General features: G+C 36.4%; 1 protein-coding gene across 11 annotated transcripts; it reads right to left on the bottom strand.

The window, feature by feature from the left end:
- Nucleotides 1-47093: 47093 nt before the first annotated feature.
- On the bottom strand, nucleotides 47094-137419 carry TANK (TRAF family member associated NFKB activator). Of its 11 annotated transcripts, XM_058549086.1 has the most exons (11): nucleotides 119268-119361; nucleotides 118161-118794; nucleotides 105681-105823; nucleotides 99575-99693; nucleotides 98751-98898; nucleotides 77959-78070; nucleotides 76745-76878; nucleotides 58389-58465; nucleotides 57633-57748; nucleotides 51869-52449; nucleotides 47094-48385 (listed from the first exon to the last, which is right to left on the bottom strand). In XM_058549086.1, the coding sequence occupies exons 5-11, from the start codon at nucleotides 98847-98849 to the stop codon at nucleotides 48209-48211; spliced, it is 1296 nt and encodes a 431-aa protein (XP_058405069.1). In that variant the 5' UTR covers nucleotides 98850-98898; nucleotides 99575-99693; nucleotides 105681-105823; nucleotides 118161-118794; nucleotides 119268-119361; the 3' UTR covers nucleotides 47094-48208. The 11 variants fall into 11 exon arrangements, with proteins under 11 accessions (XP_058405069.1, XP_058405068.1, XP_058405071.1 ...); XM_058549085.1 differs by lacking the exon at nucleotides 99575-99693; XM_058549088.1 differs by lacking the exon at nucleotides 99575-99693 and having other exon boundaries at nucleotides 118473-118794.
- Nucleotides 137420-144179: the final 6760 nt, after the last annotated feature.

The following is a 144179-nucleotide window of genomic DNA, read 5'->3' as shown; positions in this document are numbered from 1 at the left end:
GTAGTTTAAACAAGATCATCTTTGTTGGATGATATTAATTGGGTCTATAAAGAGTCCTATTATTAGAGTAAAACTATTTTTATAATGAACTTATTTGATTTGTAGATTAGTTCACTATAAACTTTTAATCTTTATATTAGTTTTCTTAGCATTTTGTGACTTCTTTCTATAATTATTGTATATTTAATAAATTAAGCAACAACGTTAATGCTTTAAAATATTAGTGTAATAGATGAATTTCCTAACAATTTGAATAAAAATGAGCTCATTCATGGAGATTTAATATTCATTCACAAAATGACAAGAGTTCTTTACAGATAGATGGTAACATTTTAAACATGTCTCAAGGGCTGGCCCCGTGGCTTAGTGGTTAAGTGCGCGTGCTCCACTACTGGCGGGCCAGGTTTGGATCCCGGGCGCGCACTGACGCATCACTTTTCCGGCCATGCTGAGGTGGCGTCCCACATACAGCAACTAGAAGGATGGGCAGCTATGACATACAACTATCTACTGGGGCTTTGGGGGAAAAGAAAATAAATTAAATTAAAAAAAAAAATAAGTAAACATGTTTCAGCATTAAGTGAAAGGTTCCAAAGTGGTAATTCTGAGATTACAAATAACTTGATTAAGAATTAAATAAAGGGCAAATTATTTTTCCTTACTGAGAAATAATTTTTTATTTCATATTTCAAAACATAATTGGGCCATTAATGCTTAAAAAGAGCAATTGAACTATTCACATATAACACAACATCAAATCACATATATCATGTATACATATTTTTTATGAAGTAACTTTTTGAAACTAGCATGTAAAAAGGCTTGCTGGAGTTGTAATACTAACCACAGTATCTGTGCTATGGAATTGCCTTGCAGGTGACACCTCCTTATAATAACACCAAATTTCATTAGGTTGCAAAATGTTTCTAATTGTTTGGAGGAATTTTTAAATAACTCTAAAAGGAACAGACACATTGTATAGCTCTTTAAAAAGTCTATTCAATTTTTTCTGCCCATTTTTAGACTCTATAGTGCTATAATGAGTAATTAAATAATCAATAATGGGACACATGGAAAAGATTTAAAACCAATCAAAACTACTAAGGACTGAATAGACTGAAAAAGTCAATAGGCTATTTATTTAACTACTGCAAAAAAGGACTTATTTCAATGGCTAGCGTAGTGTCTCATTTAATCTTAACAAAGGGATAGTAAAAAGAAAAAAAATATAGCACAAATCTGGACCAGATTAAGCTCCTAACTTCGTGAATCTAAATCATTTAACTGCTCTGGGCCTCAGTGTGCACGACTAGAGAGTAGTTTTCAACTTTTTCTTCTTCCTCTTCTTTTTCTTATTCTAGCAATAGAACATTTTGTCAAATGGAAACTTACATGGAGCGCCAATATATAAAACAGATAAATGTAGAACTGCTCTGTTGAGGTGGTGGGTGGGAAAACCTGGAGCCCTCTGCAGATTTTTTGGTGCTATTTTTCACTGTATAGAAGTTTCAAAAAAAAGTTTGATGACTTTGCTTTTGCTTCTGGGTTGTACATACCCAGAAAAGGTTTTCATAGCATAAAAATTTTTAAACAATCCTATCTTCCTTCTTCAAAGACTGTTACATTTACATCCTTAATCTATCTGGATTTTATTTTCATGTAAGGAGTAAGGTCGGTCTCCAAATTCACGTTTCTCAAGATTACTACCTAATTGTTCCTCCAATTGTCTTTGTCCTGATTTGAAATGTCACCCTTCTCCTGTAATAAATTCTCACATATCGTCGAATCTATTTCTAGTTTCTGGTACTTTAGTTTTAGAGATGCTTCTATCTTTCCCCATCCTTCACCAATTGCCAATAAAAAATATCATATTATAGTCCTGCTTTTTTTTTTTTAACTATGAAGACTTTCAATTCTGTATACTAATTGTTATCATTTTGTATATTTTTTCTCACCACACTTACCATTCTTTATTGCCAATTGTGTGAAAAATATAGACATCTATTGCAATTGTAATCAAATAAGACATATGTAAAACATTAGCTAGTGGTTAAGTGCATGAATTCTGGAGCCAGAATGAGGACAATTATGCCACTTATTCAATAGAGTTGTTGTGAGGATTAAATAACTTAACATTTGTAAAGCATTTAGAAGATATTATGTGTTAGTTATTATTATAATTATTGCATATAATCTAGAAATAAATTGATATAGTTTGTACATTAAATATTTTATCTTTTTTTTAAGTTGCTACCCTTAAATTTTAATGTGAATATTTAACTTATCAATGTCTAAATTTAGTCAATATCTCTCTCATTCCTCCCAAACCAAGGATCTTTTTTTTTTTTCTATTGAGATCGTACTGGTTTTTAACATTGTATAATTTCAGGTGTACATTATTATATACCAATTTCTGTATAGATTGCATCATGCTCACCACCAATAGTCTAGTTTTTTTTTTGGTGGGGGGGAGGAAAACCAGCCCTGAGATAACATCCAATGCCAATCCTCTTCTTTTTTGCTGAGGAAGACTGGCCCTGGGCTAACATCCGTGCCCATCTTCCTCTACTTTATATGGGACGCCGCCACAGCATGGCTTAGCAAGCGTTGTGTCGGTGCACGCCTGGGATCCGAACTGGCGAACCCCTGGGCCGCCGCAGCAGAGCGCATGCACTTAATCACTTGCACCACTCCGCCGGCCCCCACCAATAGTTTAGTTTTTATCTGTCACCATACATATGTGCCCCTTTACCCCTTTTGCCCACTTCCCCACCCCCTTCCCCTCTAGTAACCACTAATCTGTTCTCTTTGTCCATGTGTTTGTTTATCTTCCACATATGAGTGAAATCATACAGTGTTTGTCTTCTCTGTCTGGCTTATTTCACTTAACATAATACCCTCGAGGTCCATCCATGTTGTTGCAAATGGGACGATTTTGTCTTTTTTATGGCTGAGTAGTATTCCATTGTATATATATACCATATCTTCTTTATCCATTTATCAATTGATGGGGACTTGGATTGCTTCATGTCTTGGCTATTGTGAATAATGCTGCAATGAACACAGGGGTGCATAGATCTCTTTGTATTGCTAATTTCATGTTCTATGGATAAATACCCAGCAGTGGGATAGCTGGATCATGTGGTATTTCTATTTTTAATTTTTCGAGAAATCTCCAGACTGTTTTCCATAGTGGCTGTACCAGTTTGCATTCGCACCAGCGGTGTATGAGGGTTCCCTTTTCTCCACATCCTCTCCAACACTTATTATTTCTCATCTTGTTAATTATAGCCATTCTAATGGGTGTGAGGTGATATCTCATTGTAGTTTTGATTTGCATTTCTCTAATAATTAGTGACATTGAACATCTTTTCATGTGCCTGTTGGCCATCTGTTTATCTTCTTTGGAAAAATGTCTGTTCATATTCTCTGAGCATTTTTTGATTGGGTTGTTTGTTTTGTTGTTGTTGAGTTGCATGAGTTCTTTACATATTTTGGAAATTAACCCCTTGTCAGATATATGATTTGTAAATATTTTCTCCCAGTTGGTGGGTTGTCTTTTCGTTTTGTTCATGGTTTCCTTTGCCTTGCAGAAGTTTTTTAGTCTGATGTAGTCCCATTTGTTTATTTTTTCTTTTGTTTTCCTTGCCTCCATAGACATGGTATTTGAAAAGATGCTGCTAAGACTTATGTCAAAGAGTGTACTGCTTCTGTTTTCTTCTAGGAGTTTTAGGGTTTCAGGTCTTACATTCAAGTCTTTAATCCATTTTGAGTTAATTTTTGTGTATGGTTTAAGATAACAGTCTACTTTCATTCTTTTGCAGATGGCTGTCCAATTTTCCCCACACTATTTATTGAAAAGATTTTCCTTTCTCCATTGTATGCTCTTGGCAACTTTGTTGAAGATAGGCTGTCCATAGATGTGTAGCCAAACCAAGGATCTTAAGATGCTCGAACTCCAATAAACTCCTATTCCATCTTCCATATTATTATTGTCCAGTTCCATCTTGCCTTCAAAATTCCCACAATTAATCATTATATTTAATTTTTCAAGTCAGTGCTAGGCTTACTCATGTGTTTATTGATTTCATTACTCACCATTGCTTTCGCATGTGGGTTTTATTGCCTTCTTCTGGAAACACATCCTTTATTATTTCTTTTAGAGAAAGTCTATGAGTGGTAAACACTCTGACTTTGAAAATGTATTTTGCTCTCACTCTTGAATAATAATTTAACTAGCTATTACATTCTATATTTTCAGTTATTTTTACTCAGAATATTAAAAATATTATTCTATTGTCTTGTCACTTACCTTTGCTGTCTTTTGTGGGTACTCTGTGTTTTTTGGTTGTTATTGTTTTGTTTTGTTTTGGGTTGGTTTGGTTTAGCTTTTACGTTTAAGATTCTCCCCTTGAATTTAGTCTTTGGAGTTACATTTTGCTGTATCTAGTAAGGATTAATTGTTATTTAACTCTTCAGGTTCCAGTTCCCTTCTTCAATTTGAAGACTTGAGTTATTTCAGAAACTCCAAAAAAACTCTCAGCCATTTTCTTTTCTTTGCCTCTCCCCACTTCTCTCCATTCTTTTTATCTGGAACTTCTATTGGATGTTTGCTATATTTCTCATTTATTCTCAAACCTCTTAATCTATTTTTTATATTTTCCATGTTTTTATCCCTCTATGTTGGATCCTAGCTAATTTTCTTATATCTGTCTTTCAATTCACTAATTCCTTCTTCTGATTCTTATCTTTTAGATCTGTTAGTTTCCTTTCTTCATTGTATCTGGCATCATTCCAGCTGTGTAAATTCAGACTCCATAACTGTGCACGGTTCAGAAGTGGGCAGCAATTCTGATCCCTGCTGTAAGTCCTGGTTTCAGTTCTTGCTCCCCTCTTCACAGGGGTTCAGGACCAAGTTTCTTGTTTCTGCCTGGGAGTTAGAGCCCTATCTCCTACCTGATTTGATCCATATCCATGTCTGATAACCGCCTCCATTGCTTTGGGGTCTGTATTAATTTCCTATTGCTGCTGTGACAAATTACCACAAATTTAGTGGCTTAAAACAGCACACATTTATTGTCTTATAGTTCTGGAGGTCAGAAATCTGAAACGAGGTTTATGGGCTAAAATTAAGGTGTTGGCAGGGCTGATTCCTTCTGGAGGCTCCAGAGAAAATCTGTTCCTTGCCTCTTCTAGCTTCTAGAGGTGGCCAGCATTCATTGGCTGTGGTAGCATCGCTCCAATCTGCTGCTTTGTCCCATCACCTTCTCCTCTCTCTGATCTCCTTCCTTCCTCTTATAAGAACACTTGTGATTACATTGGGTCCACCCAGATAATCCAGGATAATTTCCTCATCTCAAAATCCTGAATTTAATCACACCTGCCAAATCTCCTTTACCACATAAAGTACATATTCACGGATTCTGGGGATTAGGACACGGTCATCTTTGGGGGCCATTATTCAGCCTGCTACAACATTTTCTCACAAGCTTGCTGCTGTGGCTGGGAGTTCCCTCTTTGTTTCCAGTACCTGTGGATTCTCCCTTTCTTCTTTCAAGCGCAGTTAACGTATTCAAGAAACATTTTATTTTATATTTAATTAGAAATTTCTATGGATCTATATAATAATAGGTGGTATGGGGGTTGGGGAGGGTCTTTGTTATCTAAAATACCATGTTGTCAGAATAGGTGTATAATAAACAACCATAACTAAACAGCTATAAATAAAATTATCATTTTTAAATATAGGGATTTAAAATACCTCAGGGTTGTGAAAAGTAAATGAAATATATATAAAAACAGGCTTTTAAATCTCAGAAAGTCCATTCCCTAAATCTAGGGAAGCCAGAGTACTTGTCCATCAGTGGCTGCTTCCTCCACTTGCCTTTAGGTTTCAGGGCTACTTGCTTATTGGTGGCAAAGGTGGTGCGACTTTAGGTCAATGATGACCACTGACCATTGCAATCCTTTTGGATTACTCGCCCCACTTCCAATCACTGTGAAAAATATTTTCAGAGGGGCTTGATCTTTGCATTTCTTCATGTGCAGCTATCTCGCTGAAAAGAGAGAATCCTAAAAAGGCAGAGGGTTTAGTGATAGAGCCACATCATCTGTTCTTGGAAGGGTGAGAAATAGTGAGAGGGGCATGAGATTACCTAGAACTCTTTTTTTTTTTTTAAAGATTTTATTTATTCATCTTTTTCCCCCCAAAGCCCCAGTAGATAGTTGTATGTCATAGGTTCACATCCTTCTAGTTGCTGTACGTGGGACTCGGCCTCGGGTTGGTCGGAGAAGTGGTGCCTTGGGGCGCGCCCGGGACCCAAACCCGGGCCGCCAGCATCAGAGCGCGCGCACTTAACCGCCAAGCCACAGAGCCGGCCCTACCTAGAACTCTTAATGGTGAAGTTTCATCCATCACATTATTCAGAGTAAACAGTTCTTTATGGTTCTAGGGGTCTTTCCCTGACACCAAATTCATGGTGCCTTTTCCAACACCACCTCTCAAACTCTCTGATTCTCTGACACCAGCTGGGTGTCCTACAATTCAATCCTTTTCTGACACTAACTACCCAGAGTTAGCCTCAAACTCCACAGGTTTAAGGGCTCAGTCCCATAAGACTGCCTTCACTGCAAACATCAGTTCCAAGTCCCAGGTCCCCAAGTTACCTACACTTCTGTCTAACTTGGCTACAAATTCCAGGGTTCCTACAACTCTCCCCCTCCCAAGGTTCGATAATTTCCTAGAGTGACTCACAGAACTCAAGAAAATGCTATGCTTACTATTACAGTTTATTATGAAGGATACAAATGAACAGCCAGATGAAGAAGTGCATAGGGTAGGAAGGGGGCAGAGCTTCCATGCCATCTCCAGGGGTGCCACCCTCCCAGCACCTTGATGTGTTCACTAATCTGGAAGCTCCCTGAATCTCATTGTTCAAGGGTTTCTATAGAGCTCAATCTCCAGCCCTCCTCCCCTTCCTGGAGGTCAGTGGGTGGGGCTGAAAGTTCCTACCCTCTAATCACTTGATCTTTCTGAGGACCAGCCCCATCCTGAGGTTATCTAGGGACCCTACTCTGAGTCATCTCATTAGCATAAACTCAAGTGTGATCAATAGGGGCTTATTATGAATGACAAAAGTCACTCCTAGCACTCAGAAAATTACAAGGGATTTTGGGATCCCTGTGCCAGGAACCAGGGACAAAGGCCAAATATATTTTTTATTATACCACAACGATAGATATTCTATGTCCATTTTCCTTCCTCAGCTCACAGAAAACCACACTTCCCAGCCTCCTAGCAGTTGGCCAAAGCCATAAGAGACTTCCAGTGAATAGACTGTGAGAAGAGTGATGTTTTTGCTTCTGGGCTGAGGCAGTAAAAAGCCACCATGCCATCTTCCAGTTCCCTTTTCCCCATCAGCAGCAAATATGGATGTCCTGTGGTAAGAAGTTGGAGCCAGAAGATCAAAGTAGATGGGATTACTAAGTGACACATGAATGACAGCTGCCCCGGAGAACTGCATCAATTATAGTGATCTTTGAGAGACAGGGAAATTATCTTTTATGTGTTAAACCACTAAGATTTTAGTGTTTGTGAGTTACCACAACCTAAACCTAGCCTCTTCTGCCTAGTCTTTCCTGCTTAGTATATATTCCTTTTTTATAATCTTCTTGCTGGGACTCTGACTAAAAGCCTTATTTCAGTCAGAATCCCAGCAGGAAACAGAGACACATTCAAAAGATGTCATTAAAAGACAGTTTAATGAGGACCTTCATTAAGAGATGTGGGCACCTTTAAAGGAACTCAACTGAAGCACCTGCCAACAGGAAGCCATTACTGTCCGTCGACTTAAAGGGGCAAGGAGAAGTAGTTACCATAACCTGAGATGAGATCTGTAGCTGTGTGGATGGGCCAGCTCACAGGAGCTATGGCTTCCAGATGATTCAGTCCTTAGGGACCAGTCTCCCAGGGCAGAGAGCAGGGTGAAGAGGGTAAAAAGCAGAACATATCCAGCATGAGCCTCATCAAGTCCTTGCATATCCTGCTCTAGAATATTGACTCAACATATGACATATGAGGAGGGATTTCATGGCCAAACCACATCTGGACAGTCACCTTGAAATTTATAAGGATCAGGAAAAATGCACTGACATTGGAGACCACCCTGTGATATTCAACCAAGAGGGCCATGTGCGCTTTCCCTGTGATTAGTGCATGAGAATCTGAAAATTAAAACTTGAGAAATAAAAACATGAATTGGATATATTTATGTATAAACTGAATAAATTCAAAAATAAAACAATCAACATATTTCATCTTAAAAATCATCTTTCTACTAACTAACACCATAAGCTGTAATTTTGGATACCCAGCAAACTTTTTACTCTAGTTTATTATGAGCTCTTTTAGTACAAGGACCTAACCTTATCAATTTTTATAACCCTAGTATCTAGTACACTTTTCAGGAAGTAGAATGAATGAATAGCTGTGAACTACAAAGCAACTATGAAGGATGGATAGTGAAGGGAATTTATTTCATACATTCCTTGGATAGTTTGTATCTGCGCTATAACAGTGCCGGCCCTATCCTGAAGGATGTAGACAATTCATGGAAATGGGAACAAAGTTTATTCTAGCTCTTTTTTGGCTTTCAAGAATAATCTGTGGGCCGGCCCTGTGGCTTAGCAGTTAAGTGCCCACGCTCCGCTGCTGGCGGCCTGGGTTTGGATCCCAGGCGCGCACTGACGCACCACTTGTCCGGCCATGCTGAGGCCGAGTCCCACATACAGCAACTAGAAGGATGTGCAGCTATGACGTACAACTATCTACTGGGGCTTTGGGGGAAAAAAATAAATAAATAAAATTAAAAAAAAAATTCTTAAAAAAAAAAGAATAATCTGTGAATTCAAATAAGTAAAAGTTATGTCATTACAGAGGTAAATGTGAATGTGCTATAAATTTTTTAATGTAAATTATTGTCAACCTTGCTGCTTTTTTTATTTTTATTTATTTATTTTTGGTGAGGAAGATTGGCCCCGAGCTAACATCTGTGCGTATTTACCTCTATTTTGTATGTGGGATGCTGCCACAGCATGGCTCAATGAGCGGTGTGTAGGTCCGCCCGTGAGATCTAAATCCACGAACCCTGGGCTACCAAAGCAGAGGGAGCGAACTTAACCACTACGCCACTGGGCCAGCCCCTCAATTTTGCTGCTTAATTTTTTATTAGTAACATATTACTTTCAGCAAATCTCACAATTCATCATGGCACACACACCAACGAACCTTGACATGGAGGTTAAGAAGCATGGTTCTGAGGCATAAATAATTTAGCTAATTATTTACTTTATTAAAAAAATCTAAGTGTGACGTTCGCAAACATGAAAACCTAGTTTATAAGAGGTAGATAAAGGTTATGGATTTTCAATGACATCTATTTTCTGCTGAAGACAAGCTATAATCTTATACTTCTTGACAGAACCTACTGTAATGTATAATAATTAAGGATCAATTTACAAAACATTTATTACGAAATAGATTTTTCATTTTCGGGGGGCTTATTTTTATAAGGCTAGAGTCATATTCAAGCAGAATGACTTACTTTAAAGAATTTTAAAATGATATATATTATTTGATATAGAAATTTTAATAGCATAATTTAGAAAGGTATGAATGGATTAGTGGTTTTGGCAGTTGAGGAAGTTTAGCATACTTGGTTACTTCGTTTCCAGATATTGGATGTAAACTCGAATAAATGCCTACTCAATTTTTTCCCAAAGAGTTTCTACATTGCTGTTCATCAAAACTAAAATGAAATTACACCTTGACTTTTTCTTAACTGTCAAGAAAGGAAGGCAGGAAGAGAAAAAGAAGGAAAGAAACAAAGACAGAAGAAAAGAAAGGGAAAAGAATGGGAAGGAAAATGCCATGAATATATGTTGAGCATTGTGGGTGTCTAGGGAAAAAAAACTATTTCCTTCAAGGTTTCTGACCACATATAGACATGGAAGTAACTGATCTGCTAAATTTTTTCCTTCCTTAGAAAGACTCACAAATAAATCACTGTGCATTTAGATTGAGTCAGTTTAATAGGAAAATAAGGTGGAAAACCAGCTACTTTACTGATGTATTTCATTATTTTGCAACAAAATACCATGATTCCCTATTGCCTATCACATAAAGTAAATTTTTGAGAGATAATTCCTTACACGACCCTAATACCATTCTCATGTTATTTCTTTTTATCTCCCACATTGACCTCTACAGCACATTGATCAATACAGCATGTTAATGTCAATTTTATGCTCCTCGCTTATTTGCCTTTTTGATCCCTCTTTGTCATTTTATACCTATCACTCTGGTCTAGATCTTACTCAAAATATCTTAAATCATTTCTTATCTAATCATACCCCATCTAAAATATTTCCCTTTAGGACTCATTTAGTTTTTACTATCAACCAGCCTTGCTTATCTATATTAATGAAAGAGTCAAAGGATTTAAGGAACTAATTATGTACCATTGCCAGGCGATGTCACATATGGTTTCACATAATTTATATTATTAATTCATTTTAGAAGAGAATGTTGCGGCTCAGAGAATTTGAATACTTTGCAAACAGTCTCAGAACTAAAAACTGGCAGAACTGGGATTCAACCCCAGGACCATGTGTCTCCAAACCCTATCTACTGTCCATCTCACATACTGCCTCCAAATCCAAAATGGTGGCTGATTCAAAACGAATTCCTACTTAACTTCGGGAAACATTGATTTTATATTTACATTTGAACATAGCAATGTCAGAAATTATAGAAATATGTGCCAACCAAATAATGAGAACACTCAATAAATTTTTTTTTTTGTGTGTGAGGAAGGTCAGCCCTGAGCTAACATCAGTGCTAATCTTCCTCTTTTTGCTGAGGAAGACCGGCTCTGAGCTAACATCTATTGCCAATCCTCCTCCTTTTTTTTCCCCCCAAAGCCCCAGTAGATAGTTGTATGTCATAGTTGCACATCCTTCTAGTTGCTGTATGTGGGACGTGGCCTCAGCATGGCCAGACAAGCGGTGCGTCGGTGCGCGTCTGGGATCCGAACCCGGGCTGCCAGTAGCGGAGCTCGAGCACTTAACCGCTAAGCCACAGGGCCGGCCCCACCCAATAAATTTTAATAGAAGTGTTTTCTCTTGGTTGGTACAAAGCACTAGGATCACAGTGATGTTGTTTCTTGAGCTTTGACTGGACAGTGGTTACAGGTTTGGAATGCCTTTTAAATTATTTTCCCTTCTACATATTTTCTGTTGTAGGTACTCTCTTGTCATTTCAGTTGTATTTTGTTAGATTATAAGCAGAGACTATATATTTTTTTCAATTTTATTCATTCTCCAGAACTTATTTAGTTATAACGAGTACTTATTTAATAAATATTCGTTGGTTAACTATAATTAATCGGAAAACCCAGTTTTCCTCACAACAGGCTAATTTCTGAATGTATAATAATGTTACTTGTAACCACCTTCATCAGAGAAGAGAGAATTCCACTCCATATTAATAAGTTTTAAAAAAGTCTCTGAAGATAAGAAAACCATTCCCCATAAAATGTATGCATATAATAAATAATATATCAATATTCAATAAAGTTTTTTCTTAAACTCTATTTGCGTTAATTTTCTATTTTATACCTCCCATGTCTTTACTATTTATATTGATATTACCTTCATCATCTTCAACTTCTTCCTTACTTTGTGATCTTCATTAGTCTCAATTCTTTTGAAATTAAATAAACAATTTTCAGTTTAATCTGTACAATTTAAAATAGACATTTTTTAAGCCTTTAACAAAACCTCTGGACGTAGCCAGTTCCATATTGTCCTAATCCAGTAACAAAACAATTACCCTGAAACTATTGCTTTTTGCCACTAGATGGCGTCTATGTCTAAGTAACACATAACTCCATTCTTTAAGTTAAACTATTTGGAAGAAACCTTGTCTTCCTTTGAGGTAAATCCTACTAGTGAAGTTCTGTAATAGGTGAATTTATTTCTTAAGATTTAAATAATTGTTAATTTTAAACAACCTGAATTAAAATCTTTCTAAAATGGGCTATGCATTTCCCTCTCTTCTTAAACTTGAGCATATAAACCTGTTTCCTGATGATTGATAGTGATCATCATAAGCATCAATTACAGTACTACACAAGCATATACAGATTCTTCTAGTGTTTGACCCTACGTTAAATGGCCCCAGATAACTATGCTTTTTGAGCTCACTCTTAACAGTATTTTAGTATAATCTAGTATGGTAGCTTGTTTTTCAATAAGCATTTTCTCTTTTTTTTCCAGATATTACTTCTTAGAAGTAACTGTGAGCAGCAAATGTCTTCTTTCCCCAAGTTTTGTTTTGAAATATTACCACCTCTAATGTATGATGTTCAAATAAACCAGATAAATAAATTTATTAGAATTGAGTCAAATATAAATCCTATTGATGAATTTCATAGACTTTACTATGCTTTATGACATCTCTTTTGAGTACTGAGATGTTTTGATAGCTGAAGTTACTTAATAAGTGACATATTTTAAGATATTGATTATACTTATAATTAATAATTGAGTTCTAGAGCTTTCAAAAATTTGAATACTATTTACTATATTAAGACTTCCTTTTGACTTCTTTCTCCTTTAATTTTAGCATTAATAATATTATTGACCCCATTAAGGTGACTCCAGGTCTGAGAACTTACTTCATATAAGTAATTTCGAGTCTATTTTTTGCACTTTGCAAAAGTATTTTCATTATGTCTATTGAAAAAGCAATTTTGTTTATAAAAAGGAAATATTTGAAGAAATTTGTGACAGTTATGGATATTAACCAATAAAGTCATTCTTAAACTTTAGTATGCACCAGAAAAAAGTAGAGATTTTGTTACAACTGTATACAGATTCCAGGGCCCCACTTCAAGAGATTGTGTTTCAATTAGTATGAAATAGAGACTAGGACTTTGTATTTTTATTTATTTATATATTTTTAATTGTGAAATTTTCGTTGTACATTATTGTTTATCAGGCACCATATAAGTGCATCCCTCCACCCCTTGTGCCCACCCCACACCCCCCTAGCCCCTGGTAACCACCAAACAGTTCTATCTGTCTGTGTGTTGGTTTATCTTCCACATATGAGTGAAATCATGCACTGTTTGTCTTTCTCTTTCTGGCTTATTTCACTTAACATAATACCCTCCTAGGACTCTGTATTTTAAATAAACATCCCAATCAATTCTTTTACCTCTCTGTGTTTCTCAGAGTTCTTAGCTGGCACTAAAGGAGAAATTCTCATTTGAATGGATGTAAAGGTGTGTGTTTTATTTTGGATTCAAAATTAAGGTGTGTTATACAACTGTAACTTACAGGAAAGAAATTAGTTTTCACATCAAAACCTCTTCCAAGTAGGGCAATACTGAAAATTCCATTTAATACTTATTTTCTCAATAAATAATGTTTGGGGACAACCCTTCATAGTCCAAATCACCTTTGAAGATGGTAAACTAAAATCACTTCAGATTATTATTTATTAGTAAGATTTTCTAATATGCAATTATGAAACATTAATTAAAATTAAGGTAACTCATTTTTTTACACTGATCTTTACTTTTTTAAAAAATGCTTTTTCTAAAAATCAACTTTTGCCCTCCTTACCTCGTAGTAACACTTTTCCATGCCTTTTAAGTGACCCTGTTTTGAGCAGTGTTAACACTTCAGAAAAATCTCCAGATATGTGTCATGTATCTTTTGGTCTACTTCAATAACAAAACAGAGTCTCCTTGTTATCCTCACTTGCTCAACCAATGTACATTGTTGCCCCCGTGTTTATACAGTACATTCATTAGTGCTTTTTACTTGTCTAGTCTTTTGGGCCATAAAACTAGAGTTTATTATCCTTCAGGTGATGAATCTTCTTATTTACAAATTAATTGCAGATCATGTGTGGGCAGCGTGATTGCTGATCCTGCCTAACGAATACATTTAGTGTTTAATTTTTTTTTCTGTTGCTATTTTCTAATGTGAAGTGGGTAGACCAAACCCAATTAATTCTATTCCAGTTTTTCAGTACTTTGCTGCATGCTTCTTCTGTCACTACAGATGCTTATGACTCTTAATGTATGGCTTTAAATAACATTGATATTAGAGAAGTGCTGATATTAAACTACACGCTCCTGATAACTACACCTTTCAGGTAAACCAGAGCTGTTAATTACTTTAAGAAATTTTAGGTTACATACTCATAATTTGAATTAATTTATCTTCAACAAAACTGTGTATATTCAGATTGCTTTAATAATAATCATAATCATAGAACTAGAAATCTTTAAGAACATTTAAAAACCTAGCTCAAAGACTATAATACCTAGTTGAGTCTGATTTTTCCAGAGGGAAGTTTTGTGGGTTTTTTTGTGTGTGTGTGAAGAAGATCAGCCCTGAGCTAACATCTGTGCTAATCCTCCTCTTTTTTTTTTTTTTTTGCTGAGGAAGACCGGCTCAGAGCTAACATCAATTGCCAATCCTCCTCCTTTTTTTTTCCCCAAAGCCTCAGTAGATAGTTGTATGTCATAGCTGCACATCATTCTAGTTGCTGTACGTGGGACGCGGCCCCAGCATGGCCAGAGAAGCAGTGCGTTGCTGTGCACCGGGGATCCGAACCCCGGCCGCCAGTATGGCGTGCAGCACGTGCATTTAACCGCTAAGCCATGGGGCCAGCCCTATGGGTTTTTTAAATATCTGAATATGAAATTAAGAAATAGACATGAGATATTTTAGACGTAAACGTTAGTAGGTTTTTGTACTCCTCAATATCTAGTCAATCAAGAGGCACGAATGAAGTAGAAGAGCAACCTCGCATTTGTGAAGACAAGCATTGATTGAAGCTATTATAAGACTCCGAAATTTCTGGTGATTTTTATAGCTTGTGACTGAGATCTGAGCATTAGTGAGTGAGTGGGAAGGTGAACTAAGTGAACAGGCAAATATTTATGTAAATATATCATGACACAGGCATAACCCTAACACCACAAGAATTTAGTATATAATAGAAGTATGTTTATTTTTATGTTAAAAAATTGTGAACTGGTTCTATATCATAATATTAGACTAATGATACTTCGGTGACCCTAATCTTAACATAATAACAGACAACCAGGTACCCAAAAACTATGTGACATTAACTAACACTAGACACTTGAAACGTAAGGAGTAGTGAGTGTGATATAAATGGATTTAAATATAACTATTTTTTAGTATGTATTATATTTCTAGCACTGTGCTTGGCATGCTTATAAGGTTATTTCATTTAATCCTCAATCTTATACATCATTTGCAGATGAAGAAATAGTAATTTCTTCCTGGCTTATTAGTTTTCCTGTTCTCAGTTATATATGCTCCAGCAGAAGTAAGCATTAACATCGCTAGAATTATTAAAGCTAAGGCTGTGTAAGTACTTGAAGAGATTCAAGCATCAGATGAGTGCCTGGACTGGATGAATTTAAAATTCACCCAACCCTGAGATTCTATAAATTTATGTCACAGTGCTCTGTTTTAGATCATAGAGAAGTCTTAAAAACCATGCAGCTAGGGCTCAAACCCAGCAGGGGAATATGAATATGAGACAGAAACCATGCTGATGCTCACAGATAGGCCACATTCATGACAATCTGTCCAGGAGAGTTTGGAGCTGATTATGTATACAAAATTGATTGTTTGTCCTTAATTGTCCACATCACAGGAAAATAATCACCCAATACATAAAACATGAGAAAGAATTGGCTAGAAAGGATCCCCCTCCCCCAATTTTTTAAGCAGTCAGCTTTATACTCTCACCTACAGAATGAGCAGAGGTTAGAACATTCTAATTCTATTTCTCTGTAGGACACCAAAAATAGAAGCAGCTTGCATTGAAATAGTACTGTGACTAAGCCTGCCCTCACTGTTGCATGTTTCTAATTGCATGCACTTCAAGGTTTGAATTTTTTTAGAAAGCTATTAAAAAAGTAGGAAAGTAGGCCCTACAGTATGACTTGGAGTTTACTTTTCAAAAATTCAACTACTTAAAATTCATTAGTATTTCAGGCAGCATTATTTTTTACTTCTTTTTACTTTACTCCTTTTCATTTCCATAAATTGTGATACAGATAAGTTATAAGCTCATGTGCACTGGCATTAAAAAAAACAACCTGGGGCCAGTCCTGGTGGCCTAATAGTTAAGTTTGCGTGCTCCGCTTTGATGGCCTGGGTTTGGTTCCCAAGTGTGGACCTACACCACTCATCAGTGGCCATGCTGTGGCGGCAACCCACATACAAAATAGAGGAAGATTGGCCACAGATGTTAGCTCAGGGCAAATCTTCCTTAGCAAAAATATATAAATAAAATAACAACCTGGAAGAAACAAAAGATAGCCAGTTGCAAAAAATATAGAGGAGAGACTAAAGTAAAATTTAATAAACTTTGTCTTACTTTAATTTTATCTTTTCGCTACACTACATGATAATTTGTGTTTGAATGAACTCCAATGGCAAAGAATTCTTAAGTGTTTGCTCCAAATAACTGGGAAGAAAGTTTGGTTTTCCTGCTTAATCTCCCAGATATGTTTGCATCCTCTCTGTAGTGTAATTGCTTTTTTTGTGGGACAAGTAGGTTCTTAGAGTCAGTCCCTAATTTCTCATTCAAGTTAATCTTACCGTTTATTTTTTTTATTGTGGTAAAATATACATAACATAAAATTTACCATTTTAGTCATTTTTAAGTATATAGTTTAGTGGCATTAAGCACATCAACATTGTTGTACAATCATCATCACCATCCATCTCCATTCATCTTTTTCTTTTTAACCCTTATTGCTAGAGATGCAGAATTGGGCCATTGCTGCAGCTTTCCTGACTCCCGCTTTTCCTTTCTTAGCTGGTTTCCACAAGACAAATTTGCCAAAGGCCTTCTAATCTAAAAGGCCACATTTGTTTATCTGTATTTGCTACCAACAGATATTAATAGTATGAGGTAGCTAAGAAAACTGATGACATTATAAAGTGGACGGGCCAAAGCAAATTATGAGGAGTAATAAGGATGTTTGCAGGCTCAAAGACGTTTTTGAACTTTCTGTAAAATTACGATCACATATTTGAAATGAAGAATTGAAAAAAAAAATCTCTAAAACTTAAACCTAAGTTTAAAGCTATGAAATTCTGTAGCATGGAATTCTTTTCTCCAGAATATGAAATTTAGCACACAAGACATGAATTTATATGATACTGAGAATAAAACTTGTGAAAATGTCAATTCTTTGTACATTAATTATTTGCATATCTGAACATTTTACCAGAGATATTCAATGTCCAAAATAGCTTTATATAGTTGTTCTCAAAACGTGTGTGTAAGATAAGGCCAAATTCACTCTTCCAGTAAATCTATTCATTCCATAATTTAGTTTTCAATTGAGCCTGAACATATCAGGTGAAAATAAGATGATCCAGATCTGTCAGTATTGATGTACGTGTAGGTGGTTTCTTTACTATAATTTATGAAATGCTTGCAAGCTGTCTTAGCGAGGGATCTCAGACAGAGAGAGACAATCAATATATAAGATGGCAAAGGTCAAGATGTGCAGTTTTGTGAAGTGATCAAGAGCAATATGTTTTAAACAAACAAGGCAAATTGTTGGCCCATTCAAAAGCGAGGTGCTATAGTACAGCATTTTAGTGCAAATTATTTGATATCTTAAAAGCTATTTCTTTTTATTTCTTTTCAGTCTGAAGTGACTGAGAACACTTTGGAAACCACTTGCTTCCATTTGAGTGGCATTTCATTAAAAATCCCAAGCTAAGACCCCTCTTATTCCTTTATTAAGCACTGCAGTCTACATCAAAACTCTCCACGACCATGAGTTGTTTGTGTTTTACGTCTTTACATTAACTGCTTTTCGATTGTGTTGAGAAAAATCACTTTTGTTTTTCAGTTACTTATTGGATTCTAAAAGAAACAGTTGTCAGAAATAAGATTACAGTGGCAAATGGCTGCCTCAATACGCGTAAAATCAATTCGTAATTTTTATTGAAGAAAAGGAATCTGCCAAACTACCTACTGTTCCTTTAGTTACTGATTTTTGGTAGTGATGGTATACTTAATTCCAGAGACAATTCTGTTTTTTAAAAAACAAGATAATGTACTTCACCAGGAAGTCAAGCATATCATGTGCTATGTTGACATTTTTCAGGAAATAAGCTTTTTTCAACCTTCCTTCTTTATATGTCTTCATTTTCTCCCTGAAATGACATGATCATCGCTTTACCCAACAAGTAAATTGATTTCAGAACCAAAGTTCACAGTGGAGAGCCAATGATTTAACTTATTTAGTGTTAAGATGGAGAAATGACAAAGACTGCAGAGAAAACTAAAGGACCAACTATGAGCTAAAAGAAAGCTCATAATTTTAGTTTTTTTACCCATACATTTCTCTTGAGGTCAACTTCTGCACTTCAAAATCAATGACTAAAATGGCATAAGCAAGAACAGTAGGTAGATATCTTGTCTAATAGGGTTATGTTGATGCCAATGCTCATTTGAGGAAAAAGAACTATTGCTAATTTGCAAATATTAAAACAAGGCCACATAAGGCATTTAGGTTCTCGCTTAAACACATCAAACATTGCAATGAATTTGCCATGTATAAGATTTTGATACAAATAATAACCAGAGAAGTATAGTGCTTGCAAATACTCAGAAAATAATTTGAAATTACCAAAGGCAAAGTATTAACGGCCTGTATTTGAAAACAAAACTGTTGCGTTGAAGTGTAGCCAACTAGGCAGAAACAAACGGTTGTGGGGGACCCCGTCAAGGGGAGACGTTATTTTGGGTCTACCTGAGGAGGGGCAAAGATGAGAGAAGCCATTTAAGAGCAGTTCTGCTTTCTGCCTCTTTTGTTCCTGCCAGGGTGCCCATTTTTAAAGTATTCAAACAAAGAACCACAAACCGCCAGTCACACCATAATACCAGCTTGTGTTTACATTTTCAGCTCTCCGGATCGTGATCCTATTCAGTGCACACAGAGCGAGAGCTCGTGTACACGCGCCCGTCCGCCATCAGGAGGACTGAAACTGTAAACACAAGCTGGTATTTTGGTGTGATCACGCTAATATGGCGGTTTGTGAGGTCAAGGGGTGGAAGGTGAATTATGGATCCAGAATTTCCTTGCTTTTGTCAGTTTAAGTCAGGCTGCTTACGCAGTAGCTGCTTTTCAAATTTGAATAACTCAGCTATTTTAAAGAAATGTAGATCTACCTTAAATAATTAGAGGCACTACACTGGAGAATTGTCTTCCTAGGAAAGCAGAAGCTCCATTCCTCAGAACCTATAAAATTAGACCATGAAAGGCATGTAATAGTCTAATTCAGAACACAACTATGTGCTGGTCACGGCAAAAAGTGTTGGGTAAAATAACCCAATGTCTCTATAGGACTTCTCATCTCAAAGGAAAACCATTTAGGTGGCTTGTTTCATCATTAAAAGTCCATTTAACCAATAAAATTGAAAAAAAAATTGTTTAATTGTTCAGTGTACCCTGAGGACAAATGGACCAAGTTTGACACGTAACTCAGAATACTTTTCCCACTTTGCTGTTAAACAAAAATTTATTTTTGCCGTTTAATTACAGGTAGGTAATATATCTTTAACCAAAGTTGTGCTAGATGGGATCTTCAGGATTATTTGGATTTTGAAGTACTATGGAAGTATCTTCAGTACAAAAAATATCAGAAATGGTATCCCAACTCACTCCAACAAGAATGAGCAAAAGACCATTAGGAGAACATTTGTTGGAGCTCGATTCCTGTAGAAACATAGGCTAGCTAATAAACAGACAAAATTAGTTTTACAGTCTCATTTATTCTTTCACATAGATACAGGTAAATATAATCCTTTTAGTCCATTAATTTTTTAAAAGTATAATATTACTAAAATTGTCAACATTAGAAAGATAAATGGTAGTTTCAGTAAATGGGATGCATTTATCTTGCTCTTGGCTCTTTTGAGTGAAGGTTACATGAGAACTGGTTATATTTCCAGTAAGTAACTTAAAATTTCCATTCCTGCTAATAACACAGAAATTTCTTTCAGTGTGTATTCTTTAGATTTGTGTGAAAAATAGTTACCAATAGTTATCAGTGGGCTGGCTCCGTGGCTTAGCGGTTAAATGTGCGCCCTCCACTGCTGGCTGCCCGGGTTCGGATCCCGGGTGTGCACCGACGCACCGCTTCTCCGGCCATGCTGAGGCCACGTCCCACATACGGCAACTAGAAGGATGTGCAGCTATGACATACAACTATCTACTGGTCCTTTGGGGGGGGGGAGTTATCAGTTATCAAACTGTGTACAGAAATGAAAAACAAAAAGAAAATTTTCTTCTTCATATACAAAGTTATTTCTGGTTCGTCAGAATTCAGTTTGAAACAAAGCTCAAAGAAAGAAAATTTTTTATCTTAAGGCAAACAAGCCAATAATAACTGTCTATAATAATATTATATATATATTATATATTTAGTTGTCTCATAGAGAGCAATCATTCCTGTGACAACATTGCAGTTTCTAGAAGTAAAAAGTTCAAGTAGTCCTTTGGTCCATTATAATCCTAAAGCTTTCTACAAGCATGGAATTATCAGCTATCCAAATGTTGGGATATACGGAGTCCCCTTCTCTTAGGAGCCATCTCTGATTAATATAGAGCAGTTGACCACTTCCTCCCCTTCATGTGCGTGTGTTCATATGTAATAATATATGTAATAGATGCATACAAATATCTATATAATAAACCTATGAATAAATAACTAGATTAACTAAATAATCCATATCAGTTTATTTTAAGTGAATTCATTTTGGGCTTATCTTGTCTCTCCTAGCAGACCATCAATTATTTAAAAATTTGAACTATATTTAAATGAAAGTTATAGCTCCCACAGCATCATTTATTCTGCTGGTCTTAGTAATGATAGCACCACTGATTAAAAATGGAGGTAGTGGGCAGTGAGAAAATAGACTGTAAGGAGAGGCCAGTGTCCTGAAGGCTAAGACCTCAGTAGGATTTTCCACATTTTTACACATCATTAACGTCTCTTTTATTATTTGGTCTTCAACAATGTCTTCGTTTTCCATTGACTTTAGAAATACAACTCTCATAGAAGAAAAAGGGAAGTAGATTTAAAGAATAAAGAAAATAATAAGAATGATTAAAAACAAAAAGCCACACTATTTCTTGCCATATTTTCCTGCTTTAATGGTTTTACCTGCTTCTTTCTTCCTTGAAATGCTTTAATAGAAAAATGTATGAAAGCAGATTTATTTTCTACTTGTTTAGTTAAAAATTTTCCCTTCTTGGGAAAATGGGTGGCTATTTCTGAATTTGAATAGTTAGAGCAGAAGGGGGTAACTATCATTAGATTTTGTTTCATCTTATTAGCATAATGCCTTTTCATTTAGAAAAGAGCTATAAGTTTCATGACATGATTATTTGGTTAGTAGTTCTTCTACTGACCAGGTCAGATTCTGTGGCATCTAAGGGGACAGGTGAGGCCTAAATTTTCTTCTAAATAGTCTTATGTTAGAAGTCAGCTCAAAATGGCATTGAATGAGATAACCTCATTCCTCAGTCATAAAAAATTTTCCTCTTTTCAAGAAGGAAATCTGTTCAGATTAAGTTAGGCTTCAGAGAAAATAATGAAAGACTTGGTTTAGATATTCAGAGTTTTGAAAAGCAGAGATCAAAACCTATAGCTGAAATCTGAGTGAGAGTCTACACAGAGCAAATAAGTTTAAGCATTTGTAACATTTAAAAATTTTACATGTTTGGAAGGCAATTTCTCGTGATATGTCAGCATTTCTTTTCCTTATTCATTATTTAAAATATTTCTCATATGATAATATCCGTAGAAACAGGAAGTAATTTTATAACTGTTAGATTATATACAGTATATGTAAAAGTAGAGAGTAAGAAAGACAAGAGATAAGTAATGCTTTTGTAGTTCTTATATTTAATTACAAAAGCATGGACAAGACTTAGTCTCAGCAACAAATAATGTCATGTGTAATGTACGCAAATAAATAGAAAATAATATATCAAAACAGAACAAACATTAATAAATATTAATGCCTAGTGGGATTAAAGCATTGTAAGATGTACTTAAAGAAAAACATTAACTCAGATATTATTCAACATAAGACACATAAAATGCTAACATGGGGGGCCAGCCCCATGGCCGAGTGGTTCAAGTTCCTCGCTCCGCTTTGGCGGCCTGGGTTCGTGGGTTCGGATCCCAGGCCCGCACCTACTCCACTCATCAGCCATGCTGTGGAGGCATCCCACATACAAAGTAGAGGAAGATAGGCACAGATGTTAGCTCAGGGCTAGTCTTCCTCAAGTAAAAAAAAAAAAAAGAGGAAGATTGCCAGCAGATGTTAGCTCAGGGCAAATCTTCCTCACACACACACACAAAAATGCTAACATGGGAATTATCTGCTCACTGAAAAGCATTTAAAAACTATTCTATCTTTAGCTTTTGATAGAAATGATCAGCTGCATCTCCTTAGAAGTTTACCAGGAGGGACCAGCACTCCAGATTCTCTGGTGGTCTCAATACCATGCGTGTGAATAGTATCCACTGAGTTAAACAGAAATGTGTTATTTTGCCAAAAACAAAAGAAAGGGACATAATGTCAATGAGGCATTTTCTAGGCATATATTTATTTCTTTTTTTCTATTTTTTAAGAGAGTTTTGTTTGCTTTTTGTAGCTTTGTAATGGGTGGGATGTGTGAAGAGAGGAATGGCAGAAAAGACAGATATAGAGAATAATTATAAATATTTTATGTTACACTTTAAAAATTGTTTACCAGAGAAAAGTTTCCCTGTGTAAAAAAGTATTGTTTTAAAAAAATAACAGGTTTATTTAATTATTTAATACATAAATGCAGGCTCGTTGTTAAAAATTAAAACAATACACCAATACATTAGAGTAAAAAGTAAAAGCCCTTATCAGCACCTTAAAACACATCATTTTATCATCAATATACCTCCTTATCCTAGAGGTAAATAAAATTAAAAGCGTGGTGTCTGTCGTCTCAGAATATAGTCTTATGCATTTACATCACATACATTGTTTGGAGAGTTTTGTTTGTTTTTTAACTCTCAACAATGCATCTTGGAGATCTTCCTATGTACCTGTATATATATCTACCTCATTCTTAAATTTTTAAATTTTTATTTTTTTTTAAAGATTTTTTTATTTGTTTATTTATTTTCCCCCCAAAGCCCCAGTAGATAGTTGTATGTCATAGCTGCACATCCTTCTAGTTGCTGTATGTGGGACGCGGCCTCAGCATGGCTGGAGAAGCAGTGTGTTCGTGCGCGCCCAGGATCCGAACCCGGGCTGCCAGCAGCGGAGCACGCACACTTAACCGCTAAGCCACGGGGCCGGCCCTACCTCCTTCTTTTAAAACTGCTGCATGGTGTTCCAAAGTACAAATGTACTTCAGTTTATTTAACTCCATGTCAATGATGAACATTCAGGTTCTTTCAAGTATTTTCTATTGAAAATAATGATGCAATGAGTAGCCTTGTATACCCATCTGGGTATGTTTGAGTACTTTATAGGATAGGTTCAAAGAACTGGAATTTCTGGGTCAAATGTATGGGTACTAAATTTTGATGGACGCTGCCAAACTGCCAGCTACGATGAATGAAAATGCCAGCTAAACCCTTTCAAACTGTATCTTTAAAAACAGCAAAGTTATGTAGAAGTTCAAAGAACCAAAGGGCCAAGTTTGATTACCATTATTTCACATTGTCAGTTCATCCAACTGACGAATAAGTATTGAGAGCTGCCATGCTTCAGGTGCTGTTTAGTGGCGGGACAGGCAGAATAAACACTATCTTCTCCCTTAAGATCATAGTCAGTTCTGACAGCAGAGTCCTGTGATGCAATTTTCCCTTTGTTTTCCAAAAAAGAAATGAATATTTGAATAAAAAACAAAATAATATAAAACTCAATTGATTTTTGAAATTGAAGTAGATATCCTACCTTATTTCTAACTTGTGCATATATGTGCATGCATTGGTGACTCTATGATCAGGAAAGCAAGGCTATCACTTTTGATCACACTCTCCTCTAAATGGATTGATCTCTCTAGATCCAATGCAAAGAAAACTTTAAATCTTTGTAATGAGTGGGATGTGTGAAGACAGGAATGGCAGAAAACACAGACATCAACACACTTTGACAGACTATTATTTGACAGCCATACAAATATGAAGTTATCAACAGTTAGAATAATGCAATAAAAACAAAAAACGTGGAACCCATTGGAAGGCTTTCCAGCCATGAAGGCCATTTAATCAGGCAAAGATGAGTAAAGCAGCAAAAAGTGAGTACAGGCCTTCACTTGGGCAAAAATGAAATCAGGGCCAATAATATCAGTAGTTTGGAAAGAATATTTTTAAAAAATTGGGCAGGATTAATTAACCCATTTATAATACGCAAATGCACTGCTTACTTACACAAAGTTTACACCACTTAGCTAAGACTTGGGAATAAACTAATGTGCTTTCTACATATATACACACATTTATCAGAACCATTGGCAGATAATTAAATAAAAACAAAACCACTTTACCTCATTCTTGCTTTCTACCAAAACACATTTCTTATGATTGGATCTAAATTAATTGATAAGTTTGTGCTATATTTTTGAAAACTGTCATTCGTTCTTTCTTAAAAATTTTCATCTCATATATATATATATATATACATACACACAAGAAACAGCCAGCGCCTCATAAGAGTGAAAGCAAAAGATGTCTCAGCTCCTCCTAATTGTCCTTTCACTGAGCATTTCTTGGTTTCCGTGTTATAGATCCTTTTACAATACATTGAAGATGCCCTCTTTCAAAATTCAGTTTTTCAGAACTAAAAAATAACATTTAAAAGGGCATTTTAGTTCCAAAACTTGGGTCTTTGCAGGACAACTTAAAATATATGGCTCTAAAATTAACCCTTCAAGTAATGCTTGAAAATACATTTAAAACCCTGAATTTCTACGTAATAATCAAGAAGAAATGGATATAGTTTTGGCAACATTTTATTGGATGCTTGCAAATAACAGCCCCAAATGATCTACAGAGCACAACTGACCAAATGCATTTCTAATATATGTATTGCTATTTATTAAGAGGAAATTAGACAACTATGCTATTTTGTTTCATGTTCAAAATGTACATAAATATGTCAATCTATTGCTATTGAAACTACATAGTAAATATTTGAGTTAATTTATTAATGAATAATACAGATTAAAGTGTTAGGCAACTTATCCTGGGATAAATTCATAGGCTCACAGTGTTAGAAGGGTTCATCTGGTCTGTCACTGACCTTCCAATGACAGTTTTAACCAGACTGATAATTGTCTATTCCCTTACTTATCAAATAGAATATTCCTCTTTCCAGAAACAGAAATTTAAAAATCTTTCTTGGTATTTATCTCTAGTGTTTCCTTGACCCAACAATCAATGCTTTCTTATAGAAGTCATGTAAAATTGTTTTAATAAGAATTTTTCATTCATATTTAGACATAGAGGACTCCTGCTTAACATCTTTTCTCTGAGAATACATCCTACAAGTGAATACTAATCAAGTACAGCTTTGGGCCACCCCCGTGGCTTAGCGGTTAAGTGCGTGCACTCTGCTGCTGGCGGCCCGAGTTCGGATCCCGGGCGTGCACCGATGCACCGCTTCTCCGGCCAGCATCCCACATATAGCAACTAGAAGGATGTGCAGCTATGACATACAACTATCTACTGGGGCTTTGGGGGAAAAAAAAATTATAATCAAGTACAGCCTAGGTGTTTAAGACCTAATCATGCCAATTCCTTTAGCTTTCCTCAAAGACCTAAATTAGATCTCTTTAGGTATTATTCTGTCCTTTGACCTCTCATCAATTTCTCCATGTCCTTTAAAAATGCAATCCAAAACAGGAGGTAATTTTCAAACAAAAGTATAATTAATACACGATACAGAGGAGAAACTGTCCCTTACCTATTTAAGATTATTTAGGAAATCATAAAAATTATGTTTATTTTCTCCCACATTTTTGACTACTTGTACTTTGTAGATAAATCTTAATGTCTTTTTCTTCTGTCCTTTTTGCCTAGACACTCTTATACAATCCCACATTGCACTGAATGTCTACAAACCTACCTTGCATTTGCTTCTTTTGAGCATCATTTTTTATATGATCCTACCCTAAATTGAATTGTAGTTTATTTTTTTCAGGATACTAACCACCTCAATTAATTTAATATCATTTGAAAATTTGCGCAGTATAGTTTTGACCTTTTTGAATAAACAGAAAATATGTTGATTATTATAGGTCCCAAGAGTAACCCCTCAACCCTTCTTGGTAAGGCCTTGAAACAACTTGCTCATCATTCTAAAAGGAGTATGCTTGAGAAGATATTTTCCTTAGTTATTAATGAGATGAACATATGTGATGGACTCAAAAGTTTATTTATTCACAGGGGAAAAAAATGGTAGAGAATAGTCAGAAAAATGCTGTAAAAGAAAGAGGGATGGACTAGAGCTCATCCGGCCTTCCACTTATTAAAGTATCTTACAAAGCTATAGTATACTGTGAGGAAGCAGATATACATTTATTGAATGACTAGATGACAGGTGCAATGTGTTTGACGTTTATTATCTGTATCATTGAATCTTCATAATAACCACATTTTAACAGTGAGGAACCTGAGACTTTACAAATATAACTAGCTCAGTGTGGTAGATAGTATTGTTTGTTTACAAGTCTTCACTTTCTCCAAGTCTTTGACATGCCTTCGCCGTGAAGGCAATATACTTTCCTTTCCCATTCACTTAGGAGTTGGCCATGTGCTTTTCTCAGGCCAGTGGAGTGTGACTGGAAAAGAGAATCTGCTGGATTGAGATTTAAGAAGTGTGACCACGTTTTCACCAGCCCTCTTGAACTCCTGCCATTCATCATGAGAAGAACATGTTCTAGGGAGTTGTTGTTACCTCAGGCTGAAAAAAGAGGCACATGAAATAGTCATAAACCTGACCTGAAGCCTGGAGGAAAGTCCATTTGTGTCCAGCAGAACACTGCAATGTCATGGTTGACCCAGATACCCATGAGAGAGGAATAAATGTTTGTTGGTGTAAGCCACTGGGATTTGGGGGAGTGTTTATCACACAGCACTAATGCAGCAAAACCTGAACACTGTTCTCAGAATCTCACTAATACAGATCATGCTAATACACATAAATGAAACAGAAGATAAACTCTAGACCTAGACTACAATATATCCAAAAACTAAGTGGAGAAAATATGGATTGCTCAGAAATGGTGTGGGAACATTAACTAACAATTTGGAAAAAACCATCTAGATCTCTACTTATATCTTAAGAAAGAAAGTCTAGATAGGTTAAAGATATAAGTGCAAAATATGAAACCATAAATACAGTTATAATAAAACATAGAGAATTTTTTCTTACTAATCTTGTCATAGAGAATGTCTTTCTAAGAATGATACCAAAGACATTAAATTGTGTGATAACTTGTAAATTTGATTAAATAAAAACTTTGGCAAAAAGATAAAAAGACCAAAGACATACTAAAAGAAATATATATCACAAACAAAAGATTAATATTTTTAATCTTTAAGGAGGCACTTACAAGTCAATAACAATAAGATACATGCTCTAGAAGAAAAACAGGAATAGGATAGAATGGTTAATTCACAAATATAGAAATAACAATAGACCATAAACATACGAAAACATGATAAACCTCATGAGTAATCAAATTCTGGAAATTAAAAGAACAATGAAATACCATTTCCCACATATCAGATTATAAAAGATAATATTTAAAAAATAATATTAACACTCAATATTGAAAAAGCTTGAGAGAAAAATCACTATGATCTTTTTGGAGGACCGTTTGGCAGTATGTATCAAAAGTCTTAAAATTATGCAGACTTATTGATCCAGCATCTCCATTTCTTAAGGAAATACTGTGTCAAATGTAAAAAGATGTTTTAGAATATTCATTGTAAAATATTAGAAACTACTTAAATGTTAATTAGTGGAGGGCTGATCAAATAAAACATGGAACATGATGTAATAAAACATACATTTTAATGGTAGCCATTAAGAATTATGAAGATCTGCATTTATGGATATTAAAAGACAGCAGTGATTATACATTAAAAGAAAAAAGGAGGCTATAAAACAGTGTGTATAGTGTGGTCTCATTTTATAAATATATGAAATATATACGAATAGAATTAATTCTTGAAGAATAGGCAAAATACTATTAACAGTAGTTTTTTCTGAATGATAAGGTTATGGTTGATCTTCATATAAGAAAATCCTTTTCTTCTATAAGATTTGAATGCTTTTTATAATGAGAATATTATATATTTGTAGTCAGGAATAATAGCAATAAAACATTTTTCCTTTTGAAAAGAAAAAACATGAAAAATAGCACTACCTTCTACTACAAATATGGAAAAACATCTACAGGACTCAAAATAGGTCATATCTATGGTATCTTCCTTGTTTAGGTTCTTATAAATTATTCATGGAAATCCTATCTATACTAATAATTATTTTTGTTCATTACTCTTTTGCATTTTTTTTCAGAAAATTACAGGTATTATATTCTGCAGTCATTTATATTGTAGAATATTCCTCATAATTGCTATTTTCTAAAGCCATGTTTACATGATTCAAAAAATGTCATATAAATAAAAACAATTACATTGAGTAAAATTAGAGTATTTCTACATTAACCAATAATTTTAGCCTGAACTTGAACTGATCAATTACTTTAGGGTTATTTTTAAAGTCAGAAAAATTAAAAAATCAAGTTTCTCTCAATTATTTAAAGAAAAAAAGTTAGAAAATAGTCTTCAATGAGACAGATTAACTTTGCGAACAATAGCAATTATGCAATATATATATTTATAATACATATCTTTATATTTCTGTATATCAATCTATAGAGATAGACACACAATTTACATATATTTATAGATATATAAAATCTAGAGATAATCTACGGATAAAATAAACTACAGAACTTGTGTAGGACCCATCAGAAGAAAATTTCAAAATTTTACCGAGGAACATAAAAATTTTTGAAAAGTGGTCCTATGTGGAAAAATAATATTATAAGGATGTCCCAATTCATTTACAAATTTAGTGTAATTCTGTTTAGAATTTCAGGTGAATTTTTAAATCCAAACTGGCTAAAAAAGACTACCTTATAGTAAAAAGCAAAAGTTCCTCTTCCCCACAATGTCCATTCTCACTCCCCAAAGGTAACCATTGTTACCAATTTGTTTTGCCTATTCTTCCAGAAACTTTATATGTTTCTATAAGGCATGTACTCACATACACATGGGCATGCACACACACTTCCATGCTTTTTCTGACTTTTTAAAAAAATTATAGGGCAGATAATATCATACATACTGTTCTATGACTTGCTTTTATCACTTAATATATCTTGGGCATTTTTCCATAGAAAAACATATGTTCTCAAGTGAATTTTTTAACTTAAAGTAATTCTGAAGTATATAAAGAATAAATAGGCAAGAATGACAAAGAAAAGTTTGGGGGGAGAACTACTGAAGAAGGACTTGCAAAAACAGACGTAAGAATATATAATTAAAATATCATGATAAAAGTGGAAAAGTAGAGAAATCAGTGGAGCAGAAATTAATCTTAGGAGTGGATTCTGGAACACAAAAACTTTCAGCTTGATTCAAAAAGTCTTTTTAAATCAGTAGAAAAGAAGTATATTATTCAATAAATATTCAGGGACAATTGCTTGACAACCGAAATGATCAAATCCTCACCTCACATGATAAACCAAAATAAACTGTAGATTGATGAAAGCATTAAATGCATGAAGTGAAAACAAAAAACAAAACAAAGTCATCAGGGGCCGGCCCCGTGGCTTAGTGGTTAAATGCTCGCGCTCCACTACTGGTGGCCTGGGTTTGGATCCCGGGCGCGCACCCACGCACCGCTTGTCTGGCCATGCTGAGGCCGGTCCCACATACAGCAACTAGAAGGATGTGGAACTATGACATACAATTATCTACTGGGGCTTTGGGGGGAAAAAAAAAGGAGGAGGATTGGCAATAGATGTTAGCTCAGAGCTGGTCTTCCTCAGCAAAAAGAGGAGGATTAGCATGGACGTTAGCTCAGGGCTGATCTTCCTCACACACACACACACACACACACACACACACACAAACAAAGTCATCAAATATGTAGGAGAAAATATAAGTGAATATGTTATCTCTGTGAGGAATATTTCTAAATGTACAAGCAAGGATAGAAATTTTAATGAAAATATTTGAGAAATTGATAACTTAAAAATAAAGAAGTCAATAAAAAATATGATACTAGCTTGGAAAAATACTTGTAAAATGTATAGCATAGTGTTACTACCCTTACTACACGAAGAACTTTCATAAATTAATCAAAAAATGCAAACATCTCAATAGAAAAAATGGATGCTGGGCCGGCCCTGTGGCTTGGTGGTTAAGTGCATGCGCTGCGATGCTGGTGGCCCAGGTTCGGATCCCGGGTGCGCATCGAGGCACCACTTCTCCGTTCATCCTGAGGCCGAGTCCCACATACAGCAACTAGAAGGATGTGCAGCTACGACACACAACTATCCACTGGGGCTTTGGGGGGAAAAAATAAAATAAATAAAATCTTTAAAAAAAAAAAAAGAAAGAAATAATGGATGCTATATAGGAAAAAGCAAGCCATAATGAAATAATATAAATGGCAAATAAACGTATGAAATATACTAAAATTTTCAAGTAACCAAAGTAACAAAAAAAGGATAAAATTATTTCCAAACATCAAGTTAAGAGAAGATTAAAAACCTGATAACATTTAGTGCTGGTGAAGATATGGATAAATGGACACTCTCTTATACTTCCATTTTGGAAGACACTTTGGCCTTCTGTATCAAAACTTGTAAAAAAAACTTTTTGACCTTGAAATTCTTCTTTTGAAAATTTATCTGGGGGAAATAACTATAGATGTATCCAAATATTGTCTACAGAGATGTTCATTATAGCATTGTTTATAATGTAGGAAAATAAGAAACCACCAAATATACAGTTTAGAGAACTTGTTAGATAAACTATGATGTACTATATAGTCATTCAAAGTAATTCTGTTGACAAATATTTAATGAATGGGAAAATATTTGTGATATATTTTAAGTGAAAATTGTAGCTCACAAATATGTCATATATTCTAATTATTTTTAATATATATTAGTGCATAGAAAAATATGCTGTAAGAATATATTCTAAAATGTTAACAGTGGTTATCTCTAACTGGATGGGTTACGGGTGATTTTTATTTTATTATTTCTGTAATTTTCACAATAAAGGCTCATTAGTTTTATAATCAGAAATTTTATAATCAGAAATGTTATGAAAATAAAATAGCTTAAACAAATGTTTACGATGCAGTCACTGAAGTTTATGTTTTTCCTCAAGTGACTGGTTGCTTTGGGTTGCTTTCTATTGTTTAGGCATAATCTCAGGTCAGCTTCTAGGCATTTTATTGAAAAAATAAATCTTTAGAATAAAATTACATACTGATTTTGTAAAATATAGTGATCTTTTGTTAGATAAAGTCACAGAGCTAAAATATGATATTTTCATTTTTTAAAATGAAACAAATGACTATCACAATTAAAAGAATTCAACTTAGTATTAGACGCCTTTAAGTAAAGATTAAGTGGCTCCCCTCATATTATATTATGTAATCCAGCTTCATTTCTTAATTAATGGGAACACAAATAAGTATAATTTTATAACTTATGCTCAGCAACCGATCATTTTTTTAATAAAAATTTTCTAAATATTTTTTCCACGTACTACCCCTAGGGAACAAGTCATACTATAAAATAGAGCAAATAACTTCTAGGAAAAGTCTTCATTTGTTCTTTCTAGAAAATGCCAACTCGATTTGGTGACAAACATAGGTACACATATTATTTCAAAATTAAATTAATGTAAACAATGAAATATTGAAATTGTGAGGTGAAAAGCAGCTAGTTAAAACTACCCATCCTTGCTCATATATCTTTCTTTCATTTCCTATGTATATTAGTAAAACAAACTTTGCACAATCCACAAATGGTTAATTAATACAAAACTTTAAAAGACTCTCGAATAGCAAATATTGTACACGGTCTTCTTTTAGGATCTGATTTTAGGTATGACTAATTTGGCTGGCAGTACGATAAGCAACAACCTGTATGACGTGTAAACAGGAGGGAGAAAGTTCCAAGCACAGTCTGAATGAGAAGTGCAACTCATTTTCCATACCCCAGATGCCTTTTTAACACTGCATTTTCCATCTAAAACCAGGTGCTGTTCCCAAAGGAGAAAACACTGCCCTCCAGTGGTCTTCATTGGAGAAATGGAAATAGTTGCAGGTACCATGATTACAGCATTTATATAAAACATCATGTATTTATCTAGTCCCATTTCTGGCTATATTCCTTAAGCTTAAACCTACGTCTACAACCAAGCATAAGGACGAAACCTCCAAAGTAAATTCTAAGATATAGGTAGTTACTCCAGTTACATTGAAATATTGGCTAGGAGGAATGATTATGGCTTTCTGACCCAAAAGCTGACCATTTATTTGACTATCACAATTGGATTGTGTTAGCCACCTTTAGCTTCTCACTTTCCAGATAAGGAAGAAGAGATTTCATCTCTGTTTCCCTTGTTGGCCAATTTTTTAGCTAAAAGACATTTAAAATTGTACAGCAGGCAAAACCCCAGGGGACTGAACAGTGTTCCAACATCCTTAAAGCTTCCCATCACTTGAAAAACCAAATTCTTCCTCCTGTTTCTTAAACTAACCAAAGTAGGCAAAAGCAATTTAAAAAAGTCTTTGTGTCTAGCATTGGAACTTTCTCATATTTCACACCATTATATAAATGTCACTCTAACCTATATGTATCACAAATGCTACGCTAAATTAGGGCCAAATTTGCAACCTAGTTTAACTGGGTTTCCTCTTTTTGCAAATGCATTTTTTGTGTCTGCATTTAGCAATGCATACAAAACCGTCCGTGTAGCTAACTGCTTCAAATTGCTAAATTTGAGGATGGATGTGTAGATGGCCTGAGTCTTTATGTGTGTGCCAAAACAATCTTGTTTCTAGTCATATAAAGACTTCCTAATCAAATGGACCTTGACTACAGTGCTAAATTCTTGGACTACTTCATTGACTCTTTCTGATTTAGTAAAGGAAAAATAGAATTTTAAGAGGGGAGAGATGGTTTTCTAACCTCCTCCATGCCTCCATCCTTCAGGCACCAGAGTAGAAGTGCCTCACATGATAAGACTGCAAACTTTAGAGTTCCCCAGCCGTAGGGGCTCATCCATTACTAGCTATGTGACTTAAACTTAGCCTCATTTTCCTTATCAGTAAAATAAAGATAATAATGCTGGTCTCATAAGGTGGTTATTACGATTGAATGACGGAATGTATGTGAAGTGTCTAGCACAGAGAAAGGACTTAACCAAGAAATTATTATTATTATTCTATCACCACCACTTCTTAGGCTATTAATGCAATGGCTGAGTAAATTTCCTAGAGGCATGATTTTCTAAAAACATTATCCTCTTATTATCTTAAATACAGGCTCCTCAATCAGTTTCCTATCTACAAAATATCCTGAGTGCTTCAGATAAATTCTTCAAAACAGGGGCCAGCCCCATGGTGTAGCGGTTAAGTGCGCACGCTCCACTGCTGGCAGCCCAGGTTCGGATCCCACACGTGCACCGACGCACCGCTTGTCGGGCTATGCTGTGGCAGTGTCCCATATAAAGTGGAGGAAAATGGGCACAGATGTTAGCCCAGGGCCGGTCTTCCTCAGGAAAAAGAGGAGGATTGGCATGGATGTTAGCTCAGGGCTGATCTTCCTCCCCCCCCCAAAAAAAAAATTCTTCAAAACAGATGCCCTGTGCCAAGATAAACTATTTTAACATCATATTGCTCAAATACAGCACCTTTAAATATGAATCAAGTTTTTCTTCTTTTCACTCCCACAGAAGGTAGTTTCTACTATACATTCACCTGGATTCACAAAGTACGTTAGAATAAAAAAACGACAAACATAAAAATTATAATTATTATGAAAGTGTTATAGGAATTAGATATATTTGGGTATATTGTAGTGAATTATAAAGTTTCTGGGCTTGAGAGTATTGAGTTCCACAACCATACCTGTTCTGGTTATTTAACTCAACATACAAAATGTACACTCCAGAAATATTGCTTCCTTTAGAAGATTAATGCACTCTCCTTTCAGATGAAGACAAAGCTATAAACATATTTTAATGAGACACATGGTTTCCCCTTTCCACCAGGAGTGGCAATGAGTTTTTACTGAGCCATGGTCCCACATCTTCATCTCCTCCCGCTGTGTACTCCTGCAGCATTATAAATCATAGTTTCTATCTGGATAAGTTGAGTGTTGTCTTCACTGTCCATGACATTGTACCAATCATCTCATTATGATACTTTGTGTCATACAACATAGAATCTTTGATTAATCAAAACGGTTGTTATAATGCAGTCAAACTGTTCATGATTTAAAACAGTAGGATATATTGAATTGAGAATACAATAATATGGAAAATATCCTTAGAAAAATTCGAGACGAGGTTCCATTTAAAGATGGAGCAAAGTAAGTACAGTTAGATATTGCAATAGTATATATGTGTTACATTGAAGCCCATGTATAAGCATTATCTATGCATCAATAAATGTGAAGAAAATAAACTTTGGTTATAACAGTTACAGCTAATCTAAATTAATCTCAAAATTTGCCAATGAAACATATGAATGTGTGACAAACATTCTGAATTTTAAAAAATGCATCATATTTGTAACAGCACCAAAATAAACTAAAGTCAGAACACTTTTTCTGGGTATAATTATATTATAATTCTCTACCTTGACAGATGACAATTTTAGAAAACTCTAAATACAATTTCTAGTATATGCACTAAAATAAAATGTAACAGATAGACAACTCACCATAGTATAAGTAACACATTCAAATTTAGTAATTTATTTTCCAGGTGGAAACCAGGCTTCTTGGAAGACTTCAAACTATGCCAAATGGTCTGATTTTACCATAGAGGTAGGCACTAAGGGACTAAATTTACTTCTGTGTAATTTTTGTTAACTACATTTTACATGCAAATGTCTATACAACCATGTTAATGAAGCTATAGAGAAGGAAAGAAAGTTGGCATTCCCATTTTTCTGTTTTATTCAAAAGCAACTTTTCAATTGACTTGCTATATCATTTTAAACCACTTTTCATTTAGTCTTAAGAAAATAGAAGTCTAACAATGCACTCAAACTGGATCACAAGTCAAGAAAAATGATACCTTACTTATGAATAAAATTTAGAATTGACAATTTTTCCTACCATACCCTGTCATCTTCAGAACATAGGATACTTCTATTGGAATCAGACCAAAAAAGTTCTGTTAATCATAAAAATTTAGAAAAGTGCAATCTACTGATCCAGAGTTGGTTATTTAGAGGAAAAGATTTTTGTCCTTCTTATTAAGGGCTGAAAATTTCTGTACTCCAAATGGGATTAGATGGTTAATTGACAGTTACCCAAAATCTTTTTTTCCAAGAAATACAAAAGAAATATATTTATATTCTACAGGGGTGAATTTCCTACTAAAAATTTGGTATTCAAGCTTCAAATCCCATATTGGCAATGACAGTGTACAGTATCCTTTCAACTGGAATGTTAATAATCCAAAACTTGTCTCAGATTATAAAAGAAGTGTTCCTAGGCTGTAAGAAAAAGAATGTTTTTAAGCTAAAGGCACACTTGATTTGCAATAAAACTGAAAGTAATAACGCCATAAGTCTAGGTGATAAAAGGAGAAAAAGGTAGAAATAATGGTCGCAACTCCACATTTACGGTACATGTTACAGCCAGGACTGATACCATTTCACCCCAAAATAGCCAGAAAAACAAAGCAAAATAAAACCTCCCTCCCCCTTACACATTGAAGAGAATCAGGAACCTGACCTCAAATTTCAAACTCCTGAAACTTGGAAATATCTGTAAAACCAACACACCAAGGTTTCTGAAACCTGCCACATCCCAGAAATAGACAGACCTTCAACATGAAAATATGACTATTAAGAATTCACAGATTATCTGAAACATTTGCTAATCACCCCACCCTGGTGCTAGCCAGAGAGGAAGACTCAGAGCATTGGGGAAAGCCTGCTGTGAAAATGCCAGGCAGTCCTTTCTTGGGGCTTAGGCTGTCAACCTGACCCCAGCCCCAACTATTGTATGATTGTATCAGGGCAAACATTGTACTTGTGTGTGTGAGAATCAACATGGGGTGGGAGGACCAGGATGTTAAGAAATTTAACAAATTCATATGATTTTTTTTCTTTAAACATTTGAGAGTGTTGTGTTTATACATGCTGGGGAACATAAACCATAAATCTTGCTAGATTTCTGCACACTGCTGCGTGAAGCATATAAACGGCATTTCTGTCAATGGGAGGAAGAGACAGAAATTAAGACAGAGACAGGCAGCAACCTCAGGACGAGACGCTTGTTCCTACTGCAAGCTGTAGTGGAAGGAGAGGATGACATCCAGAACAAAATGTCTTTTTCACGAGGATGCTAAAGCATTTGCTCTGTGATCTCTGTGTATAGAAAGAATGATCAATGGAAAGGACTTCAATTCCCCCTTTTCTGGAATCAAAATATAAGGGTTTTTTAGTTATTTTTAAACTTCTTCCTGTAGAGTCCATTGTTGTGTTCCATGAAACAGACAAAACTCAGCAAGACAACAAAGACTTGATCTGCAGGAGAGAAGGTAATAAAGAGCAAGTCCTCTCCAGAGGGTAATTAATCCTTAGTCATTCATCCTAGAAGTCCCACTTACAGTTAAGGTTAATGTTCAGGTAGCTTCTTTCTATTTTCTTTAAAAATTTTTTTAAACATTTTTTTTTTGCAGAATGTTATACTATTAATTGCCAATTTGCATATGTGTGCAGCTGCTGTTTTGGCTCTGAACTCAATCCGATAAGCTTGCTGGAGGTATCGCAGAGCACTTGGCAGCTTTCCTATTTGAAAAGAAAGCCTCTCCCCACTACAGAACAGCTGATCGTCTATCAGCGATAGACCCTGATGGCGTGAATTACAATTACACTACTTTTCACACTAAATCTGGGTGATAGCTACTTGGAAAGAAGTTTCATCATTTTTTACCACAAACTGGAAAAAGAATTACATGGTCATGCTGTGCTTTTAAAGGCAGTTTGGTTCACTTTTGTCTATTTAACACCTAATTCCAAGAAGTCCATAGGCATCCAGAGATCTGAATGGCGCATAATGAATTCACTGTTTAGATTGAAGATTTTTAAAATCTACCTCAAATTACATTTATTAACAAGGCGACCAGGAAGTGTTAAAGTTGTTAGACGCTTCATTTATTAAATAATTTGTGGGTATTTTCAGTTGTCATATCTAGAGTCATGGGGTTTGCTTATTTTTTTTAATTAGCAATCCAAAACAATGCTACTGCAATTTAACAATTCATCACATAGTCTTGGGCTCTTCAGTTCAGCTGTTAATGTTAGATAATTCAGATTGTTATTTTGATCTGTTTATAAATGATTTAGGTTGCATTGTTCTGTGAGGAGAACTGCAGCAGCCAGCCGAGGCAGAAGTTCTTTCTTGCATTGCTTAGGGTAGCTGAGGGGCCTTCCAAAAATGCATTTTGGGAGTTTAGCGTTGTGCAAGAGGAAACAAGTGATTGGGGCAGGGGACACTAATAATAACTTGATTTATTATCATGACTTAGTTCACTTCGTTATTAATTTACATTTCCTGTCTGCTGGGAAAACCGAGGAAGGACTTCTTCGCCAAAGTGCATTTTATCAGAATCCTACATCTCCCTCATTTTCTGGGACGTTAGAAAGTACCTCTTTCCTCTTCTTGCAAGAACCCACCAATCATCAGAAAATGTAAGAGGCCCCTCAACATCTCTGTTCTTTCTTCTTACTCTCCCTTCAGATCTCCTCCCCTCCCATCTTGACATTTAAATCCATTTGTTAAAAAAAAAAAAAAAAGAAAAGAAAAGAAACAAGAGTTAAACCCACCTCAAGCAGCAGAAGTGGAACACACTCCTCCTGACGTAGTTAACCTAAGAGAAAAATAGATCTTGTTTTCGTTTTTTAGTCGCTAGCTTTATTAGATTTCTCACTCTCACAGATTATCCGAAGACTACCCATTGATTGATCGCCCGTAGAGCTGCATTTGGTGTAAAGAAAAAACTCACAGCTTTATTGGCTCCCAGGAGACAAAACAAACAGAACAAGATATTCATATTAATGCAAACAATGCAACAAATGAGGGGAAGAATCGCCCGGCTGAAGCGAGGCGCCGCGCGGCGCGGCCGGGCCTGGACCGCGCCCGGAGCCGGGGTTTCCCGGCCTCCCGACCCCGGCGCCCGAGCAGGCGGGCCCCGCGCCGCCCGCCCGCCCGCAGAGGGGCCCCGGGCCCAGGCGCCCGGCCTCGCGGGCTCCAGCGGGGCAGCAGGCTGCACAGGGTGCCGGGCGCCCGGAGGAGGCCTCCAGTCCAGGCCTCAGGGAAGGGCCCGCCTCAGGCCCTCGACCCCTCAGTGCAGGCTCTCCTGGCTTTCTCCTTTCCCTTTCCCTACCCCCCAGGGGCCCAGTTCCCGAGCCTCAGTTTCCCTTTCCATCCGGCTCAGACGTGGGAGTGAAGAATTCCCGCAGAGCCTCCTCACCCACCTGAGGCGGCCTGCAAGGGAGGCCAGGAAGACGCCAGGGAACTCTGTGCAAGGGAGCAAGCGATGTGACCCGCATTCTCTCTTTGAAAAGCTCGCAGCATCATGGAGGAGACTATGTAAACACCATTTAAACACAACACAAAACGGTATAATCAAAAGCGAGAGGAGTAGTATGTACAGCAAACGAGAGAGATTTAAGAGGCACTGAGACTTTCCCTGCGAGATGAGAAAGCAAAGAAATTCTAGGCACAAAAGGGATATTTGCTTCACACCTAATCACACCCCCCAAAAAACCCCACAAAAAGCAGAAACTAGGGGGAAATCTGTTAAGTAAAACTTGATTTCACATCTTTATAGTCAATGAGATATTAAAAATAGGGTTACCAAGTACTGCATAGGGCATAAAGTAAAAAATTATTTATCTGAAATTCAAATTTAACTGGGCATCCTGTATTTTTATTTGCTAAATCTGGCAATCTTAACTAAAAAATACTTTATTGAAGAAATCATACAAGAAGCAAGGCTTATTCTCTGATGTATATTAATCAGGATATTGGGGACGTGTGTGTGTGTGTGTGTGTGTGTGTGTGTGTGTGTGTGTGAGAGGAAGATTAGCCCTGAGCTAATATCTGTTACCAATCCGGGTCTTTTTGCTGAGGAAGATTGGCCCTGGGCTAATATCCCATCTACCTCTACTTTATATGTGGGACGCCTGCCACAGCATGGCTTGATAAGCAATGAGCAGGATCGAGCCTGGGATCCGGGCCTGTGACCCCTAGGACGCTGAAGCAGAGGGTGCCAACTTAACTGCTACACCACCAGGCTGGCCCCAACATACTGGGGACATTTTAAATGGGACTTTGCCTTGGAAAGGAAATGAGTTACCCTCACGGCATACTTTTCTATGCACATTGTAGAATGGAGGAGGAAGAAATTACTGAAACACTTGGAAATCTCCTTATATTTTGGAGGAAGTGTCAGTATCATTGTCGACTCTTGACTAGAAAATGGGCCAGCATTCCTTCCCTGAGGCTGGCTCCTTTCCAGGCCAGTGGAGGGTACCACACAGCATGTCAGGAAGTAGAGTGTCTGTTACAATGGTACTCCTACATCAGAATTATATATTTTGTCTAAACTCTTAATATAGAGCCACATTACTTATTGTTATTTATTTTATTTCGAAAGAAACAAAGTTGGGACTTAAAAACTTGAAAAGCGGAAGGGTAGAGCAAAACCTGCTTTGAAATTTATCGTGTTCTAACCTACCAATAGAGCTCATCCAGGCCATGTAGATGCTGAAAGAAAAGACTTTCAAAATGCCCATGGTAAAACCTCGGGAAAAACTAAACAAAACAGTGGGTCTTTGCATACTGGAGTGTGTTTGTGTGTGAGTGTGAGGGAGTCACAAATCTGCTTAACGGAGGAAGCCCGCTGTTTGCATCTCTTCCTCAATCCCGGCTAGAGAGAGCTGTTTCAGAGAAGCTTCATCACCCTTACCGATACTTTGGATTCCTAGGGAGCCTGCCCTCCTTTTAAGCCAATTGCTTGAAGTTGTATGAATACACCCACACAGGATGCCCCTTGCTCACTGGCGATCAGTGCTATTTAACAACTGCAAACGGAGAAACTATTTATCTAATGAGAGCTGTTTCTGGAGTTGATTCACAACACTGGAGGGAAGATAATACAATGCTGAGACCTCCTCAAGAGCCTCAGGGCCATCTCTAGAGTGAAGGCTAACTCTTGAACCAAATGAAATATTATTTGTTTGGTTTAGAGAATGTTTTAGTTTCAGTTTAATAGTTTTAGAAAATACATAGGCTCCCTTCCAGTTCATACTGGTTTACTTTTTTTTTTTTTGTCTCCCACACAAACTATAACCTTTGGTTTAGAATTTGGACTGTTAAAAAGTTAGCACTGTGGTTTGGGTGTTATGGTGAAGTTTAACTCCATGCTTTAGAGGTACAACTCTTTTTTTTACTTTCTCTCCTACCTTAGTTTGTGTCTCAAGCTACAAAAATACATTCAACACTTGCTGTTCCCTCATTGGAGCAGGCATGAGAAATGCTCAGCACTCAGTGTGCTAAGGCGCTTCTTCCTCCTGGCAGAAATGTGCTGGGGTCCGTGTCAGGGTGGTGATAAACTGATAAACCCTAAATAATAGCCCCCACTCCATGGTCAGGTAATGTCAGACTGCTTCTGTGGGTTAACGTAATGGTTAGTCTCTTTGCGTACAAAAGACTTCTGATATAATGATTTAAGCTTCCTATGAAGCCAAGTACAAAGCCAGTAAAAATTATGTCTTTTTTGAGGTAAGGGATTATTACGGAAAAAACAGTGGCTTGAAAGGCAGGAGAGTTTGAGTTGGCTTCTAGCTATTTGAGTGAGATTGAAGAACTCATTCATTCTCTTTAGACACAGTTGCTTGGTTTTTTTTGTCCACACAAAAAGAAAGTTGGATTAGGCAATCTTTAAGATTTTGTCATTTCTAAGACAATTATTCCTTGAATTAATAAGCGATAAGATCTTTTGTACGCTGCTTCTAAAGGATACAAGCAAGATTTTTTTTCAATTTATTCATGGTATAGCCCTAAACAACGAAGAAGAAAGCGTGGGCATGCTCCAGGTTATCCAGGCATTCCCGATGGGTATTCAAATGAGGGAGACCGGTTCAACATCAAGGGGTTCCACAATCAGGTGCAAATACTCTGGAGAAGTGTGAGTGACTTAAAGACAGACAACCCTGTACACACAGGACCAGGGGATAACATGTTTGAGAACTTCTACTTCAGTCCCATTTGAGGATGGAAACCTCAGAAAGAAGAGGACTGCAATAAAGCGAAAGCTAAAGCTATTTAGTAAATATACGTGGTGTCATCATTCTGGATATTGTAGTGTTTGCTGCACTTTATGAATTCATCCATGAGGAGCTCTGAGGCTGGAGGAAGTTACCAATCTAGTTGTAACTGGTTCTAGAAACAACCTAAGAAACTTGCTTCCTTATATCCTATCAGTGTTATAAGGTGATGTGTCTTTTAATTTGAGGCCCTCCTTGAACTGTAAGCTCCAACAAGCTTTCGCTAAACAGACTTCATTCACATTCTGAGTCTGGTTTTTGTCTCACACATACTAAATTTTACAAAACAGAAAGAAACAATAGAGCTTATTAGGAAAAACTTGTTTTGAATAGTAAATTAAGCATAATTGAAATAGGCACATGTTTTAGCATGGTCCCCCCCCCTTTTTTTCTTTTTACCAATTGAACATTTACATCTTTTTCGAAGTGCTGTGATTTTCCCCCTAAGTCTTAAGCTGGCACCACACACTTTCAATAAATGAGACTTAATTCATTTGTATCTACCTAGAGAAATCATTGTAATACTGTGGATTCCAAATGCACAGCCTTCTGAAAAAAGAGTTTTGAGCAGTCACCCCTAAAGTGTATTAATCAAATCATTGTGGCATTCTAAGAATTGAAAGAACTACCTAATTTCAAAGACAGCATAAATCAACTGTCAGTTCTGACTGGTTTCAAATTATGACCTGTTCTTGGAGACTGGAAACCTGTGCATCCAGAGGTACACCTGACTAGATGGTTTATTATTGAGAGATATGCCCCAGGTGGAGGCATCTTCAAAGCCAATATATTTTCTCTATAACTGGTGTCAAATTGATGTATATATTAAAAAATCTTGGAAAATGATCTCAAAAAGGAAGCAACAGCCCAATGAGCCATATGTTCAGGGAACCTAACAGGTTTCCACTGGGACCAAATTTCACTTCACCTTTTTGTCCTTATGTGCAAATAAAAACTTATCTGTAAATACACCATTAAAACAATCATGCAAATTTCTGAAGTCTATAGACTGAGAAGAAATTACACTAAACCCATAACAGCTAAGTTGTTGCAAGGTAAAGAATTTGATTAGATAACGGAAATACATAACACAACGTGGAACTGAACTAGATCTATTTGAAGTCTCTAGGTTTCCTGCTTAGGGAGACACGCTTTGCTTCTATAGAATTGGTTAATGAAGAAAAAGGCTGATGAATAGGTAATAAATTACTTAATTTTGATGCTGATGGAGCATCTGAATCTCCAAGTTTACATTACTAAATGTAAAGTTAATTTTTTTTCTGTTAGATAGGTTGCTATTTTAACAGATTTAGATGCCAAAGAATTTTCCAAATGCCAGATAATATTCTAGCACTGAAAAGTCTGTGATTCACTAAGGGCAGAGAGGCCTGCTTAGTGGTTTTCCAAATGGTGGAAACCAAAAAGCATTAACATTTATTTACACACAATTCTTTATGTAACTCTTTTAAGAATTCTCGATTTTAAAACTTTTAAATATTCTGTATTATTTTAGTTGACCTAACAATTTTGCATTCAGCTATTGTATTGCTATGCCTGGGCATATTCTAAAAGGAAAAATGATTCACTCTGTGCATTTGTGTCGTTTTTCATATGACTAGATCAATGATCATATAAAACACCAAAATTTACTAAAGTCATTTTTATTTTATTTTTTGTGTTGCACTTTTATTATGAAACATTACAAACAGAGATGAGTAGCAGAATAATATAAATGAAACACTTGTGTACATATGACACCTTTATCAACTTCACATTTTAAATTAATTTGAATGAACAATTGTGTGTAGTTATGCAATGGTAAAGGTCAGTAGGAAAAAATTATACTGCATGAATTATCTTTCAGCTATTTCCTTTTCCATCTAGGGCTTGGGGGAAGGAAGTTTTATTATGTTAATTTAGACACCTGGTTAGCTAAATAGCAGGGAACACGGTTAGAAGGAATTGCATCTTCACTCAGTTCAAATCTATCAGTTCTCTGTAGCTGTGTTTCCTGTAACCTAGTTAAGCCATAAGAATGTCAACGTTTTTTAATCTCTAAGAGCAGTTTATGTAAATCTGTAACAGTAAAAATGTAGGGAAAAAATGTATTTTAAGTAAAAGCTTGAAGTTCAACAGTCAGTCTTTCAAGTCAAAAAGTAGGAGGAAATTGTATCTGAAACCCCAGGTCCCAATCCTTCCTCAACTAGTACAGGAGACCTTTTTCAACAGACTCAGCTTCTGGTGGCTTCTCTGCGGAGGGGCAGCCACGGCCCTGCTGTTTTGACCAACTTCTCTCAGGCCAGAGCACTGGGCGGAGCAGCCGGGCGGGGAGCCGTGCTGCCAGAAATGCCCCGGCCCCCTCTGGCCTCCAAGTCTCCTCTGGCCTCCAAGTCTCCGCGGCAGAGGGTGGGGTGGCCGGTTTCTTAAAGGCTTTCTCTCACCCGCGACAGTTTAATGGTGTTTCTCTGGGGGTCCAGAAGTCTAGTCCCGTAGTCTGGTCTTGGGGTCAGGAGGTCAGGCCTTGGAAGCACAACTAACGCTGAAGCCCTTTATCTGTCTTCCTCTCTGTGCTTATTAATCGTGTAAAGTTCTGGCCTGGTTGGGAAGGGAAGGGTGCTAGGCTCTGCGGGGCTCAACCAGGGGGACTCTGCCGGCGGCGGACCTCGCCCGCGGCGCGGCTGCTCCCTGGCGGGCTGGGGGCGGCGGGCGGCCTGGGGGGTGGCAGCTGCGCTGGGGGCGGGGCGGGGATCTGCCGTCCGTCCAGGGGCCTTCTTTGCCTTCTGGCCCCGGCTCTTTTCCCACCCTGGCTGTCGCTCGCCCTTCGTGTGTTCGCTTGGGTTCCCACTCGCTGCCCAGCGCGTGCAGTGCGCCGGCAGAAAGCGAGCGGGCGCCGGAATGCAGGCTCCCCGGCCTCTTCCCCCAGACGTGGAGCCGAGACGCGGCCCCTCGGCACACCCGCGCCGGGGAGCGCTCGCCGGCGGCGCGCGTGCGGCCCGGGCCACCGGAGGGTGCCCGCGGGGGGCTGCGCGGGGGCTCCCGGCCCGCGAGGGACGCGGCGGCAGTGGCTGGCTTCCACTTGCCAGCGGCGGGAAGGACGCGCGGGAAAGCGAGGGAGGAGGAAGCGGGTGGCGGCGGCGGGCCCGCTGGAAAGGAGGGAGCGCCGCAGGCGGGAGGAGGGAGCGCGGAGGAGGGAGGCCGGGAGGAAGGAGGGAGCGCGGCAGGCAGGCGGAGGGAGGGCTGATTAGCATGCAGCAGCGCTCGCGCGCCCGGCTCCATTGTTTTAACACCTCCCCTCTCCTCCGCGCCAATCTGTCACCGTTCAGCAGGCGAACGCTGCTGCCTCAAATGCTGCTCTTCTCAAATGAGACGGATAATTAGTTGCCCCGCACGAATGCCGCACTCTTCTCACCCCTGATTGCTATCACCTTCTTGCTCCTGGCAGTTTTGACACCTCGTAATCAGCCTGCTGCTTTTCTCTTTTCTTCCCGACTTCTGCTTCCCTCCCCCCTTTCCTTCTTAGTTTATTTATTTATTTATTATTATTATTTTAAATGCAATCCTGGTTCCTATTTGGACGAGGCCTCCGCCGAGTTAACCTTAGGCGTATACGTGTGTGCATATACGTGTATATGTAAAATAGAGTGTATGTGCGGGAGCCGGGGGCGGGCTTACAGTTTTGCGGGAAACACTGCTTCCACGCGGAGAGAATTCTCTTCTCCTGAAGATATTTTTGGGAAGGGAGGAGTTGGGGAGAGGGACGGGAGGGGAGACTTAGGGAGACCTCAATTAATGCTCTAAAGATCTCTTAGAAATTAACAAACTGGGGAGTCTCGGAATCTGCTGTCAGCAGCGTGTTTTCCCCTCTCTCCTCTAACAAGCACTGACAGTCTAATTACTGTAGCTACAAGCAGCTGTCGAGGCAGCAGCCCGGGAGAGAAGGCGCCACAGGCTGAGCGCACCCGGCCGGCCCCTGCGTCCAGCAGAACCGCCGAAGCCCGGCCCGACTCCGGGGAGGCTGGAGAGAAGGGCAAGGCCCTGCACCCGCGAGCCCCGCGAGCAGAAGGCGGGCCTCGGAGCCAGCGGACACGCTTACCGTTTTTTATTTATCAAGTCTTTACCTTGAAGGTTAAAAGATGTGAAGAAAAAAGGAGGGGAAGAACATCTGAGCTTCCATCCACCCCTTTCCTGCCTCCTCGAGCTCCCCCTCCCCCCGTGTTGGTAAAATAACCACGCAACCCGGGCTGAGGGGGCGGGGTGAGCCAGGCTGGAGTGTAAGAAAGCAGATGTCCCCGCTGGCAGCAGCCTCAGCCTCCGGGGAAAGCTGCACCGGGGGGGCCCTCCCGAGGACATTCACCTCCCACTTCTCAGGCATCCCGCTCACAACTGCCTCGCCTCGGCGGGGGTGGTTTTTTCAGACTCAGCGTTTCGCGTGTGCAGCTTTTTTACCTGGGAGCTGTTCTTACCCGGCCACGCTTAGCAGATGCCAAGATGCAGCCCCTGCGCGACTCAGTACTAATGAGAGACAGAGGGAGGACCTGGGGGGTGTTTCAAGTTGCAGCCAGCGCCACCTCTGCCGTGCGGGACAGGAGTCTGTTCTCCAGGCTGCCTCTCCTTGGCCCAAGAGGGCCTTTGTCCCTCGGAAGTTGGAGCTTGGGGTAGCCCTGGAACCCAAAAGAAAACAAGAGTTCCCCGCTCTTCCTAAAAGTGGTGGAGGTGGGAAAAGGGTGGACTGGAGAAGAGGGGTCAGTGACATACTTTAATGTGAGTCACTTTCTGGGTGATAATTTCCTTTGGTTGTCAGCAGGCTAGTAGATGTCAACTGTGTGAGAGGGACTCTTCCTCTTCTAGAAAAGAAGGAAAAAAAAATCCCCTTTCACCAGATAGGTACAGTGGTATATTCTGGCTGGTACACGCTGGGAAGTTTTTATTTTTAATGTTGTGTGTGTGTGGGAGGAGTGAGAGGGGAGGCTGGGTGGGCCGGAGGTAGGGGGGAAGGGAAGAGACGTGGATAATTGTCTAGGCATTTCCATTCAGCCCCAGTGGCAAAGAAAGATGTACACGCCTTAGAATCCTTCACAGTGAATCCCTCATAATCACTGTCACCTTTGTGAGGAAGATGTCAATGTGACGTGCTTGGCACCCTGAGAGGTCGAGGCACTCTCATTCTTCCACAAGTTAAGGCTCTTTACAGTGGCACAGGGGCCTGCTCCAATCCCCCCATCTTTTTAAAACACTTGCTCCAAAGAAAGCTTGAATTTCTGTTTTGAGAGTTGCAAATCAATATTTACTTCATAAAATAGAAGCCATGCCTCAAACATTTTTAAAAATTGGGGGGAAAAGAGAAACCTAAAAGACAATAATCATAGGGAAGAAAAATGAAAGAGAGGTCTCATCTTAAAATTCTGCAGCCTTCTGAATTTGGTCTCCTCTCAAATGTCTTCCAGTGGCTGTCGATTAGGCTGTTAACAATGAATAACAAGTTTCTCAACAAGAATGTGAACATTTCTAATATAAATTAATAAATATGGATAGTCCTTACAAGGTTTTAGATTTGCTCCCATTAAATACAAATAAGTCTCTTTAGCAAGTTTAGTTTGAAAAATAATTTTAAAATTCAAAGTGATCTACTAGTTGTAATAAAATGTCACTAGATCTGGTATCACTCTTTTATCAGGTTGCTGGAAAGAAAACATGAATTTTATAAACTTCTCAAAAATGTGATTTATTTTTTTTACTCAGGAACAAAGAACACATTAATAATCACAACATAAGTAACTCTTAATATTTAATTCATTTCCTCATGTAGCTATACACATAGTAAAAATTAAAACCATGTATATTATTTAAAAAAATCTAAAGTGTTTAAATAATTCTACCAGTGATTTTATCACTGGGCAACAAATGTCTTAAGTTTGGTATTTACTTAGACGTTTGTGTTGTCTGCTACTCTCTATTGTAGGTTTATTCAAAAAGAACATCACCTATAGCATAAATAATCTAAATTTTTAAATGAAAAAACTCTATAAACATTTGACATCACCAAATTCAATAGATCTAACTAGAAATCCAAGCAATAAGCTTAGATATCTGAAACAAACATAAATTATGATTATACAATTCCGAAAGTCACATACATAGTTTGGAATTATGGTAATAAACACTGTAAACATGAATACAATGAATTATAGTTTTGTACAAAATGATCTTTTAAAAGATAATGAAAGAAAGTTACAGTATAAGTTTAGGAAAAAATTAAAATAGCTGTGACTGTGGATTTTTCAATAAATGATCTTGAACTAAGTTTGCAATCAAGTATTTATAGTATTACAAACCCAAAATCATCACATAGAACTTGATATGTCTGTTTTCAAATGCGTCTTAAGTCTCCCCATTAAAGTGTGAATTAAGATGCCGGAGGAAATCCCCCCTGGATGTAATGGATGGTGGGAAAACTGCTTGACAGAATTCACATACTCGAGGTATATGCAGTTCTGAGCCTGTGCCACTTAGTACCGATGAGTCACTGTCTTGATTAGGAAAGGGCTTCCAAATGGGCTGCAGGGAACAAATGAACAAAAATATCTTCTGTTATTTGTATTTAAAATCAACCTGCATTGAATTTCAAATTCAAATTTTTTGAATGGGTTATGTACATATATATGAAATTTCCTAATATGAAAGCAAATTACTTTTCCATAGAGTTAGCATGAGGACACGACTCAATTCTCTTTTTCATAAAGGGCACAACTAAACTTTGATTAAGAATCACTTAAAATACACATTCATGCACTTTATCTTCACATATTTAAAAATCTTCCAGTTTTAACACCAGCATATTTTAATACCCGTTATCACAACGGCAGTAATTTTGGAACAACGGTCAATAATTGAGACTCTTTTAACATTAAATTCTATCTTTTCTATTTTACAATAGAAACCTTAAGTTATAGGGCCTTTATTGATACACAGTACACTAGACATGATCTGTGTGCAGATGCATTTTGATCAGGAGAAATTTATATTTCACTATAAGCAAATATACAATGAATAAATCATATAGAAATATGTGTTTTGATTTTTGAAATTTTTTTCTTTTAAGGTACTAAACAAATTCCACTGATCAGTTGTTTTTTGAAACTTCAAATATTTAAATTAATCATTCAACACAATCTAACATCGGATGCGTTCTCTTGACTTCTCATTTTGCTCCTGCTATACAGCGCATAGTCGGGCTTCTTTACTCTTTCTTGTGGCTGAATAAAGTGAAAGCTGTCAACAGTTGCCCAATTAAAGAATTATGGAAAATGATAATTCAACAGAACTACCTCCATTATAAGCAGCACATAAATACCCTTAAATATTAACTGCATTTATTCTTTTTTTAAAAAAATATCTAAAAGGGAAAGAAAAAGCATTTAGTTCAACAGTAGGCGCTCAATAAATGTTTGTTGACTGGAATATCTAATTTTCCTGAAATGCTGTAAACCAAATTATTTTTTAAATTTGTTTTCTTACCTTGACATAGGTAAATTACCTTGCCATAGATGAACTCTGATACTTTGAGGAAAATTACCTCAAAAACTCAATTTAAAGAGACACCTTTGCACTCCTATTACTAATATGTTTTTAAAGTGACAGCCGAATCCAACAACTAATACAGTGTAAGTTTTCATTCCTTAAACCAATCTCTTGTTAACCAATCATTTATATAAACAGTATATTACTAATTGAAGCATTTGGGTTTCACGGCATCACTGTCTTCTTATAAACATTTTACTGGACAGCTGTGTACAGTTGGTGTAAATATACAAAGTCTGTCTAAGCACCGCGATACATTCAAATATCAGTACAGAGGGCTTATAATAACACTGACTCAATTCCTTGTGAGAAGTGGCAATTTTATTACAAAAAATAGTAACATTTAAAATATATTTTTTGAAATTTGGGGTAAATTAATTTTATTTAGAAAAATCTTTCTTCCACAATAAAAGAGCAGTAATTGTGAGTATATAAGCAAAAATCTAGTTAGACTTAACTAGATTTAAAATTCACTGTTTGCAGTTTAAACAAAATGTACAATTGATTAATATGCACTACTTAATGGGAAATTGATATGATATAAATAAAAGATTATTATGTTAAAGATAATTCTTATTAAGATCTATAAAATAGAAATAGACCTAGAATCAATTTAGCTTCTAAATTTTGTGAGCCAATCTTCTGCTGCCGATTTATCTTCAAAGTCCATATTTATCCTTCTCTATTAGGAGCTATGTAGTTCAGATTTGATCTCTCCATAGAATTCAGTTGGGACCCCAATCACTGACTCAGCAAAAGTAAGAAGAAAAGAAAATCATATAGAACAAAAATAAGCAGATATAATTTAGACTTTGTTATGATAGCTGAATGTATAAAAAAAGTGTTAAGTAGTAATGACCGATATACAGTAAAAATCTGAAATATGTAACCAAAATTTCACTTCTCTTTGTTATTATCAACAACTCAAGGATTCTGTATTTACCATACTAGCTTTATAAATACAAATATAATAGCAAAATGTTTTTAAAAACCCATTTTAAGAAATATTCTTTCAATCCTAAACTGTAACATGGCCTTCAAAACAAACTAATTTCTTTGCCTTTTCTGCCAAAATATCAATTATCTAACCTTATGCCCCATGTCTTGTGACAGCTCAACACCAATTCTCCTGCATTTTTTAAGCTGAATACTTTTCCATCAAGTTGTAATCACATACCAGCTGTTTCCCTTGCTGTAGCATAGAAAGCAAATGCACAATGCAGGGTGCCATCTACTGAAACATGAATGCACAGACTAACTAGTAAAAGAACAAGCAAAAGATATAATGGAGAAAAAAGTAACAAGCATTAGAACTGATGCACTTCACAGCTCCACAGGAATTCTACTTGGAATAAATGAAATTGTTTAATTTGTTTCATTTAGTAGTAACTATAACTGAGACTATGATGTGAAATAAGGTACAATGTAGAACATAAATGAGTTTATAATTAAAGATTATTGTCAGAGATATCTTGTTTTCCCCACTACTAAAATGTACCACAGCTTGACTATTGCCTCCTTTGTATGCTGATTTAAAAGTGTGTACCCTATAAGAGTACTTATAAAGCCAAAGGATATTCATCAAGTTTTTTTTTTTTTTGTAAATTAAATATCTCAAGGCAAAGAGAAATCAAACAAATGTCTGCTAGTTATACAGACATTTACACTAATCTTTATTTTCATGAGCTTCTGTTTATTATAACAATTATATATTTTTCATTTGCCTTCAGGCATTAAATTTTTTTTTTAAACTAAAAGAATCATTCTGTGATAGAACCTGACTAAAAGGGAGGGTGGGAGTGGACTGGGGGGGCTGTAAGTAGTCTGCAAGCTTTGGAAACATTAAAGTATTTGATTAAAATCATACATATGCAAAGACTATTTAAAAAATATATTAGGCTGCATGTTCAGTGCCAGATTAGAAACCAAAATCAAACCCTACAGATCTACGTACTGTTAACTGAGAATGTAATAGAAGTATTAGCTGAAAGACAGTTCACTTATTTTGATAAAAAGGAATATACAATACAATTATTTACTTATGAGAAATCATGCATTCTTGTAAAGATGAATATGATATGCATAAAATTTTTAATAAAAAATGTCATTTGTTTCACAGTATGAAATTTAATACAGAATTCTATTATAACACTGATGCTGAGTAAAAAAGCTTTGAATAAGGGACTAAGAAAGCGACACACACGAGATATGGATAAGGCTTACATATATTTAAAAATATGCCATAAAATTTAAGGTACTTTATAATAAAGCTGTACCATATTCATCTTTTATAATTTCATGTCATTTACTATAGGACTTGGATTTTTTATTGAAAGCTTAACTTTGGCTAGTCATTAGTTTACAAAGGATGTCTGATAACCTGAAAGAGATGCATATCTGTGGCAAGTATGGCAAAATGTGTGTTCACACATAATATATTTGTTAATGCAAAACAATTACCTGCTGGGGTCCTCGGATAGCTTTTCCAGGGGAATCAAGTGAAGGAAAATGTGCATCAGATGGGTCCTGAAGTGGAAATGTATTTACATATAATGCATTATGGTCTCCAGGTGGCAAACACGGAGCTCTATCCAGAGCTGTCCTGATACAAGTGTTTACAGGATTTGAGGGTTTTGTTTTATCAGTTGTTTTAAGGTTTTGTATAGCTGAAGCTATGGGGTCAATTCCCTGAATTTCAAATAAAGTTTCTTCTGTTTTAACCAAGTTTCCCGGGTTGTCTCTGAACTCCACATTAAATTTATCTTCGCACACAGCCTCAGATGTGGCAGGACCAAGGACGTTGGGTCTTTCTGGAGTGCTATGTAAGAACGTAGAGTCACTGTCCATAGGTGGAAACTTGACATTGAATTTAGAAAGTGATTCAAAAGAGGTGTCTTCCTCATCTCGGCCCATTCCTCTCGGTGTGACAGATGTGACGCATGGTGCACCTCTATTTATATCATCTTTAGCCTGAGGCTTAAACAGCACTTCTTGTTTATCTGTTTTATCTGTACACTGTACAGGCACAGAGCACTGTGTTTCTGCCAGGAAAAAAACACAAAAGGAAAACAGTCATATTCCAACCCTTCTTAAAAATCTGAATGTTCAATTAGCTTTGGACAGATGAGTATTATTTTTCTCTACTGGTTTTTACAGCAACTGAAGACAACAGGGATTTTTTACATTTGCTACCATCTTAGGCAGGAATTAGCAGTCTCCAGCGGGTAAAGAACAGGAACGTAGCTTATTAGTTGCACTTTAACTACTTTGTCTTTTCCTAGGTCTCCTACTGTAAGCTTTGCATCTTGTTCACAGTTACACTGCTCTACACTTCAAAAACATTTGCTTGTAGTATATACATTTAAACATTTTGTCAGTAATGGAAGCTGCAACTGTGAGCTTGCTTAGACAAATAAGTTGTTAAAAAGGAAAATCCTTACTAGGCACATATATATATACACACACTATACAGGTTAAGAATCTATATGAATTAGGTAATTTATTCCCTCTAATATCACTATGTAATAAAATATATCACCAATCAATTTAGCTATTGTCTACTCTCAATAATCTATGTGAGGGAGTGGTCGTGGTGGTGGGGGTTGGGGAGAAAGAAGAGAATGGAGGCAAAAGAAGGATTAAATTTGGGGATGCATGTTCAGAAAATTGTATGTGAAATACGATTTTCTCATCATATATATGTAATGAGAAATATATAATATATATTATTATAATAATATATAAAAGGCCTCTGTAGATAACAGGTAGATACCAGGGCCTGTGTAGCTCATTTATCCAGAAGTCACTTACCTAAGAAATTCAGCTCTCTAGGACACAGGCAAATGCTAGAAAGTAAGTAAACAGAGCTTCTGAGGAGTCACAATTAGAACCACAAGCTCCATAGATATATGAATTTTGCTCTTATTCTCATTTTAGATTTATTCTAACAAGCTTGATGATGTTTCCCTAGCTCACAGCTGGTTAGAAGCAGCAAATTACAAGGTATGGATATGAGTTGTTGAAGGCGGATATAGATATCAACAAGAGCTGAAAGCATGAGATGAGATGAGACAAGAAAAACAAAAAAGCACACATAAGAACTCAGAAAACACTACAGTCTAGTGTAGGGCCAACAAGGGCTACATTTCTCGAGGCAAAAAACAATGATCAAAGTACTCTTCATGTTGATCCTGAGACATGAGAAAAAGCTAAATTATGTCCCAGAATGTTACTTCAAGAAGGCAGTGAGGCTGGAGGTTGGTAATGTGCGTATTTCCATTAAACGGACAAATGATAAACATTAAAAAAATTAGCACTTTAAAAAGGTAGTCATCAGTGAGGTTGTACATTGACGCCTACTGACCAATGATGCCTATTTAAGCAGACAGGGTATACAGAGCACCTTGCACAGTGTCCGTCCAGGTTAGCAGGCACTTAAATGTCAGATCCTTTCCCTTCCTCTGGTCTGTGCAGTCTCAGGACACCTTTCTATCTTTTGCCACAGCGCATTCCAACACAAGAAATTTTCTGTTTGGACATCATTGTAGTAGAATGCAACCAACTTCTTTGGTTCACCCATTCTATATCTACTGCCTCTCTTTAATACATATTATCTTCTCTTACTGGATTATTAGAATAGCCTTTGAACTGATTCCTTGCCTCTAAATTTATCTCTTACCCAATCCACTCCCTACAGTGCTTCCCCCTCACCTCCCCTTAGTTTTTCTAAAGTACAAATCTAGTCATGTTACCTTCCTAATAAAACCTTTCATGGCTCTCCAAGGCCCTCAGCCCTCAAAGTCATGTAAAACTATTCATGATTGGCCCCTGTCCCCTCGCCATGCTCTCATCTTTCACCATACTTGTTTCACTCCTTATTCCACCTGTAATGAACTTTGGTACAGTTCTCCAAAACAGCCATGTTCTCTTGTCTTTGGGTCGTTGCACATGCTGTACAGACTGCCTGAAGTGTCCCCTCCCACTACTAACTCATAGGTCCTTAACTATGTCTTGTTTCCCACTTATCCCCAGTATCCTGCCCAGTGCCTGGCACCTAGTATGCCCTTAATAAATGCATTCTGAATGAATCTGTATTCTCTTCCCTGCAGAGCCTGGTGTAATAATCTACATTTACTAGATAAACTAATAATCTACATTATTCTAGTGACTAGGAAAGGCACAGTAATTGAGACCAAGCTCAATTGTTTAGCAAGATTTCTTCGTCCTCTGAGGTTCTTCAAGTCCATTAACTCTCAAGTAGTCATTTTTCCTGGTAGCAGACCTAAGAATGGTAGGAAAATCTAGGAAACAGTACTTTCTTTGTAGATTACATTTGTTAATTGCAAATAAAAAATCAGGAAAACCAACTGTTGAGGTAACCAAATTCTATAACACCTAAGAAGGAAGAAACACTTATCAAAATGATATTCACAAGGAGAACAGGGTGAGTGCTGAAGAATCTGCTGCTGCTGCTAATGACAACTATTAACATTAAAAGCACTTTTATGCACCATGCACTGTTATAATCATTGTCTGTGCATTAATTCATTTAATACTCACAACAATCACGTGGTAGGCACTACATTATCCCCCCTTTACATGTGAAGAAACTGATATATGGAGAGGTTAATTCCAAGTTACACAGCTAATGAATGAGTGGTAGATCTGGCACTGAAACCCAGGCAGCCTAACTCTAGAGTCTGTGCTCTGAACCGTTATGCTAAATTGAACACGCTGGTTTCTATATATAGAGAAGAGTTCCCAAAATGACAGAAATGTGCTTTAAATGTCTTTTTCCAGGAGTTGACCTATCCCCATTGTGAACAAAACATGGAGAACCCAAAGAACTGTAATAAAGCAGATTATCTTCTTTCAGGATAGCTAGCTGGCATATCTCAGCCACATTAAAATAATCTTCTGAATTAATCTGCTCAAGCAATGAGAGCTACTAGGTATAAAAAAAAAAATTTAAACCTAAGATTTCTAAGGCTACTAGAAATCCAAGCTTAGAAAACTTAAAACTCAAACGAGGTACATGAAAGCATTCATCATCCTGACACTATACTGAGAAACATGATGGAGTGAGCAAATTGCTTTTCTATTTTGTTTATTTCAAGAACACATTTTTTCAAGAAAAAAAGTAAAATGAGAAACATTTTTAGATTTCTATATTTTAAGTACAGGCTGTCCATTTAGACTACTTCTTAGTTTAATTACCTTGTATACTGACAAAAGAAAAAAATCTGATCGTTGTTTGTAATCTCTAATTCTATATTCTTCTCTCCTGATCTCCACTGAAATAGGAACCTCCTTTATGGATGGACCAAATAGTACTTTTTTTGAAGCCACATGTGCTTAACCATACATTTTATCTTCATCCCTTCTCAGGGCTATTGCCATATGTGGATGAGAAGGAAAAAGAAAGTAATAAAAAGGAAATGTACAATTCTACTAAGTACTCAGCAATTTACATGAATTATATGTTTATTTAAAGCAAAAATCAAACTTTAATGGAAAATAATGTTAAATATACTCTTTCCAGATGTATTATGAAAATCACATTTGAAATAGTTCCTTTGTATTTTTATTCAATTTTTCATCCTTGAAAAGCCTGAATAGGCATCTTTTTCCAAAATAAAACTTTCTTTCTTCTTGTGATCTACTATTATCAGAAGTATAATATTTGATATTTTGGTTTCTGTTAGAACCCAGCAAAACTTCACTGGAGTCTGTAGCACAACAGATCTAGAACATTTCAAGAATAATGTTGTATTTATTATTTGTGACACAGTTAATACAAAGCATAAGAATAATGCTAGGAAGCAGTTTTAGTGCGGAAGAAACTGAAGTTAAACACTCAGTGTTCTAGTTGACAGATACATACTCAGATTTAGACCTATGCAATTTAAAAATGGTCAAAGTATTAAGCCATTGATAATGCCGTAGGTTTTCTGTGTAACAAGGAATATCTCACCATTACAATGTTTTGATAAGATGTTGATGTTCAAAAAAGCATGTTTATGAATTCTAGGTACTACATCTCTATATCTCTATAGCTGATATATTTTAAGTAAAAACTATTCTTTTACTTCAGAAGTACCTAGTGTCCTTAATCTGCACAAAAGATCAATTTCTCAAGAAAATGGCAAAAATTAAGGTGGAAAAATTAGAGTTGTTTTTGGGGAGGTGGGGGAAGGGACAGGAAGAAATAGATTATGTCTGTCTACAAAGACTGTTTTGTTTCTCCAACACCACATTGTGTACCTTTTCTGAAAATAAAATGGTAGTAGTAAGCAAAAAGTGAATTTACACTATAAAATGATTTTTAAATAGCCTAGATATGAGAGCTGTAAGAAACGGAAAGTGATCTTTAATTAAAGAAGTGTTAGCACTACTGCAACATTTTTCAGAGTGAAAACTGTAAATCGTATCTCTTGGGAATTGTATGCAGAATGTCTCAAATCACAAGGGTAAAGGAGAATTTATCATTACAAATGATCAGTTTACCTTCCTATTGTTTACAGAAGTGCTTGGTAGCCAGATTCAATCCCTGGTATTTTGCTATTCATATCGAACTAAAGAAGCAAACACCAGGAAGCCACTCTGGGATTTTAGAGAAGGGTGGAGCTTTTAAAAAACACTCTGCAACACACGTGTAAAACAGATGTTCCTTTTAAGTTATATATACTAAATTTGTACTTTGCGCCTCCAACAGAACTAGCCACACGAAATGTGAAACATTTATTTCTCAAACCAAATTACAAGAATCTATTTGTAGTGTTCAATTAACTTTCAGGTAGAAGTTAAACCTGAGGTTACAATTTTACTTAGCTCATTTATTGGTAGTGCTGCTTCAAGGTTACTTACTAATATATGAATTAATGTTTAATAAGACTCTTGAATAGCAACTGAAAACTTTGAAAGATATAGCCTGTATGTATTTTGTACTTTTTCCAAGGGAGGATTTCTCATTAAAATGATTAGTAATTATGTCATTCAATTCAACCTGTATAGTACCACACGCAATAAAGAGAGGGAAAAAGCCAATAATTATATAATGTAATACATCACAGAACTTAGCAGCACTTACCCCATTACAAGTGGTGTGAGGTGCAAGCTGCAGATCTTTAGCACTTAGCAAGCACTTCAAAATATTTTCACAATCAAAAAGAAATCAATTTCAACCAATAAAATTAATATTACTGTACCTTAAATCAAACCTTACCAGGGGCAGTGGCTGGTGCATTAAGTTTGCGTAAGTGGTCTTTCTGTGCTTTGGCTAGCGTGCATATTCTATGAAACTCTTCTTTCAGATCCCAGAAAGTCTTCTCTATATAACCCCTAAAAATAAATCAATATTTTAAAACGTAAGGCAATATCTTCAAATATCTTTTTATCATAATTAAACTTACATAACACCTTTTTATGTAACAAAATAATTATTGAAAGGTTAAAGTTAAAAAATTTTTTTTGAATTTCTAGAAAATGTCCCCCAAAACAACTCATGTTTGGAGAGCCAGGCACGAAGTAAGCAATAAATTAAAAGTTCTAATACATACATGTAGTGCAGGCTAGCCTATCTACTTATTTATATATCACACTTATGCTGGCTGTCTCATTCGCACATTAGAAATTTCAATGTATTGATACTGGTTCTCCATAAACATCTTAAATAGAAGAAAATTAAATATTCATCACTTTGATAAGGCTCATACTGAGATCCATCCCTATAAAACAATGTGGCATTAATACTTGGTCTATTGAAATATTAGAGCTCTAGAAAGTTCAGCTTTTAGATCCATCTCTGCTATTAACTGTATGACTTATTTAGGTCATTTTCACATGGAGGAGGCTTGGGTTGGTCTTGTTAGTTTTAAAAGGCTACTATTTTCTTACAATTGCTAAAATTTTAAAATATGTAAATAAAATATATTTCAATATTCATAATTTTTAGAGTTGGAAAAAAAGGATATAGAACTACCTTTCATGGAATAAAGGAATGCCAAGACTCCTTGGTGAAGTGTCTTGTCTAGGAGCAGAAACCTCTTGTCTTCTTACCTTAAAGATACAAAATAATTACCATTTTAATTGCTTCTAAACTCAAATGAGAATGGGTTAACAGAAAACACAATGGAAAATTTATCTTACTCATCAAAAAATAAGTTTAGGTAGCTTACAGATATATATAATGTACAACAGACTTTTTTTCTTTAAATGAGAACCATCAGGAAAAAGGAAAATGAAGGTAGAAAAATAGGATGAAGATAGGAAGTACTTCTTGTAACTTTTTCAATTACTAATTCCAGCACTGGTAATTCAAGGAATTTCCTCAAATTCAACTATTGATCAAAATATGCTACTCTGACCACCAGGCACCTGATATGACTAGAAACTTTAGGGGAAAAAAAAAAATCTGTGTTTGTGTGTGTGTGTTTACTTCTTTTCCATTATTGGCCTATACATTTAAATCAATATCTTTGTATTTTGTTATAGATTCTTTGCTGAGGAATGCAGTGGTATTAGAGGAAGGAAGAAAACCAAGCTACAGCTCCTTAGAATTTAATAAGCATTTTAAAGATAGTGCAATTATGTATTTAAGCCACTTTAACACAAGTTCTTGACTTTCACTCCCACCCTGTGGCTTACACTGGTATTACATTTATTCTAACAACTAAAAGTCAACATTAAAGAACATGTTTTAATAATCTACTGTATGGTTTAGGTTTTTGTCAATTCAAAGATTTGAAGTCCTATTATTATACAATCACAAATTATAATTTGGCCACAACTGTATAGGTCTTATTTAAGTTCAAACCAGTGGACATTTATATTTAGCGACTTTTTAGATTTTATTCAATTAAGGTCATTGTAGCTATTATTAAAACAGATGCTTTTACTTCATTGTTTATCATCTGAGTACACCTCCCTTTAATCTTGCTTTTCAAAAAGTTCTTTCAATTTCTTAGGAATCTTATTTGTTCTTTAAGAAAAAGACTTGATTCCAGTTTGTTTTTCTTAAAATTAACGTCTTCTTCAATTTATTTCAGTTTTTGCTCAGCTATTGCTCTACTTTTCCAGCTTTTTCTGAATATCAGTGTTTGGTTAACATTTCTAAAATAGAGTATTACTTTACAGTAATTAGTAAAACAAAATCTCGGCAACCCAAACAATTTGTGATTTTATATATTATGCTGTTAGACTGATGTACAATAAAGATCATTTGCTGCTGCATACTTTCTGACAAATATTTAGGCCATGTCTTCTTCTGGATTAAAACTGCTTTATTGAGCTTTATAAAGCAGTCACATCAGAAGACATTTTCACATTCACAGTTTGTTTTTAAAAGTGGTAGACAAGGTTTTTCTTAAGTATTATGTGCAATTAGAACACTCAATGAATTTTAGTGTGCACTAGGAAAAAAGGCAACATTTTAAAGCTAGCCTACCATTCAGGATACTACAAGTATGAAGCAAACTTTTAAAAGATTATATTATAGTAAATCTATATCAACAAAATCAGAGAAGACGTATTAAGAGACTAGAAACATTTAACAATTTAATATCTTAAACAAATCATAAGTGATTAAATGAAATGATTAATCTCCTTTTAAAATTTACTACTTGACATTCTCAATATGAAAAAAATTATCTTATTAGGAGCTAGAAAGAATCAAAAAGAAGTACTCTGTAATTTTAGCCTAAAAATGAAGATAGTTATAGAAAGTGGTAAGAAGACTATCCCATTTCCAAAGTACTGATTTTGACAATAAATTAGGAATGACTGTTCTGATGTTAAACGTCTTAAAAATTAAGGGGGTGGGAGGACAAAAGGAAGTGAAGGAAAAGGTAGGAAAAGAATGGTAAACTTTTGTTTGGCTTGGCAAAGAACTGGTGTCAACTTACTTCTGTGATGTTTACATTTGATAACTGATGTGGGTGAATTTATCTGGAAAAGATTCCTTGGGTGTATTGGCCAGGGAAAGGGAGGACACACTTACTGAGAGGTATGTATTTCTATGAAGTATCTAAACTGAGGTCTTCAGTTTATTTGGGGTTAGGAACACGCTCTGCTTACTATTATTTTTGTTATTATTATTGAAGAAAAGTATTACTGACTGTACTAAGCAATACCTGCAGCTTCTATCATTCACACCAAATAAATCTGTTCATATATTTCAAATGAAAATTTTAGGTCCCTAGCATCCGAAGAAAAGATTTCAAAAAAGGGACCTTTTAACATGTTAGTTCAGAAAAAAGGCAAGCAGTTCTCTGACAGACGTTTTGAAGTAGGGTTTATCTAGAATGGGTGTAGCATGTTAATGCTATTTTCCATTATAGCAATCTGACACAACTTTCTGAAACTGACCATTTATTTTTTCAAAGGATTTAGGATTAGTATAGTCAATGGCAACTACAGCGCTTTCCCCAGAAACTCAGACTTTCTTTTCACTGCTAAATTATCTTACTTAATGAAGATAACTCTGTTGAGCATCCCAGAGAGTAAAGTAAACATCAGAAGAGAGAACTTGTATTTTCCTTTCTATTCTCAAATAGTATCTGGGTGGACCGTGCAATGCAGGAAGTTGAAGTTACCACAACTTCAAATAAAAAAGCAAGGGAACTCGGAACATTACATTTTAGGAGATTTTAAACGTTAAATCATTCAACAAATGAATTTATCTTGAGGTTCTAAAACTTAAAATACTTAACATTATAAACTGTTCCAAGTACTAGTTTGGAAATGCCGAACTTGTGGAATGAATACTGAAATAAGAGTTTTACACATCGTACTTTTCATTTACACTTCCAGTATGGTGCTGGATAAATCATTCAACTAAATCATTAAGATAAACCCACTTGAAACAGTTGGAAGATGTTGTGAAATGATTCCTTAAATTTCCTCTTATGTGAATTGGGAGAATTCTGTTTTAGTGTAAATCAATTTAAGCTTCTCATAGATGGGTATTGTATAAAAAATATATGTTTGAGGGCTAGGTGAATAAGCAATGATATTTAAGAAGTAGAAAAAACAAAAAGTAGTTAATATTTCATTAGTTCAAACCCAGATTTATTCTTAATGTAAAGATAATGGAATATGTTTCTGTGTTAGAGTCCAGGATCTGTTAGATATCAACATCCCAAAGAAGGAAATGTATATTTTCCCTAATGCCTGCCTGATTTTAAATTTGGTATTAAAAGTGAAATTATTTTATTCTTTTTATAAACCAATTTGAAAAATAACAGAAACGATTCACAATACTCAAGATATGGATTCAACCTAAATGTCCATCAGTGGGTGAATGAATAAAGAAAATGTGGAGTGTATATATATATATATATATATATACATCCACACACACACACACACACAATGGAATATTGTATATATACAGCAATATTTTAAGGCTAAATATATCAGCCTTAAAAAACAAAGGAAATCCTCATGTTTGAGACAACATGGATGAACTTGGAGGTCATTATGCTATGTGAAATAAGCCAGGCCCAGAAGGGCAAATACTGCATGATTTTACTTATATGTGGAATCTAAAAACGGAAAACTCATAGAAGCATAGAATAGAATGGTGGTTTCCAGGGTTTGGGGGGTGGGGAAATGGGGGAAAAGTTTCAGTTATGCAGGATGAATAAGTTCTAGAGATCTAATGTACAGCATGGGGACTATAGTTAATACTACTATAGTGTATACTTGACATTTGCTAAGAGAGTAAATCTTAAATGTTTTCACCACAATAAAAAAGAAAGATAACTACGTGAAGTGACAGATATGTTAATTAGATTGATTGTGGTAATCATTTCATAATGTATACATATATCAAAACATTGTGCTGCACACTGTAAATATATACATTTTTTATTTGTCAATTATACCTAAATAAAGCTGGGGGAAAAAAAAGAAATGTAATGAAAAATTTTAATTCAGAATCATGTTTTTCCTTAAAAATTTTAAGCAACTAAAATTAGCATAATTAAATTGAATTATGGAACTTTTAAAGATAATACTAAACTCATTAATACAATGCATATTCTCTCATATGGAAGGAATCTAAACTTTAAAAGGCTAATACTGAATAAAGGTAGTAAGTTTTCAATGACACATTTGAACTGTAGCAGTGACTATCTCTATTCCAGTGTTCATATCAAAGATTCCTTCTAAACTTTAGCTGAGATCCTTGCATGCAAAACTTGAATATTTATTTTTAGGTAGTTCAGGCAACTGAGTGTAGGCAATATTTGACTTTGCGTCTGGATGAGGCTTAACAGAATCATGCTTTTAAAACAGAAAAGAGAACATGCTCTTACTTGGAACAATGTAAACCAAGAAATAAGCCAAGGTGTGATGGGATGGATTCGTAAAGAGAATATAAACTGTGGAATAGTTATAAATACTAGCTTGATGATTTACTACAGAAAAAGGAAAAATGAGCAGTGGAAAAAAAAACTGAAAATAAGGATTTACTTATCACTTAGACTTTTGAAACTAAGAAGGAAATGGTAAAGGAAAAACTGAGGTTGAATATTTCTTCGCCAGTTTTAGATACACTGAGACAAAGATGTTATGGTGAAGTCAAGCACTGAATATGGCTGAATTACGGAGAAAGTGAGAAAAGGGCTGAGACACAAAGAGATTAAGGTAGAAAACAGAAACAGAAAAAAATTACAAAAGAGATTTGATAAGAATAAATATAAAAGTATAGTAAAAGAAAAGTTGAAGGACAAAAGATAAAAATAATACATGGAAATTATATTTATAAGAATTTATGGCCATGTAAAATCTATGGTTCTCTCACCCTCATTAATATTACTGGAAATCTAGCAAAGCAAGAGGAACATGAATTCTAGGAGCCTTGTCTGTTCTGCACGACGCAGTGTGCTAGGCAAACCCACTGCCAGTGCGGGAACCATTCCAGGGCAAAATGGGATCCTTCCCAGAGTTTTGAAGGAAGTGGCAAGAAAATAAACAATATAAAAATAAAATTAAATACCCCAATTACTTCCAAGTTCTTTACAGGGTTCTGGTTTAATGTAAATCCCAAAAAATCTCTATCAATTCAATGTTACAATAAAACAGTCTTTAAAAAAAAAAGTTAAAATCCTTTACCAGTACTGCCACAATTACTATAACAATTCTATGCAGTTAATTTGAAGCAGAGTAAGATTAACACTTTCCTAGTGTCTGTCTTTTGAGTCCTTCACTTGGTATTAGGTTCCTTTTGCATATATCTTTCTGAGCTTATTAATAGAAATATATAATTGTGGGGATGGCTTTTTATGCAAAATAGAAAATGAATAACTGAAATGACCAATTTAAAAAAGTAAAATTTCCCATACTCCCCTCACCCCTTTTCCAAACACTACATTTAAAATGAACTGATTTGGGAAAATCCTTTTCGTTAACCACAAATATTTTATGTTATACCATTACCATGGTCAACAGAAAATATTTTCATGAAAATAGCTATTATTCAAGCAATTTGCATGTTACTATTTAACTTAATCCACATAATCTTGTGAATTAAGTACTTTGATTTTAAAGTTTGCTCTAGTAAATAAGGTTTTGGAGAAGTCAAATAATTTGCCTACAGTCCAACAGGTGGAGTAGCTGCGACTGGAACTGAAGCCTTACCACTCCAGGCTCTTCACTTCTCAGGCACAGGGCTTGGCTGCTAGAGAAGCGACAGTTATCTAGCATGGTGAGGTAGGTACAGAATGGTAACACTTACACATTGTACTGAGGCAAACTAATTTTAAGATTCTAAAACCTGTCTGTCATACAACAAACATATTTCTCACTGAGGAGCAGTTACGAGCCAAGTTTTGATGTTTAAACATTGCCTGGGAAAAAAACCTTGGTATGGCCTTTTTTGTACTTAAGAATGTCCAAGTAGAAATTTACATCCCAAAATAACCTAGATAGATTTATGCCAAACCAGTTCATTGCTGACAGAGGGAATTCGGCACTAGTTTCTTAATCAAAATTTCAGTTTAAGTGTTTCTCAAACTTGCTATTAGAAGTTAACCATTTGATCCTCTCAAAACCTTAACTCTCTTCCTTGCCTCCCTAACTGTCTCCTAACAGAAGACTGGGCATAGTTATAGTAGCTGATTTAAAATCCTTGTCTTACAATTTCAGTATCTGGATCATCTCAGGGTTGGGATCTGTTGTTCTCTTAAAACTGGGTCACATTTTCTTGACTCTCCATATGTTGAATAACTTGGGACTGTAGCCTGAACATTGTATCATGTTGTGGAGACATTATGTTACATGGTACCAAAGGGTGTTGACGTTTTTGTTTTTACAGGCAATTAACTTGGTTAGGCTCAGACTTCAAATTGCCACTCCTTTGAAGAGCAGCAGCTCAGATCTCATTCAGTCCTTGAAAACTCAGCTGCAAACGAGTTTCAGTTTGCCCAGCACATCCAAGGGTTCAGGGCATAGCCAGAGACTTGGCTGAGTTTAAACACAGAACTTAGGGTTCTCCTTCTCTGGCTCTCTCATCTCTGGGGCTCCTTCCCTCACTCTCTTGGTTATTATTATCCCTCACTCCCTCATAGTTATTCTGGGCTCGCTCTCCTTCCTGGTTCTTCCAGCCAGAGTGATGGTGGGCTGTCTATTGGAATTTCAGCCACGGTAACTGTGGCTACCCTCAGGACAAAACCACAGAAAACAGAATTTACTCTGAGCTGATTACTTGCTCTACATTTCCACTCCTCTCCAAAATATGCAAAGTTCTACCTCCAAAGTCCTCAGGTAGTTATTTTTTTGTATGCTGCCCAGTTATTACTGCTATTTGTAGAGGATTGGTTTGATTAGTACTCATTCCTCTAACAGAAGCTGAAGTCCCAAACTCAGGTTTTTTTTAACCCCTCTATTCTTCTGAAATTTCACCATGATTTTCCAGAGATGTCTTTGTTTTTTTTTCGAGGAAGACTGGCCATATGCTAACATCTGTTGCCAATCTTCCTCTTTTTCTCTTTTTTCTCTGCAAAGCCCCAGTACACAGTTGTGTATCATAGTTGTAGAGCTGTAGCTCTTCTATGCGGGATGCCACCTCAGCATGGCTTGATGATCGGTGAGTAGGTCTGCGCCCAGGATCCAAACCAGCAAACCCCGGACCTTGGACGCAGAATGCACAAACTTAACCTCTACCCCACCGGGCTGGCCCCTCCAGAGATGTCTTAATCACCAATCCAATGGCTTTTCTTAAAGCTTTCATTCTGCTTAATGCTCATTTGACAGTATTTCACACTACTGACCAGCTCCTCTTTCTTCAACCTTTTTTTGGCTACCAGTATAATACTTAGGTTTTCCTCTCAAGTTTTGGTATTTTCATTGGTCCCTCTTCTTCCTAGGCCATAAATGTGGGCATTATCTAAGGTTCAGACATGCGTACACTGTTCTCTCATTATACACCTTTCTTATCATTCACTCTCATGGCAAGTCTATTGAGTATTCATCCCCTAAAGTCTGTATCTTCAGGCCCACCCTCTATCCACAGCCACTTTCAATTCTCCTTCCATCCAATACATTTTCACTCGTTCTGTTCTCTATTTTAGACCACCAAGTTTTAAAACATAACATAATCACCTTATCCTCAAATCTGATTCACACTTCTAATCTTCATTTCCCCTTTTTAATGTAAGGCCATTCTCCTTGGCATCAAAAAATCTTAGCGCAAGATAAAACCTTAAAGAAACTAGGATTAGGCTTTCTTGGAATAGTAAAATCCAAAACAAAAGTGAGAGTCTGACAAAGGGCTACCAACTTTTTATTTTGCGAAGAAAGAACTTAGTAAAAACAACTAACTACCAAGATCTATTATCTTCATGTCAAAAAGGGATGGAAATTTATCAAAAAAGTAGGAGAGAGTTTCAGATTCAGCTTTATAAAAAAGTTATCACTTTGTCCTCAGGACATGATGAGAAGCATGAGAAGCAAAAGCTAGGGGCAGGAATGGGGATTGTGAGGCTGCGGCATGGGGAAAGACAAGGAGGAGAGAATGTTCAATCAGCAACAGCAAGAAGGAAAGCAAGATTTACTGAGGCCATTTGGCCATCCAGCAGAAATACATTCCAGATGATACTTTCAGGGAATATGGACAAGTCAGTGACCCCCTGCAGTATTATTTGGATGAAATGTAGAGGGAAACATGCTGTCCTTAAGGTTAAATAGTGAAGAGCAATTAGGGGTAGAAATAACAGTGGATAAACTGATCCGATATGAAATTACTTAGATGAAAACTGAGTCAGAATACAAAAATCACACCACTACTAATAAACACAATGAGAGAGAGAAAACAAAAGACATCCATCTCAGAATTATTTGGTTTTCCAAAAGGGACTTCTCAGGGAAGAAAAAAAATCAAGGGTTAATGATATAGAATGCCTGGGAATTGCTTTACTATAGTTTTATTAGGGTTCTAGGATACCTTAGAACAAACTATCAAGAGTATGGAAAGATGTATAAGTGGCAACAACAAAGAAATCTTTCAGACAAAAAGTCAGCTTTCCTAACATGGCAAGACTGCCTACGCAAGCAACAGAGAAGTTCAGAGAGCATGACATATTAGGTGTAAATGAGAAATGAGGTCAGCCTTTCCTTCCACTCCCCTGCCTCATTCTAGCAATATCTTAGAAGGGACTACAAATCCAACAAAAGGTTGTTAAAATACAATATTAGGAAAAGTGTTAGCTAAAGATTCTGTGGTTAAATGAAGCTAAGTGCTTTTCTTACTGTTGATTTCAGATCCTATGATACATTCTTGTGCCTTTAAAAATTACCAGAGTACACAGTATGCAGCATTTCACAGGTCTAGCGTTCTATGGAACACCTCAGGAAATGCATCAGGCACCACTCTATCTTTTAACAGATTAGAGTCAAAATTCACAGTTTGCTTTAGACTTGATACAGTAGGTATAGATAAGTAACCTGGAGTAATTTACAGGTATCATGATTTAAAGTATAATGATGTAAAACAATTAATTATCCAATAAATGTGAAAAGGACCTATGAGCAAGCAATATGACGTCCATGCATAAATAAAGGTTCCTGAGGAGATGCTAGAGTATTCTTAGAGCATGACATTTTCTCAGTAGGATGAAAAGTAAATAATTTACTGAGAAAAAAAGCAACATGATTTTTCTAACAGGAAATTATAATCTGGTAAAACCAGTGGTTCTCAAAATATGGTCTAGGATCCCTGGGGGTCCTGAGATCCCTTCAAGGGATCCACTGGTGGGAGAAGGAATCTGCACAGGACCTGAGTGTCCCTGCACATTTTTGCTGTGCATGCCAAGAATACAAGCTCTGATTGTTCTTTACTTGGGATATTTCTCAGGGTTGTGTTTGAAGAAGTAAAGGATGAGGTAACGTCTCCCTCTCAGACGACAAGCAGGCTACTTACTGCTTGCTATAAAATGGTGGGTGTCCCAAGCTCAATGCTCCTCTCCTTTAATGCAACCCATTGCATGTGTAGGCATCCGTCTGGGTCTACTGCATCACCCCTCAGGTGGCACAATGCAAATATAATGCTCTTGCTGAGCTATGAATAATAGACTTTTTTCTCTGTTCCAGAAGTCTTGTGTCTTCTTCCAGCAACTATGAAGCAATCACTGGCTAACTTACTAGCTTGTAAGTAGGGTAAAATCAAATCCCGGAGCCTGAAATCCATGGGGTCAACTACTACCACAATACTATTAGGTGTTATTTGACTTTTTTACTGTGTTGGCATTTATACTGATGATGCAAAAGCAATGGTTAGTAAAATTGCTGGTGCCTGAGTACGACCAAGGCCATGGTACTAAGCTGTCGTCACTGTATTCTTCAATGTCACACACTCAGTAAAAACAGAAGCCAGTTTCACCTAAGAATGTCCTTGATGAGGCTGCAAAAATTATTAATTTTAATCCAAGTTAACATCTTTTTAATATTCTGTGCGATAAAATGGGAAATATACACAAAGGATTTCTGTTTCATACTGAAGTACGAGGGTTGTCTTGGGGAAAAACACTTGTGCAACTGTTTGAGTTGCAAGCTGAACTAGTCACTTTTTTAATGAAATGCCATTTTCACTTGAAAGGATGACTGACATGCGAGCTATGGTTATTCAGATATTTTCTCAAAAGCAAATGAAGTTAGCCTCTCGCTTTAAGAAAAACAACTGACAAGATTTGTTGTCCATAAAAAATTTAAGTTTTCAAGTGAAAATTAAAACTTTGGAAAACTTGTACCTGTTACAGTAAGCTTGACAGCTGCCCAATACTTTAAAGACTTTTCTGATGAGATCAGTGATGATGTTAAATGTGATTTTTAAATATTATATCATGAAATAAGTCATTATTTTGGAAGATTTACATAGCTTAGTAAACCAATATTTTCCAAATGACCAATTCACGATGTCACAAAGTCATGCATAGGTAAAAGATACATTCAAAGTACAAGATAGACCAATGGCTTTTAATGTAGCAGAAAAGTTCACTGGTTTCAGCTTTTACACTGCAGCAAAAATTTAAGAAACTACCACTTAATAGAATGTTAGTGTAGTATCAAAGAAGAATATCCACAATTTCTAGAAAGGTTATTAAAATACTCTTCCCTTTCTCAAATACATATCTGTGTGAGGCTGGATTTTCTTCACACAATTCAACCAAAAAAAAGGAAAAAAAAAACCCACACACAACATATTACAACAGATCAAATGCAAAAGCATTTTGTGACACTGAAAAACAAGAACTTTTAGGATGACAGATTATAATATATTAATAAGAGAAACTAGACTGTTTTGGGGGGCTAGTCCTAACCTATTGAGGTTGAGAGAACAGACTTTCATGCCTTGGTCAAGAGAAATCAGGGCTGAATAGAACATACAAACTCTGTTTTGTGGCCTCTGGAGAAAAGTAGAAAAAAGAAAAATGGGAAATGTGAGAAAGGGTGTAATAGGGGGAAACAAGGGGAGAAAAGCCACAGTAGAGATATTCAAATCTGCTTAGACGCAGGGAAGAGAATTTAAAAAGTGTTATGCCACTTCTCATTTTCTTCTCCCCTCGAAAATTATTATAAAGTGTTATAAGCAAGCAAAAACCCAAAAATGATGTACTGAATTAAAAAACAGAGACCCAGAACAGGAAAGGGTTAGGATGAATTAATAATTCAGATGTGGAAACAAACAAAATTGCCACAACAGAAATTTCAATGTAAATATTAACATGCTTTGGATATCAATATATTTTTTTCCTAAAAGTTGGTGATATATTTATTATGACACTGTGGAAAAAACTCAACTTGAATGAATGAACTGGTTGAAGATAATTTTTTCCTTCTAATCCTTTTTCTGCTAGAGAGTCTATAAACAAAGGCTAGTCTCCAAAGAGGAGTAATACAGAAGTGTTATATATAAAAACAAGGGATATGCGTTCCAGTCTCTAGAAACAAAACCAGGGGAAATGGGACATTTGCTCTGGCTAAGAAGGCAAGGTGCTATACACACACAGGTCTTCTCCAATCCTCTGTAAGCCCCAGCCTAGGTTGGCATGTGTCATTGTTTAGTGGGCAAAATGACCATTTCTATCTAATAAAAGATGATGAAAAAAAGAGTCAAGCATTAAAGAAATACAGGGACTGTATTTACTGTCCTGTAAGTTGTTTTTACAAAGTTGAGGAGTAATGAACATAAGCAGTCAAATGTATTTCAAGTTCTTCTCTTAGAAAAGGTACTATGTGTTTACATGATGTAAACCAGATTTGACTTTCCCACAGAAATCACTTGGTAGTTACATATCTTGACTAATGGTTTAATTTCTAACTTTTGTTCAAATGATGAAAAACATATTTGTCATATAACTGTATATGATACTTTTTTTTTTTCTTTTGCTGAGGAAGACTCACCTTGAGCTAACATCTGTTGCCAATCTTTCCCTACTTTGTATGTGAGCCGCAGCCAGAGCATGGCCACTGGCAGACGAGTGGTATAGGTCCGTGCCTCAGAACCGAACCCGGGCTGCTGAAGCAGAGCACACCGAACTTAACCACTAGGCCACCTGGGCTGGCCCACGATACTCTTATTTTTAAGCTTTTACAATGTACATAAAAACCAAGTATACCTGGACAATATGTAGCAACTAACAAATAAATATAGTTTAAAAGATGTGTAATAGAGAAAGCGTCTAGAGCGTTGAGAGAGGCTAAGGGGGCCTAAAACTCAGATGAAGTTCCCTAAGTGGGAGCTGTACCCGAAGTCCAGAGTATTTGAGATATGAACATTTCAAAGATGGGGATGCCATCCAAGACTTAGACTTGTGAGGCTAGGATTTTATCAGCTGCAGAAGGCCAGAAAGCAGAACAGGGTTCAAGTTCATATACTGCCTACTGAAACTGTCATACATAATAACTGGAGTAATACACCATGGGTAAATGCCTCTCACTGAAGGACTGTTTATAAAATAAAGCAACAAAAAGGTAGGGAGCACTCTGTCCTCTGAAGCCATGAATATGTCATTTAAAAAAACTTATAGTAAATGAAATTGCTCTTTCAAAACCCTCAGTTTTAGCTTTCAGTTTACACTTATATAATGTTCTCCAAAGTGGCCTGGAATAATTTTGTTTTTTGTCGAGAAATTATTATTTTTTCCATTAAAATTTTGTGGAAAATTTAAGTTTACATATCTATGCACACATTAGCAAGATATAGGCAAGTTAAGAATTTGTTTTCCTTTCCCTAGTTGAACTAAATGTTAAGCCCCTGCTCAAGCCTACCTTCAGCTCACTGGGAATTTTCATCCTGAAATTAAGGTCCTATATGTTTTATCTGTACCATAAAATTATAATTAGGATTTCATTTTGTCATATAATGAGAACTTCACATTGTCTTATACTGCTTGCTAATTGCTTCGGGTCTCCAAATCTTTGTTTCTCAAACCAGATTGTAGCTTCTTAAAAGGGATGGATCTTGTCTTACTCTTTTTTTATATTCCTGTCAATAACTAGCAAGACTGGGCAAATAGTTCAATAAATACTTCTTGTCTAAGTGACTGACAAGTGAATTTTTAGACATCAGCTTTCTTCAAACATGTCAGAGCTTCTATATTTACTTGCAACTGCCAGGTACAGCACATCTTATTTCCTTAATGTTAGCACTGATGGCAGCTCCACAGCTACATCACTGTTTTACTATTTTAAACCTACAAAATCCTTCCCGCTCCTCAAAGCTACCCTATATCTGCTGATCTAATCCCATTGAGAGCTACAGTAGAAATTTGCCAACTGTCTCACTGGCATCCTTCAGGAACAACTGCATTCTTTGTATTTTTAAACTTTTGCTTAAAGCTTATAACTCAGATGAAAAAATACATGTATAGAATAACTTAGAAATATCTATAGAAAATCAGAAATGAAGCATAAAATCGGCTCTTTGAACACAGGATCTATTTAAATAGTTAAAAATTCAAATAAACTCACACTATATTTATTGCATATCTTGGATCCTAGAATCTGAAATAACTTTACAACATTCAATAAGTCTATTTTGGTTATTAAATCAAGACTTTAAGCCAGAGGGAAGGGACAACATCTCTGTTCTTTCCGTGGCTGGCAGTGTCAGGTACACAGAAGTTCAGAGTTACTGAATGAGTGAAGAAAATTGACTAATATCCCCAAATTCTTTTATGTATTTTATACTGTTGCTCTCTACATATTTTCTTGCATCAACACACTCTAGACTTTTGTGTAACTTCCCAAGAACAAAAAGTGGGATAGAAAGAGGAGGGCAAACAATTTTTGTCAAACCCTAGACACTCAGCATAGTATTTAGTTTTGCAATTGAAGTGCTTCCCAGAAGCAGTATTATAAAAATCTCTTATTTCCAAGATCATAAAAATGACCCAGTATATTACAATCATACTTTTAAAAAAAGTAAATTAAACAATGCCAATTTATATTTACATTAAAATACAAAATTTGTTACTTAGCTATCAGGACATATGTTACTATGTCTGACAACAGTGTTCTGCAAACAAGAGATAATAGGCTTTGTCAAGAATAAGTGTGTGAATTTTTGTGTTATTTGACTTCCTATACACAATTATTTTCAATTTTTAAAATTGGTTATAAAAAATTAGCAATAACATGCAACTGTTTCTTGGTTCTCTAAAGCACTGCTCAGCTATTCTCCTCTAGAAAGTCTATATTCATATCAGAATTTTTGAAATTGTTAAGATGATAAACTACCATATTTCTTTCCTCTGAGATTAATAAGGATAGGATTGAGGAAGTCAAATTCACTATTAAATTCTCCCAAGTTCCTTTAACCTTTCATTAATATTTATCATATGCTGAATTAAATACTACTCCCCACACATACCCTTGATCTTTGGTACCCTCCTTTGTACACCACAATCTACAATCTCTGATGCTTTTAAAACATGTCTGCAAAATCTCTGACACCCTTCAAGAGGAGGAGCTTATTTCCTTGCCTCTGGAACATTTAGTGACTTATTTCTAATGAACAGAATAAAGTGGAAGTAAAGGCACGTGATTTTAGAGACTAGGTCACAGAAGGCACTGTGGCTTTCTCCTTGCTCTCTCTCGGATCTCTTCTTTTCTTACTTTGAGGAAGTTAACTGCCAGCTTGTGAATAGAGGCCCACATGGAGAGGTCTCCTGCCAACAGTGAGTGAGCCATCTTGGAAGTGGATCCTCTAACCACAGTCAAGCCTTCAGATGACTGAAGCCCTTGCCCACATCCTGACTTCAATCACTTGAGATCCTGCACCAGAACCACCCAGCTAAGTCACTTCCAAATTTCTGACCCACAGAAACTGAGATAATAAATATTGGTTGTTTTAAGCTGTTAAATTTTCAGGCAAATTTGGGGTACTTTGTTATATGATAGATAATACAATACCCCCTTTGCCAAAATCATATCTCATCAAGAAAGACTGTGCAAACTACCATGGTGTACAAGAGGTGAAGGGTATTCCACTAAACTGAGTACTTTTCTCTAATGTCTCTAACTACAGGCAGAGTACTAAGAGTCATCCAATGATAGAGGCTCTGTTGTCTTGACTTATGTCCTTTTAGAAGTGAAAGGATTCCTGCATGCCCTTTATGTAGGATTACCATGAACAGAGGCTGAACTATAAATTTCATGTTTTTCGAATAAAATTTTCTAAAAGGGCCTCTTACCCCTCTCATCGTACCCCTCTTTCCTCCACTCTTTGTCTCATTTTCCAAGGCAGCCAAAGTTGCCATTTGTCATAATGTCCATGGGTCTTTCCCCTCTCAAATATCCTAACCAAATCCTAAACAAAATAAATAGTATAAAGAAAACAAATCCTCAAACCACCCACCAAACAGAAGGAAGAAAGAACTGTGGGTGGTTAGTAGTAGTTTCCTTCTGTTACCAGTTCAAAGCTTTCTACTAACCTACTAATTCATTACAGAAGCTAGGCCAACTGATTGGGAATGTGATTTCTAGAAATCAATTAGTTTTTGAGAAGACTAATAATATAAGAGTATATTGAAAATAGGGAAAAAAAAAGAATTGTACCATTATGTTAGCCATTTCTACATACTGCCTTCCAGTTTTTGTCTTGTATGTAGATGCATAATTTTACAAAATTGTAACCAACCAAAATGGAATCTTTTCATTTTGGAAAAACTTTAATATATCTAAATTATTCAAAGTTCCTTAGGAAAGGATTTTTTTTGTATTGGCTAAAAGTGACTTTAATTATAACTCAGTAAATATAGATCAACATATGCCAATGAAAAAGATTTTAATTTCAATTGCTTGATTGGCCAATATTTTTCTAAATTAGGCCTCATTTTTTACAATGAATATATAGCCATCTCTCAAATATTCAATAAATCCAACTTATCCATTCTTTTAGAATATATTTCCTCTTCTCTTTAATCCATTATATATTTATGCTCATTAGCAGTGTGGCTCTAGATATATAAAGGAAGACGAGAAATCTCAAATATAAGACAGCTAATTTTTATTAAATGGTTATAGTACAAGAAGATTGAATTGATGAGCTATTCAAAGTATTAAATATGTGGCTGTCACATGACTCCTTCTCCTTTTATTAAAGATAAGAGAACTCACTGAATTTAGATTTATTTCCTACTCGGAGCTTTACATTTTTTCTTCTTATTGTCTGTCCACAAATAAAGTTACAATTGATTGCATTGCAACAGTATTAAGTCTTTGAAAATAAGCTATCTCTGACATGATTTCTGTTTCTTACACTTAATTTCAGCCCAGGTATCCAGATATATATTTTAGAGATAAAAGATACCTTACAAAATTAAAACAAATGTAATTTAAAAAAGAATTCTGTTGAACGTTCCCTTTGAACACTTACTGAATGAAAAATGAACTTTAAACTTTCATAAATAAAGACAAATTATCCAAATTTAAACTACATAAACTAAATTATTAATAGATATATTACAGCCTTTCACATCATCCCTTTTGTACTAAGATTGCTATTTTAAAAAATACCTTCTATATATTTTGAACTGGAGATATTCTATTACTGTCAAAGAAATGTTATAACTGGAATAAATATAAGAATTCTGATTAAAAATTAGTGGTAAATAATGACATTTAGAAGCCCCTGAAACAGAAAAATGGACTGTAAATATTGTTTACTTAAGCATTATATTTATAAGTCAGCACTTTACAGTAGTTCAGTAATTTTACAATGTACTATAATAGACTCAATCATAAAATTATATTCCAAAACTCAGAATCACTGTTTCTGAATTTTGTCTTTTGTAACATAAACCTGAACGTATTCCAGTGCCATGGTTTCTTGTATTTATCAGCATTTTTAGATAAATGGAAATTGGAGTAGGGGTGAAGAGAGCTGAATGATTCAAATAAAAACACAATAATAATTTTGAATAAAAAAAGTGAATTGGGAGATACTAAAGAGAACTTCTTATTCTAAAATTTTTATTTATAGAAAAGTGTCAAAATTGAATTTCTCAGAATTGATGTTAAATAAAAACAAGTTAAGATAGTCTTAGTTATGGGATCATATCTGAATAATCCTGACACACAAAGCTAAAATCTCCTACCTTATTTAGAAGGAAAGGAATAAATATAGCATTCTTGACTTAATTGGTTTGGTGGATGGATGTTAAGAGTCCTCATTTGTTAAGAGATCTTATTTTATTTAAAAGCTGTTTCATCCCACTAAAACCTAACTCATCTCATTTAAAAAATTCCTTTTTAAACATAAAATTTCAATGATTCAGAAAAACATGGAGAATAATATAATATACAGCTATACATCCACTACTCTGTTTAACAAGTGTTAACATTTTGCCATATCTGCTTCAGACATTTTCTTCAAAAAAAGAAGTTACAGATACAAGCTAAGCCCTCCTTTATTCCCTTCCCAGAATCACCAGTCTCTTCTCTCCCCAACTGTGGAGGTGATCATTTTTCTAAAGAAGATGTATACCCTTCCTGTCCATGTTTTTATACTTTTACTACATATTTGTGTTTTTATAAACAATGTCATAATGTTTCATATGTTTTAAAAATTTACATAAATCATTCCCATTTTATCACTTTGTAATTTCCATTTTTTGCTCAACATTTCTTTTGAAATCTAGGCATACTAATTTACAAATATTTAATTTTTCTAAAGTGTTTCACTGTAAAGATGTACCATTCTGCTATTGGATGTTTAGGTTGTTTCTAACCAATGCAGCATGAATATCCTTGTACATGTCTCTTTGCAGATATGGAATATTCCTTTCTATATTGCTTTAATGAAGACTTTTGCTTAAGCTGGTTAGGTGGATTTTTTTTTTTTTTAGGTAATTAAGCACAGGCCATTGAAGAAAAAACTAGAATGCTATTTTCTAATCCAGAATTATCTGTCTTACTATCTATCTTAGTTTAATCCTTTACTTCTTCGTTAAATCTTTTATTTCTTTGTTAAATGCCTGTGAGATAGAAAAGAGAAAACTAGGAAACATGAAATCTAGGCCTTTATTTTACTTGGAAATAGTGTTTCTATTTAGGGACATGTAAGTCATTTGTTTGTATATACAGAACTTCTGTTTAGAATTCCAGTTGATCCACCTCAGGAAAATAAAATGAGGAAGATGTGTTATGTTCAGCATTTGTATGTTGCCTTTTGCGGAAGCAACGTTAGGATTGAAAAGACTCTTGTCCACTTTCTCCCCTGCTCCTGCCCACCAAAACTGTGAAAGAATACTGACTAGAAAATAATTTAGGAAGTCTGTGGAACCTGATTTCTCATTTCTTATTTCCTTTAGGGAATAAATCGGCAGCACAGTCTACCTTTGATTCTTTTTCTCTTGGTATTCCTGATTTCACTTTATCAAGTGGCTGATCAAGAGTCAAATTATTCTTCCTTGCTTCACTGTCTTCAAGCAGGGGAACAAAGCCATAACTGTTATCTGTAAGACAAAAACCTTCTGGATATAAGTAGGAAACCCTTGTTTTTGGTACCACCTAAAAAAGTAAAAAGAATACAAAACCCAAATCCCTAATTTTAAACAGTAGACATTTTAAACTATGAGTTTTAAAAATTCTTTAGATAATAGTTACTTTGACAATTTAGATTTGCCCATTTAGATTTTGGCATATTTGCTTCATGTTGGTCTTTTTCATTTTCACTAAACACACAAAACCCCTACTCTTCCAAAATCAGTGGTGTGTAGAACTTAGAAAACTAGAAGTATGCTCTTTGTGGACCATCAGCAATAACAAATTTTTATATAAGTTGTATTATCAGGTATGCATTTCTTGTTTGAGATAATTATTTGCATAAGTACTCCATGCTTAGTATAGGACAATTAGAAAATGCAGACATGCCAAAAAGAATAAAAAATAAAAGTTACCCACAATTTTTATCATCTGTGAATTATTTCTGTTAATATTTTGGTTTATATTTTATCACAGTTTTTCTTTTCCTATACATATAAATTCACACAAGAATTTTTTGCATAAATAAAATATTTATTTTTGTATCCTGCTTTGCTCATTTTGCTATATATCATGAATAGTCTCATATTAGCAAGTTAACATCTATTATCATTCCTTTTCTTGGCTACACAGCTGTTTATTATATGAGTGACTGTAATTTAACTGTTGGATGTCTCTTTATTTCTAGTTTTTTATTTTAGAAATTATACTGTGATGAGTATCCTTGCATATATATCTTTGAGTACTTGAACAAATATTTTCTTATGATATATTCTTAGGACTTGAATTTTTGGTGTAAAAGGCACAGGCATTTTAAAAAGCTTTTGCTATTTATTGGCAAATTGTCTTCTAGGAAGTTTTATCAACTTAGAGCTCCACCATATAGTATATGTGAATGTCCATTTTCCCATATTCTGCAAGTGTTCATTTCTTAAATACCATACCACAGTTATTAAAAGAACAAAACTATGGAGAAAAAGCAGAGAAATAAAATAGAAAAACTTGACTTCCACCTTTCTTTCCTCCAAGAGAGTCAAGAAATATATAAAAAATTAACATGAACATACCTCGACTGGAATTCACAAGAAGTAACTGTGATTTTAGCTTGTCAATAATAGTTTGTTGAAGTGACAGCTGTTCCTGTTGCTCACGTATTCTCTGCTCATAGTTCTCAGTCTGCTGACATAAAAACCAGTTAGCCTGCTATTTACCGATAGACATGTACATACATTTATTTACTGTCCATTAATAATTATATATAGATATGAGTTGCCCATATTGCCATTTCCTAGGTATTAAGCATTTATTTATGAGCTAAAAACTGGCTCCAGCAATGTATTTATAATCCTTACAAACATCAGTGATTTAAAACACTGTAAAATTTTAAAAATCATCTTAATTAAAGAAATTTCACTAAAGAGTTCAAAGTATGGTTTGGATAAAACCAGTCAGGATAAAAACTGTAATTCAGAATTTAATCCTTAATGATAACAAAAAAAACCATGAATGATAAAATTGATGCTATATTACAGTTATTCTATAAAAATACCCACTAACTTAAAAAAGTTATGATTTCATGTCTTTTAAATAAACACACTTTTGAATTTATTTTTAGAGCATAAAAACACAAAGGAAGTAGCTATAACTAAGACACTATGAAAATCAAAGAGACAAGTACAAATCATAAAATTATACTGACCATAAACTTCTAAGATTAAGTTCTAAGAAGTCAAGAGAACACATGGTTAATTTTTAGTGGATACCTTAAATACCACAATTTCTCTTATATTTTTAATCCATTCATCTTGCTATTTTTATTGCAGTGGTTACGAGAATTAGCAATGAAAGAAGATACAAGTTTGCATTAGAGAACAGAGATATTGCAAACCTTCAAGCAAATTTGAAAATGCTGCATTACAATTACCAAATTAGTACAAAGTCTTAAAAATGTATTAGCAAAAACTAACAGAGAATTCTTTACCAATTTCTATCACTGGAGGAACAAATAAATAAATGAGAAATTGTAAATTCCCTGAAATATGAAATGGGGTCTTAATAATCTTGGAATGTCCTTCACTAGATACTAAATATTTGATTTTGAATTGATTCTTAATCAAAGTTCAAAATTAGTGAAGTTCTATTATTTTCAGAGACCAACAAGCCTAAAGTTCTGTATAAATTACACAGCTGTTCCTAGATTCCCAAATTAAATTACCTGAAGAAATTAAAGCAAAATAACACATTTTCTCAAATAAAAGGTGAAATTTTATAATACACTTCAAACATGAATAACTGACAGAGCTGATAAGTAACACCAAAGATGGTGTGTCATCTTTGCATGTTGCCTGAGGGTAGTCTTATATAACTTGATATTCCCATAACTCTGCAAAGTAACTTATACATGGGAGGTATTCAGTACATGCTTATTGAAAAAAAAAAATAAAGGAAATAAAGAATTCAAGTTAAAAAAAAAAAGAATCCACGTAAGTTTTATTATGAAAAGAAGAATGAATCTTGTGAGTCCATCTGAATCATATGTCCTATGACTATGAGTATCAGTACTGAACCTTAGATACCAAAATCCAGTTTAGGGCCAGGTTTCCCAGGACAAGATATCTTATTCCTATGTAAGTTTACACTCAAGCCCCTAGAAAGAGTGGGTAGGTTGACAGAAAGAAGGAGTCGAACATCTACATCAAATTCTGTAATAACTTAAATTTACCTGGGCTATACAGAGCCACCAGTGCTGAGGAATCAGCAAACAAGTTGATGTTGCAGTCTTCTCTATCTACTTCTCTGTATTTGGAACTTTCTCCAAAGAACTCGAAGCTCTTCATGAACACTGGCTGTTCTTTACTACGCTGATAGGTATATCACATTATACCTATCAAATATCACATATGTATATCACATACTATATTTTGATAGGTATATCACATTCTACTATCCACACATTAAGTAACCAGTACAAAAAACTTAGCAAGTTAGAGATAGGCCCAGAATAAATGTATGTTATTCAACCTCAGCCCATTCTCCATCTACTATATATTTTTTCCCCCACCTTAATGAAAAACCAAATGACCTGTATTTTCTTTTGGAACCAACTCAGAAAGCCTCTGCCAGGTAATTTTCATCTTCTAGTCTCTGGCTTAAAAGCATACTTTAGCACATCTGCATATAACATATTATAATAAATAAATAATGCTGAAAATGTATTCATTAGCTGGGAAAAGTCAATAGCTCAACAACTATTTCGAGTTGAAATTTTGAACTATTTCTTAAACCACTTAATAAAGTACTTCATAAACTCAAGAAAATTCTGTAATAATTTAAAAACTGATACTCTGAAAGTATAGCAGGGCAAATATAACAGCAATGGTCCACGTTCTCTTACTGCTCTCTCCACATACGTACATTATAGAAATTATAGCATTCTAGTTTAATTGTATGTATGTCTGATTTCTCTTTAGATTATGACCTCCTCAAGGGCAGAGACTGTTTTCTCCTGATATCTCTAGAGTATAGCAGATTGCCTGGCACGTATTGAGATGCTCAGTAAATATTAGTTGAGTGAATAAACTAATCAAGTGGTTAAAGAACTATCAGAGAAATAGATATGCCTTCAGAAGTGATCTGAAGGAATGGAGAAAAGGTTTTGCTTATATTTCTATAAAGGAAACACAAAAAATGAAGACATTTTTGGTTGGTAGGTGAATAAGACAAAAGGAAATTAAGTTTGAGAAGATGGATGCAAAAGATAGGCAATGTCTGAAGATTTTTTTTTTTTGGAACAAAAGGGAAGTTATACTGTCAGAAAAAAAAGTACTAATTTGAGAAGAGAAAATACACATTCAGAAAATAGTATAAAGATTTTGACCACAAGGGAAAATGAGAGGGAAAGTCCAGAAGAGGATATTATATCAAATTGGGAAATAACCGGAATTCTGTTTATTTGCTATGTTTGGAAACTAACAAAGTTTCTTTTTCTTTTTATTAAATGCTTTTGTTCACTGAACAGATCTGAATAAACTTATAACCTGAAAAGTCCTTTTAAAAGGTCAGATAATTGTTGCATTGTCACAGTATTTTTAAAAAAACAATACAATTACAAAGCAAGTACACTCCAGCATTATCAAAGACCCCACAAAACAGAAAAATCACTAACAACCACATTGAAAATGTACAACAGCAATGTCTTGTCAACACTTCTGTACAGAGCACAGACATGACAGCTAAAACAGACAGAAGAGAAGATGCTTTTGACAGCCAGTGTGTGTGAATGATTCTTTGAGTCAGATGGCAGCAACAAGTTACCAACTAGGAGATCTGCATGACAACTAACCATCCATCTGTATCAAACACCATCTGGCCAAGATGACTCTGGCTTCTGTGTATTTGACACTCCTTCCAATTCCAAAGACTAGCAAAACAAGTGGTCTACCAGCATCTAAAGAGGTAAACAGGTACTTAGGTACTTGTGCCATATGTACTTTGTATTCTTTCTCAGTGTTCAAAAGAAAACTTAAAACAATGGTGATAAAATATAGTACATATCTTAAATTTATTAAAAATGGTTGTCCATACATTCTCTGGACTATCATAAAGCAAAAAGCTTAAGAAATGTCCCTTTATCCAGGCAAAATTTCAATCCATTTTCAAACCTAAGGCAGCATATTCTCGATAACTTTGGACATACAGCTGCTCAAGTTTTCATGAGTTTCATAAATACTAAAACAGAGTTCTAGAAATTGAATTTTTTCCTATTGCTGAAACTGAAAATTCTCATTTTTCATATTTTCCAAAGCACTTATTTCTACATGGGGAAAACAAAAAGTTCAAGAGTCCTTAAGTCATCTGTAATACTCTAAATAGGTCAAACATTATCTCTTCTCATCCTCAAGAACTAATCTCAATATTCTGAAAAATACCATTGTTTTCCTTCAAATATAAAAAGAACAGGAATTTAATAAATGCTGAATGGATTAAAAAAAAAGAAACAGTCTCAATTTAAAAAGCTTTCAAATGGTTCCAAGATTAACAAAGAGAATGAAAGCTTTATTGAAGGATTTGCTTGGCTACCACAAATGCTCTCAGTAGGGAGCTCTCCCGTTCATGAAGGAAGATAATTAAATATTCCCATAATTAAATAAATATGTATCTTAATACATAGCACTTTAGATACAAACTGTCTTGAAACTTTGGTAAACTAAATATCAACTTCAATTTTAAGTTAAAAAAAATGAGATTGTATAGGATTAGCAACTCAGAGATCCTGGTATACAGCTCATTCTTCAACCATTCTCTTTTATATTCTCTTATAACTAGGTTATAAACCCTGCCCTCCCCCACCATCCTGATACCAAGACTTATCTAGGAGATCTGTAATTTGACAGATCAGATTATCAATATGGTTATCTACTATTAGGTGACAGTGCTGCCACCAATTTCTCAGCATGCCAAATGGCATACTATGACAAACTATTTTTATTTTACAATCATGTGTTTTGGTCCTGATTAATTTACTTCGCCTCTTGGTTTCTTCCTCTTTGAAATGAAAATAATATTTACCTGAAGGATTGAAGGAGAGAGCATGCATAAAATATCTGACACATAATAAGCTCTCTGCAAATGTTAGTTCTTTTCCTTTAATAACGAGCAAGGTATCTACATAATATGTTACTGTAGCATGTAGTGCACACATCCATTAACTAAAGCTCTGGTTAACACCGAACACAGACAATTTGTCACCAGACTTACCACACAACCACGCATGCTCTAAGCCAGTTTTCTCGGTGTTTCTTATAGTTCAGTGTAACCTAGGACTCAGAAGTTTCTTTTTAAGACATCAGTGTGGTATATCTCCATTGAATCAAAAACGTTCTTTCAAGCAAAAAAACAAAAAAACTCTGGTTGTTCAAAGTTTATAAAGAGACAAAAGAGGCTCAAAAATGATTAAGGAACAATTAATGGCTGTTAAAAATCACAAAAGTAGCACATTTGTTGAAAAAATCCAAAAACAACAAAATGTCCACTACAGAAACCTAGATATGTAGAAAGTAAAAAGTGACACTCTCTTCTTTTACTTTGCCTTCCATTCCTCCTCAAAGGTAACTACTATTGACACTTCGGTACGTGCCCTTTCAGAACTTCTCTGTACATGCATATGCATCTTTTTTTTTTTTTTTTTGTGAGGAGATCAGCCCTGAGCTAACATCCGCCAATCCTCCTCTTTTTTTGCTGAGGAAGACGGCCCTGGGCTAACACCGGTGCCCATCTTCCTCCACTTTATATGGGACGCCGCCACAGCATGGCTTACCAAGCAGTACTTCGGTGCGCACCCGGGATCCAAACCAGCGAACCCCGGGCCGCCGCAGCGGAGCGCGCGCACCCAACCGCTTGCGCCACCGGGCCGGCCCCTGCATCTTATTTTTTTAAAAAAGTAAAGGGAATTATTCTGCAACCAAATTTTTCAGCAACAACATTATCATCATATGATCATTTCACTGAATACTTACTATGCACCAAAATCAGAGAGCTTTATTTTATCTCATTTAATCCTTAAACTAACCTTCCGAGGAGATTATTTCCCACATTTTACAGATAAGAAAACTGAGGCACCAAGAGGTACAAAATAACTTGTTCAAGGTTTCTCAGTAGGTAGTAGAGCTGAGATTTGAATCCAGGTTTGCCTGACCACAATGCCCAAAAGCCCCTAAATAACCACCATGGCATATCATGTGAGGATATCTAGCTCCACCAAGGTCCTCTTTTTTGCTATATACTCTCCCCTTAGGCAATCTCATCCCCAGTGGCTGGTTATGTCAGACTCTCAAATTTCTCCTTACAGCCCAGACTTGTCTTCTGAGCTTTAGATCTATGTGGCCAAGTGATACTGGGAAAGCACTTCAAATTTTACTTATTCAAAACTGATGATCTCCTCCTTCCAACTACCATCCCCCCCAACCCCACCTCCCCTGCAAAATTGGCTCCTTTGCTTGTATTCCTTCTCTCAGTATATGGCACCACTGTCTATCCAGAAAGCTATAACCATCCTTGACATCTACTTGTTCTACAGCCTATCCATGACCAAGTGTCAATTTTAATCTTAAATATGTCTTAAATCTATCCACTTTTTCATCTCCAATGTAGCCATCACAGTTCAAGACATCACAACCTTAATGAACTACTGCAATAGTCTAACTGCTCTCCCTAAATCTATCAGTCAATCCATTTTTCCACACTGTAGCCATTGTGTTCTTTGCAAAATGCAAATCTAATCATAACACCCATTCTTTCCTCCCACTCCTCCCCCTACAAAACCTTAAATGGCTTCCTATTGCTCTTAGAATAAAGAACCAAAAGTCCTTAATATGGCCTCTAAGACCCTACATAGTCTTGCCCCTGACTCTTTTCATCGTACTTTTCCCTTATACTTTCAGTTCTTTTAGGCCAATTGGTCTTTATCACGCAGGTCCCTATACCTGGAAAGCCCCCCAAGCTTGCCCTTTCAAAAATCACTTCATAAAGATTGTCTTCTCTGACCTCCTAGTTAGGTCAAGTGCCTAATAGACATTCTAACAGCAGTTTATCTTTCTTCCTGATACTTATCAGAGTTTGAAACTTGACATTTATGAGATTGTTTGACTAGTTTCTGCTTGACTAGACTGTGCCACCATTCCATAAAGCAGGGAGTATGTCTGCTTATCATTGTAGACCCAGTACTTACAGTAGTTCCAATACCATATATTGTGTAGGTGCTCAAAATATCTTGGAAGAGACAGTATAATTTAAACATTCCTAATTATTAATGGATCTTCTTGAACATAAATCCTAGCTTACCTGTCTAAAAGTTCTGACAGAACATATTTCTGGAAATAAAAACTTGGAACAAAGGATACAAACATTTTAAATTCTGATAGGTGGAAAACGAGTCTATGGCAAAGCACTGACAATGTACAATTGAAGAAATAAATCTTCAATCAGAAAGAGCCAGAAGCACCATAATTCTAATACCAGTAGCTTCAATAGAAAAAAACCAGAGTGAACTGCTCTATTTCCACTGACACTTTACACAGAGATATATGTTTTTGGGGAACAAAGAAAGGAAAAAAAGAAATGGCCTCATTATTTAGTAAACAATAATGGGGCCATTTACATCTTAAGTGAAAGTAAAGGCATTTTTTTCATAAAGTATTACCTACAATAAAGGCATTTTATGCCTTCATGCAATCCTTTAAAACATGTTTTACAAGCTTTTAGAGGTAACATAAGCTTTGAGGCTAAGAGTTTTCATTTCAGATGGGTTAAGACTAGCTCTAGAATAAAGCAATCTGACAACACAGTCCTTATGGTTTTATATTTATTGTCAGAAAAATGTTTGGATCCATAATTTACGCTAAAAAGACAGACCACAGTCAAATCTAGTCTTATTCGAGCCCTTCACCTTAGATTCACTGGTTAGTCAAGAAGGCTTTTTGCTTAGCAAATGGGATGGTTTTAAATGTTCTGTATCCTTCACCTTTCTTATCAATACAAAGAAAAAGCAATTTATGGCACAGCACCTGAACTATCTTAGAATTATGGAGATTTCTTCCTTTCTATACAAGACATTGTTGATTTTTCTCTTTTAATCAAGAACTGGACAAGAAGAGACAAATATGTTTTATTCCATATTTCCTTCTCAACAAGGAGATTTATATTTTTGGATTACATAATACAAAGGATCTTGGGACAAGCAGGATATCAGCTGTAGGAATTTTTCTGTAACTTAAAATCATTTATGAGTACGGTAATCTGACTTTCAAATGGCAATCAGTTTTAAAATTTCCAGATGTTTTTATTATTTTAATTGATTCTTCTCTTGGAAAGATAGAAAGAAGCAATAGAGGGTACTTAAGTCTTTATTAAATATATTTGGTTTCTCCCACAGAACAGTGGCAGAAACTGATGACAAGCAACTTAGTATAAGTAATAAAATTGATTAAACATTTAATTCTACATTACGGAATCTTGTGATATTTGAAACTCTCCAGGTAACTTTAGCCTAGTCGACCACAAGATGTGGCAAAGATGGCTAATTACTCCCCCCATATACATTCTTCTTTCATTCAGCAATATAGACTTTTAGCTGGGTACATGGTCATCCAGCTAGAGAATACATTTACCAGCCTCCCCCACTACTAGGTGTGACCATGTAACTAAGTTCTGGCTAACAGGATGTGAACAGAAGTGACCCATACAAATTCTGGACCACACCATTAAAAGGAAGCTGTCTGTTCTTCCCTGCTTCTCTCTTTCTTTCTTCTCACTGGCAGGGAAATAGTAACAAGTAGAGCAGTCCCTGTGATTCCAGAGAGGAAACTATATTTCAAGGCATAGTTGAGGTGCCTTCTTCGCCCTGGCTACTCACTTCTGGACTGTTATATGAAAGAGAAATAAACTATCTTATTTAAGTACAGTATTTCTTGGTCTCTTTGTAACAACAGCTTATCCTATACAATAACTAATTCAGGGGGCAAGCCTACTCTACCACTGCCCTATATAATAGTACCTTCTCTTATTCTGTAAGCACATTAGAAGTTGGGTATGTCAGGGACTATTGTGATTAAAATGTTCCTCTACTTTGGAAGTCAGAAGACCTCTTAGTGTGGGCACATATGAATGCTTATACAAGGCAAGAAACAGAATAAGCAATATTAGACTGTGAACCCTTTTAAGTACACGCTCTATGTTTTATCTTTGAATCCCTAGCATTTATTATGTGCCTGGCACATCATAAACTGTTTGTAGGATGATTGAAAGAAATATTAATAGCAAGCTTTATACTCTAGCCTCTTTTGGCAAGAGATGTATAAGTCACAGAGTAAGAATTCATCCAAGAAAAGAGGAAACTAAATTAGGTTATTCAATGGCAAGTAATGAGTTTGAAAACCTGAAACGGGCTGTAATTTAGCTAGGTTAGTATAAAGGATATGGACTTTCAAGTCAGATAAACCTAGTGGCAGTACAGATTCTGCCACTTAGGTTGAAAAACTAACTTAGTTCTGCATCTCAGTGTCTTCACTTGAAAACAGGGCTAACAATGCCTACTTTGTAGGGCTAGGAGGATTTACATATAAAGTAGGTGACACTTGTAAAATATACTCATTCATTAAATGTTAATTCTCCTTTCTGCTTTACGAAGCAATATGAATTTAAGGACTGAAGGAGGGAAGAAAATGCAATTGGTTCAGCATTATCTGGGATTACCTGACATTTTAGTATGGTCTAGAATAAAGGCTATACTGGAAGGAAAAGCTAAAAATAGTGATGTTTTCTTAAAGACTAGAGGTTCAAAACAAAAAATTTAATGGCATGGTGGCAGGAGTGCTTAGGCACAACAATGGAAAATTTGGTATAGAACTAAAAGAGAAAAACACTACTTAGGAGCCAGGGAAAGTAAGTATGCTTGATGATCAATAGTAGGACACTAGCAGTAGTATGAGGGGTTATCCTTTGAAATTTAAGTGAAGTAATTTAGGATAAATAAAAGGCGGTATTATTCCACACAGCCCTTATAAGATTCATTACTCCCTTGAAATGGTACAAGTGAGAAAAAAGAGTGGATGTAAAAATTCAGGTCAGACATTCAGCTTAATGTGCCTTCCAAGTGGAAATGAGATATATGGGTCCAGAGCTCAGGGAGCCGGTCTGGAGTAAGGAGATAAATTTAGGAGTCACTTCAGATACAGTCACTGTATCTGAAGCCACAAGAGAAGATGAGATAGCTCACACAAGAATATAAAGTAAGAAACAAAGAAGGCCTTGAAAAACTCTAATATTTAGTGGCCTGGTAGAGAAGAAACCTACAAAGGAGACTGAGGAAGTAGGGCCCAAGAGGGAATGAGAAAATCAAGCATGGTGTGTGGAATGTTAAAGAAAAATAGTATTTTAAGGAAGAGGTAGTACAAGAGGTATGGTCAGCTATTAAATGGAATGAGGTAGCTCCATATGCATGAACGTGAAAGACTATCAATGATTTTAGGCAAAGAAGTTATAGACATGAAATTTGTGGTCAAGCAGATTTTTTCAAACCCCAGTTCTACTAGCTTTACTACTTATTAACCATGTGGTTGTGGGCAAGTTATTTCACCTCTCTGTATTTCATTTTCCTCATCTGAAAAATGAAAATAATACTTCCTCAAAAGATTTGTATGATTAAATTAGATGACTGTAAAGCACTTTGGCAAACATAAGCCTCAATAAATCTTAGTGATGACGATGGTGAAGACAAAGACATTTAAAAAGTTTAAAACCTTTTTCAAATTAGCACAATTCCATTTTTGAAAAAATATAATTCATATATTCTGGAAGGATATCAAATTATTAACAGTGGTTACCCCAGGGAGCAAGGGAGAGGACCATCATTTTATATTCTGTATATCTTGAATTACTTGCATTTTTTTCAATAAGCATGTGCTGCTTTTGTCCAATTACTGGCCAACAATATTTTAAAAATCACTTACCTGCCTTATTTGTCTTTGTCTCCCTTATTAATTTGGAATACTTGGATGCCTTTTCTCGACAAAATGTTCTTAAATAGATGTAGCAAACTGACTTCTCAAAGAGGAGCTTCTGAGTCTTAAATTGCAGTGAACTAGAAGAAACACTGTGAGAAGAACTGGCTTGGAGTATGGACAGCTAAGTGAAGTGGTAAAAGGCTGGGGAGTTGGTACAAACCGATGAATGACAGATGAATAGCAATAAAACATAAGCTAGTAACAGAATCTAGGCTATACTAATTATTTTTTTTTGTAATAGATTTTTTAAAGTTGTAGTAAAATGTACATAGCATAAAATTTGCCATTTTAATCATTTTAAGTGTACAGTTCTATAGCATTAAGTACACTCACATTGTTGTGTAACCATCACCACCATCTATCTCCAGAACTTTTTCACCTTTCCCAACTGAAACTCTGTACCTATTAAACACTAACTCCTTATTCCCTTCCCTCAGCCTCTAGGAACCACCCTACTACTTTCTGTCTCTATGAATCTGACTACTTGAGATATCTCATATAAGTAGAACCATACAATACTCGTCCTTTTGTGATGAGTTTTCACTTAGCATAATATCTTCATCCATGTTGTACCATGTGTCAGAATTTCTTTCCTTTTTAAGGTTGAATAATGTTCCATTGTATGTATATACCGCATTTTGTTAAACCATCCTTCTATCAACTAACACTTGGGTTGCTTCCACCTTTCGGCTATCGTAAATATAAGGCTGCTATGAACATGGGTGTACAAATCTCTCTTTGAGTTTCTGCTTTCACTTTCTTTGGGTATACACCCAGAAGTGGAATTGCTGGGTCATATGGTAATTCTGTTTATTTTTTTGAGAAAACATCATACATTTTCCACAGAGATTATATTATTTTACATTCCCATCGGCAATGTACAAGAGTTCTAATTTCTCTACATCCTCACCAACGCTTTTGTTTTTTAATTTTTATTTTTTTATAATAGTCATTCCATTGGGTGTGAAGTGATATCTCATTGTGGTTTTGATTTGCATTTCCCTAATGACTAATGATGTCAAGCATTTTTCATGTGCTTACTGGTCATTTGTATAACTTCTTTGGAAATGTCTATTCAAGTCCTTTGCCTATTTTTTAATCAGGTTGTTTGTTCTGTTGTTGAGCTGTAGGAGTTCTTTGTACACCCTGGATATCAATCCCTTATCAGATATATGATCTGCAAATATTTTCCCTCATTCCTTGTGCTGCCTTTTCACCCTGTTGATAGTGTTTTAATTTTGATGAAGTCTAACTTATCTAATTTTTCTTTTGTTACCTGTACTTTTAGTGTCATATCCAACGTCATGAAACTTTTCCCCTCTGATTTCTTCTAAGGGTTTTATAGTATTAGCTCTTGCATTTAAGTCCTGGTTCGAGTTAATTTTTGTACATAGTAAAAAGTAAGAGCCCAACCCATGAACATGAAATTTTTCCCCATATGTTGGTATTTTCTTTAATTTCTTTCAGCAATGGTTTGTAGTTTTCAGTGTATAAGTCTGTTGCCTACTTGGTAAGTTTATTCCTAAGTATATTACTCATTTTGATGCTATTGTAAATGGAATTTTCTTAATTTTCTTTTCAGTTTGTTTAATGTTAATGTATAGAAATACAACTTATTTTTGTGGTTGACTTTGTATCCTACAACTTTGCTGAATTTGTTTATCAGTTCTAGCAGTTTTTTTGGTGGAATCTTGAGGGTTTTCTACATATAAGATCAAGTCATCTGTGAACAGAGATAATTTTACTTCTTCCTTTCCAATTTGGATATTGTTTTTCTTGCCTAATTGCTTTGGGTAGGACTCCTAGTACTATGTTGAATAGAAGTGGTGAAAGTGGGCATCCTTGTGTTGTTCCAGATCTTAGAGGAAGAGCTTTCAGTCTTTCACCATGGAGTATTATGTTAACTGTGGGTTTTTCATATATGGCCTTTATTATGTTGAAATAGTTTCATTCTATTCCTAGTATGTTGAGTGTTGTTATCATAAAAGGGTGTTGAATTTTATCAAATGCTTCTTCTGCATCAATTGAGATGATCAGGCTTTTCCCCCGCTTCATTCTGTTCAAGTGGTGTATTACACTGATTGATTTTGTTAAACCATCCCTGCATTGCAGGAATAAACCCCACTTGGTCAAGGTGTATAATCCTTTAAAATATTATTGAATTCAGTTTACTAGTATTTTGTTGAGGATTTTTGCATCAATATTTGTAACAGATATTAGTCTGTAGTTTTGTTTTCTTGTAGTGTCTTTGTCTGGCTTTGGTATCAGGGTAATGCTGGCCTCACAGAATGAGTTAGGAAGTAATCTTTCCTGATCAAGTTTTTGGAAAAACGTGAGAAGGACTGGTGTTAATTCTTTGAATGCTTGGTTGAATTCACCAGTGAAGCCACTGGGTCCTTGGCTTTTTTTCCCCAAATGAATAGCATATATGATGCTTTTCTTTTTTTTTTTTGCTGGGAAAGATTTGCCCTGAGCTAACATCTATTGCCAATCTTCCTCTTTTTTTTTTTTTACCTCCCCAAAGCCCCAGTGCATGGTTATATATTCTAGTTCTAAGTCCTTCTAGTTCTTCTATGTGAGCCACCACCACAGCATAGCTACTGACAGACGAATGGTGTGGTTGCACGACCAGGAACCGAATTCAGGCCACTGAAGCAGTGAGAGCGCCGAACTTTAACCACCAGGCCATCAAGGCTGGCTCCCTGGGCTTTCTCTACTGGGAGTTTTTTTCGGGGGGGAGGACTTTTTTTTTTTTTTTGCTGAGGAAGATTTTCCCTGAGCTAACATCTGTGCCAATCTTCCTCTATTTTGTATCTGGGTCGCTGCCACAGGATGGCCACTGATGAGTGGTGTAGGTCTGCCCAGGAACCGAACCCGGGCTACCAAAGTGGAGCCTGCCAAACTTAACCACTAGGCCATAAGGCTGGCCCTGGGAACTTTTTGATTACTGTTTCAATCTCTTTACCAGGTATAGCTCTATTTCAGACTTTCTATTTCTTCATACCTTGGTAGGCTGTGTATTTCTAGGACTTTGTCCATTTTATCTACATTATCCAATTTGTTGATGTACAACTGTTTAGAGTACCTTTACAATTCTTTTTATTTCTGTAAAATTGGTAGTAATGTCCCCTCTTTCACTTCTGATTTTAGTTATCTGAGTCTTCTTTTTCTTCTTAGTTAGCTAAAGCTTTGTCAATTTTGTTAACCTTTTTGAAAAACCAATTCTTGTCTTCACTGACTTTCTCCATTAGTTTTCTATTCTCTATTTTGTTTATCATTGCTCTAATTTTTACTATTTCCTTCTTTCTGCTAGGTTTGGGTTTAGTTTGTTCTTCTTTTTCTAGTTTATTAAGGTGTAAAGTTAGATTATTGATTTGAGATCTTTCTTCTTTTTAATGTAAGCATTTACAGCTAAAAATCTCCCTCTTGCTTTGTCTGCATCTCATAAATTTTGGTATGTTGTGTCTTTATTTTCATTTGTCTCCAAGATATTTTCTAATTTCTCTTGTGATTTCTTCCTTGACCCACTGGTTGCTTAAGAGTACATTATTTAATTTCCACATATTTGTGAATTTCCCAATTTTCCCTCTGCTGTTGATTTCTAGTTTTATTCCATTGTGATTAGAAAAGATACTTGTATGATTCAATCTTTTTAAATTTATTGAGTCATTTTTAATGGTCTAACTTATGGTCTATCCTGGAGAATGTTCCATGCAAACTTGAGAAAAACGTGAATTCTGCTGTTGCTGGGTGGAGTATTCTGTATATGTCTGTTAGTTCCAACTGGTCTATAATGTTGCTCAAGTCCTCTATTTCCTTATTGATCTTCTATCCATTATTTAAAGTGTTGAAAGTGGGATACTGAAGTCTCCTGCTTTTATTGTAAAGCTATCTCCTTCTTCCTCTCATACTGTTAATGTTTGTTGCACATATTTTGGAGTTCTGATGTTTGGTACACATATGTTTATAATTGTTACATCTTCTTTATGAATTAATCCTTTTATCATTATATAATGTCCCTTTTTATCTTTTGTAACAATTTTTGACATAAAGTCTGTTTTGTCTGATATTAGTATAGCCACCTTTACTCTCTTTTGCTTACTATCTGCATGGAATCTTTTCCCATCCTTTCATTTGCAGCATGTCCTTAAATCTAAAGCGAGTCTTGTCGACAGCAAATAGTGGGATCCTGTTCGTTTATTCATTCTGCTAATCTATATCTTTTGATTAGGGTGTTTGATCCACTTATACTTAATGTAACTACTGATTGGGAAGTACTTTTGCCATTTTGTTGTTTTCTGTATGTCTTACAGCTTTTTGTTCCTCATTTCCTCCATTACTGTCTTCCTGTGTGTTTAGTTGATTTTTTGTAGTGACACATTTTAATTCCCTTCCCCTTTCTTTTTGTGCATATTCTATAGATTTTTTTTTGTGGTTACCATTGAGATTACATATAAGATCCTAAAGTTATGACAATCTATCTTAAATTGATATCAACTTAACTTCAATTGCACACAAAAATTCTCTACACCTTTATAGCTCCACCCCTCTACTTTGTTATTAATGTCACAAATTACATCTTTATATATTATGTACCCACTAATATAGATTTAAAATTATTTTTTATACCTTTGTCTTTTAAATCCCGTAGAAAAGAAAAAATGGAGTTACAAGCCAAAATGACAACAACACTAGTTTTTATATTTGTCTATATATCTACCTTTAACAGAGAGCTTGCTATTTTCATATGGCTTCAAGTTACTGTCTAACATCCTTTCATTTCAACTTGGGACACTCTTCAGCATTTCTTGTAGGTTAGGTCTAGTGGCAATGAATTCCTTCCACTTTTGTTTGTCTGGGAATATCTTAACTTCTCCCTCATTTTTGAAAGACAGTTTGCCAGATACAGAACTCTTGGTTAATAGGTTTTTTTCTTTCAGCATTTTAAATATATCATCCCATTGCCTTCTGCTCTGCAAAGTTCCTGCTGAGAAAACTGCTGACAGTCTTATTGGGGCTCCCTTGTACAAGGCTGTCCTCTTGCTTCTCTTGTCTTTCCCTTTGGTACCTCCTTCTCCTACCACTCCAAGTATCATCCCTATGAAGATGACTCCCAAATATGTATTTCCTACTGGTACCTTACTTCAGAGATCCACATTTCAGTTGCCTGCTGATCATCTTCCCCTGGCTAATCTTCTAACACTTTGAACTCAAAATATCCAAATCAAATCAAATGAGCAAATACTCATGTTTAGGATCTTCTGTCTTCATAATGAGTCCTGAAAGTGGGCAGCTGAAATGGGATTGAGGAATTCAAGAAACTCATTAACAATAACTGATCCTTTGAACTCACATTCTTCTACTCCCTCTGCGTCTGTTCTCTCACTTCAGGAGGACTTCAGCCATGAACCCTCTTTTTGTCCTTAGTCTATCAGACTCCTCCTAGATTAGCTTCTTTTTGATTTTAGCTTATATCTCAAAAGCACATAATTTCAATTGCTTTTGTAAGCACTTTCTGGCCATCCAACCATTCTTGTACTCTTAACTCTGCAATCTCCTAATCCTGGATTTACCCATACACCTGTTCCACTTCTATACCAACAAAGCTGTTCAAAAAATGATCAACAAACACGGACTGACACCACCAAAAATTCATGGTAAAGGTTGGATGCAACATTTTTCTTCTCTCTTTTCTTAACTGAAGCTATTTTAATTCTTTACTACCATTCTCACAATACCCTAAAATCACTTCACTCAGTAGATGACCTCACCTTGTATTTCACAGAAAAAAAATGGACTCAAATAACACAATTTTTTTTAATTTAGTAAATTTGATGCATAACATTGTGTGAGTTTAAGGTGTACAGCATGTTACTTTGATAGATTTATATATTGTAATATGTTGCTGTTGTAGTGATATTTATCACATTATATAATTATAGTGCAATATTATTGTCTATATTCATTACACTGTGCATTAGTCTCCATGGCTTATTTAGTATTTGTTACAAGTTTATACTCTACATGTTTTTTTTTTTTTTTTTTTTAATTTTTTTTTCCCCCTCAAAGCCCCAGTAGATAGTTGTATATCATAGCTGCACATCCTTCAAATTGCTGTATGTGGGATGCGGCCTCAGCATGGCTGGACAAGCGGTGTGTCGGTGCGCCCCCGGGATCCAAACCCGGGCCGCCAGCAGCGCAGCGCGTGCACTTAACCGCTAAGCCACGGGGCCGGCCCTACAAGTTTATACTCTAAACATCATCAATCTTATCCCCACCCCTCAATCCCTGGTAACCACCATTTTACTCTGTTTTTCACAGGTTTCACTTTTTCAGATTCCACATAAGTGATATATGATAACCCTTCTAACTTCCTGCTACCACCACCTCCTATATGCACAGTTATCTTCATTTGCAGCTTTTTTTTTCTTTTGTTCCCTCCCGTTCTCAGAGGAATAGGTGTTTCTCCTCTTGTTCACAGTAAATTCATTAATCTATTTCTGAATCTCCAGACACCAACTGATTGGCCTTATTTCCTTCCTCTTACCCTCTTGCCCTTCAAATATTCCTTCACCCTACATACTCTGACTCAGAAATGTTATCTATATTCAAGGCTATAATAAAATCTGTTGTTCTATAATCTCCAATTCAGAACTCCATCTAGGCTTCTAGATCCATACTTAGAACCATCCATTGAACATTTTCATCTGCATGTCTCACAGGTAACTAAACCTAATAATTAAAACCTAATTACACAGCCTATTTCTCTATCCCCAAATGTATAGCTATTCTTCATTCTTGGTTTCAGTTATCAGCACCATTAATCCAGTCTTCTATTCCAGATATCTGGGTATCATCGTAGAACCTATGCTATCGCCTTCAGCAGTAGCCTGCATTCAGGTGCCACCTGCTTTCCATTCTATCTCTTAAATACATCTTAGATCTCTTCTCTAATTCATCTCTAATGCTTAATTAAAGTCCTCATTTTAATTTCTTGAAATGATTGACATTCATTTTTTCTTTTTTAAGTTGAAATATTATATGTACATCTATATTTAATACATGTATATTAATAGTTATTTATATATAATCACACATTTATATATATATTAAAGTTCATAAAGTCCAACTTGATGGTTGCCACTTATTTTTATATTCCTGACTCTTAGAACACTGATTAGCATCAATATATACGTTTGTTGAGATGAATTCCACATTGTTCTCTATCCTATCTATCCTCTATCCTACTGTCAGGAAGACTTTTCTAAAGCTTCCTCACTTCTGAGGTTTATTATATATATTGCTCTCTCCACTTGCAGGACTCTTCTTCCCTAATTTACCCAACACTTCCTAATCTTAGCCAAAGTATTGGGCTTGAAGTGGGCTATGACTTGATCCTCCCAGACTAAGTTAGGTGCCTCTTCTCTGTGCTCATATATTATCCTGCACAGATCTCTACTGTAGCACTTAGTACACTGTGGTAATAACTGTTGATTTTCTTTTATCTCTACTTACTGGAAAGTTCCTTAAAGACATAATATATTTCAGTATTCTCAGAACCTCATCAAGTGCTGGGCACATAGTAGACACTCAATAATGTTTCTTAAATAAATCAGAATATTCTGAGTTTAATATATAAGAATATGTAGTATACATTTTTTTCTTCTCCTATTCTTACTTGAGTACTTGACAATACAAAAAAAATATATTTCCCTTTCCTCTCTTTGGGACAATTGCTGATGTATGCAAAGGCTTCTTCCATGGCAGATAAGAGGTTAAATTACAAGAGTTTTCAGTTGCTTACCATTGGCCAGTGCAGGAAGAGAGTAGAGAAATTCCTGTTTCTGCATTAACCTAAGAACAGCTCAATACTCCTCTTCCCTAGTTCCGTGTTTCCTAACTTTCCTAGAAAAAGTATAGGATTGTTGAAGTTTCTTAATGAATCCAATGGGAAAATAAGAATAAAAGCTGGGAGTTTTTTGTTTTGTTTTTTAAAAAGTGATTATACCTTATACTTGAACTGGAAAGGAAAACAAATCCAAATTCTAAACTTCATTTCAATAATTTTAGAAAGCTCCCCGTCATTAGCATGCCTCTGTTTCTCCTATGCACCCCTAATGAAGATCTATAGTCCATAAGTCTACCTATATGAGTGGGAGTATTCTTCTGTAAACCAACAGAACCACAAAGAATAATGACTACTTCTGAGGAATGCAGGGAAGCATGTATAACAGCTTATAGAAGAGGCATCAATTAGAAAGGAAAAAGAGAATTGTGGAGCTCCTATATTTATGGAAGAAAGTAAGAATTGCATGGCTAGCATATTTCTTAGACTTGAGAATTTCACAGGCTAGTACAATTTTTTTTTTTTAATTGAGGGAACCAACATAAGACCCCTCACTTTCAGCTGCCTGTGCAGGAATAATTTAATACAGCATGCCTTAGGCTGTTATCTTCAGAAAGGCCAACTTGCAAGGTTGGCCCTGGCTGGCATCTGACAACTTGACTTTTGAAAACATTTCCTAAGTGATAAGGTTGTGACTGATGTGCCAGCCTACTCAGACTGTACCATGAGGTGTATGGGGAACACCTACTTTCCTTCCGAGAGTCTGGAATTTTAGTTGATGGGGTGTTTATGTGAGCGGCCCTTAATAAAAACCCCAAACTCTTAAGTCTCAAATGGCATTCCCTGTGCAGAAGCACTGCACATGTGTGACTGAATTTTTGAAGCTGGAGGGAAGGTGCACTCTGTGCGACTCCTCACAGGAAGCAAAGAACATAGGAAGCCTGCACGTGGATTCCTCTAGACTCTGCCTGATGTCTTTTTCCATTAACGATCTGGCTGTGTATATCTTTAACATGTTGCTATAATAAATCTTAGCTATGAGTATGACTGTATGTTAAGTCTCGTGAGTCCTTCTGGAGAATCATAGAATATGTGGGTAGTATTGGGGACCCCTGAAACACTAATAATTAATGATAATAAACAAGCAAACAAAAAACTCTATCACCATCATTTCACAAAAGCGTATGTTAATAAAATTCTGCCCTTTATTCTGATAGTATGGAAACACAAAAGCATAATATCAGAATAAAGGACAGAATTTTAAATGGAATAAATTTATCATTACAAGAAGTTCATTACATTAGTATTTTTATTTTTCTTGTTTTGCTGCAGATCAGTGAAAACCTATCACGAATCAATAACAGATATGTGCCTGGAAACTACTAGGCTAAGTAATTTTTGCCTGGATATACCCTTCCTTCAATTTATCCTGGAAACTGAAAGTACTAAACAGAAATTTTATGTGTACAGGGGTAATTTTAAAAAGCTGAAACATCCAGTAACTCAGTAAAGATTTCACTTAAATACTTTAACTGTTAGTGTTAAAGAATGGAAGACTATTATAAATTAATAACAAATTTAGTTCCAGGATATTTTAAGATTTGGACAGTCTTCCTGCCAGCCAAACAACAATGTAAAAAACCAAAAAACAAAACGAGCTGAGAAAGTGATACTTCTAACTTTTAGTTTGTCATTTTATTTAAAAATTATTTAAAGAAGATAACATTCTTCATCTTTTCTCAACAGAATCACCTTAAAATGAACTCTCTACATAGGTCACAATGCTTTTAAGAAAGGCAACAAATAAAAACCTCAAATTTCATCCATTAATATATTGCTGTTTCAGTAATTATAGTTTCTTTGTGTGTGTGTGTGAGGAGATCAGCCCTGTGCTAACATCTGCCAATCCCTCTGCCCCCTTTGTTTTTTGCTGAGGAAGACTGACCCTGGGCTAACATCCGTGCCCATCTTCCTTCACTTTATACGGGGCTCTGCCACAGCATGGCTTGCCAAGCAGTGCATTGGTGCGCGCCCGGGATCCGAACCGGTGAACCCTGGGCTGCCGCAGCGGAGCGCCCGCACTTAACCGCTTGCACCACCAGGCCGGCCCCAGTAACTATAGTTCTTTTTTTTTTTTTTAAATTTTATTTATTTATTTATTTATTTTTTCCCCCAAAGCCCCAGTACATAGTTGTATGTCATAGCCGCACATCCTTCTAGTGGCTGTATGTGGGACTCGGCCTCAGCATGGCCGGAGAAGCGGTGCGTCGGTGCGCGCCCGGGATCCGAACCCGGGCCGCCAACAGCGGAGCGCGCGCACTTAACCGCTAAGCCACGGGGCCGGCCCCAGTAACTATAGTTCTTTAAGGCACTTTCTAACGATATTTTTTAGTTGCAAAAGACTTTCAAATTCCATTTACCAGGATAAATAACTTTCAAAACAAAAACCACATACCTTTTGCTGTAGTTCTTTTACTGCAGAATCTCTATCCATGCATGCCTGTCGAAAGGCTTCATAAGCTTTATTAAGTTGCTCACCAATGTTTTTATCCATTCCACTCCGTCCTGTAGCATCACTATAAAGGATGGAGTAAATGACAGGTCTGGAAAATAATCAGAACAATTTAGACAGCTATTAAGTTATATAAATCTCATTTTTAAAATGCATCTTAAAGACAGTTCTATACGGTGTATCATGAACATTATAGCACCAAGTACTATAAATGTTTATAAAGGCACAAAAGTTTCATCTAAAATCCTGATCAGAAATATTGTGAAACCTTAACTTGTACAATTTTTTTAATATTCTTTACTAATGTTCAAGGAGCAAGTGGGGTTCCAGTTCATAAAGATGCTAGTTTGAAAAGAGTAATCTATAAATGCAACCTAAAAACGGAGAAACATAAAAGGCCATTTGTTATTAATACTTTGTTATAGAAATGCACAACAGGATTAGCAACGTGAGAAGGGATTTCTTTTTACTAAATGGACAGTTACTCCCACTTACAAGGTGAATTCTTGCTACACTGAAATTAGAGAAAAATTAAATAGATAAATGTTTGTGGACGGAGTTCACACTGTTGTTACTGCACAGCAATTAAAATGTGTGAAAATGCTCTTATTTTAGCACAAAATCTAGGGAGAGTTCCTGTTGGATTGTACATTAAAAAAGAAAAATCACATCCCTTCAGTCCTACCCCTACTCCCTATTAGTTTTCCAACCTCCCTGCTGTTTCTGAACTATAGGTGATTTACTCAGTGGAGGTAATTTGGTTTTACCATCTCAGTTGGCATAACATCTCTAACCACATTCCTTCGCTCTGAGCAGAGGGCCATCTAATGACTCTGATTCTTCCTGTCCAGCTGTAAAAATACCATAGGACCTTTCTTTCAATCCTCTGAAAGACAGAGAATAGAAAGTTTCCTATCAGTCATAGGGGATTTTGGGAGTACCAAATTATTTTACTTCTTTATGATCGAAAATCCTTCATAATCTCAGTCTCTAATATTTCATAACACTTTTCATTTTATCATTGGGTACACAATGCTTTTAAAAATTTTTAGTATTTTACATTAAGATAGAATTCATATAACATAAAATTCACCATTTTAAAGTGTACACTTCTGTGGTTTTTACTATATTCACTATGCTGTGCAATCATCACCATTATCTAATTCCAGAACATTTTTATCACCATAACAAGAGACCCTGTATACCTATTAGCAGTTAGTCTCAATTTCCCTCTCCCCTCATCCTCTGGCAACCACTGATTTGCTTTCTGACTGTATGGATTTGCCACTTTTGGACATTTCGTATAAATGAAATCATACAACATATGGTCTTTGTGTCTGGCTTTTTTCACATAGCATAAAATTTCCAAGGTTTATCAATTTTGCAGCATGTAATATTACTTCATTACTTTTTATGTCTGAATAATATTTCACTGCATGGATATACCACATTTTGTTTATCCATTCCTCAATTAATAGACATTTGGGTTGTTTCTACTTTTTGGTTATTCTGAATAAAGCTACTCTTTGTGCACACATATTTGTGTGAACATATGTATTCAATTCTCTTGGAAATATACCTAGGAGCAGAATTGCTGGGTCAGATGATAATTCTGTTTAACTTTTTGAGGAACTGCCAAAACTGTTACCATTCTATATTTCCACTAGCAATGTACAAGAGTTCCAATTTCTCCACATCTTCACCAACACTTATTGTCCATTTTAAAATTATATGCATCTTAGTGGGTATGAAGTGGTACCTCATCATAGTTTTGATTTGCATTTCCCCAACAATGTTGAGCATCTTTCCAGTGCTTACTGGGCATCTGTATATGTTCTTTGGAGAAATGTCTAGTCAAATCCTTTGCCCACTTTTTAATTGGGTTATTTTTCTTTCTATTGTTGAATTGTAAGAGTTCTTTATATATTCTGGAAACTAGACCCTTATCAGATATATATAATTTGCAAATATTTCCTCCCATTCTGCAAACTGTCTTTTCATTTCCTTGAGTGTTCTTTGACACACAAAGTTTTTAATTTTGATGAAATCCAATTTATCTATTTTTCCTTTTGTTGCTTGTGCTTTTCATGTCATATCTAAGAAATCGCTGCCTAACCCAAGGTCACGCAGATTTTTACCTAGGTTTTCTTTTAAGAATTTTATAATTTTAGCTTTTCCATTTAGATGTTTGGTCCATTGAGTTAATGTGGATACAGTGTGAGGCAGGGGTCCAGATTCATTCTTTTGAATGTGATTATCCAGTTGTCCTGGCACCATTTGTTGAAAAGGCTATTCTTTTCCCATTGAATGGCCTTGGCACTCTTGCCAAAAATCAGTTGACCGTAAATCACAATGCTCTTTTAAATACCTAGGTAATATTTCATTTTTATCAGCCAGTCATTCATTTTAAGACACTAAATACACCCCTAAATCATTCTCCAGGCTTAACGAAAACAATTTCAAGATTTTTATTATGGGCATCACAGTGTCATTACTTTCTGAAGAAATGAACGAATGGTAATTTTTTTAGGCATTCCACTTAGGAAGTTTGTTTCTACTGCTACCTCTGATAGATGGAAAAGATGAAATAGGATAATTAACATTGCCAGGATCTCTGACTTGCCATAGACACTATGGAAACATAAGTAATTAGCATTAATACAAAGTACCACTTTAAGTACTTTATTTATTTAGACACTCTATCATTCAAAAGATTTAAGGTGGCTTATAAAAATACACACAAGATTAAAAATAAGTATACAAGCAGGGAAAGAAAAATAAGAGTAGGTAGCTACAGGGACTATAATATACTGTAATATGCTAATGCAGAAATTAGAAGTTTTAAGTAGCTAAGTGGCTAAGTTATCTATCACTGTCTTAAAAAGCTGCACATCATGACAATTGTCAATGTAAACCACACCTATATTTTTAAATCTAGGACAAACGAGAGCCTTGAATGGGGAACCCACCTAGTTTCTTGTTTTGTTCTATCTCTGATTGACTTTGTGACCTTAGTTCAGAGCCACTAAATCTTTTCAGACCCAAGTTTCTTTACTCCAACACAAAAAAGATATCTGGACTTGATTTCTAAGAAACTTCTTTGTTCTACAGTTCTTGAGTCTGTGAGTCTAAAAATGCGTGTCTGTTCCATCAAGAAGGTGCATTCTTGTTTTTAAAAATGTAAATGCAGTACTAAAAATAGCTGCATCATATGCAAGTAAATCAAGTGAAGCCTTCACTTCAGGTCCTTGAATTAGATCACACAAATGTCACTAAGAAGAGTTACTGAGTAAATTCCACATGGATGCATCCTATTTCCTGAAATAAGAACGCATGCTGGGGAGATATGATTCAGGTCAATACAACTAAATAAATGATACATTTAACTCCTCTCTCACCCAAGAAGAGAATTGGGTGTTAGATCAGTGACACTGACCAGAGAAAAAGGAAACAGTCTCTGGTACCCAGCTAATTAAATTGGACAGATTTCAGATATTAACACCCTGAACTTTAAAGCCACTTGTTCCTCTATTTTTTTAAAGCATTTGTTAAGTGTAAAATTAATTTCACAACTTAAGAGGCAGTCACATTTCAATTACATTTTGGTATGCCTTCTGCAAAACTTGCCAGGCTCCAGGGAAATGGTTTTATTTATAGTAAACATGCTCAAACCCAAATCTAAGGGCCACTCTCATCCCCCAAACCCAGGAGGTCCAAGCTAGAGCAACCTCTGCCTTGGAAACACTCTTCTAGTTACGGTTTCACTCTTTTAAATGTATTTTTAGGAAAGCCTTTCACAGCAATTTCTTCATTTCTGGGTTTGGTTTGTTGGTTTCCTTCCACCACACAAGGAAAAGATTAAGTCACTGATTCCCCTGAAGATAGCTGGGTGAGCAGAATGCAAAGCAACCCCCCCCAACACACACACACACACAAAGGGCAATCCTCCTGAAGCCAGGATAGTCCCCATCCACCCGCCTACGTCCCTCGGGCAGTAGTTCCTTTTCTCCCGTGGGTGGTTCCTTCGGGAAGGAAAACGGAAGTCAGCAAGTTCCTGTTCCGCCTCCTGGGTCCAGTGTGTGCCCACCCAAGAAAATCCCTGGGCAGCAGGCTGCTTCCTCTTTCACTGAAACCGTCCTAGGGTAGGAGAGGCAGCCTGTGCAAGGGAGATAATTTATCTTCCCTTGGTAAAGTTTCCCAGCTCCAATAAAGGTTTGTCAACTACTAGGGCCAAACTTCGATTTTAACAAAATATATCCCATTACCGATTTTAATAAAATATATCCCATTACTATTCAATTCAATTAGAAAATAAAGTATTTGCTTACTACATATAAAGCACTGTATGGGGTGCAGTAAAGGGCTTCAGAGATAGTACCACCTTAGATTTGTGTTCCTTTTACGCAGTCTTTTCACCAATTCTTCATTTCCTATTATTCATATTCCTATTTGACTGATAAGGCTCAGAGGAGTTAAATGACTTGCCTACAGCTACAAAAGCTCTAAGTGTGTGAACTGGGACTAAATCTTTAAAATTCTTAGTTCAAGGATTGTTCATTAAAGCCAGCTGCAAAATATCCTTCCAGGGTGCCATGGTGGATATGTTCATTCAATAAAACCTTTACTGAGTGTCAACTATGAGCAAAGCCTGTGCTGGGCACTACTGATGCACAGACATGAAACCTGTCCACATGAAGGCACCATTAGCTGAAACTTGAAGTATTTATATGAGTACCCTGAGACACCCAAAGGCCATAGAGTTTGGAGAGAGAAGTGGTCACATCTATTTATGAGGTTTAGGAAAGGCTTTGAGATGGAGGTGGCATTTGAATTGGGTTTTGAATTATGGGTAGGAATGATCTCACCCATTCCTTTTACTTATCAAAGCAGCCATCTTTTCTGAAACAGGTTCCCAATAGCTATAAAGATATTTTTAGTGTGAGATAATACCCATCCTTCACTAAAACAGGCCAGGATTATATGCATTTCTTATGTCCAGCTTGATTTTCCTGATCAGGACAACTCTGCAAACCTGAGACAATTCTTAAGTATAACAATGATGGTTATTTATAGAAACAACTGATTAGGCTAGTGCTTTTTCCGTAACACTTGAGAAAAAGTAGGGGTGGGAATGAAATAAAGGACAAGTTCTATATCTTTTCTGGACTTTGATTTTCTTTGCCTTTAAAACGAAGGAGTTAATTGACAATCTCCTTCAACTTTATGATTATACAGCATTTCCAAACAAATACAGAGTATAAAAGCTTTTGCTTGGAAAACACAGTAATTTATTTTTCCTCATAAATGATATAGATTTAAAAGGAGTAGCCATTTTGTGGCTATAATCAAGAAGACAAAAAACAACACACGTTGGAGAGGATGTGGAGAAACAGGAACCCTCATACACAGCTGGTGGGAATGCAAACTGGCACAGCCTCTACGGAAAATGGTATGGAGATTCCTCAAAGAATTAAAAAGAGAAATACCCTATGATCCAGCTATCCCATTACTGGGAATCTATCCAACGAACCTGAAATCAACAATCCAAAGAGGCTTATGCATCCCTATGTTCAATGCAGCATTATTCACTACAGGCAAGAAGTAGAAGCAACCTAAATGTCCCTTGACTGATGATTGGATCAAGAAGATGTGGTGTATATATACATATATACAATGGAATACTACTCATTCATAAAATAAGACAAAATCATCCCATTTGCAACAACATGGATGGGCCTGGAGGGTATTATGTTAAGCGAAATAAGCCAGAAAGAGAAAGACAAACACTGTATGATCTCACTCATATGTGGAATATAAATGAACACATGGACAGAGAAAACTGTTTTGTGGTTACCAGGGGCAATGGGGGTAGCGGGTGGGCACAAGGGGTGAAGGGAGACATGTATATGGTGATGGACAAACAAAAATGTACAACCCAAAATTTCACAATGTTATAAACTATTAAAACATAAATTAAAAAAAAAAGGAGTAGCCATTTTGTTTTAAATTGTATTACAAACTAGGCCTTGGTTACAAACCAACTGATATGGCATTTCACTTTAAGATGGTGAGAAGCATGGAGTAAAGTTACATGGGGTGTCCTGGAAGTAAAGAGATGATGTGATACTGTGAAAATATGTGATATAGCATTGTGAAAATTTACTGACTTTATTTAATTACATTTATATATTCCCTCCTACCACTTTACTAGGTACAGTGAAAAAAAGTACAGGCTTTGGATTCAGATCCCAGATCTGCAATTTTCTAGCCATTTACTTAGCTTCTCTATTAGTTCTCTTATCATATATAGTTTGTAGCGTTATTGTGAAGATTCAATGAGACCATATAGGAAGCATATATGTTATTTGTTCCTCAATATCCATTCTCCTCTTCTAGTATTCCTGATTTTTAGTTGGTGTGATCATGCAACTGTTCTGGTCATCGGCAAGAAAGTGTAACTTCCAAGACGAGCTCTCTTCTTCACCTTTTTCCCTTTTTCAGTTGGACGGAATGTTGCAGTGAGTCACCCAGAACACTATGGTGAGGACAACACTTTAGGGATGGTGGAACAACAAGGGCATGATGGAACAACAAGAACGAAGATGCCAGATCAGCTCTGGACATCTTATACTTTGAACTGTAATATGTGAGAGAAATAAAATTTCTGTCTTGTTTAAGCCACTGACTTTGAGGTCTCTTAAGAGAGGAGCTGAGCTGTATCTTAACTGGTACCATAACGAAGACTGGTTCAGTGCTGAACATATACTAGGTGCTCCTTTTTTCCATGAGAAAGAAACAAAGTCATAACTCTTGCCTTTTCTTCTAATTAGAGCTTATAATTTAGCAGGGCAGACACACATGAAAATGATTTACCTTACTATCAGGTCAATTATAAATGTGTAAAAAGGTATTAGTATATCTTGATAAGGGTCTGGGAAGCACAGGTAGAAGTATTCATAGGAACTCGCCCAATGGTTCACTCAAGATTTGTGCATTTCACTCTAAGAAAGTTTTACCTCAAAAGAAGAAAAAAAAAAGAACTGTTAAATAAAAGGTACAAGAAGGATAAAGGCCCAATAGAAGGAAGAATTAAAATGAGAGGGATTGTGGAAGACTTCACAGAGGATCTAACACTTAAACTGGGCCCTGAAATATGAGAAGGATTTCAACATGTAGAGGAGAGGAGAAAGAACATTCACTCTGAAAGAGCAGAGGCAATGAGAAGTCACTAGTATAGTGCATTTAGGGACCAGAGATGAGTATTCTATTTACAGAAGTCTAGTGTGTGCGCAGAGGATGGAGAGGTGAGGGTGCTAAGACAGGATAGTCAGGGTCACTACTATGATTGTGCTGCACTGCAAAAACCCTAGCGGCACCATTCATATAGACCATAATTGGAATGCAACCCCCTAGAATTATAGAGTACGCTAACCGCATAAACTACGTGTAGCAGACTCAGTTATAGCCAGATGTAGTAGACCTTGAATGTCACTCTAAGCAAGTTAGACTTTAACCTGCTGATGTTAAGGAGTAATGGAGACTTCGCAAGCAGGAGATGGACATGTTTTAGAAAGATAAACTGGATACCAGCATGGACTACAAACGAATGAGGGAGACAAAGCAGGGATATCCATAGGAAACTACTGCTGTACTCTGAGTGAAAGATGAAGGTTTGAACTAGAGCAGAAGAGAAAGACGAATGAATTCAGAAGACATTTCAAAGGCAGAATCAACAGGAGTCATTGGCTAACTGGATCTGCACCATAGACAAGAAGGCAGCATTCAGGTCCCTGTGATTCTGAATCAATTGGCCTAGGATGGGGCCCTAGAACCTGCATTTTAATAAGCAAAGTAACCCAGGTGATTTTGTTGAAGACAGATCACCAGCCGTATTTTTCTAAATACTAGGCAGACAATGATGATAGCCAGACACAGAGAAACAGGAAGAAAAATTTTGGGGGTGGAAGGATACCAAATTCAATTTTGGACAAAAGTGCTAGAAGAGACATAATTAACAACAGGTAGGAAAACAATAGGTAGGAAAAATGTACCAATTGAATGATAACAAAATCTAGAGGAAGAAATGAAAGCTAAGTATGCATTTCTTCCTGCTTATCTTCTTGAAATTCTGCATTTTTTTGTGTGTGAGGATTAGCCCTGAGCTAACATCTGTCGCCAATGCTCCTCTTTTTGCTGAGGAAGACTGGCCCTGGGCTAACATCCATGCCCATTTTCCTCCATTTTACACGGGATGCCGCCACAGCACAGTTTGCCAAGCGTCACGTCAGTGCGCGCCTGGGTCCGAACCTGGGAACACCCCGCCACCGCGGCCAAGTGTGCACACCTAACTGCTACGCCACCGGGCTGGCCCCTTGAAATTCTGTTTTGAATGTCCTCTAAGACTGATAAATCCTTGGACAGTCAACTAGGCCAAAATCTTTTTACCAAAAAAATGCGGAAAAAGACTACATTTTTGAAAAGAATATAGTGGAGAGGGAAAGAAGCAATACTCATTATTGTACCATTTTGTGTCACAAGATGTATACTTTTTTTCTCCCAAATATAAATCAAAAAAGAGGATAGGCCCACTTACTATCTGGACAATGTCAGAAGGAAAAGTAGGAAATGCATAAAATAGTAAGGCATTTTAGCAGAAGTCTGTTATCTTATGTAAAGAGACTATCAGCCAAATAGGTAGGAATGTTATCTAATGCTCTGTTCTGTTAACCCTTACACACTGTTAAATAACAGGAAAAATAACTCTGTGGTAGAGTGTTTGAATGTGTGATTTTTCTTAAGTCTCTCTTTTACTCTAGCAAATTTATGACAATAAAATAGTATTACTAATGATCTTTCACAAGAATAGGACAGTTTGTACTGATCTTCCGGTCTTAGCCAGAAAATTTTCAAAAAAAAATATTTTCAGTAACCTTAAAAAGGTCTCCCAAAACAGAAGAAAATAATGTGAGAGACGTCACAGGCTGCACCAGATTCATAAAGGGCAAAGTTGTTTTTGAAAAAGAAGTAGTTAAAATCTCATGAGTTAACAGATTAGGGGCCCCTCCAGCATCTCTGAGTCATTTACTGTAACAGAACAAAACCACGATGAAAGGAGAGAGCTCTTCTACGAAAAGAGAGTGAAACTTCAGGAGACAGAAGACCTTTTCACAAAAAGGCCTGTTTTCTCTTAAATCGCAGTTTAAATTGCTGAGCAGTCATTTAGCCTTGAGAATATTACCAATGATAAATGAGAAGAGGCAAAAGCCTACATAATTATGAAGCTGTACTCTATGCTCTTAACCACCGGCAAAGGACTCTACAGCTCTTCATACCCCTGCTTTTAATTTCCCTGAGGACACCTAGAGGCTGTTGGGCAAATGTTTGCAAGTCACAACTTGTTTTATTAGAAGTAATTGTGAGAACTCCAATGAGAAAATAAATAAGGTTTCAGAGATTTCCAGATCTCCATTTCCAGTCATTCCCAAGATGTTTAGGGTGTGACTTTAAATGTATAATATGATAAAAGTTTAAAACCAGATACAATATTTTTACACCATGCAACACACTCTTTCACTCCCACTGCTGAATACTCCTGAAGACAGGACTCAAAAATCCCTGGGCAGCCTGACAAATCAACCTCTCAAACCTGCATCTGTGCCAAAATTACCCAAGTTTCCACTCTTTTCAGGGCCACACCAATTTTTCTCCAATGTGAATATTCAGACCTAGTAAATCCTGCCACTTGCTGCGCTATCCTACTATGGGGAAGCAAGAGTTTATTAAAAATTTTGATTTGCTGTTTCACTTCCTTTTGTATTTGGAAAAAACAAAAAGATGCTATAAAATAAAGATTCCAAACAATTTTTAACTGAGACCACATCTTGTGTAATGTGTATTAATTTCTCTATTAAGACAATTTTGTAGATTAGAGAATCAAAATTAAAAAGCCTAGTCAACCAAAGAGAAAATCAGAGTTGGAGTACAGAATATAAGCCCAGTCTAGACACGCTTGTTGATGGGTGAGACTGAACAAGTCATTTAACTTTTCTGTGGACCTCAGCTCCCTCATTTGCCCCAGTTTAGAATGTTTGGGGTAGAGCATGATGTAAGACATGGGTTCCCAACCTGTCAGTACATTAATCATCCAGGGTGGTTTAAAAAAGTAGATCAGCAAACCCTACCCAAGACTTCTTAGATCATAATTTTTTTTGGGGGGGTGGGATGGGGGAAGAGGAAGAACAGATGTGAGACAGATTTAGAATCACTGCCATACGAGGTCAAGTCATAAGTGGGAAAGCACTATACTCTAATACACTACGCAAATATGCATAATGGCAGGGCAACAGGCTTTCATCAAGTATCCTTTTGCTCTAGTGATCTGCTTTTTGAATTGTTCTAGGGAAGTATAGAGAATTTGGAAACAAAAATAGCAGTTGCTAAGGTAGAAGACATTCTTTAAAAAAAAAAAGTATTTTAATACTTTGGCAGATGGCCCAGAGCAATAGCACTCTAATGATCTTGGATCCATGAAATTTCCACAACTCATCAGTCTATATGACAAGTGTTTTTCTCTATTAACGAAGAGACTCCATAGTAGTGACCCTGACTATCCCGTCTTAGCACCCTCACCTCTCCATCCTCTGCGCACACACTAGACTTCTGTAAATAGAATACTCATCTCTGGTCCCTAAATGCACTATACTAGTGACTTCTCATTGCCTCTGCTCTTTCAGAGTGAATGTTCTTTCTCCTCTCCTCTACATGTTCATGTTGAGAGACACTCGAGTGTGACCACAGCTCTTCTCCCACCAAGCAGCAACAGCCCTTTTAACTTGATGCTCCCCCTACCAATACTCTAACCATCTCAATTCTATTTAAATTCTCAAACTACCTACGGAGAGATGAGAAAGGACACAGATCTCAGTGACATGCCTTCAATCCAAAGAGGCACACAGCCATGGACCAGAAGGACAATCTTAGTCTTGTGTTTGAAGGGCAAGCATCCAACATAAAGGAGGTGGTTCCCTATTTCCTTGTGGGAAACATTAGGGACAGAGGTAGGGATTGACACCTCTTGAGGTAATATTACTTGCCAGGTGCTTTACATAAATTACCTTATTTTTAATCTTCCCTCTGCAGGAGTACATATTATCTTCCCTTTCCAAATAAGGAAACTGAGCCTCAAAGGTTAAATAAGTTGACTAAGGTCACAGAATTAGAAAATGGAAGACCCAGATAAATTCATGTCTCTTGATGTGAAAGTCCAATCTCTAGCTCTTTCATCCTAATTTAGTTTTTATTTTATTTTTTTGTGTGAGGAGATCAGCCCTGTGCTAACATCTGCCAATCCTCCTTTCTTTTTGCTAAGGAAGACTGGCCCTGGGCTAACATCCGTGCCCATCTTCCTCCACTTTATATGGGACGCCGCCACAGCATGGCTTGCCAAGCAGTGCATTGGTGCGTGCCCGGGATCTGACCTGGTGAACCCCAGGCCGCAGCAGAGCGCACGCACCTGACCGCTTGCGCCACCAGGCCGGCCCCTTGATTTTATTTTTAATGAAAGCTATACATACCTATATTTTAATAAGTCAAATAACTTCACAAAGCTTAAGAAAAACAGTAGTCCTTTGCTCTCTTCTCCCCCCTCCTCATTTCCTGCTTTACCTTGGCAACAATTTTCAGCTCTTTCGGTTGATTCTTTTTGGTATTTATCGTATTTATCTCTGTATCTCTAAATAACATGCTAATATTGCCACTATTGATTTTTCAGTTTTACTTGGCTTCCCACTATGCATAGTAAGAATTCAGCTCTCTTTACCCCGCACCGTCCCACCTCCCCTGCACTTTACCGTCCCACCTCCTCTGAACTTTATATCATCCCCATTTTCCCAATATAATCATACCCTATTTTTGGATATAATTTGGATTAACATTCCAGTTTTACTTTCTCATGACTATGCAATGCTATTCGCTGCTGAGCCATATAATATACTATGGCTCCTTTTCCTCTCCTAAAAAATCTTTTTTCTGAAAAAAAAAACGTGTTTATTTTTTATTATCACTAATACAACTCCTTAATTTATTCAGACACTTCTGTTATTCTATCAATTTCATCTTAGAAGAATCTCCTTCTGACTTGCTCCAGTCTAGACTTTTTGCTCTCTATGCCTGGAGGAAAGCCTTCATCTTGAGACCTTCTTTCACTTTGAATCTGAGGAGTCCCTTTGTTCATCTCTCTAGCTGAATCTCTCATTTTCAGTATCCCAAATCTTCATCTTTGTTGTTTTACTCCCCTATTTGGCGGAGTAAATCCTCCAGTAGCTTCCCGAGAAAATGTTTGCGAAGTAAATTTTTTGAGATCTTGCATAACTGAAAATATTTTTACTCTACCCTCAGATTTAACTGACAGTTTGCCAGGTTAAGAGTTTTAGGTTGGAAATAATTTTTCCTCAGAATTTTGAAAGCTTTGCTATGCTCTCTTCTAGCTTCCATTTGTTTCTGTTGAAGTCCAGAGTTATTCTGATTCCTGATTTTGTACTTACCCCATTCAGACGTTTGTCCTTCAGTTCTTGGAAATTTTCTCGAATTATATTTCTGGTAATTTCATTTCTTCTGTGTCCCTTTCTGAGACTCCCACTATCGGGATGTTGAAGCTTCTGAAGTGGTACTCTAATTCCTCCCACTCTACTTCTCCTTTTTAAGTGAACTTCTTTTCTTATTTCAAAGATAAAATATTTTAAGGCTGTTGTCTTTGGCAACCAGTATTATGCTGCCAAGTGACAGTTAACCAATTCTGAATAAAGTTATAATCAAGGTAAACAGTGATGCTTCCAGAGCTCCACTGAGGCTAGGGGTGTGTGAACTAAACAATGTTCCACCACCAACTGCCCAGTTCAACCAAAGAAGCTCAATTTTGATTAGTTACATATACTGGGATTTCAAGTTTAAAAAGAATCGAAGGCTTAAAGGTAGATCCCCACCACCTCCACCCCAGAATAATTTATAATTCTATAATAAGGTCTACTTTTTGTGGGGTTGTAAAGGCAAGTGTGGGTGATTTGGGAGGTGGGAAAGGCCCCTCTGCTGGGTTTCCCCCACTGCTGAGACTATTCTGCTTCTGGGTAAGTGTTCTGCCAGGGTTCACACTTGTGGTGAGAGGCGAGTTTAAACCTAAAGCAGTTTCAGGATGGGGGAAGGAAATCACCTTGGGTAACTGCTATCTCTTCCACTCTGCCCTAGAAAAGAAAGTCACCTGCTTTTCCCAACCCCTTAGGGTATGAATAACAATAAGAGTTCACATTCTATTTCAGAAAAGTTGCCACCTTAGCAAACGAAGAGGTGAATAAGTGAGTGAGAGATACATCCTGTCTTTTCTGTATCTTAGCTCTATGTTTGCCTCCTCATGCGCAAAAAGCATCAGAAGCAAAAAGCAGAAAATAAGAACATCCACTGTCTTAGATGGTGAAGGTAAATCTTTAAAGACACTCAAAAGTATGTGTGTTTTCCTTACTTGAAGAAACGTAATGTCACTCCTAATATTTACTTATGACCATTTCCCACAGTTGAGAGAGTTCCATAACACAAGCAGCCAATTCCCCAAAATGACAGCTTGCATTTCTGTTCTCACTTTCCAGGTTGTAAACTCTGGTCATGGATATACCCATTGCACTACACCGTTACTGTGTTCCAATCAGGCAACTGAAATAACAGAAACTTAAATATCATAGATCCAGCAGTGTCAGAATTTGGATTTTGTATTTTTTCCATAAACTGGTTGGCTAAATGCATCTGGATAAACAAGGTAACACAACCCCACTGATCAAACCTAAAGCTCCTCAGACCAGCTTCTCCATTTTGCTGGATGTTAGAATTTGGTGAAACTTTTTGTGCTATCTTCTAAGAGTTAAAAGAAGACTACATGGGCGAAGACCACACCCATGAGTCTCAGCTTTGCCTCACTTCCTTTTTTTCTCCAGCAGTACTTCTTTCTCTCAGACTGTTTATCAAAGGCTATGGGTTGAAGGGCACAAGCAAATAGTATAACACCAAAAGGGAAATTAGGCATGTGAAGTTCTATCCTCTGAGGTAACCGTAAACATGGCACTCTCAGTTAGCTTGCTCAGCCACGTAAGGAGTATCTTTTTCTCTGAGTAGGGACTATGTTAGAATCTGGAGATGGGGGGCGAGTATGCAGCTTAAAATGGCTATCAATATTAAAATCTGTTTTCATAAATCCTATAAAGTAGGGCTCTGTAGAATATTCTTGGATGGGGGAAACTACAAGAGAAAGTTTATATTCAGTGTGAGGAGGTGTAAGAGAGGACTGTGTGGAAAGACGGGCATATATTAAAATGTCCTAGGATTTGTGAGATTTTTATGTTTATCAAAAAGGAAACATGGATTTAAAAAGGTTGAGAAACATCAATATCAAGGGAAAGGCATTTCTAGTTTAGGGATAGCAAATATATGTAGTCATGAAATTACATTATAGTAAATGCCACATAATAAATGGCTATGAATAGTAAAACCATTTAAATATCCCACAATAACAACTGATTTTCTTTAAGCAATTTTAAATAATATATTATTTTGAAGGGACTTGAGTCCCTGATTTCTGTCCTTATAGTAAGTCACTCTCCATAGCAAAATTACCTGATTGTGTTTGTTCTTCTGCTCATGAGAACAACTCTTCATACTTCATTCTACTGCAAATATTTCAAAGACTCTTACAACTGCAACTTACTAAGTAACTGTCAAAATGGAACTCATATTATTTTTCTTGGTCCACTCAATTTCTAATAATTTCTTATGCAATGACTTGAAAGATAGACTTTGTTTTCACTGTTAACAACCTATTTTCAATAGACCCTTCTTTTTTGCAAAGGAAAAGTATTGGCAAGTGAAAGCTACTGCAGATCATCGGTGCTCAAACTGTTTACTCTCATAATTTAGTAGTGACAATCACCATCACAGAGGGAATATCTCTGAAGATAAAAGAAAGAACACTCGGGTTATTGTACAGGACACTTCCCCCGGGGGGACAAAAAATTATCATTATTATTTACTTCCCAAACTCTTTTTCTCAAAAATATAAGTCCCTTGTGAAATGTTTTTCTTGGTTGTACAACAATGTGAATACATTCAACACTACTGAACTTACACTTAAAAATAGTTAAGATGGTAAATTTCATGCTATGTGCATTTTACCACAATTAAAAAAAAGTTTTTATAGACTAGGAGTTGAAAAACTATGACATGTATTACATAGGTCCCAAAGGCTTGTTGTCAGTTGCAAAGGACCTGTTCCAATCCTCCCCAACTGTTTTGAACAGTTATCAAAGATTGCACCTAGTTCGAAAGACTTTGTACACGAATTAGCCACCTACCCACAGGCAGTTCATTTCATATTCTCTGTTATCCTTTTTTGAAGATGACTGAGAATCTTGGTCCTGGACTATAAAGAGATTTTTGTTACCTGTTCTAGATAATAGCCTTCTCTTTCCCTCTTCCCATGACTGAAAACCATAGCAGCAAGCATGGGAGATAGCAAGGGGGGAATGGCAGCCATAATATAAGTCCTACAGAAAATAGAAACTAAAACTTGGCTTGACATAATTAAACACAAACAAGTTGAAATTAAACACTAATATTCATGTTTATAAGGTGTTAGAAAACAAAAAGTATAAATAGCAGTAACAGCTAATCAGCTAATGCAAGACATCAGAATAGTTAGAATAGTGAAGTTTTACATCAACGGGCTACCTATTTTTATTTACCATTTACTTTTGGATAATAGGTAAGGTTTTAAAAAACATGCAAAGTCATTCTTCATCATAGAGAAAGCCCTCAAACCATGTCAATAATTATTTTTTCTAGATTAACAGATAATCAGCTAAGATATTCAAATATCCAAGAAGTCACATAATGCCTATATCCTTCTGTAAATAACACTTACGACTGCCTTGAAGTATCCTCCACAGTTCACAGATGTACACTGCTAAATTATATTACCTGCTTAAGGTGATATTTTTGAAAGTGATCAAAAAGTGTTTGGTATTATCATTTATAAAAGTTAATAACTCTACCAAAGATTACAAAATACACTGTCATCCACATTATTAACAGTAAACTATTAGTTGAGTAAAAAGATGGGCTTCGGGGGGCCGGCCCACTGGCACAAGCTGTTAAGTGTGCGCACTCGGCTGCGGCGGCCCGGGTTTTGCCGGTTCAGATCCCGGGCGCGCACCAACGCACTGCTTGGCAAGCCATGCTATGGCAGCGTCCCATATAAAGTGGAGGAAGATGGGCACAGATGTTAGCCCAGGGCCAGTGTTCCTCAGCAAAGAAGAGGATTGGCAGATGTTAGCACAGGGCTGATCTCCTCACACACACACACAAAAAGATGGGCTTTGGTTAGATGGTTTGTGTTTCTTAGAAGCCAGCCCTGCTCTATGTGTGTGCACACACCACACACCTACCTGGACTGTGCTAATGATTTTCACTTCATATTAAATAAGTACAAGCATGCTGAGCTTATGAATTTTCTCACCCACTCATTTCGAAACTCCCCTATGGGATATGGCTACAGTAGAATGTCAGCTTGGTTATTACGTCTAAAGTAAGAAATTTCCCAGCAAAATTGGGAAGCTGGTGACAACAAAGTGAAACTGATGCTTTCCCAGTTGAGTTTCACTCTTGGTTTCTTTCAGGGCATAGAAGAACTTGCCCATGCAGAAGCAACACCCCTTCTTTTATAATATAACCGGAGTTAAGAAGAGAAAGAACAGCAATACATTTTACCATCAGCATCAGCCTACCTACAGCATTTTCCCTGACCATGAAAAAAAAGGGAGGGAGGAGGGGTAAAAATGAGCAGGATAAGTACAGCAGTTCCTTGTTCTCAACATTATTGGTGTTTCAGACCCTTCATTTACTTGGATATACTCTAAGGAGTTTTTGTTGGTTTACTTTCTTAAGTTCCAGACCTTTTTGCTGAATACTGTTGCTGTTTTAAGAACAAGGTACTTTTAGGCCAAGATGGTTTCATAAGTGAATTCCTTCAGACTTTAAAAGAACAGGGTGCTCTTATGCTATTTAAACTACTTCAGAGCAGAGAAAGAAGAAACTCTTTTTAGGAAACTAGCATAACCTTGATATCAAAAACTGGCAAAGATAACACAGAAAAAGATGACTATAGATGAAACTCAATTCTTGTTTTAAATAAAAATGTTACCAGCGGCCAGCCCAGTGGCATAGCTGTTAAGTGCTCGCGCTCCACTTTGGCAGCCCAAGGGTTCACAGGTTTGGATCCCGGGGGTGTGGACCGAGGCACCGCTTGTCAAGCCATGCTGCGGTGGCGTCCCATATAAAGTAAAGGAAGATGGGCATGGATGTTAGCCCAGGGCCAATCTTCCTCGGCAAAAAGAGGAGAATTGGCATCGGATGTTACCTCAGGACTGATCTTCCTCACAAAATAAAAAACAAAACAAAAAATGTTACCAAAAAACAAAACAAAAAATGTTACCAAAAATATTCCTAAATATTACACCATGACCAAGTGTATGGTTGGTTCACAAACTGGAAATCTACGAAAATAATTCACCATCCTAACAGGTCAAAGAAGAAAAGCACATCATAGGTCATGATAGATGCCAAAAAGCCACAAAATTCAACTTCCATTCCTGATAAAAATGTTAAGAGGTAATGAAAAGACATCATCTAACAACAAGAACTATATAGACCAAATAAACACTCAACATCTATTATTTAAAATTGCTCTCAGGAGCCGGCCCCATGGCTTAGTGGTTAAGTGCGCGGGCTCCGCTACTGGTGGCCTGGGTTCGAATCCCAGGCGCGCACCAACGCACCGCTTCTCCGGCCATGCTGAGGCCGCGTCCCACATACAGCAACTAGAAGGATGTGCAGCTATGACATACAACTATCTACTGGGGCTTTGGGGGAAGGAAAAAAAAAAATTGCTCTCAAAGTGCTAGCTAACGCAAAACAGAAAGAAAAAAAAAAAACAGACTTTGGACACAATCCAAAATCTGTTCTCTGCAAAAGTCCTAGTAAGCTAGCAATATTTTTTTTTTTAATAATTTTATTTATTGTTTTCCCCCAAAGCCCCAGTAGATAGTTGTATGTCATAGCTGCACATTCCTCTAGTTGCTGTATGTGGGACGCGGCCTCAGCATGGCCGGAGAAGCGGTGCGTTGGTGAGCGCCCGGGATCGGAACCCCGGCCGCCAGCAGCAGAGCCCGCGAACCCAACCGCTAAGCCACGGGGCTGGCCCAAAGCTAGCAATATTAAAGATACTTCCTTGATAAACAGAATTTATTAGAAATTAATAGCAAACCTTGTACTTAATGATAAACTAAGAAATTAGATAAGGATGGCCTGAATCACTATTATATCACTGTTCTAGAGAATTCATTAAATCAAAGAAAGCAGTATAAAGAGATAAGATTATATTTAGATGATTGTTTTCCTAGAAAATTCACAAGAAACAATTTATTAAAACTAGTAAGTTTAGAAAGTTGACCAGTTATATAAACACTCATCTCCATACCAGCCAAAAAATATTAGTGAATATCTACAACACCAAAAGGATTACTTTAATGAAACATGAACAATTTACTTTAAATTTTACCTGAAAGAGAATGTAATAATATTCAAGAAAATTTTGAAAAAGACAAATGAAGAGACACTTGCTTTATGAATTACTAAAAAATGGCACAGAGACTGATATTTGTACAGGAAGAGACAAACAGAACAAAGCAACAGAAGAATCCAAAAAAAGACCCAGGTACACAGGCAAGTTTACTAGATTAAGGTGGTATGTCCAGTCAGTTGGGAAAAGATTGATTTCAACAAATGATTTCAGGAAAAATGGCTAAATCCTTAATTTATACAATGTACAAAAATAATTTTCAGATGTCTTAATGAGTAGAGCATAAAAAAACTATAAAAAGAATTAACAGACAATATAGGAAAATATTTTAATTTTTGAGAGGGGACCGCCTTCTTAAGTGATACAAAACCTGGGCTTTTAAACCAAAAGACTGATAGTTCGCATAAATATTTGCCATATATTTCACAAAGCATTAATACATCTGTATTCTAATGAAACATAGATAAATAAATGGGAAGAATAAAGGGCAAACAGACTGGCCATATTAAGAGATGATTAACTACGTAACGGTACATCCAAAGGAATACTCTGCTGATACTAAAATAAAGTACTACCTTACATATGGCAAGGTTTCCATCATATATTTTTTATCTGAAAAAACAAATAGAACAGTATGCATATATAATCTGATTTTCATACGAAAGTGAAACAGGTTTACCTACATATAAGACAGACGTGGAAGGCCTTGGAGTACCTATGGTTGGGGAGAGGGCTGAGAAGGAGTTTCATTTTCTGCTTTATACATGGTCGTATCATGTTAGGGTTTTCCTTCCCTCTCAAATGATGAGGACAACTTTTCAACAGAATACAGTGCTTGCTCCTCTGCTGCCTCTCATTTGAGATGTGTATTCCAACCGTGGTAGGGAGGCAGATGATTTTATTTTCCTTCACTTCCACGTCACTTCACTTCCTTTACTACCATTTCTCCCTTATGGTAACTTCTCAAAGCATCCGTGAAATAAATGACACTTTACCTAGCAAGGCTGCTCCACTTTTGCTTGTGACAGCATAACAGTGAGAGAGAGACAACTATTCTTTGAGTATCTTCCCTTTTCTTTCTTCACTTCTTGACAAGCACAGCTTTTTACACCTGTTAACTCGTTGCTAGTCCGTTGACACCGGGGTGGGGGGCCTCTACCTATCGCTTGGGTTCCCACCGCGGGCAGGGTTCGCTTTTGCTCTTTCCGCCTCGGCCACCCATTCTCTCCGTGACCCTCGGGGAAGTTACCCAACTTCTCAATGACAAGGCTATGATGACACCCCACGGGAAAGCAGAGAGCGAAATTGTGCAACCACCTTAGGAAAAACAACAGAAAGGACCTATTAAGTTTTCGAAAGAGTAACTACGATAGTCTAGCTTCTGGAAGGCAATCCCGTCCCGAAGAGAGTCTGGGACACTCCCGACCCGGTCCACCGCCCACTCTGACGTCGCAAGCCCTGCCTCCCCGGCTACCCGGCGAAGTCAAGTCCCGCGAGCTGCCGACGCGGAGTCAGACGGCTCCCTCCCCCGGAGCGTCGCGGCGGGGGGCCGTCGCGGCTGCGCTGACGTCGCGGGCCCGGAAAGCCCCTCCCGGTCCGCTCCGGGAAGCGGCCCCGGCTTGTCTCTCGCACAAAGTCCCTCCCCACTGGAAGTCTCCGCAGCTCCTCGGCTTCTCTCCCGGCGGCGCCCGTCCTCCCAGCGCATCCCTCTCGCTCACACACACAAGTTCTCCGTCGCCGCGCTCGACGGATTCGGACATACCAACTCGCTCACGAAGTTCCTTACTCACAGTTCTGGGTTTCTGCTCCGGTCTCTGAAGCCTCGGGTCGGCGGCGTCCTGCAGAGTGAACCCAACCGGAAGTTGTTTTCCGTTCCAGTTCAGAGGGCAGCGCCTGCGCGGAGCCATTTAACCCTTCACCCTCCACCCGGCCGGGCCAGGCCGGGTCCCTCCTGCCCCGCCCACCCTCGCCACACCCATCCAGGCCACGCCCAGCGCAGCCCCGCCCCGCCTCGCAGGGAAAACCGCAGGCGCAGAAAGGCGACTAGGGTCAAGCTTAAAGGTCACCTGAGGGTCTCGGCTGGATTTTTGCCAAACAATAAATAACCAGGTCTAACATCACTCTGTATGTGAGTTATCGTACACAAGAATCGCCTGAGAGGATTGTTAAAGATGTAGATTCACCAACTCACCCCTGGAAATTCCTAGAGTTCAGAGCAACTGGGGTGAAGCCCAGGAATCTGCATTATCGATAAATCCTTAAGTGAATGTGATTAAGGTCCACACTCTGAGAAACACCACACACACACACACACACACACACACACACACACACACACACACTTAATTTTTCTCCAACTAGTAACACCTTTCACTAAATGAACTTGCTAAAGTTGAATGGTTAGTAAATGCAAGAAGACCTTTATCAGAAAATTTCCCGTGAACTTCCCCATTATTTCACTTCCTAGCCATTCTTGAATATTCTCAAGATAGAAATTTCAGACAGATACCTTAAGAAAAGTGTTTGTACTCCCAGTTTTAGCTTTGATACCTACTGGTTCAGGCAAATTACTTAATCTAATGAACCTTAATTTTTTTATCTGACGATTGAGGACAATGAGAACCTACTTCACTGGACGGATGGTTGAGAGGATCAATCCAATAACGTAAGCAAAAGCACATGGTAAAGTTTGGAATGCTCTGCAAATGAGAGATGTTGTCTGCAGTCATTTTTGTCATGCTGGCTCCTTCCCACCAGCAAGGTTTTCCCTGGGATTCTTTTCAGGAAAAGAGAGCAGTCAAATTCACAGCACGTGTGGAAGCTTCCTGAGAGCGCTGAAGGCTGGGACTCTTCATGTTGACTGGAGCATGATTGCATCTGGCTGAATGCAGGTAGCACTCTCAGAAACTTCCGTGGTGATGACCTATTTATTTATTTAATTAAAAAATATTTTTAAAACTCTCACTGCTTGTGCACGTATCTGACATGGATTAATGGTCTTTGAAAAAGACTTACTACCAAGCGCGAGCATGCTAAGCATGTTGAAATAGCAATTTGATAGCCAAGAATAAAATGACTGTGAATACTATGTATTGTTGTCAGGCAGGGCCTGCTCTAGAACATAGCCTTATATCCATAGACTTGACGAAACTTCCAGAGTTGAGAACTCTCCTGTCCTACTGACCTTGGGCAGCCCATTCCTGAACAGGTCTTCAGCCCATGGTTCTTTCTTTATCCTGAAAGGTTTAAGCCTGGCTCTGGAGTTCTTGAGCTCCCAGTTTTTTCTGGTCATATGGTCTCATATAACTCAGAAGCTGCTGTCTCCCCAGGGGAGCCCAGCATCTTGCTCCTTCTCGGAGAGTATTTTTTTTTTTATTGATGTTTTAATAGTTTTTAACATTGTGAAATTTTGGGTTGCACATTTTTGTTTGTCCATCATCATATATATGACTCCCTTCACCCCTTGTGCCCACCCCCACCCCCATTGCCCCTGGTAACCACAATACAGTTTTCTCTGTCCATGTGTTGGTTTATATTCCACATATGAGTGAAATCATACAGTGTTTGTCTTTCTCCTTTTGGCTTACTTCACTTAACATAATACCCTCCAGGCCCATCCATGTTGTTGCAAATGGGATGATTTTGTCTTTTTTTATGGCTGAGTAGTATTCCATATATATACCACAATTTCTTGATCCAGTCGTCAGTTGAGGACACTTAGGTTGCTTCCACTTCTTGGCTATGGTGAATAATGCTGCAATGAACATAGGGGTGCATAAGCCTCTTTGGATTGTTGATTTCAGGTTCGTTGGATAGATTCCCAGTAGTGGGATGGCTGGATCATAGGGCATCTCCGTTTTTAATTCTTTGAGGAATCTCCATACCGTTTTCCATAGAGGCTGCACCAGTTTGCATTCACACCAGCTGTGTATGAGGGTTCCTGTTTCTCCACATCCTCTCCAACATTTGTTGTTTTTTGTCTTGGTGATAATAGCCATTCTAACGGGCATGAGGTGATATCTTAGTGTTGTTTTGATTTGCATTTCCCTGATGATTAATGATGTTGAACATCTTTTCATATGCCTATTGGCCATCGGTATATCTTCATTGGAGAAGTGTCTGTTCATTTCCTCTGCCCATTTTTTGATCGAGTTGTTTGTTTTTTTGTTGTTCAGTTGTGTGAGTTCTTTATATATTATGGAGATCAACCCCTTGTCAGATGTATGTTTTGCAAATATTCTCTCGGAGAGTATTTTTTCTCTGTTGGAGCACGAGGATCAGGTTCTAGCTGCTCCAATTTCTCCCTACACTTCTGAACCATAGACTTTTGCACTTCTTTCTTTAGGCTGATAAGTGCAAAGATTTAAAAACTTGCCAAGTTGCAGTGCATTTTTGAATATTGGGCTTACTTTTAAAATTCAAAGCCAAAATGTAGTTTAAAAAACATTTTTTTAACAAACAGAAACTTCTTGTTATAACATTGTGATCAGTTGAACAGTTTTCTTGTAATAAGTAATTGAGTTAAACATGCCAACACAGCACTGTTTTTTTTAAGAATTTTTTTTTTTTAGAGCAGTTTTAGGTTCATATCAATTGAGAGGAAGGTACAGAGATTTCCCGTATACTCCCTCCTCTCACACATGCATACCCCTCTTCCATTATCAACATCTCCCACCAGAGTGGTACATTTGTTATAAGTGATGGACCTACATTGACACATCATTATCATCCAAAGTCCACAGTTTATGTTATCTACAACTCTTGGTGTTGTATGTTCCATGGGTTTGGATGGATGTATAATGACATTTACCCACCATTATAGTATCATACTGTACTATAGTAGTTTCGCTACCCAAAAAATCCTCCGTGCTCCACCTCTTGATCCCTCCCTTCCCCTTGTCCCTGGTAACCACTGATCTCTTTACCACCTCCATAATCTAGCCTTTTCCAGAATGTCATATAGTTGGAATCATACAGTATGTAGCCTCTTAAGATTGGCTTCTTTCACTTAGTAATATACATTTGAGTTTCTTCCATGTCTTTTCACGGCTTGAAAGCTCATTTTTTTTTTTTTTTTTTTAGCACTGAATAATGTTCCATTGTCTGGATGTACCATAGTTTATCCATTCACCTGCTGAAGGACATCTTGGTTGCTTCCAAGTTTTGGCAATTATGAGTAAAGATGCTATAAACATTAGTGTGCAGGTTTTGCGTGGACATAAGTTTTCAACTCCTTTGGGTAGATACCAAGGAGTGATTTGTTGGATTGTATGGTAAGAGTATGTTTAGTTTTGTGAAAAACCACCGAACTGTCTTCCAAAGTGGCTGTACCATTTTGCATCCTCCCTAGCAATGAATGAGAGTTCCTGTTGCTCCTTATCCTCACCAGCATTTGCTGTTGTCGGTGTTCCAGATTTTGGCCATTCTAATAGTAAGTAGTGGTATCTCATTGTGTTTTAATTTTCTTTTCCCTGATAGCATGTGATGTGGAGCGTCTTTTCATTTGGTTATTTGCCATCCATATATCTTCTTTGGTAAGGTATCTGTTAAAGTCTTTGGCCCATTTTAAAATTGGGTTGTTTGTTTTCTTATTGTTGAATTTTAAGTGTTCTTTGTGTATTTTGGATAACAGTCCTTGATCAGATGTATCTTTTGCAAATCTTTTCTTCAGGTCTGTGGCTTGTCTTTTCATTCTCTTGACAGTGTCTTTTGCAGAACAGAAAATTTTAATTTTAATGAAGTCCAACTTATCCAGCACTGCTTTTGGGCACATTGAAGGGGCTGCTTTCACGATTTCTAATTAAAATAGTGAATTTAATAATATACTCAGAATCTAAAACTGAATGCATAAGCATTTTGAAATGTGGAAATGCTAAAAACTTTGAATAAGGAAGAAAAAATTAAACATACACATTTTTTAAATATATATTTTTTTCTCTCCACTCCCATGATGTTGTAGTCATGAAGAGAAATGGCTGCATGCTTCTCCAATGTATGAAACATACATGAATGCTAGAGTAGATGGATGAGTTTTGTGCTAAAACAGTGTCAAACATTTTCCTTTTTCTATAATGATGATGAATATTTTAGAATTGACATAAAGTATATTTTATTAAGGTTAAGAATGGAGTTGAGATGTTTATTTGAGGAATAATCCTTTAAAAGAGTGACATAATTTCACTCCAATTTTCCTTTACTCATATTTTTATATACCTCAGTTTAGCAAGCAGTACTAGGGGCAGGGTGGAATGAAAATGAGAACTGCAGCCTTATTACAAATATTTTAGGACCTATTTTCAAAATTGCTTAATATTTTATCGAGAGTTCTGAATATAAATCTAGGGACAAGGAAAGCTGCCAGTATAAACACTTACTACAACTTGGAATGTCAGGTATGCGTCAATGATCTCAGTCAAATTTTTGATGTGAAATATCACTATTAATAGAATCTGGTTGACTTCTGATTTAGGATGACATCTGGACTAGCTGTTTGTGTCTCAGACTCTCTTAACTAAATGCCTAATGAAAAATAAGAAAAATATGAGAACTCATAATAGCATCAAAAGGCAGGATTGATAACCAGGCCCAGCATGTATGGCTGAGCAGGCTGTTCCCTGTACAGGGCACCCAGCTGACAGAGGTGCTCACTTGTCAAGCCTTGCTCCCTTGGGCCTGAGTCTTCCCCAGAGGGGAGCCTTTTTCTAAGTCACAAAAAAGCATCAAAAGGGTAGCTGTAACCCTGCTGACAAGCATCCTAGTGACAAAATTTGACAGGATTTTCCACCATTTGCAAGAACTGTGGGGATGAAGTGGACATGAACTTGGTTGTTTGAAGGTGAGCAGATCTGTTGGCCTGAAGGATAATAAGAAAGCTCCCTGCCTCATGGCACCTACTAGTGAATTGGACAGTAACCCCACTACTATGTGTTACCTACAAGTAGTATTTTATACCTCCTTTCCCCAATGTCCCCCATCAGTACTTCCGTTATTCATTTTAGAGCTATGGTTTGGAGTATACCAACATGATCCCAGTGGGAGTGGATAGAAGTGATGCTCTGTATTTAAGGATATGTGAAGCCAATAATGAAAGGGGTTGGGCAGGCAGAGCTATGTGTTTGACTCTGGGAGTTTAATTTTTCACATATCATATTTTTCCTATCAAGGAAAAGACCAATGATTGTTTCTGATTAACCAGGAATTCTCCTCTTCATAGTAAAATAACTAGGCTATAAGGATGAAGGATCTCACCATGGGCCAATACCCATAGTGACAAAATTGACAAATGTCAGCTTTAGGCCAAAAATTTGGCTGTGAACTGTGCATGTCTACTTGTCTCTCAGCTTAAGCTCTGTGCTGAGGAACTAATAGAAATCAGGCAGATAATGAGAAGAACCAAGGAAAATCCATATATCTGGTTAGTAAGGGCTACACAGGGCTTGGAATGAGTAAATACAAGACAAAGCATCCCTTTAAAAAGATTATGCTGCATAAAAGAAGAAGTACAGGGTCCTCAAAATGAAGGGAAAGTGAACACTTTGGAAAATGGCTTACCAGAGGTATAGGTAAATGGAAAGAATCTGCTTTGCATTTTCTATAAAACAAGAGATGAGGGCCAGCCCCAGTGGCCTAGTGGTTAAGTTCAGTGTGCTCCACTTTGACGACCTGGGTTCACTTCCTAGGCATGGACCTACACCACTTGTCTGTCAGTGGCATGTTGTGGCGGCAGCTCACATACAAAAAGAGTAAGACTGGCAGTGGATGTTAGCTCAGGGTGAATCTTCCTCAGCAAACAAACAAACAAACAAACAAAAAACAAGAGATGAAATATAAGTCAAGAGATTGGACTAAGATAAGGAGGGACCTAGTTAAGAGGGAGCAAGAAATAAAAACAAAGTTGGATAAGTTAAAACTGTAAGGACATAGAATGGACAATGGCAAAATTCAAATATTATTTGGACATAATCAAGGATAGAATCAATACTGCAGAATATTAAATCAATGATTAGAGTAAAAGCTTGAAAAACTCTCTCAAAATGTGAATGGAAAGGACAAATAGATGAAAACCATTAAATGAAATAGTGGAAAGATAGTGCTCCAACTTTTTCCTGAAGAAGAGATCAGAGTAAGTGAAACAGAAATAGCAACCAAAGATATATCAGAAGATATCTGAAATAACACTTTGATCCAAAGCAATTAGAGATCAAAAGGACTCAATGAGTTTTGAAACATATGAATGAATGGAGACCAAACACTTTGACCTATTCTGATAAAAATTTTAATATTAAATGATTTATCAATTTATTCATTTATTCAGCAAATATTTTGTGAGTGCTTGCTATGTGCTAAAAGTTAGGGATACAAAGATGACCAAGACACAGTCCTACCCTAAAAGAACTTAGCGTCTATTGCAGGTGACATACATACAAGAAACAGGAAATTACTACACAATGTGGTATTATAACATTACAATAGGTGTAAGTATAAGGTACTCTAAAAACACACTGAAGAGGCCTTAGTCCAGGCTTGAGGGAAGACTTCTTGTATCTAGAGTATGGAAAAAATTCAACAAAAATCTAGACAGAAAAAAAAAAACTACCAGCAAAGGAATAAAAATAAAGAAAAATAAACTTATCTTCAACATTAAAGCTCAGAAGCTAAATGGAATAACAATTACAATTGCCGGGGAAAAGTTTGACTTATAAAGTCTACACCCACTCAAGTTATCATTCACATAGGAAAGGAAAACAAAGACATTCTTAGATATCTCAAAGTTCAGAAATATACCACCCATTTCCTGAAATAACTGAAGATACACTTTAGTTAGTAAAAAGGCAATTAAAATAAAAAAAAACAAGAAAGGTAAAATTCTGATACGAAAGAAATATTTGTAAGTATTTTAAATAATTTGAATAATAGAGTAAGTAAAAACTTGTTGCAAATATAATGAGAATATTAAAAGTAATTTTTAAGACATAAGGTACAAGTATAAATAAATAATTAAATAATAATGCATTCTGAACTTCCTGATTATAGCAACAAAACCTCATGTGGGTGGAAAAAAGGTAGCAGGAAGTAAAAAAGTCCTAATTTACTCATTTTCTTATCTTCTGTATGTCGAAGTAAGGAAATGTTAGGATCTCATTCTAACTATGATGATTGAACACATATTATTTTAGTTTTTTTAAAATGTAAAGGTAAATAACTGTAAGTAGAATTAAAAATTGTATGTTTATTTTTTCATGTTAATAGAGGAAGAAAGAAAAGAAAACATTGCCCATATAACAAAGATATAAAACTCTTACTTCCCAACATTTAATCAATCACTTAATAAGGTAACTCATGTGAGTACTCCTTTGCTACATTTCTTGCATGCATATGCTCTCTGTCCCCATTGTCAGACTCTGTCCTCATTGCCACTCTCTGTCTCTATTGCTACCCCTTGTTCAAGCCACCATCAATTTGCACTTACCATACTATCTTCCTAACTGGTCTCCTCACTTTCTCTCTTGTCAAATTCTAGATGTTATTATGTTCCTGTATCACCTAAAATCACTCATTGGCCTCCTGTTACCCTTAGGATAAAATCTAAACTCTCAGCTTGGTATAAGGCTGCTTCCCACTTCTCTAGACTCATATCCTGCCTCTTCATCCTGGTGATTTTGGGCTTCTTTCAATACTTCAAATGGTCCCTGTTCTGTCCTTTTCAGGTGTTTTTGCTCATGTGGTTTCCTCATCCTAGGACATGTTTCCCTCACATTTTATGTGGTCTGTTGAGGCCTTACCTGAATGGTCTGATTCTAAGCAGGGCCTCACTTGACTCCTCTCCACATTAGAACTGTGGGCTCAGCTATGGGCTCCCATTTCACCCTGTCCTTTCCCGTTTATGACATGCATCACACTTGAAATTCCAAGGTACACATTTGAATGTTTTTGAAGTTAGGATGGTTATTACAACTGATATTAAAGAAAATTGCAACCATCAGGCTGAGGTCTAGGTGGTCATTGCCCCCACAAAGGCAAACTCAAGCTGAGATAGGCTAATGCATGCTGGTTATAAGTGAAAATTCTGAGTTAAAATTGCCTCATTCATATGTTGGTATTGCCATTTACTAATCATATGACTTTACTAACCCTGTGCCTCAGTTTCTCCATCTGTTAAATGCAGATTATAATAATACTTGCCTAAAAGATTGTGTGTGTATGTGTGTGTGTGTACAATGAGATATGAACAGGGCCTGGCCTATAGGAGGAACTCAATAAATATTAGTTAATACAGATAATTTCTGTAACTTAAGTAGGTGGTTCTACATGCAGTTGATTTTTAACTTAAATAAGTAGTCATAATTATCATTTAAAATGTCTTTAAAAGTTCACCCTAAGAAAATCTATGCATTGGATTTAATAGAAGAAGACTTTAAATCAATTGTCTTAAATATGCTCAAAGAACTAAAGGAAAGCATGGACAAAGAAGCAAAGAAAATAAAAAAAATGATATAGGAACAAAATGATAATATCAATAAAGAGTTAGAAATTATAGAAAGGAACCAAATAGAAGTTCTGGAGCTGAATAGTACAATAAGTAAAACAAAAAATTCACTAGAGGGGTTTGGCAGCAGATTTGAGCAGGCAGAAGAAAGAGTCAGTGAATGTGATAAGACAATTAAAGTTATCCAGTTGGAGGAGCAGAAAGAAAAAAGAATAAAGAAAAGTGGATAGAGCCTAACAGACCTGCAGAACACCATCCAATATATGCATTATGGAAGTTCTGAAGAAGTGAGAGAAAAGGAGCAGAAAAAATATTTGAAAAAATAATGGCTGAAAGCTCCCCAATTTGATGAAAGACTGAATCTTCACATTCAAGAAGCTCAATGAATTCCAGTAGGATAAACTGAAAGAGATCCACACTGAGGCACATTATAATCAAACTGTTGAGAGCCAAAGATGAGAGAATCTTGAACACAGCAAGAAAGTAGTGACTCATTATGTACAATGGATCCTCAGTAAGATTAACAGTTAATTTCACTTTGAAATCTGGAGGCCAGAAGATAGTGGGATGACCTATTTAAAATGCTAAAAAAATAGGTGTCAACCAAGAATTTTTTATCTGGCAGAACTATTCTTCAAAAATGAAGGAGAAATTAAGACATTCTGAGATAAACAAAAGCTGAGGGAGTTCATTGCTAGTAGACTTACCCTATAAGAAATGATAAAGGGAGTCCTTCAGGCTCAAATAAAAGGCCATTTGACAATAATTCAAAGCCAAACAAAGAAATAAACTTTGGTAAAGGCAACTACTTATGTAAGTATAAAAGTCAGCATGATTGTATTTTTGGTTTGTAACTCCTCTTTTTATTTCTGTCATGTTTTAAAAGACAAATGCTTAAAAAAATTATAAATCTATGTTAATGGACACACAATGTATAAAGATGAAATTTGTGATTATAACAACATAAGGGAGGGAGCTAAATTGTATAGGAGCAAATAGTGTTTTGTTTTGTTTTTGCTGAGATGTTTGCCCTGAGCTAACATCTGTTGCCAATCTTCTTTTTCCTTGAGGAAGATTTTCCCTGAGCTAACAAACATCTGTGCCAATCTTCCTCTCTCTTTTTCATGTGGGTCACTGACACAGCATGGCTGCCGATGAGTGGTATAGGTCTGTGCCCAGGATCTGAACCTGGCCACCAAAGAGGAGTGTGCTGAACTTAACCACTAGGCCAGGGGTCCAGCCCCAGGAGTAAACTTTTTGTATATTATTGAGGCTAAGTTGGTATTAATTCAAATTAGATTGTTATAAATTTAAGTTGTTAATCGTAATCCCCATGGTAACCACTAAGACAATATCTAAAAAATAATGCGTAAAAGAAAATGAGACATGTGTGTGGTGATGGATTGTAATTAGTATTTGGGTGGTGAACATGAGAACATGATGTAATCCATGCAGAAATAGAAGTATAATGATGTATACCTGAAATTCATACAATGTTATAAACCAGTGTTACTGCAATAAACAAAAACAAAACAAAACAAAAAAAAGAAAAGGAGAAGGGAATAAAACAGTACACAGCAAAGAATGAATTAAACACAAAAGAAGGCAGTAATGGAGGAAATGAGGAAGAGAAAAATGGTAGAAGGCATACAGAAATCAAATAGCAAAATGTCAGAAGTAAGTCCTTCCTTATCAGTAATTACCTTAAATGTAAATGGATTAACCTCTCCAATCAAAAGGCAAGGCTTAGCAGACTGGAAACACAACATGATCAAACTATATACTGTCTACAAGAGACTTACTTTAGATCCAAAGACACAAGTAAACTGAAAGCAAAAGGATGGAAATAGATTTTCCATGCATATAGTAACCAAAAGAGAGGTGGGGTGGCTATACTAATATCAGACAAAATAGCTTTTTTGTGTGTGTGTGAGGAAGATCAGCCCTGAGCTAACATCCAATGCCAATCGTCCTCTTTTTCTGCTGAGGAAGACTGGCCCTGGGCTAACATCTGTGCCCATCTTCCTCCACTTTATATGGGACGCCGCCGCAGCATGGCCTGACAATTGGTGTGTTGGTGCGTGCCTGGGATCCGACCTGAGAACCCTGGGCCACTGAATCGAAGTGCGTGCACTTAACCACTTGCACCACTAGGCGGCCCCGACAAAATAGCTTTTAATTCAAAAACTGTTACAGGAGACAAAGAAGGATATTATATATTGACGAAAGAGTCATTCATCAAGAAGATATAACAATTATACACATATACATACCAAAAATAGAGCCCAAAAATATATGAAAGAAATATTGATAGAATTGAAGGGAGAAATAAACAGTACTACAATAACAGTTGGAGACTTCACTACACCACTTTTAATAATGGATAGAAAAACAGAAGATCAAAAAGGAAATAGAGGACTTGAAACATAGTATAAACCAATTAGACCTAACAGACACGTATCAAACACTCCACCCAACAACAGCAGAATTCACATTCTTCTCAAGTGGATATGGATCCTTCTCCAGGATACATCAAATGTTAGGCTACAAAAAAGTCTCAATATACTTAAAAAGATTGAAATCATACAAAATATCTTCTCCAAGCAAAATGGAGTGAAGCTAGAAATAAATCACAGAAGGAAAACTGGAAAATTCACAAATATGTGCAAATTAAATAACATTCTTAAACAACCAATGAGTCAAAGAGAAAATCACAAGGGAAATTAAATTTACTTAGAGGTGAATGAAAACAAAATTGCACTGTAGGGATGCAGTGAAAGCAGTGCCCAGAGGAAAATTAATGGTAGTAAACATCTACATTAAAAAGGAAGAAAGATCTGAAATCAATAACATAACTTTGCACTTCAAGGAACTAGAAAAAGAAAAGCAAGCTAAACTCAAAGCTAGTAGAAGGAAGGAAATAATAAAGATTAGAGCAGAGATAAATGAAATAGAGAATAGGAAAACAATAGAATCAATGAAGTCAAAGTTGGTTCTTTGTAAAGATCAACAAAACTTTAGCTAGACTTATAAGAAAAAGGGAGAGAATAACAAATAACTAAAATCAGAAATGAAAATGCAGACATTACCAACAACCAAATAGAAATGACAAGGATTATAAGAGAATACTATGAACAAATTAGATAATCTAGATGAAATGTACAAATTCTTAGAAACACACAAACTACCAAAACTGAATCTAGAGGAAATAGAGAATCTGCACAGACCTATAACAAATACAGAAATTGAATCAATAATAAAAACCCTTCCAATAAAGAAAAGTTCAGGACTAGATGGCTTCACTGGTGAATTCTACCAAACATGTAAAGAAGAATTAACACCACTCCTTTTCAAACTCTTAAAAGAAAAAAAAAGAGGAGGAAATACTTCCTAACTCATTCTGTGAAGCCAGCGTTACTGTGATACCAAACCCAGAAAAAGACACCACAAGAAGAGAAAACTAATAACCAATATTCCTTATGGATATAGATGCAAAAATTCTCCACAAAATATGAGCAACTGAATCCAACAGCATATTTAGTGAATTATACATCATGACCAAGTGTGATTTATCCCTGGAATGCAAAGGTAGTTAAACATAAGAAAATCATTCAATGCAATAAAACTCATTGTGTAATAAAGGAAAAACACCCCACATGATCCTCTCCATTGATGTGGAAAAGGCATTTGACAGAATCCAACCCCTTTTCATGATAAGAGTCAGAAAACTAGGAATAGAAGGGAATTTCCCAACACGGTACAGAGAATTTATGAAAAACCCACACGTAATATCATACTCAGTGGTGAAAGACTGAAAGATTTCCCCCCCGAGGTCAGGAACAAGACAAGAATGCTTTCTTTTACCACTTTTATTCAACATTGTCCTGGAAGTTCTGGTCAGAGCAATTAAACAAGAAAAAGCAATAAAAGGCATCCAAATTAGAAAGGAAGAAGTAAAAATATCTCTATTTGCAGATGACATTATCCCATATAAGGAAAATTCCAAAGAATCCATAAGAAAGCTACTACAGCTAATAAATGAATTTAGCAAAGTTGCAAGATGCAAGATCAACATTCAAAAATTGGTTGTGTTTCTAACATCATCAATGAACAATCCAAAAATAAAATTAAGAAAACAATTCCACTTACAATAGCGTTCAAAATAATAAAATATCTAGAAATAAATGTAACCAAAGAGGCAAAAAACTTGTACACTGAAAACTACAAAAGATTGCTGAAAGAAATTAAAGAAGACCTAAATAAATGGAAAGACATTCTGTGTTCATGAATTGGAAGAATTAATATTGTTAAGATGACAGTACTCTCCAAAATGATCTATAGATTTAATACAATCTGTATCGAAATTCCAATGGCCCCCCTCTTTGTTTTCCAGAAATAGAAAAGCTGATCCTCAAGTTTACCTGGAATTGCAAGGGGCCCTGAGTAGCAAAAAGAACAATGAAAAAGAAAAACAGAGTTGGAAGACTCACACTTCCCAATTTCAAAACTTACTACAAAGCTGCAGTAATCAAAACAATGTGGTACTAGCATAAGGATAGACATATAGACCACAAGAATAGAATTGAGACTCCAGAAATAAATCCTTATGTCTATGGCCAATAGATTTTTTTGATGGGGGTACCAAGACCATTCAATGGGGAAAGAATAGTCTCTTCAACCAATGATGTTGGGATTACTTATAGCCACAATCCAAAGAATGAAACTGGACCTCTACCTCACACTATATACAAAAATTAACTCAAAATGGATCAATAATCTAAAAATAAGACTATAAAACTCTAAGATAAAAACATAGAGATAAATCATCATGACCTTGAATTTGGCAATAGATTCTTAGACATGATACCAAAATCATGAATAAGAAAAGAAAAAATAAATTGGATTTTATGAAAATTTTAAAAAACGTTTGTGCATTGAAAGACATTATCAAAAGACAATCTACAGAGTGGAGGAAAATATTTGCAAATTATATATTTGATAAAAGTCTAATATCCAGAATATATAAAGAACTCTTACAGCTCAACAACAAATAACCCAATTAAAAAAATGGGTAAATGACTTGGCGTTTCTCCAAGAAGAATATTCAAATGACCAACAAATACATGAAAAGATGTTCGACATCATTAGTTATTAGGGAAATGAAAATCAAAACAACAATGAAGTACCACTTCACACTCACTAGGATGGATGGCTATAACAAAAAACAAAACAAACAAAAAAATGGAAAATAACAAGTGTTGGTGAGAATGTGGAGAAATGGGGACTCTCATACAGAGCTGGTGGGAATGTAAAATGGTTCAGCCACTGTGGAAAACTATTTGGTGGTTCCTTAAAACTTTAAACAGAATTGCCATATGACTCCACAATTCCGCTGCCAGGCATGTACCCAAAAAAATGAAAACAGGTACTCATACAAATACATGGAAATGCATGGTCATAGCAGCACTATTTACAATGGCCGAAAGGTGAAAACAACCCAACGATCTTATTCATCAATAGATAAATGGATAAACAAATTGTGGTATATATATACAATAGAATATTCTTTGGCCATAAAAAGAATGAAGTACTGATACATGCTACAACATAGATGAATCTTGAAAACATTATGCTACGTAAAAGAAGCCAGACAGAAAAAGTCACACATTATAGGATTTCACTTACATGAAATATCCAGACTAGGTACATCCATAGAGACAGAAGAGAGATTGGTGGTTGATAGGGGTTGAAGGGAGCAGGAAATGCAGAGCAACTGCTTAATGGGTACAGAGTTTCCTTTTGGGGTGATAAAAATGTTTTGGAATTGGATAGAGATGGTAGTTGCACAACATTGTGAATGTACTAAATGCCACTGAATTGTTCACTTTATAATGTTATGTGAATTTTACCTCAATTTTTTAAAAAGGAAAAAAATTACAAAATCTAAATACACTATTGACTGAGTTAATAAAAATGTAACAATATTAATTCCTTAATTGTAACAAATAGCATACGAATGTAAGATGTTAATGGGCAAAACTTTGTGTGGTGGAGGGAGGCAGGGTGGTATATGGATACTCTCTGTAGTGTTTGCTCAATTTTTCTCTAAATCTAAAACTGTTCCAAAAAAATAAATTCTATTAACTAAGAAAAACTTTGTTGTCCTAAATAATTCTTGGATCAAAGAGGAAATAAAACTGCAATTAAAAACCATAAAATAATGATAATGCAAAAGCGACATATCAAAAGTTGTACGGTGTAGTTACAATGGTACTCAGAGAAAATTCCTAGCCTTAAATACTTCCATTACAAAACAAGAAAGACTAAAGTTAAATGAACTAAGTATTCAACTCAAAAACGGAGAAAAAGAAAAGTAAAATAGTCTAAAAGGAGACAGTAAGAAAATATTAATAATGGTAAAAGCAAAAACTAATTATTTAAAAAAGAGCTAACCATGTAAATGAGACAGCCAAGAGATTAACTCTTTGACATGTTCAATCATGAGAAAAAAAGAAAAAAAAATAAACGGAAAACATTAGTAATGAAGAAGTGTTATCCACATGATGGAGATGATTAAAAAAAGTACAAAAATACTGTGTGTGCCAATACATTTGAAAAATTTTATTAAAAGGATCATTTATAAACAAAACAAATAACCTAAGCTGTGTGCAAAAATAACATAAAACCCGAATAGATCAATAACAATGGAAAACATTGGAAAGCCTTTAAGAATTACTTCCAAAAGTGGGTGCCAAGAACAAACAGTGTTTGCTCTTTAAATATTTCAAGGAACAGATAACTCCTATTAAAATTTTTTTAAAACATGGAAAATTTTGGTACTTTTATCAGAAAATAAAAATACAGATTAATTTCACTTATAAATATGAAAGCAAAAATACTCAATAAATTACAGATATTTCTTTTTCAGTATACACTTTCTAATATAAATTGTATAACATTAATCAATTTGAACACACATTTTGCATACTACTGTTGCTTGTAACTGAATTGTAGTCTGCAAGTAGCACTGTCATAATAGAGAGAAAGCTTTTTGCACAAAACGTAGGAACAGCTGCTTTGTTTGAGTATCTCTTTGCTCTGCCTGGATAGGGTTCCTTGGCTATGCCACATTGTTTTCATTCTTTTCTGTTAATTTCAATTCTGAACTGAATTGTGAAGCCAAAATAATAGAGGAGAGGCGTCTAAGCATGTGGATTGAAGAGAAAACGAGGAAATGTGTAGGTTTGGTTTGGTTTGTTTTGATCAAACAATTTATTATTTTAACCAGAGCAATAACAAAATATACTCTATAACTATCAATCTACCTTTATTACTGAGGCGTGATTTTCGATAACAAGAAATTTTTAAAAAGTGCAATTACTGTATTGTGTAACAGCAAAGCACTATGTAGTTTAAACCATATAGTTGTTTCTAATGATACCAAAAAGACATTGAATATAGTAATGTGAGGCCTCGATACATCTTTAGTAAACTGGGCTTAGAAGTATATTTGATAGTTACTTGGTTTTTATGATAAATATATTTATCTCAAACCAACAGCCACCGTCGTTCTTAATGTTAACCACTAGGGAAATTCCCACTGAGATCAGAACAAGACAAGGTTGGCTGCTATCTCCTCTGTTGTTAAACACTGTTCTAGAAGTTCTGGCCAACATGGTGAGAAGAAAAAAAAGAAGAGACAGAATTATATTTATATAGGCATCACATATGAATTACCTAAAATAATTCAGAACAAATACAGGATCAATACAATGGCTGGATGCAAGATAAAATTATGAAATCAGGTACTTTCCCAAATGCCAGCAGTAATTAGTTAGAAAATACAGTGGAAAGAACGTCCCTATCAGGATAGCATCCCTACCACACAAAGAAGATAAAATATACTAGAATACATTTTACAATAAACAAAGAACCTCTATGTTTCCTGAGGCCTTAATACATGGAGAGAAAGACTGTTTGCAGACAGGAAAGTTCTTTACTGTAAGAATGATCATTTTCCTCAAGTTAGTGCATAATTTTCATGAAATTTCAACCAGAACTTTTTTGGAGAAATTTAACAGATTTATTTTAAATCTTCCAGCTGGCCATCTCTTTCATCGTTACAGGTATTTAAGAGAAATAACTGGACATTGCTTCAGGGCCCTAGTTGGCTGCTACCAGGAACCTCAGTCAGGTTGGCCCTGGTACACAGCCCCACGTCCCCGCCCTGCATGGAGGCAGAGTAATGTGTGCACCTGTGCACAGGTGGAAGTACACCCTGGAGGGAGTGAAGAAATGGGATGGGAGAGCGAGGAGAAGGGAGACCTAGGAATGACTTCCAAGCGTCTATGAATGACTTGGCTGCTCTGTGCCCTTGGCCAAGTCATCTTCCTTTTTTCCCCATCATTTTGCAGTTTGGATAAGACATCTCAAATACAGTTTCAATATTGTAAGAAGGCAGGGAAGTGGTAACAGAAAGCCATGGAAAAAGAAGTGATATAAAATTATGTTTAAGCCCTGGCTCTGCCACTTACTAGCTGGAAGATCCTGTGACTATTTTCTTCCAGCAGACAATAAATGGCAGCTATTAATATGACAATAGTGATAATGATTCTTGATGTTTAATCTTTTTGAACTATCAACTTTTCCTAGAATTATTCTTAAGAAAATACTACACAATCTTTAATATTTATTTTTGATAGTGAAAATAAGAGCCAATTGGTAATAGAATATGACCAGATTACTATAATTGTATAAGTTGAAATGTTCCAAGATAAGAAATGCAAATTTGTCTATAAGATTAATACTTTGCTGTAAAGAAATATTCATTAACATGTCTTTCTTAGGATATGGAAAAATACTAAACTTGAGTTAATATTTGAAGGGACACACTGGATCAGGCTGGAACTGATCTTTAAAAATTTAACCAAAAAATATGCATATATATGGTATTAGTTTACTTTTCAACCTAATAAGCTATATACTGCTTAACTTATGCCAAATACATATCTTTTAAGTCTTACATTATGTTATGAAAACCACTTATTGGAGAAGGCTTATATTCCAGATACAAACAAGAAAATCATTTCAAGTAAAGACATAAATTCTATCTTAAAAGTTGGGAAGAATCTAAAAAGATCACAATATTTTAAATTTTCCTTTAGTCTTAGCTAGGGACTCTATTTTTTAAAGGCCAAATTTCCAACTATGACAGTGAATACAAAGGCATTATTGAATCGTGTCATAAATTACTTACTTAGCAGAAGCAAGAGTGGAACAAATCTGCCACACTTCAGTTTAAGACATCCAGGCCACCTTGCTAGGTTGAGAGTTGGTAGGAATTACCAAAGTTTTGGTTACCTCTTCTCCAAGTAACAAGTCTTCCTTCACAGACTATTGCTCTTTAAAGATGTAGGCAGTTACAGAGTCTGGAAGCTTTATCTACAAGCTCTAGCAATGCCGCCCAAATCGTGAGCTCTCCCTTGTGTTGAACTGGGAACTTCCACTGAGAAATCCCCTGACTTGAAGACTTCCTTATTTGTAGCTATCAACAGCCAATCGTGACAAGATATTGAAATGAAGCAAAGACTACCAGAAAATGTTCTGTAAACCACCCGTGACTGTAGCTCTGACTTCCTTTTGAAGCAAAGATACTTTACTTGAATAATTAGGGCATTTTAACAAAAATCCAGAAATTGTCAACACAAAAATATTTTTGGATTAAGCACGTTTTCATGTAAGAAAATTTAGAAGTAAGTTTGATAAATGGCTTTTTTTAGCTTTTAAGAAGTCACTTTTTGACCTAAGCAGTATATTTGTAAACAGCAGGAAAAACTAGATTTGAGTATGGTTGTCTTTGCTTCATGGCCTACAGAGGTCACTTGGATGAAGCCTAGGAATAAAGTTTATACTGGATTCCAGAGACTGACCTCAGGTACTTAGAAGAGGTGAAGCAAAGAAGGCTCTTAAGACAGCTTTTCTCCTTGCAAACTAAGGTGCTCTGTTCATGTGGATGAGTGTATGTTCTAGCACACCAGGGAGATGCTTTACAAATGCATGTATTCTTCTCAGGCTACTTGGAGCAAAACCTCAAATTCTGCATGCAAATGGAAGGCAGCATATGCACCACAGACATTTTTCTTTGTTATAAAATTTTAGAGCTGGAAATGTCCTTAGACACCATCTGTTCCATTTCCTTTTTATTACAGATGAGGAAACAGGAGAGGGTAAATGCTCAAAGTTACAAAGAAAGTCAGAGGTGGCACTCAGACTAAAATCTGAGTCTTTTGAATCTGAGTGCATTTCTCTTTTTACTGTATTATATTTTTGGTGTATGTCATTGAACACGAAAAAGACTGTAACAAAAAAAATGATTGAGAGTCTCTTTGTTCAATTCTTTCATTTGCAGATGAGGAGTCTGAGATCTTACTCTGAAGTCCCACAGTTATTAAAAGGTGTAGAATTTAGAAATTCTGAGTCTTGGTCTAGTTTCTTTTCCACTTTAAAACACTGCCCTCTCTTACATTAGTTGTTAAATAAGCGTGAGATATTGCTTCTCAGGATGAAATTGTTCTATAAAAAGGGAATAATTTTGAAAGTATCTAAAATGGTGAATAAGCTTATGATTAAAAACATTCCATATACTCATCTAACATATAATGAAGTATTAATTTCCTTCGGCACCATGTAGTTTATAATTATCTTACTGATATCAAACATTAAACTTTCTTGTGTGCAATGGAAAAACGAATACTATACAGTATCACTATCTAGTACTGTAAATAAAGCAAAACAAAACGAAAAAGTGAGATAGCCACTGGTGGAAGGAAAACTTTCTTCTCAAGAATTTACATTTTTGAATGAGCAGGATTTTAAAAACACAGTGTTTTAAAAAAAAGTGTTGATGTCTTAACTGGGAAATACCCCTCTGGTCTCTGTCCCGCACCCCTTCTCTGTACTGTTTACTTTGGCATGTGAGCTTGGCTTATCCCCAAGCTCCAGCAGAACTGGCTAGTCCTGGGTATTTGGCCCCAACCTGGTCGGGCACTGCTTGAAAGAGGGTCTTGAGGCCAAGACAGAGAAGCTTATAGGTAAATATGCTTTTTGAGGAAATTCTGTCCCAGTACATGGAATTTAAAACGAATGCCACTGACCAGTTCTGGCTCTAGGCAAAACATGTGAGACAGTTGGAAGTTTTTGTCTTTGTTGTCTCTGGTGGTTCCGTTTCCCATTCCCTCCCCCTCCTTTTTTCCTCTTAGAGTCATAAGCCATGTGACCAGGGTAGATAGAAATGCAGAGATTCCTGCAGGGGAGGAGGGAGCAAACTGGCACCAAGCCAAGACTGGCAGGGGTTAGGGTACAATGATTAGGGTAGGAGGGGTTTGGGGGTGGAGATGGGGCTCCAAGCCCAAATGAGAGGATGGGAGGCAAAAGTCAGGGTCCCGTTCAGGCAGAGGTGAATGGCCAAGGGGTCGCTAATGAAAGAATGAAGGGATCACTACCATGGGGCCAGTCTGGGTGAAAGACCTTCCTAAGAAGAATCACTGGAAAGCACAGTCTTCTTTGGGGACAGAGGAGGACAAGAAAGCCAGGGCTCTTCATTGCTGACTGAGATGCAGGGACAGACTGCCTCCTTCAGGACCCAGGTGCTTGCACCTCTGGCCCAGAAGCTAGTTAGGCAGCTGGCTGCATGGAGTGGGTGTTTGAGCAACTTGGTTTAGATGTTCACATGGGCACCTGCAGGATGAATTTATGTTCCAGGCATGGTATTCGTGGGAGCAGCAGAATCTTCTAGCCTCCACTTGCTGGTGGGCTGATGCTCCAGGATTTTATTGGCCCATGGCCACAGCAGGGCTGGCACCTGCGGGGATGATGGATACTCTTTTTCTGCTACCACCCCAATCTCTGTAAACTGCACTGGGGGGAGTAGCTGATATCACTAATTTGCAACTTAACATAAATTTATGCCAAAATATTGCTTCTCCAGTGGGGATACTTACATTTTATGTCTTAGAGAGTTGTACAATTAAACATGTCCTCATCTAATGGAATTTCTATCCTCATCTAATGGAATTTCTGGCTATAGTGAGCGGGGGAAAGGGATTTGGTGGAAGTAGGGAGGAGGTAGGGAAGGAGAAATGTCCTTACCCCTCACAATTCTTCTACTTAATCTGTAACCTAAGTTAATGACTGGCCTTATATCAGTAGGGACGTGTAGTTAGCATGCTTGCTTAATTATTTATTCAATAAACATTTATTATCTAATATGTGTTAGGTTCTGTGCTGGGTGTAGGGATTATTAAAATGCTTTTTCTTGCCTTTGAGGAGCTCTTGATCTTAAGGAAGAGACAGACAGGCAAGTGACATTTTCCTCTGTCTATTGCCAAAGATGAGAGCAGAGATATGTACAAGGTGCTGTGTGGGCAGAGAGGCAGTTCTCAGAGCTGGAGTGACTCACAAAGAGATGCCTAGACATCCAGGAACTAAACAAGCAAAAGGATCAAGGGTTAAAAAATTTATTTTATACTTTTTTCCATATTCTTAGTAAATTCACTCTGATTTCTTTTAGGCTAAATTTTGTGGCTTTTTGCTCATTTTCATAGCTTTATAAGTAACATTTTTCTGAAAATCTTAACTTGCTTTTTTAACATTGTAGAGGATTATTTACAGTCTTGATGATAGTTAAATAGACACCATATTAATGTTCTTGGCAGCCATCCTTAAAAAACAAGTCTCTGAGGTATACAGATAGCCTGAAAGTTAAGAAGTACCTTAGGCCTATTATTTTTGAGACTAGGAATAAAAGTAGGACCCTGCCTTCCCCAGCACTCTGCCGTTATTGTTATATAATGGCTACACATTTCTGGCTATCAAAAGAAAGAGGACACTTAATGTTGTATGATGAAAACAAGGTTGGTACAACTAAAATCCAAAAATATCTTGACAAACTCAAGTTATAGGCTGATGCCAATATGAAATTTAACAGGAGTAATTATAAATTTCTCTAGTTACTACTCCCATCCTACATCCTCCACCATCCTACAGCCATCCACCATCCTACAAACAAACAAAAAACAGGAAAAAATTGCATAAGCCCAGAGAGGGGATGGTGAGATGCAATTTAACAGCAGTCACGCAAAAATGACTTGAGTTTTACTTGAGATGGTAATATGAGGATACTAAAAAATTCCAAAATGTATAGGACCTTAGAATTCTGTCTAGAATGAGGGAAACACTAGTCCTGCTTTCAGATCCATCTTTCTGGGTACCACTCTTTAAGAAGACCACAGACAAACTGGTTATTAAATACACATCCAGGGCCGGCCCCGTGGCTTAGCGGTTAAGCGCGCGTGTTCCGCTGCTGGCGGCCCGGGTTCGGATCCTGGGGGCGCACCGACGCACCGCTTCTCCGGCCATGCTGAGGCCGCGTCCCACATACAGCAACTAGAAGGATGTGCAGCTATGACATACAACTATCTACTGGGGCTTTGGGGGGAAAATAAATAAATAAATAAAATCTTAAAAAAAAAAAAATAAATACACATCCATATTGGGCCGGCCCCATGGCTTAGCGGTTAAGTGCGCGCGCTCCGCTGCTGGCGGCCAGGGTTCGGATCCTGGGCGCGCACCGACGCACCGCTTCTCCGGCCATGCTGAGGCCGTGTCCCACATACAGCAACTAGAAGGATGTGCAGCTATGACACACAACTATCCGCTGGGGCTTTGGAGGGAAAAAAATAAATAAATTAATTAATTAAAAAAAAAATACACATCCATATTACATGTGTATGATTGCAGGAATGGAAGACGTGTAGTTTAGAGAAAATGAGAAGGAAATAATGGTATTCATATATCAATTAAATTCTTCTGTATAGTTCCAAGGTAGACTTCAGACCAGTAAGTGGGAACTAAAAGGAAAACAAATTTTAGTTCGCTGTAGAAAGATCAACATTCCAATAGTAAAGAATAATAGGAAGTCACCTTGGGAGGTAATGAGTTCCATGTTCCCCGAGAAAAATCAAGCATAAGATAAATGACCACTGCTTGAGATTGTTGAAAGAGTATTAAAATTCAGATGAAATAATAATGACTAATACTTACATAGCATTTACTGTGGTCCTGGCACAATTCTAAGTACTTTACATGTATCGCTTCGTTTAATCCTTACAAGTACCCTATAAAGAAGGTGCTATTTTATAGATACAAAAACCGAGGCATAAAGAAGTTAACTAACTTAACCAAGTTCACATAGCTAGTAAGTGGAAACCCAGGCATCTGTCTCCAAAGTCTATGCTTTTAACTTTACTATAGTGCAGCTGGGATGTCCTTTATAGTGCACTGTATCAAATACAGATTCCCTCATTCACTGATCACATGCAATTTTACAGGAGGGAAAAAGAAATTCAGGTGTTTTCCCTATCACTTTTTATTCCTTCTCATGCCCGATTTTGAAAACTTCCAGCCTGAAAAGAAATTAATTAACTGAGAATATGCCACCTCCAATCCCTGCTCAACATCTACCAGTTTGGTCTTAGGATGGGCAAGTAAAAATGGTATAATTGGAGACAGCAAAAGGATGAGAAAGGAAAAGGAGGGTGGTGCAGAAGGGGGCTCTTGCTGAGAGGTGGAGGAGGGAATTAGACTTTCTGCCTTTTCTAAAATGCCAATTTAGGAAAATAGGGAAGCCTTGGAGCAGATTCAATGCCATTAGTTAAGGAAGATGACAGCGCCCATTTTGTTTCTGCAGATTTACTTATCCTTCAATTTTTTCCTTTCTAATTTGTTATGTATAGCTTCGTAAGTTTCATAAAAAATCCATGATACTTTCTGCAGGGTACAAGGTGAACTATCTAACTCTCCATAAAAAAAAATCTCTCTAAGTTGACAGAATTTCATCAGGGAATGAAGGCACCTCACTATAGCAAGGTCTGTTTCAGGTATTATACATTCTGCTTTTAGTGGCCAAGGTAGCAATACATTTAGTTTATTGCCAATAGCCCTTTTATTTTGATCTATGTACTGGGATTTCTCCTGTCTAAGGTTAATAAAAACCACCAACCAAAGGAATGAGTCTCATAGGCATTTTCTTTCTAAACTGAGAAACCCATAAAAGTAGTTTAGATATCAGAATAAAGAAAATAGAAATTACTTGGATACCTCATGGAGATCCAGAATTTATAAAGGGTAGAAAACAAATTTGCATTACCTGAAACATATTTCTTTTGGATTTATAAATTCATGAAATTGAAATTGCTGTGAGATGCTTAAGGTCATCAATAATTTTCTATGTGAGTACACACAGTACAGCAATTTAGTCCTGATAGAGTTTCTAATATTAGTAGGATTAATAGTTCATACTTGTAATTCTCTATAAATGAGGAGATAAAAAAAATATTTGCCCATCCGTAACCTCTAAGACACAATGACAGTGAGAGAGAAATTAGAGGGGAAAAGAAAAAGGAGGATAGGATAATCCATAAACTCTGGGTTTTTCTATGGCTTTAATAAAATAAGTCAGACTTTCAAAGAGATCTGACATTTGAAAACTGTTTAGCTTTACTCCAGGGGGGTGCTGGGAGGATTAACTAGCTGAAGCTTGCAGAGAGATTTCAAGGTTCCTTGTGTGTTATTTATTCTTTGGTTTACCAGTTAAGTTTCCTTTTAATCTGATCATATTTGGAGGGATGCCAGAGCCATGATGAAAGATTCAGTAAACACCAGTTCCAAGTAAAATCACAAGCTATTGTTTGAGGGGCGAAAAATTGAGGTAGTTCTAGAAGTGAGGTAGTTCTAGAAGTGTGGGAGTAATTTGTTTTTGTGTGTGTGTGTGTGTGTGTGTGTGTGTGTGCACGTGCACCGATGCATGTACATGCTATTCTTTAGATAACCTGGTTGAATTTCTTCACTTCAAAGAGGAAGAAACTGAGAGTTGAAGAGACTGATTTTTTCAATATTGAGCAGCTGATTGATAGGGTTGACAGATTTCCACTGGCATTAGAGAGATCCTAGCTCCAAAGTACTTGATCATCTCTGACTTTATAGTCTGAGGATGCTATTATGGTTTGGAAGCTGAGTGGGGTGTGATTGGAGAACTTTTTCTAATTACACTGTTGGTGAAAAGCCTGTGTGCTGTCTCTTCACTTGTCATTGGGTTTCAGGTTTTAAAATATTGTTTCAATGGAAAAAAAAACCTTCTAGGGATACCTCTTTCCCATGT

The sequence above is a fragment of the Diceros bicornis genome, chromosome 10 (genome assembly GCF_020826845.1).
Source record: "Diceros bicornis minor isolate mBicDic1 chromosome 10, mDicBic1.mat.cur, whole genome shotgun sequence".
In the NCBI taxonomy this organism is placed as follows: domain Eukaryota; kingdom Metazoa; phylum Chordata; class Mammalia; order Perissodactyla; family Rhinocerotidae; genus Diceros; species Diceros bicornis.
Note: the sequence above shows the minus strand (reverse complement) of the source record. Positions and strands in the feature narration are given on the sequence as shown.

Coding starts and splice junctions, on each gene's coding strand:
- TANK (XM_058549091.1), bottom strand. CDS start 98,849: ATGGATAAAAACATTGGTGAGCAACTTAATAAAGCTTATGAAGCCTTT. Junction 78,071..98,750: donor TAAAAGAACTACAGCAAAAG/GTATGTGGTTTT, acceptor TTTTTATGTCAG/CAGACTGAGAACTATGAGCA. Junction 76,879..77,958: donor TCTTGTGAATTCCAGTCGAG/GTATGTTCATGT, acceptor TATATCCAGAAG/GTTTTTGTCTTACAGATAAC.